The sequence below is a fragment of the Amblyraja radiata genome, chromosome 10 (assembly GCF_010909765.2).
Source record: "Amblyraja radiata isolate CabotCenter1 chromosome 10, sAmbRad1.1.pri, whole genome shotgun sequence".
NCBI lineage: Eukaryota > Metazoa > Chordata > Chondrichthyes > Rajiformes > Rajidae > Amblyraja > Amblyraja radiata.
The window spans coordinates 17869008-17990903 of record NC_045965.1 but is presented as its reverse complement, the minus strand read 5'-3'; the positions used below and the strand labels follow the sequence as shown (position 1 = coordinate 17990903).

General features: G+C 42.1%; 2 protein-coding genes across 11 annotated transcripts; one reads left to right on the top strand and one right to left on the bottom strand.

The window, feature by feature from the left end:
• Positions 1-246: 246 nt before the first annotated feature.
• On the top strand, positions 247-59929 carry odr4 (odr-4 GPCR localization factor homolog). 10 transcript variants are annotated; one of them, XM_033028218.1, is made up of 17 exons: positions 247-437; positions 4034-4139; positions 6405-6561; positions 13344-13475; positions 18029-18127; positions 22817-22923; positions 23426-23462; positions 28203-28337; positions 30343-30438; positions 31962-32003; positions 34027-34155; positions 35828-35909; positions 39179-39367; positions 51832-51858; positions 55201-55269; positions 56377-56444; positions 59696-59818. In XM_033028218.1, the coding sequence occupies exons 3-17, from the start codon at positions 6463-6465 to the stop codon at positions 59705-59707; spliced, it is 1323 nt and encodes a 440-aa protein (XP_032884109.1). In that variant the 5' UTR covers positions 247-437; positions 4034-4139; positions 6405-6462; the 3' UTR covers positions 59708-59818. The 10 variants fall into 10 exon arrangements, with proteins under 10 accessions (XP_032884109.1, XP_032884105.1, XP_032884110.1 ...); XM_033028214.1 differs by having other exon boundaries at positions 269-459; XM_033028211.1 differs by having other exon boundaries at positions 290-459; positions 6402-6561.
• A 9236-nt stretch (positions 59930-69165) lies between these two features.
• Positions 69166-72622, bottom strand: pdc (phosducin). The gene is made up of 2 exons (XM_033029134.1): positions 72317-72622; positions 69166-69972 (listed from the first exon to the last, which is right to left on the bottom strand). The coding sequence occupies exons 1-2, from the start codon at positions 72620-72622 to the stop codon at positions 69445-69447; spliced, it is 834 nt and encodes a 277-aa protein (XP_032885025.1). The 3' UTR covers positions 69166-69444.
• Between the last annotated feature and the right edge of the window lie 49274 nt (positions 72623-121896).

Genomic DNA, 121896 nt, shown 5'->3' with positions numbered 1-121896 from the left:
GGAGGAATGGGTGACGTTTTCGTTCGAGCCCCTTCTTCGTGTTACCCCAGCAGCAAAGATCCTAGAGAAGCTCCTCTACTCTAGTATCTTTGATCCGCTCTGTGATCTATGAGCCGCAGGGGGAGTGGGGACGGGGGGCGGCTGAGTCTGCAGAGCTGTCCGCCGGCCGGGCGGAGGCGCTGCTCTCTCTCGCTCTCTCTCTGCAGGGCGGGGCGGGGCGGGGCGGGGCAGCGCGCGGGTGGGCGGGCGGACGGGCGGGCGAGGAGCAGCCGTTGGTCGCGCGCAGCCGCCGCTCCGCCCACGTGGCCGGCAGTTAGCGGGCGACACGTCATCGGTGCGGGCCATGCGGCGCTGATTGGCCGAGAGCTGCAGCGGGAGGTTACGGGGACATCCGACCGACAACAAATAAATACCACGACATTGTCAGAAAGAGAAAGGTGGGAGGAAAGAGCAAGATCGGTAAGAGGGGAGGCACATCCCCGTTACAGCACCGGTGTAAGTCGCTTCGCCAAACCAGCGGGCCGTTAGGACTCAATCCCGCGTGTTCGTCACGCTCCCTTACAGGGGAAGATTTAGACTCAACTGGAAGGCGCAAGTCGGCTGCAAGCGGTAGAATGGGCGACGTTTCAACCTGTTGGTTTCCCCTTGAGTACTTGCCTGACATGTTTTATTTGGGAGCTTGTGGTGACGCGACCTGAAGTGACGCCTCCGCTCTGAGGTCATAGTGAGCGGCGTGATGTCACCATTCCGCCTGACGTCACGCGGGGGTTGGGGGAGGGGGGTTCCCTATCAGCCCATTCCCTCCACAGACGCTGCGTGACCTGAGTTTCTCCAACACTGGCTGGAGACCTTTCTTCCTCCTCTCCCCCAACCAAATGGCCGAGCCCCCCTTGTTTAAGGTTTGCAAGAGATGGCACTGCATCAGATTATTCTCTTGTAACCACTCCAACTATACTTTGTAAGTGCCCTTTACACAGCAAAGAATTTCACTCTGATTTGTCACATGTGACAGTAAAGTATTCAATTCAATATAGCCAGTAGCCTTTTTATTACAAGCAAGATGGTTGTCCCAATTTACTTGTGATTAGATGCATCCATTCATAAAATTTGTAGCAGATGCAAAGTTTGTTAAGAGTGTGCAGGAGACAAACATCAGCATTTTAACGATTCAATTCCTTGAGTTTTCTGCTCCTTGACATGAGAAAGATCTAATGTCTGGAATTCCAGAATATAGTGTGTTGATTTGCAAAACCTCAATGCTGGTTGCACATTTGGATTTGTAGAGTGGCTGGTCCATACCATTCAGCAGGAACTTAACCTAATTAGAACGAGGGTTTCCATGTGAAATTGGCACAATCTGGTTAACTGGGGCATTTAGGATAAAGTAAAATTGAAAGGTAGGGTGGAAAAAATTAGCATGGGTTGGTATTAGGCTGGAGCACGAGATCCAGCGGCAACAGACTAAAGAGCTGGTGAGAAGGAAGAAAATTAATTTTGAATGAAAACTTGCATTTTTTTTATGAACACTATGCATTCTATGAATATATAAACACGAAGAAGGCAGCTAAGTTAAATATGAGACCAGTGGAAGCTGATAATTAATAACCAGAAACAAAGAAATGCCAGAAATATTAAATTCATTATTTACGTCAATCTTTAGCATGGAGATTATTCTAATTAGAGACTAATTTCAAATCCCAATCCCAAGGAATAAAGTATTAAAGAAACTCACGTCTAAAGGGCGACCAATCACGGAACTCAATGGTCTGCACACCTCAATTTTAAAGGAGGTGGTTGTAGAGATATTGTTTTTTTAATTTATTGCACATTTCTGTGTGTTTATTATTTTATGGTATCTATTAGGTACTGTCATTATAAACCTGTGGTGTTGCTACAAGTAAGAATTTCATTGTTCAGTTTTGGTACCTATGACAATTAAACTCTCTTGACTTGCTTGAGATAGCGGACTCATTGGTTGAAGGCACCAGAGGATTGATAAACAGCCAACATGTCTATTTTGTTCAAAAGCAGTGGGAGACAGAAGGCAGCGGACCATAGGGCAGTTATTCTAATACCCATTGGCGACAAGTCAATAATCAAAGATAAAACAATCATATTGGAAAGCTGAATCTAATTAACATGGTTTACAGAAAGGTAAATTATGTTTGACAAATTGGCTTGAATTCGTTGAGGAAGTGACAGAGTAGTGCAATGTATTTAGATTTCCAAAAGGTACTTAACAATCTGCCACATAAGATGCTGATGCACTAAGAAAGGGACAATGGCTTTCATATGTAAATTAGAGAGTTGGAATAAATGGTTCCCTTTCAGACTGGAGGGATGTAATATAGCGTGTTGAATTGCAAAACCTCAATGCTGGTTGCACATTTGGCTTTGTAGAGTTGGGCATCCTTAGATTGATTACCAGGCAGACCCCAGGGATTTGTTCTTCACTGACATCTATTTACTATTTTCATTATTGACCTGAAGGAGGGAATGAAAATAGATTTAAGAGCACATCGCAAAGAAGACATTGCGATATTGTGATGAGATGTAGATGGATTGAGTAATTGGGTTAAAATATGGCAAATGGTGTTTCAGGTGAGGAAGTGTGCGATCTTGCACTTTGGTAAGAAGAATCAAAAGAGAGATCAATTAATTGGAAATAGATTTAAAATGAGTGTAATTTCAGGGGATTCCAGTATAAGTGTTTGAGTGCATGAGTGACAAAAACATAGCAGACATGTTCAACAAGAAGAAGGCAAACTGCATGTTGGCCTTTATTGTAAAGGGGTTGGAGTTTAACAAAAGGGAGGTTTTGGTAAAGTTGTATGGAATGTGGGTGAGGGCACACCTGAAACACTGCATAGCTTTGATTCCCTATCCTAAAAACGGATATGGTAGCATTGAAGGAATCTGATGGAGATTTTTCAGCATAATTTGTGAGATGAGGGTTTGTCTTATGAAGAGAAGGGTGATAGTTTGGTTCTGTGTTCCTTGGGAGTTCAAAAGAGTGAGGTATGACCTTATTCAAAGGCAAGACCCCAATGGGGTTTCGCAAGATAGATATTTTCAACACTGAGAGAGTCACAAACAAGAGGGCATAGCTGCAAAATAAAGGGCTGGTCATTTAAAACTGAGGCACCTTGTAATATCTTCTCAGAGGGCAGTGAATCTCTGGAATTCTCCGTCATGGAGGGTGATGAAAGCCAGAGCATTAGATATATTTAAGGTGGAGATAGATAAATATTTGAAAGAAATTGAGAGTAATGGGGAACTAGCACCAAAGAGGAGTTAAGGCCGGTATAGATTAACCATGTTCATATTGAATACTGGGGCTAACAGGTGGTCTGCTCCTGTTCCTATTCTCTTGTTTTCTTGTGTGTTCTGGTGCTATTTGCTACAATGCCCCTTCAATGTCTTTCTAATTCTTTAAAGTGTTAATTTGTTATCATCTATCTTGTCTCTTATGATCATGTTCTTAGTTTATTTTAGTTTAAAGATACAGCGCGGAAACAGGCCCTTCGGCCCACCGGGTCCGCGCCAACCAACGATCCCCGCACATTAACACTATCCTACACCCACTAGTGACATTTTTTTTACATTTACCAAGCCAATTAATCTACAAACATATACATCTTTGGAGTGTGGGAGGAAACCGAAGATCTTAGAGAAAACCCACGCAGATCACGGGGAGAACGTACAAATTCCATACAGACAGCACCCGTAGTCAGGATCAAACCCAGGTCTCTGGCGCTGCAGTCGCTGTAAGGTAGCAACTCTACTGCTACGCCACCATGACCTGTAATATTCTCTGAAAATTGATCCAAATATTTGCAGGAAAATTCTAATTTCCTTCAACATGAATTCTTGGAGATAAGTCTTCCTAACAAAAAATGTGCTTATTTTTGGTTAAAGTGTAGTTATAGGGAATTTCTAATGATTCTTGCTTTGCTTATTTTTGTTCTCCAGAATATTGTGTAATCACCATGCCGTGTACTCCTACAATTTAAATCTTTCTGTTTTTTCCTAGTATTCCCATTCCCAGCACAGCGGAATGTGTAGTTTGAGGAGTTTTTGGAGTCACTTGTGCACAGTTTATCGAGCACGATAGACAGTTCCAAAGCCAATCTACTGAGGTAACTTCTGCCATGGCCTTTCTATAGATGTGTCAACAGACTATAGACTTCACAGCTTAGCAAACATTTGCTATTTCTGTATAGATAATTATGAATGATCCTTGGAATAACATATTGGAATTGTGCTTTTCCTCTAATTACAATCATCCAGAAGTTCAAGATCAGGAAATGTCAACTCTAAACGCCTATTTGTTGCATTATTCTAGACATTAGTCATTTCCTCCTGGTATACTTTTTCGGTGGTCTGTATTAATATTATCAGGAAGCTTTTGCTATGGTGTTTAGATTGTAAAAGCAAAATAGTGCTAATAAATATAAACTTAAAGTGCAAGAAATATTCAACAAATGAGACCACATCTGTGCGGAAGGGATTTTAAAATAACTTTTGGATTAATATCCTTCAATAAATACAGACTTTGGATTTTACTATAAAGTGTCTGACTGGAAACTAATATCAGCTAAACAGAATTGGCAATGTTTTGTTGTTTACATGTTGTTGGTATTGCTTGACGACTTTTACCATTATGAAGTTTCAACTTCTTTGGGGAACTTTTTTTCCAATTCATGATGTCACTGGAATCAAACCTTATGCTGTCACAGAAAGGGAGTTCTACATAGAATATCTGTTCCAAAGTAGCTGCAACCATTAGTTCCAAACAGGGTAACAAAGGGTGATTTGAGAAATACTGGTAAGTGTAAAAATAACATCTTCTAGAGTTGTGTAGCATTCAACCAACTATATTTCATGTAACCTACGATGTAAACAACATAAAGTGCAGCGATTTTGAGATAGTATTGAAACATATGGCCAGCAGTCATCAGGACAGGAACAGTGAAAATAAAACTAAAAATTAATATTTAAAAAAATACTAGCAGGTGGTGTATTTAAGATACTAGTTCAAGTTACAACATAAGCCACAGGCAAATAAAACAATATTTTTAGGTGGAGAATTTCAGCAGTGCAATAAAAACATTGCCATTTCTACATGCTAGTTCAAAGCAAACTCTTAACCAACGTTTTCTATCAATATTGTTTATATAATCAATTATACCTAATCTCTTATTTCACTTCTAATTTCTAATCATACATAAATGAAGATGGCTTATTCTAACAGTATTGGCTCATTTTCTTAAGGTAACAACCATCATGGTATATAATAATATGTAGGAAGGAACTGCAGATGCTGATTTAAACCAAAGATAGGCACAAAATGCTGGAGTAACTCCGCGGGACAGGCAGCATCTCTGGAGAGAAGGAATGGGTGATGTTTCGGGTCAAGACCCTTCTTCAGACTAGAGTATATAATACTGTCTTTGTCATAGATTGATGACCTGAGGCATCTTATAGGAGCACTGACAGGAATTGGTTTAAAAAAAATGGGTTTTAAGAGGCAACTTACAGTCATACTGCATGGAAACATACAGCTCAATTTGCCCATGCTGATCAAAGTGTCCCATCTACAGTACACTAATCCCACCTACCTGCGTTTTGCCTATATTGTTCTAAATCTCTCCTGTCCAAATTAAAGGAGAATAAATAGATTGAATGATAAAAGGACAGTGGTGCAGCGGTAGAGTTGCTGCGTTACAACGCCAGAGCCCGGGTTAGATCCTGACTATGGGTGCTGTGTGTGTGCAGTATGTACGTTCTTCCTACAATGGTGAGTGTTTTCTCGGGGTGCCCTGGTTTCTTCCCACATTCCAAAGACGTACAGGTTTGTAGGTTAATTGGCTTTTGTAAATGGATCCTTGTGTAGGATAGGACTAGTGTACCAGTGTTTGCTGGTTGGCACAGATTCAGTAGGCCGAAGGCCTGCTTCCACGCTGTATCTCTAAATGAAATTAAATAAATAAATGGAAAACTCTGGGCTATTCTGGATCTTGCAGCTGTGTCAGCTGAAAATATAGTTTCTATTAACACTAGAATCCACAAAAGGTCAGGATTGGAGGAATACAGAAATATCACAGGGTTGTGACTTTAGTAGAGCAACAAAAATTGGGAGAACAAAGCCATGACGAAATTTGAAAACAAGTCTGAGAATTTTAAAGTTGATGCTAAATAACAAGGCAAGCAAAAGGACAAAAATTAGATACTGGAAAATAGAAATAACAACAGGAAATGTAGGTTATTGCATAGAAGCCTTGGTACGTTATAAAAATGAACAATTTATTAACTGATGCGTGTTCATCTCATCTTGACTTAATTTTCTGTGGTTACGGTACCTGTATAATGTTCTAAATATATTATTTGTTTATCTAAAGTAGGAGTGAAGGCTCCTTTCTTTGTGTGTGAATTGGATCTGTTCACCAGGGACATATCATCATGGGAAAAACTTACCTCCTTGGAGAGTACAGTGAGAAATATCTTAAAAAACTGAAGGGAGAAGAACGATATGGAACAACTGGTGTTTTGCTGGGGCAGGTAAGCAAACTGAACAATATTTCATTCACGTGATAACAATGATTAAATTTTTTAAACCAAAATTATTTCAAAGGTAGAAAAAATGCAACTCTTCCATATGACCTATGAGGAGGCTTATGGATTAAATGCCAGCTCAGAGCAAACCCATCAGTCCCAGTCCTACTCATTTCCTTGTAATCTATTCTCCTTTATAATTATTGCCTAATTAACAAAATTAACATTAAGGCATTTAGTACTGAGTTTTTAGTAGTCATTAATGATTGAAATACTGTGTGTAAAACATGAATATTATGGATACCAGAGAACAAAACCCCCTGACCTGCAGAGATGTGATTTAGTAGCACCATTTTAAGCAAATTAACAGATGCTTTGTCTCTCATATACGTACTTCAAATGTCAGACTTTGAATTAAGGAAAATAACATCGACTTTTTTAATTGACATTTTTGGATTCTTTTTAATTATACTTCATATTGCATCCAAACACTTTACCTAAAAATGGATATAAAGCCTTTACTTCTTTGCTACATAATTGTATGCCATTGTTTTCATGGATAACTGTAATCAAATTCATAAGATCTTAAGACATAGGAGCAGAATTAGGGCATTTGGCCCAACATGTCTACTCCACCATTCGATCATAGCTGATCTGTTTTTCCCTCTCAATCCCATTCTCCTGCCTTCTCCCCATAACCTTTGACACCCTTACCAACCAAGAACCTATCAATCTCTGTTTTAAAATTACCCAATGACTGGCCTGGAAATGAATTCCTCAGATTTACCACCCTCTGGCTAAATAAATCCCTCCCCATCTAAAGGCACATTCTTTTATTCTGATGCTAAATGGCTGTGCCCTCTGGCCCTAGACTTTCCCACCACTGGAAACATTCTCTCCACATTCACTATCTAGGCCTTTCATTATTCGGTAGGTTTCAATGAGATTCCCCCTCATCTTCCTAAACTCCACTGAGTACAGAACCAGTGCCATCAAACACTCCTCATATGTTAATCCAATTATCCCTGGGATCATTCTTGTAAACATTCTCTGGAACCTCTCCAATGCCAACACATCCTTCCTCAGATATGGGCCACAAACTCTAATTCCAAATGTGATCAGACCAGCGCCTTATAAAGCCTTGTTGCATCCTTGCTTTCATATTCAAATCCTCTCAAAATGAATGCTAACTTGCCTTCCTTACTACACACTCAACCTGCAAATTAACCTTTGAGGAATCCTGCACCAGCACTCCCTAGTCCCTTTGCACCATCTCTGAATCCTCTCCCCATTTAGAAATTAATCTATGCCTTTATTCCTTCAACCAAAGTACATGACCGTCCACTTTGCTATGCTGCATTCCATTTCCACTTATTTGTCCAAGCCCTTTTGCAGACTTCCAAGCCCTTCCTGCTTCCGCAATACAACCTGCCCCTCCACATATCTTTGTATCATCTGCAAACTTGGCCACAAAGCCATCAATTCCATCATCCAGATCATTAACATATAACGTGAAAAGTAGTGGACCCAACACTGAGCCCAGAGGAACACCACTAGTCACCAGCAGCCAACCAGAAGAGGCCCCCTTTATTCCCTCTCTGCCATCTGCCAGTCAGCCAATCTTCTATCCATGCTTGTACCATGCCTCTAATACCACAAGCTCCTATCTAGTTTAGCAGCCTCACGTGTGGCAGCTTATCAAAGGCCTTCTGAAATTCCAAGTAAACAACGTTCACTGACTCTCCTTTGTCTGCCCTGCTGGTTGCTTCCTCAAAGAATTCCAACAGATTTTGTCAGGCATGATCTCCCCTTAATTAAACCATGCTGTTTTCCGCCCATTTTATCATGTGCTTCTAAGTAATGCAAAAAAAAAGTTCATTCTTCTTTCCTTCTTTGTTCTCCCGCGGCCGTGGCACTCGACCCTTCCATGGTCGGGGAGATCTTGGCTCCCGCAACCGGCAGTCGAGCCCTCTGCATCAGGGCAATCAAGCTCCCGCATCAGGGGGATCTCAGCTCCCCGCGCCGTCCGCTCACAAACATGGGTCCTGGCCCCATATGCACAAAAGGCTGCAGACTCCTGGACTAAACCAAACCCTTGATCCTGTCCCGCCAGCCTTTTTTTCCAAAATTTAGCAACTCAAAATGGGGGTGTGTCTTCGACGCCCTATCGCATTCAAATCCCAGGTCGACGGGGGGAGAGTCCAGTAGTTCTGCCAGGAAAGTGGTGCCTCAGCCCAGCGGGCAGCCACTGATCCGATCTTCATCGGGTCTTCCAAGGGCAACTTTTTAACTAACGCCTGGACTGCTCATGCAAGAAATGCAAAGTTTCGCTGTAGAATTACCGTATTTCCCGGCAATGAAAACGTACCTGCGTCGAAGACACACCCCCATTTTGAGTTGCTAAATTTTGAAAAAAGGCTGGCGGGACAGGATCAAGGGTTTGGTTTAGTCCAGGAGTCGGCAGCCTATTGTGCATATGGGACCAGGACCCATGTTTGTGAGCGGATGGCGGGCCACATCTATCGCCATAGTTAATAAATGGAGGTAATAATACATACTAAATTAGTACAGGTGCACAACCTTTTATCCGAAGATCCAAATAACGAAAACCTCCGAATAGCGGACATTTTTTCGGTCCTTGAAGAAAGGTCCTTGAAAACGTTCACCGAGGGCGGCCCGCAGAGGTGACAGCGGAACCTCCGGTCGGTCCTCGAAGAAATCCCCATTCATAAAAGAGAAGGTGAGGGTATATTGCGCGGGAGGGTTAATAATTGACAATATGCTGCTGCCTGCCCGCTGAGTTAAAAAGTTCCCACGGTAGACTCACGATACACAGTGTATCGTGAGTCTTGCGTGGGAACTTTTTAACTCAGCGGGCAGGCAGCAGCAGATTGTCGCTCCCTTCAGTTTCACCCCACCTACACCCCTCTGCTTCCCGGCCATGTGTGTGACCCCTTCCCTCCCCTCTCCAGCTCCCCGCTCATTGAACCGGCGCGGGGGCTTTGCACTGTCTTCACGTCGGCGATACCAACAGTTCAGTGCCAGTCACCGGAGACGTCAGGACCAACGGGACACCGACCCCCAGGCCCACTGGAAGCACGGAGATCCCAGAGACCCACAGCCAGCAGCAGCCCAGCCCCGTTCCAACTCCAGAGGAAAACTGCAAACTGGCCGGAGACGTCAGGACCACCAGAAGCCGTTCCCCGAGCTGCGCCCCCTCATCGGGACACCGACCCCCAGGCCCACTGCAAGCACGGAGATCCCAGAGACCCACAGCCAACAGCAGCCCAGCCCCGCTCCAACTACAGAGGAACCTGGGTTGCGGATGACGGGGCGCAGCTCGGGGCGTCGTAGGGGCCCATCGGGGAGCGGGTTCCTGTTGGTCCTGACGTCTCCGGCCACCTGCCATCCTCCGGGAACTGTACCGCCCCTTGCAGGAGAGTGGGGTTGTTTGCAGAGGGAGGGGGCAAGGGCGGTACAGTTCCCAGTCTCAGCTCCAGTCCAGGGGGGTGGCCGGAGACGTCAGGACCAACAGGACACCGACCCCCAGGCCCACTGCAAGCACGGAGATCCCAGAGACCTACAGCCAGCAGCAACTCCAGCCCAGCCCCGCTCCAACTCCAGAGGAACACGTAGGGGCAGAAGCTGATGGTGTGCAAGGTACGCCTTGTTCTTGGGGTGGCGGATGAGGGGGCACAGCTCGGGCTGTGGGCAAACTGCCACTTGTCGCCGTAGCGGCCCATCGGGGAGCGGATTCCTCTGGAGTTGGAGGGGGAGGGGGGTATTGTGCTGTTTGATCTCCCCCTGCTATCCCAGGGACAGGGAGACACAGCGGCTTTTTAGACTGGTGGGCAATCACTTCCAAAGTTCTGCCCACACAGTCAGTACACCTCTCCTACACTGCATTTCATACAAACATTTATTCTGCAAGAAAAAACTACATTGAAGACTCAAACTCGCGACCGAGTAACTGCCAGGATTGAGGCGCAAACTCGCGACCTAGCTCGGGGATTCAAGAATCCCCGAGCTAGGCCGCCTAAGGGCATGTAGCCCCGCTAGGGTGACATGAGTGCGAGAGGTGATTCAATGCTGCGGGCACATTTACAAATTCAGGAATTCATTCAACACACTGCATTTCATACAGACATTTATTCTGCAAGAAAAAACGACATTGAAGACTCAAACTCGCGACCGAGTAACTGCCGGGATCAAGGCGCAAACTCGCGACCTTGCGGATATGAGCCGAGCACTCTACCACTGAGCCAGCCATTAAAATCTACGCTAACAAATTTCCATTCCGAAGGCCGACAAATTCTGAATTACGAAAAGTGTCTGGTCCCAAGGCTTTCGGATAAAAGGTTGTGCACCTGTAATAATACAGACTAATAATATATAAATTAGTAATCCATACTAATAATACATAGTTTTCACATGTTTTTCAATTAGTTTTCTGCAGTTTCCAGATCGCCTGCGTGCCCTGTGACTAGCTGTAATTCCCAGATTGCCTGTGAGCCCCAGGACTGGCTGTAATGCCCAGGTCACCGGCGAGTCCCAGGACTAACTGCAGTTCCCAGGTCGCCTGCCCCGGGACTGGCTGTAGTGCCCAGGTCGCCTGCGAGTCCCAGGACTGGCTGCAGTTCCCAAGTCGCCTGCGAGCCCCGGGACTAGCTGCAGTTCCCAGGTCGCCTGCGAGCCCCGGGACTAGCTGCAGTTCCCAGGTCGTCTGTGAGCCCTGGGTCTAGCTGTCCGGTCCTGGCGGCCTCTCGCAGCCACCCGAGCTACTGAGTGAATTGCTGGCATGATCCCCGACCCTCTCCTCCTCAACGCTCATGCCCTCCCCGCAACTTTACCCCTGTCGGCCCAGCCATGCTGATCCGGACCAGACTCCCTACACGCTGTAGAAGGAACTCTCCCTCCCTCCTCCTCCTCCTCCCCCCCCCCCCCCCCCCCCCCAGCGGTGCTGTCCTTTTACAGCCGCTGTACTGAGGGATAGCCAAGTCTATCTTTCTTGGCTAACAATCTAACCTTCGGTCTCCAAGTCGCAGGTAAATTTTTAGGCCTTATTTTAGGGTAAAAAATTGCGTCTTCTTTGCCGGGAAATACAGTAATTTACATTTAATATTTGTTTTATTTAGGTTTCTAGCAGTCTATGGTTCATTAGAGACACGGGGGGGAGTTATAATTAGTGGTTCAGAGGTGTATTGTTGTATTATTATTACACGGACTCTGTTGGTCCGGCAAAACGAATAATATGGCACGGCTCTTGATTTAAGGGTGCCGGAAAATCAGTGATGGACTTGTATAACCAACGCTATGAAAATTAACCACTAATGCACTACATAGCCACTAAATGTTACACATGCGAATAAAGAGGATTGGTTTGATTGTTTACGAGTTGTAGGTCCCCAGCTTTGGCAGTGTAATTGATCAATCTAATTTTCTGTCAAACTGCACGGTGAGCAATGTTTTGTGGTACAGTTAGAGGTTCCAGGCCTTAACCAAGCAAAGTTTGTATTAATGTTAAGGCATAAGGCATTTGAACCAATTTGACTCAGAACAGGTGGCCTTTATCACATACAGTCTACCCATGTTATTTATGTACCTCTTTATAATTGATTTTGGTTAGTGGACGGAATGGCCCCACAGTAATCAGACTGCCTTCTGAAGCAATTGCTTTGATCATTATGCATTGATATTCTATTAAACAATGTAACAAACAGCCTTTTGTATTTTTAGCTCGCAGTGTCAAAAATATTTTTAGCTTTAAAAAGAACTTTGTATTTGAAAATAACTTGTCGTGACTTCTAGGTGGCTGGAGTGGATCCCTTACTCGGTTATAGCGGACAATCAGCAATAACGGACACCATTCCGCCCCCCCACACACACACGCGCACCCCCATGGTCCATTAAAACAAGGATTATCCGTACTCTACTGTTAAATTAGATCCTTACTGATATGCCATTGGCTAGTGAAAAGTAAACCTGCAAAATCTAAGATCATTGTCTCTCAGTGCCTTAATAATTACAAAGTCTGTTCTGCCACACTTCTTTCAAAGGCTCATTGTCATTATTCTCAGCACGATGCTTCATTTGGTCAAGCTGCCTAATTGGTTGGGAGACAAATTAGTGTTGTACATTACCCCAATTGTAGATGCATGAGGAGTTGATGCACATGTGAGATGGAATGGGTTACAGGGAAATAGCGGGAATGAGATTGCTCCCTTCGTACCCAAATAGACCCGATCAGCCAATGGCTTCCCTTTATGTAATTGAGAAATATTTATATAAATTCAGTACGAAAGAAACATAATGTTCCACAAAATAATTTAATAGGACTGCAGTACTTGAAATAATTGATACCTGTTTATTTGAAATATTTCTTAACAGTTTTTTGACAATTTCTATAACTTTGTATTTGTTTACTCTTTTGGCTTTTCTATAATGTTGTGACATTTTTCAAATCAATTACTTGCATGAGGGACGACCTGTGCATCCACAAAATTCTCAATGTATATTTAAACTGAGACTTACAAGCACATTGGAGCTGTTTAGTTATATTGGAAGGAGCAATCACCTTCAATTTATTGTCAAATGAATAGAATTTTTCAGAATCAGTGCTTTCATTTGTAAACAAATAGATAATTGTAAATGGTGATCAGATTTAGCTAATTTTGTGATAACCCTATGCTCCACTTGAACAGTGAAAAATCTGACGTAAAATGATGTTTCAGAATACTTTAGAAGTTTTTGTGTAATTGTGAGCCGATTTCCCATCATTTTACGTACAGGCTACATCATCGAAAACCTACATAATATTTGCTGCTCGAACTCCACTTAAAGATCAGGCTGAGCTTCCACCAGATAAACCAGATGAAATGAATGCAAGTGACATAGAGTGGATGGCTGAGCATGCTCGACAGGTTAGTGTTACCATGAAATAATTTATTGAAGGGAACTAAAGGGTTTTTGAATTTTTGTTTAAATTAATGATATCCTTCAAGTCAAGAGTTTATTGTCATGTTTCCCAGATAGGACAATGAAATTGTTGCTTGCTGCAGCACAACAGAATATTGTAGGCATACATACAGAACAGATCAGTGTGTCCATATACCATAGAATATATATATATACACACATAAATAAACAGATAAAGTACAATAGGCTGTTATAGTTTAGAGTTTGTGTGAAGTTGTGTTTAATAGTCTGATGGCTGTGGGGAAGAAGCTGTTCCTGAACCTGGATGTTGCAGATTTCAGGCTTCTGTACCTTCTACCTGATGGCAGCGGAGAGATGAGTGTATGGCCAGGGTGATGTGAGTCCTTGATGATGTTGGCAGCTTTTTTGAGGCAACAACTGCGATAGATCCCCTCGATGGTGGGGAGGTCAGAGCCGATGATGGACTGGGCAGTGTTACACAATCCTGTAACATTGCATGCAGTTGGTCAGCAACCAGTGCTGTCCTGAGATCGGGCAAGTGAAGAAGGATTGAAGAAAATTAATTAGAGAAAATTGGAGCATTACAACTAAGGATAGGGATTGACAGAGACCAACAACTGTTATAAGGCAGATTAAGAACAGCGGTTGATTCCAAAGGTTGATAATAGCTAGCATTAGGAATCAAAGCGAGCAGGAAATGTTACATATATAAAAATAATGGCTCAAATCTAAGTCTTTGTTAACTCGAGTTTTGATTATCCCAATTCATCCCTCTATCTTTCGTCTGTAAGCTCGAGCGTATTGAAAACTCTGCGGCATAAGTTATATCTTGCACCATCCTGTTCACCTTTTAGCACTCTGCTCACTGAACTACATTGAACAATTTTAAAATTCTCACTCTCATTTTTAAATCTCTCTATCCATTTCTCTAATTTCATCCAGTCCTATAACCTTAAAAAGTTTGGCCTCTTGGTCATCCCCAGAATTTACTTTCTATCCTTGCATTTCCTGTTATTAAATGGGTTGTGAATGTCTGGTCCTCCCAGATTAGTTGTTATTTCAGCCCTTGGCAAGCAGGATTAAAAAGAATCCTGAGGCATTTTATACATTAATTAAAAGCAAGAAGGTAACTAGGGGGAAGGTAGGAACACTCAACGATAAAGGAAGAATTTATGCTTGGTCAGAGGCTGTAGCAAAGGTGCTAAATTAGTACTTTGCATCAGTATTCACAAAGAGGAAAGACAGGATTGTGAGATGAGTGTAGGTTGGGTTATTTTGATCTCAGGAAAGTGGCAGTGTTAGGTCTCTTGATGAGCATTATGGATGTTCTTGGAGCCTTATGGGATCTGTCACAACTTATTGAGAGAGGGTATTGCTGGGGCCTTGACAAAGGTTTTTACATTCTCTCCAGTCACAGGTGAGGTCTGGAGGACCAGGGAGTAACCAATGTACTTCCTTTGTTAAAGAACGGGAATGGTGATAATCCAAGAAATTATGGGCTGGTGAGCCTTACGCCAATGGTAGGGAGACTTGGGGAAGATTCTTAGAGATAGGATTTACTTGCCTTTGGATGAGAACATGCTAATTCAGAATGGTCAGCATTGCTTTGTGTGGGGTTGGTCAAGTGTAAGAAACTTAATTGAGTTTTTTGAGAAGGTGATTGATGAAGATAGGGCAATGGGTATTGTCTACGTGGACTTTAGTAAGATATTTGACAAGGTTCATCATGGTAGGCTGATCCAGAATGCATGTGATCCTCAGTGATTTTGTAGTTTGGATTCAGAATAAGCTTATCTATATAAGAGAAGTTAAAGGCGGAAGGGGGTCATTCTGTTTGGAGGTCTATGATCAATTGTGTTCCACAGGAATCTGTGCTGGGTCATCCTCTGCTAGAGATTTGTGATAAGTATAAATGATTGGATGCAAACGAGGATGCATTGGTTAATACGTTTACAGATGACAGAAAAATTGGTGGACAATGAAGAAGGATGTCAAAGGATATGGGTATATAGCTAATTTACAAATATTGGCAGAGAAATAGGCAGATGGAACTTAATGTGTGAGGGGAAAGTATACAGTTAGTGGCAGGACAATTTACAGCATTGATGGACAGAGGGGTCCAAGTCCATACTTCCTAAAAGGAGCAACGTAAGTAAATATAGTGGTAAAGAAGGTTTATGGTATGCTTGTCTTCATTGTTTATAGGCATTGAGAATAAAAGTCAAGAAGACGTGTTGCATCTTCATAAATCTTTGGTTACTACGCATTCGGGGTATTGTGTGCAAGTCTGCTCATTCTCTTACAGGAAGGATGTGGAAGTTTTGGAGAAGATACTCATAAATCATAGGACTAGAATTAGGCCATTCGGCCCATCGTCCACACCGCCATACAATCGTGGCTGATTTATCTTTCACTGTCAACCCTTTTTTTCTTCCTTCTTTCCATAACCCTAATACAAATCAAGAATCTGTGAATCTCTGCCTTAATTAACATGGTGAACCTACGCTGTGATCCCTCAATAGCAAGAATGTCATTCCTCAAATTGGGAGACCAAAACTGCACACAATACTCCAGGTGTGGTCTCACTAGGACCCTGTACAATTGCAGAAGGATCTATTAGGCCCGATACGCAACTCCTCTTGTTATGAAGGCCAACATGCCATTTGATTTCTTCATTGCCTGCTGTACTGGCAGTAAAATGGAATTGGGGCTAGGTCAAAGATGGCTATGATAGAATAACACTGCTGTTAGGTAATTAGGCTAGAATGGCTTCAGCTGCCAATACAGCAAATCTTGGCCATTGGTTCAAGCTGCGAAAATGTAGCCTGAAGTATTCCACAGTTTTACAGAGGAGAAATAGGCAGTCACCAATTTTTGATGGGGTGTGTAGGAGTACATTTTATCTCCAGGCTCACGAGCAGTTGCTAGGATGTGATTTATAATAAACTCGGCAATGTCATCAGAACCTTGTGATCACTCACCTTTTCTAATGCATTAAAGAAATAACACCGTTAGAACATAGAACAGTAGAACACAGGAACAAGCCCTTTTGCCTATATTGTTTGTGCCGAACATGGTGCCAAGTTAAACTAATCTCATCTGCCTGTTGTGAATCCACCATTGTGACAGCCTCCACCACCACCACCTCTGACAATGCGTTCCTGGCCCCCACTACTCTCCATGTGAAAAACGTTCCCGCACATCGCCATTGAACTATGCCCCTCTCACCTTAAAGCTATGCCCTCTAGTGTTGGACATTTGCAACTTGGGAAAACGGTTCTGGTTGTCTACTCATAATTTAATATACTTCTATCAAGTCTCTCAACTTCCAAGATTCCGGAGAAAATAATATAAATCTATCCAACCTCTCACTGTAACTGAAACCCTCTAATCCAAGCAGCATTCTGGGAATCCTCCTCACTCTCTCCAAAGCCTCCACATCTTTCCTGAAATGGGTTAACCAGAATTGTGTGCAATACTCCAAATGCTGCCTAACTAAGTCCTATAGAGCTGCATCATGACTTCCTGGCATACTCAATGCTGCTAACAAAGAAAACAAGCTTACCATATGCCTTCTTTTCCAGCCTATCTATTTGTGCTGTAACCTGTGAGCTATGAACTTGGACTCCAAGATCTCTCTGCACATTAATGTTGTTGAGGGTCTTGCCATTGTCTACATACTTTCTACCTTTATTAGCATAAAGATCTATAAAGTTTTACCTCTGAAGTTTTCTAGATAATTAAAAATATATATATTGTGGCAGTAACTACGAGCCTCTTCGATGAGTACAGCTGAATGATTTTTTATTGATGCATCCAGAGAAATTAAGCACTGCATAATTCAAATTTATCTCTGGTGAAAATAAAACATCCAAGGCTTAATTTTTGAGGAGGGCTGTTCCATCAAGTTAAGATTTTAATTAAACTATTAAAAGAGCAATTAGTGGTTAAAGTTGATGATATCATTGTTAATGTATTATTTTCAATGTAATTTTCAATTTCTGGTCTTGGCCATTGAGACCAAGATAATAAAACATAATGAAACATTATTCAGATTTCATTTAAATTATTTATGAAAGCTAGGTGTCTAGATTGCCAACAAATAATAAAATAGCAGCCACTATACACAATGCAAGCTCTGCAGAAAAATGATATCTTTAACATTGAAGCATCACCTAAGAAGTAACAGGCAAGCAATTAACATGAATTTTCAGTCAAATACAAACTCCATGTTTAATATGTAACTTGTTGCAGCCTTGTAATTGGAATAACGTAGTCTGTTCCTCAGCAGTTTTCCACACTTATTGCTAATTCATTAACGCAATTCATGTTTTTCATTTGTGATAACTTGCTTTTTTTCCCCCATTTCTCTTCCTCTGTCTCTTTGTTTTCAAAAAACAGCTGAATCTCAAAGGCTATCATTTAATAATTTTTAACAAGACAGCATGGAGTATTTGGAATTTAACTTTGGTTTGAACAGTGCTTTGTTTAGAATTATTTCATGTTCATATCATTGAACTATCCTCAAACACTTCAGGTTTCCAGGATGTTACCAGGTGGAATATTGGTACTTGGGATATTTCTTATCAGACCAGCAAAAATGTCAAAAGAAGAAGCTCAGGATATCTTCCGGAAAGTAAGTACAAGGCCCGTGACCACTATGTTTTGTAATCTTATGTGCTTTACATATGGAATGAGGAGAACATGTTCGTGAGATAGATTTCAATTATAATATGGCTGCTCTCAGGCCGTGCCTGCCACCCTGGCTGATCCCCGGCCGTGTCGGTAGTGGAAATATCAAGGAATGATGTACTGGATGTAAAGCATATTTCCTTATAAAGTAGGATATTTCCCAGGTCCTAAAGCGGAAAATATCCTCTTATGAAAAGATGCGGCAGGACGGAGAAACCGAGGAGGGATGGCATCCTTGCAAAAGACTGAGTGGTAGGAGGCGTAGTCAAGTTAGCAATGGGAGTTGCTGGATTTATAGTAAATGTCAGTTGATAGTTATCTCCCAAAAATGGAGACAGAGATCCTGAAAATGAAGAGATGTATCAGAAATGGTTCAAGTGAATTTGAGGGCCGGAGTCATAATATCCTGCTTTTTCTCCTTCATTTGTAGCTGCAATATTTGTGTGGCTCATCTAGAAATGTTTCTGGTCAATTTTGACTTCTGGACTTTTGACAATGGAGGAAATGTCAACCATAATATAATTTAATTTTGTGGGAAATGGTTACACTTTGTTATTGCATCTGGTCATTGACTATCATCTGTGTTGTGCAAATACTACTATTGCTGACATTGTTCAGGTCTTGCTCTAGACAGGCATGGATTGCTTCATTATCTGAGCATTAAGTATGACTGGAATTTAACATGGTCTAATCATCATCGAACATGCCCAGTTCTGACCTCAAGATTGAAGAGAGATCACTCGTGAAGCAGCTGAAGATGATTGAGTATAATGAATGAATTAATAAGTTTATGAATTCATAAGTTTATTGGCCAAGTATGTACACATACAAGGAATTTGCCTTGGTGCTCTGCTCACAAGTAACAACACGACATACAGAAACATAGAAACAGAAAATAGGTGCAGGAGGAGGCCATTCGGCCCTTCGAGCCAGCACCACCATTCATTGTGATCATGGCTGATCGTCCCCAATCAATAACCCATGCCTGCCTTCTCCCCATATCCCCATGATTCCACTAGCCCCTAGAGCTCTATCTAACTCTCTCTTAAATCCATCCAGTGATTTGGCCTCCACTGCCCTCTGTGGCAGGGAATTCCACAAATTCACAACTTAACAATTAAGACTGACACATAAAACATTAAACATTAATGTTTTAACATAGTCTGAACTCTTGCAATAATGTTCAGAGGCTGAGATGATTGAATGAGCAATCATCAGCATCTCATTTTATCAGGTATGACCTCAACTAATAGGGAGATTTCCACTAAATTCACATTGACTTAATTTTTACAAAGAGTTCTTGATGTTGCAGTTAGACAAGTCTTGCTCTGATGTCAAGTGCAATCTCTTCACTCCTCACCTCTAGAATTCAGTTATTTTGTCCATATCCCAACAAGACCATAATGTGGTCTGGAGTTATGTTCCCTGTAAGATCCTATTGAGATTCAGTGAACAAGTCATTGTGGAATGTGTCACAGACACCTTTGCTATTTTGATGTAGACAAAATTGCTGGAGAAACTCAGCGGGTGAGGCAGCATCAATGGTGCAAAGGAATAGGTGACGTTTCGGGCCCAGACACTTCTTCAGACTGATGGGGGGGGGGGGGGGGGGACAGAAAGGACGGATTCGGAATGGGAGGGGGAGTTGAAGTGCTGAGCCACTGGGAGATCAGGTTGGTTAATGCAAACGGTGCGGAGGTGTTGGGCAAAGCTTGGTCTCACCGATGTAGAGCAGTTGACACCTAGAGCAGCGGATGCAACAGATGAGGTTGGAAGAGGTGCACGTGAACCTCTGCCTCATCTGGAAAGACTGCTTGGGTCCTTGGATGGAGTCGAGGAGGGAGGTAAGGTGACAAGTGTAGCATTTCCCGCGGTTGCAAGTAATAGTATCGGGAGGGGGTGGTTACGGAGGGAGCGGTCTCTGCGGAAAGCCGAAAGGGGAGGAGATGGAAAGATGGGGCCAGTGGTGGGATCCCGTTGGAGGTGGCCAAAATGTCAGAGGATTATCTGTTGTATGTGACGGCTGGTAGGGTGGAAGGTGAGGACAAGGGGGACTCTGTCCTTGTTACGTGTGGGGGGATGGGGAGTGAGAGTGGAACTACGGGATATAGAGGAGACCCTGGTGAGGGCCTCATCTATAGTTGAAGAGGGGAACCCCTGGTCCCTAAAGAATGAGGACATCTCTGATGCCCTGGTTCATTCTTTAGGGAACGGGGGTTCCCCTCTTCAGCACTATAGAAAAAATGTGGACAGAAACCATGGCATTTACACAAGATCATTATAAATTGGAGCCGAAAAATTCTACTCCTCAAGCAAACTGAAGTATTTAACAAGATTTTCTGCCGGAATCCCATATCCCTTGGTTCTCCGACATCCACAAATCTATTGGTTTGATCTTGAATATATTCAGCTAAGGAATCTTAACCGCACTTCAAATAGAGAATTCCAAAGATTTAGCTCATCTGAAAACATTTATCTTTTTTTACAGTTGTAAATGGCCTACCCCATTTTGAGACTGCTCTTTTTTTCTATATTCAGTATTATCAACTGTCTCTTCAAATTATTGGAAATGAATTGGATAGGAAGATTACTTATGTGATTGTGGAACTGCAGGATAACAGCAAAATGAATCATCTACTTTAAGATAAATGTTAAAAATATGTTTTCCATCATGTGCTGGGCCTTGTCTCCTTTGTGGATAGAGAGTTCTTGAAATCTCCTACTCATGGCTGTTTAATTGCCTACTGTTATTTTTTGACTAATCATGGCAGGAATACAGTGATTTAATTTGATCTCTTGATTGGAGGATTAGTTGATTTTGCAGATTGCTTGATGTAAGATCCTGCGTGGTCTTACAGAATTGAGAAAAAATAGCCAGCTTAATGTGAATAGTGGAGTGAGATCTGCAAAGCTTTGGATAGCAAATTGTAGTGGAATAGCATTGTGTGAACGATTCACAGTGTCCCATGAAAGCTCAATTTTGATTCCCTGGATTTGCTTTTGAATCATTCCCATTTACTGTGATATCACACAGCAGATGGTGACTATTAGCAACAAATCCTATTCCTTCGCACCATAAAACGCAGGCTTGGCGATCGCTTCACCCAACACCTTCGCTCAGTTCACAATAACCAACCTGATCTCCCGGTGGTTCAGCACTTCAACTCCCCCTCCCATTCCGAATCCGACCTTTGTCCTGGGCCTCCTCCATGGCCAGAGTAAGTCCCACTGTAATTTAGAGGAGCAGCACCTCATATTTTGCTTCGGTATTTTACACTCCAGCGGTATGAACATTTACTTCTCCCTCTTTCCCCTCCCCTTCCCAGCTCTCCCACAGCCCACTGTCTCCGCCTCTTCCTTTCTTATTTCCTCCCCCACCACCCCCACATCAGTCTGAAAAAGGGTCTCGACCCGAAACGTCACCTATTCCTTCGCTCCATAGATGCTGCCTCACCCACTGAGTTTCTCCAGCATTTTTATCTATCAGCAACAAAGGGATTGGTGGGGATGAGGTCATGTAGGTTTATTCCTGGTGTTGGTTCTCTCACAACCTTCTGGGGCAACATTTTGACACATCTTGTCGAGCTCCTGCATCTCAATCCATTGATCTGGATTCATTCCTGACCTCGAGTGCTTTTCTGTGTCAAACTTGCATGTTCTTTTGGTGACTCTACGTTTTCCCCAATGTTCTACTTTCCTTCCAAAACAAGTGGTAGGTGGGTCAATTAGCCACTGTAAAATTGTCTTTGGCGTGTAGAGTGAGTGATAGATAGGAAAGTGGGGAGAATAGACTATGGGGGAAATTAGTTGGGTATGGCATCGTTTTATGAGCCTGTATCATCTCTATCATAAAGAAATAGAGAAATGTGAAACTCATTCAGCAGCTATGCCTTTGATTACTTACCTGCTTGGTCTGCAATGGTATCTCAGAGTCACAGTTGGTGATGGCTATTTGATCTCCCCATTCTGACTATTTGTGTCCCAGTGGTACAGTTTTGGTTGCATGTTGTCACATGCTTCAAAGCTCACAACTGGTGTGGAAACAAATTATCCTCAATCCCAAAGACTGCCAAGGAAGAGAAGGGATAATCTTCCATAATACATGTTCCATCTGTTTCTAATTCAGAAAATAACTATGAATGGCTCCTGAGCAAAAACACAGCAAATGGTATGAGATAGCAAATGCAGTGTAATATTCTGATTAAATATTACCATTGGATATGGCTTCTATTGTGCATTGTTTTATATATCAACCCAAAATATTAATTTGTAATGATCTTTTACCTGTGTGCAGAGTGATTGTACACTGTACAATATCATAAATGGGTACAACCCAGTATTGAAAGAACCCACATTTAACTTCCATTGTCACACAGTCAGAATATCCTAAGATTCTTCATAGCGCATGCATGACAATCAAGTGCAGTTCATGGTGTTTTGTGACCACCATGGGAGAAAATTAAGGGCACATTCTAACAATATTGGTTGTTCTCATCACGTATTATTCACATTAGCAAAACCACCAATGTTCCCTGCTTTTTTGTTGGTGCAATCGCATAGCAAACTGTGTAGCTAAAAGCTGAATATTCATTTTAGGTATTAAGTATGATTATCTATAACTTTTGTACCACAGTTGACAAATGCTGTTGAGTCTGCTGTTGCAAAGGAAAGGCTCTGGAATTTTGCAGAAGATGAACCACCTGAACGAATTGTTCTCCAAGTCTATGCTGATTCAAAGAAGTATCCTTTAACTGTTAAAAAAGAGGGATAGCATTTTATGGAATAAAATGTACCCTTATTACAGCATAAATACAATGATGCGGGGCAAACTTATTTTGAAGATGTATTCTAGAATTTTCAAGACAACTCAATATCTATGTCACAGGTTGCTGTGAATTTAAAGAGTCTCTTGATTATAACTGATAGTGGAATACTGGCTGAATCAAGCTTACATACGTTACTGCAAGTACCAGAGCCAAAAAGAAGATTCTCCCACCACCCCTATACAGCAAATAAATTCTCACACTAAAATTTTAACGTTTCACTAGTGAAGCTGCACTTTAAGCAAGATTTTTGTTAGCCTCAACTAAACTTAAAAAAGCTAAATATTTCCAATGAAAGCAAAGTGGAAACTAGGAGTCTTCAACATGAAAAAGAAACACATTTGTCAAATTTAGATGTATTTCTACAGTTTAAAAATATATTTCCAGCCAAATATATTTCCTAAGCTCTTTGCTTCCAGAATGAAGTTACGAACTTTTGATATTCACAATCCACAGGTAAGAATATTTCAATTCAATATTCAACAGGCAACCCCTGCATTACATGGAGGTGGGTGTGCATTCCTAGAAAAAAGTAACATGACGTTTTAACACAAGGCTGCACGTATCAAGAAAGGTGTTGAAACAGATTATGTTTTTGTTTTTTTACTTTACCTTCCCACAAATTCCATGAGAGCAAATTTTATTCCACATCACAAATTTTTGGGAATTGATTTGTAAATTCTGTATGGGTGAATTTTCATTAACTGAATGGCGGTATCGCAGGGGGTTGCCTGTGATCCATTTTAATTTACAATTTTTAAAATGTAGAAATCCAAATTTTCTCCTAGGTCCCAAAATTTCTGTATTATTTTTGTTACTGAAATCAAATATTTTTTTGACCTGATAAAAAACGTTGAATTAACAAAAAAAAAGTCTGTACCTTAATTTTTTTTAAAACTTCTAATTGCTATCTCACACCATTCAAAGCTTTTTAGAAATATGTAAGATAACTAGCAGGCTTTGAAAATTGGTGGATCCAAGCACAGGTTATGTACTGCCACTCAGGCTTTCAAATTGACATCAAGAGCTCTATTATGTAATTTAGAAATATATTAATTAATAAAAAATAATAATTATGGTTTGTAGAATGTGGCCTTAATATTATGATATTAGATGCAGGATAATGACTAGTATGTAATTATGTGCCTAACAAGAGAAGCTGCATTCACACCTTTTTTTTTTATTGCAACATAATCTTCCTAACTTCAAGGAGCAGGAATTGTCACATTTCCTATTCATCTTTAATATCTGATTTAGAATCCAATCAAGTAAACTGGTTAAAATAAAAATTCTAATGGAGAATTAAGAAAGTTAAGACATGAGATGTTCAAGAAAGATAGGGAAGGATAGAAATTTGGGAATATTGTGATAGTGGGTTACAGTATTAATCAAAGAGCAAAGTATGGACTTTAAGGCTTGAAGTGATCAAAAACAATATATTTGCTTAGAATTTGAAACAATTATGGCTATTGGGATATACACATGCCATTAAATGAAGAGAAGCATCAAGAAGATAGAAAGAAAGTTAGTAGTTAAATTACAGAATGATGCAAGAACTACAGAACAATCATTTAATTTATAGGTAAACAGAAATTACTGGAGTAACTCAACGGGTTGGGGAGCATCCCTGGAGGACATGGATAGGAGACGTTCGGGTCAGACACTAAAGACACTGAAAGAGGGTTTGAACCCAAAACATCACCTATCCATGTTCTCAAGGGATGCTACCTGACCCACTGAGTTATTCCAGCATTTGGTGTCTATATTTGGTATCAATCAGTATCTGCAATTCCTTGTTATTACATAATTTAATTTACCCCATTTCAGAGGCGATGGTAAAGATGCAAAGGGAAAAGAAGGAGACCAATTTCTAATATGCATGCAAGAGAACATTCCTGGTTTGTTCGTTTCTACCATAATGTGGAAGGAAGTAGTGCTTGATTAAGTTTGGGAAGTGAAATGGGGCAAGTGGAACAAGTTTCAGTGGAACAAAATTTTAGAAACGAGTATTTGAAAAGGAACTGACGCATAAAACTAGTTAATGTGAGGATTCTGGGAAGACAAATCAAAAATGCATAGGCAAAATTATTATGACATTTATAAAGGAAAAGCCTTCAAAGTTTGGCTTGTGCAGTCATATTCTTATGAAGGAAAAAGCTATGAATTATCTGAAGATAGACACAAAATGCTGGAGTACCTCAGCAGGAAAGGCAGCATCTCTGGATAGAAGGAATGGGTGATGTTTCAGGTCGAGACCCTTCTTCAGAGGGGCATCAGATGGAATTATCTGGTTAGCGCTTTAATTTTTATCTTAATTTAAATTTTCTATCTTATATCATTGTGTTTTTAGAAATATACAAGATACACCAGGAATGTTCTCTTGAATATCAGAAATTGCTCTCCCTCTTTTCCCTTTGCATCTTTATAAGCTCCTCTGAAATAGGATAAATTAAATTATTCTGTAGTTTGTGCATCATTCTGTGATTTGATGGCTAATTTTCTTTTCTATCTGCTTCTCATCATTTAGTTATCCACAGTATTTCCCAATATGCATAATAGAGCATATGACGTTAAGGCACCCTAATAACAAAAGATACAACAATTAAATGAAATCAATAATGAAGTTTTGACAAATATAAACATGAGAAAAAAAATCAGCAACAGTTGTGACATTTATATAGAACAATTAATTTAGCAGGACACTCCAAGGTATGTAACAAGAATATTATAAAACTAAATTTCCACACTGAGCTATACAATTTATTTATAAAATGACGATCCAAAGCTTGATAAAGGAGATAGATTTTAATAACTGATAAATTTAGAGAAGGATTCCAGAGCTTAAAACCATGGTGGTTGAAACAATGACCACTTGTGGTGGAGTTATTAAATGTTAAGAAGATCAATATGAGATTTAGAGAAATCTGGAGGGGCATATTTTAGTCAGAAGAATGAAAGATAGTATGTATAAAATTGTATGATTTTTAAAGGGGTGCATAGACAGAAAGATATATATATATGGAACAGGATGAAAATTTGTTTAAGAAAGTTTGACATTTTCTATAAGGAACATAAAGTACAAATGAAGGAACATCTGCAGACTTTCATAAAACATTGTATTGGCCTCGGCTGCAGTAACTTATTCATTTCAGGGCACTTAACCTTAGGTGATGTCAGAGTCAGACAGAGAGTGCAGAAGTGAGGTACTGAAATAGCATTAGGCAAAGGGAACGTATGGAAAAATGCAGAAACTGGATTGTTCTTGGAGTTGAGACAGTTAAGAGAAAAATGGATTGAAATATCCTAAATCACATATTATTTATGGAGAATCTGTTTTCAGACAAGAAGGTAAAGAAGCAAAGGCAACATGAAAACTTTTTTTTTGCATAGTGAATTGTTATAAGCGGTAACTTTCAAAAGGGATTTTGTGCAGCATTTGAAAGCAAGGTATCAGCAGAGTAATGGAAAAAGCTTGATGAGCTAGATGGACTTCCAGGTTGTATCATCCTCTTGTTTGAATAAACACAACAAATTGTTGGAACTATACTCCTATTATCTGCCGTACAAGTTAAGACATTTTGACAGCCCAAAATGTAATGTGCTCTTAAATTGATTGGAGGTATATTACAGTGAACAATTGAATACTCTACATGTTGTGGGATGTGTGTGAACACACATTATCAGTCTTTTTAGAGTACAGGTCGCTCGGATATAATACACGTTTCCATGACACGAATTGCATATTTGCGAGTGATAAATTAGGACACCCTATCGCAGTACGCAGACCAAATTGGTTGTAATGTTGGAGAACTAGAGAGCCGCTTAAAATTTGCGTTGTAAATTGGCAAGCAGAAAAAAAAAATCTTGGATTAAAATAGTTGACGGGGGGGAAAAAGCGTTTTATTCAATCTCCCCACAGTATTCAGACATGATCCCTCTCTTCCGAACACAGCTACACATTCATGTAGCTTGTGGTCATTGAATTTGACAATCATGTGTAAGAAGGAACTGCAGATGCTGGTTTATACTGAAGATAGAAGACTGAAGATACAAAAAGCTGGAGTAACTCAGCGGGTCAGACAGCATCTCTGGAGAAAAGGAATGGGTGACGTTTTGGATCGAGACCCTCTTCAGTCTGAAGAAATGTCCCGACACGAAACATCACCTATTCCTTTTCTCCAGAGATGCTGTCTTTCCCGCCGAGTTACTCCAGCTTTTTGTGTCTTCAAATTTGACAAGCAACTGTTTCATTGACACCTGTGCCACAATACCCTGTTAAGCAATGTGAGATATAGCCTTCAGTGTTTTTAACTTGTAGTAACAAAAATAAACATTGCTATTAAATGACTTTTAATTTTGAAAATCCTGTAATGAAAAATAACTATTTTTGCAAGCCTGAAACAGTCTGGGTCCTAACTCTCCATTGACACACTTGTTTTTGAATAACATAAGATTTCTACAGAATACAACTATCACATTATAACACAAGTATCTGTAACTTATTTCTCTTTGCAATTGAAATTAATCAGGGATAATTACAATACTCCAAATATTTTTTAAAGCTTCAAGCATATTAGATAGAGTTATAGAATGTGGAAACAGGTCCTTCAGCCCAACTTGCCCATGCCGACCAACATGCTCCATCTACACAGGTCCCACCTGCCTGCGTTTGGCCAATATTTTTCCAAACCTATCCTATCCATGTATCTGTCCAAATGTTTTATTTTTAATGTTGTGATAGTACCTGCTTCAACCTCCTCCTCTGGCAGTTCATTCCCTATACTCACCACCCTTTGTGTAAAAAAAAAAAGTTGCCCCTCAGGTTCCTGTTAAATATTTCCCCCCTCACCTTAAACCTATGTCCTCCGGTTCCCGATTCCCTACTCTGGGTAACAGAATCTGTGCATTTACCCTAACTTTATCTCATTACCTTTATACATGTCTATAAGATCACTCCTCAACCTGTGCTCTGAGGAATAAAGTCCAAACCCTCTCAATCTCGCACTATAACTCAGGCCCTTGAGTGCTGGCAACATCCTCGTAAATCTTCTCTACAAACTTAACAACATCTGTCCTATAACAGGATGACCAAAACTGAACACAATACTCCAAATAGATATACCAAATAGTCGTATAATAATTCTAGGAAGAAAATACAGTATTTCTTAACATATCTTAATTTGTTGTATTTTCAAGACTCCACCTAAATTGCTAGATTATAAATCTAATAGCTTGACATCTGCCTGGCAACTTGTGGAAGCTACTATCAACGTGGATATTCATATCCCTGTAGCAGCAACTGCCGAAAATCAACTTGAGAAGAATTCATTGGTATGTTACTTACTTAAAATTGTTTTTCATTCATGCTGATTAATGTAGGTGTTTAAATTATACAATGAAATAATGAAATAATAGATGAAAAGATAATTCATATAATATATAATCATATTATTGTTTTGGCAAGAGTCACGAGCAGATAAGCAGACATTGAACAGTTGAAAATGAGATAGAATCATAAATGCAGAAATTATTTTGATGTAAAATGGAACATAGGATTGAGATGAAGATTAATTAACATCTGATAAAAATAAGTTGAAGTTAACAACCTTGTTAGTTCTTCCTTAAGAATGGTTTCTCTTTGATTAGATTTTTTTTTTCACGAATCTCAGAAGACTAGCAAGTCTGCATTGTGACATAAAGATTGAGTATGGGGGCAGGAAGAAGATGATCATTAGATGCATAGAGATCAGAAACATCAGAAATAGAAGTTGGGTCCAGGAGTTACTGTTTCTCCTCCATGGATGAAGGTTCTTTTATGAACCCCGTTAGCAATATAGTTGAAATCCATGGTATTAGGTGGCCCCAGCAGTTGGGTCTACACTTACCTGGAGGGAATCTTTAACATCAACTATCTAAACAAAGCTGGTTCATTGTGGTTAAAAAGTTTCTGCACAGCGCTTGGCTTTCTGGTCATGTAATAATAATAATAATAATAATAATAATAATATATTTTATTGTCATTGCACATAAGTGCAATGAGATTTGGTATACAGCTTCCATCCGATGTCATAACTTAAATAAATAATAAAATTTAGATTTAGATACCCGAGAACATGGTTTGTAAAAAGAACATTACAACAGTAAAATAGTCAAAACAGTTCAAACAGACTAAAGTGCAGATGTGCATCCAAGGGAGACAGTCCATGGGGGGTGGGGGGCACTCAGCAGGGCCGGTTCAGAGCCACTAAAGCTCTGGGAATGAAGCTGTTCCTGAGTCTGGAGGCTCGGGCGTAGAAGGCCTTGTACCGTCTGACGGAGGGAAGTAGTTCGAACAGTCCATTACAAGGGTGTGAGTAGTCTTTATGGATGCTGACAGCCTTCCTGAGGCACCGTGTGTGGTGGATGCCCTCCAAGGCTGGTAGCTGAAGAGATCCAGCCCATAGAAATACTTTGACAATCAACTAAGCTATGCCGATACATAGAAGTATAAACAAGGAACTGCAGATGCTAGTTTACAAAAAAAAAGCACAAAGTGCTGGAGAAACTAAATGTGTTAGGCAGTATCTCTAGAGAACATGGATAGGTGACGTTTTGGGTCAGGACCCTTCTAATAAGCTACGCCCACAGACTCGCCTATCAAGCCATTAAACAGTTTGAATATTTGTGAAAGCCTCTGGCACAAACATCTCAAAACTATTCAAAATGTTTTTACATTTAAAGAACAAAAATTCAAATTTTAAATGAAAAAATAACAAATATTATGCAAAGTCAAATGCTGCGTAATTGCAGGAAGTTTGCATTCTGCTCCTGGACTCAATTATGAATCATTGGAGCGCAGCTGGGAATCTGCTGATCCAACAAGTTTTTGAAGCACACACAAAACTTATGGCATTTCTTATGAGAATCCAGTTCATAACACTGATTAAGAAAATAACACTGATCAGAATAACACTTCAATAACACTGATCAGAAAAACAAATTGGATGCGTGCAGACGTTAATAATTATTTGCATATAGGTCTTCACTCGAAAGCAGATGAAATTTGCCTTCAGAAATTTTAATTTCAGTTAGTATTTTCTCACAGAGAAATATTGAAAATGTATTTATGTTCAAAAGTAGTTCAGGCATGTTATTTGAGCACATGTATATTGTTTTGAAGGAAGATGCATAGTTCTTTTTAAAAAAAGGATAAGCAGTTATATGTAAATGATTTAGAAATTTAAGGTGTCATGAGAGATAATTTATATCTTACTTTTTCACTGCGTAAAATTTATATCTTACTATTTTTGCAGTTCGTCTAATTTTTATTTTCTCTTCCATCATTACCCCTCTTCAGAAAGGTCTGAACATTTGGGCAAAACAGATGATGCAGAGCAATTACTTGATAGGTGGATATTACAAAGACGCAGAAAGCATTATTGGTGAAGGATCAGTAAGGAATATTTTGAATTTGATTTTCTTTTAGTTGCATGAATGACCAAATACGATGTTGAAATAGTTTTGTGTAACATTGTAGCATTTGTACACTGCCTCAGAAATTAGGTTCCATTGATATCTCAATTTAAAAAAAATTGTTTTAGTTGTAATTTGTACCACCACTAAAGTAACAAAACTCCTGATACATTTCAAAGGAAAGAACATTATAGTATAATTAAATAGTTACTATGGCACATAGAGTAAACGCTCGCTTACAGGCCCCTTCATGATGGATTTTGGTTTATTGGACGGACTTGTTGATGCACTAGCTTGTCCCGGCTCGAACTGCCTCCCTGGCTGCTTAGAGCACTGGTTTCCGATGCCACCTCTGTCTCACAAGGTGCACCAGTGGGCCCTTCTTCAGGCACGGCACAGCCTGAAGTTGATGTGGCTGTTGCTGCGGCTCACATTATAGCCCCTTGGGGACAGCGCTATCTTCGGGCTTGTAGTGACTGATTTTTATACCATTTCAAGGATTCCTCCTTTAAGTCACTTGAAGGCAGGGGTTTAGGAGATTATCAAAACTCATTCACGAGCTCTCCATGAGACATTCAATGCTGTCGAAAGATAAATCTTCAAAACAGTCTCTTAATTAATAGTTCATTTATTGCAGTAGTAAAAACAATAAGATATTCGGGACGACAGATGGCACAATGGGCTAAGTGTTCGGCTGGCAACCGGAAGGTAGCCGGTTCGAATCCCGCTTGGAGTGCATACTGTCGTTGTGTCCTTGGGCAAGACACTTCACCCACCTTTGCCTGTGTGTGAATGTGTGTGAGTGATTGGTGGTGGTCGGAGGGGCCGTAGGCGCAGATTGGCAGCCACGCTTCCGTCAGTCTGCCCCAGGGCAGCTGTGGCTACAGAAGTAGCTTACCACCACCGAGTGTGACTGAGGAGTGAATGAATAATGCGATGTAAAGCGCCTTGAGTATTAGAAAGGCGCTATATAAATCCCATCCATTATTATTATTATTATTCATCCAAACTTCTTCTTGTTTAAGTACATTTTGATCCAACTCGTGCATGGTGGAACTTGTGCATGGTGGAAAGCTGTGACCTCTCCCCCATGCTTCTTCAAAACTAAAACTAAAAACTACTAGGGCGTCTGCGCGGGAATCCCAGCAGCAAACACGCCTCCGACTACATAATAAATCCCGCCCACATTAATACAGGCAGATCAAATTTAAAGGTAACTGGTTATAGTTATAACTTAAGCTAAATGGCTACTACAGGGCTGATACCACCGACAGGACTTACATGGTGACTGTGGGGCTCCCTTCCCTCCCACCTACAGCTGCTTCTTTATGCTGGCCATTGCGTTGTCCACTCCATGCTCGACCGCTGCTGCTTCCTCCTTCTCCTGTTGTTCAGTCCACCAAGCCTCTTTCCCCCGAGGGTTTACTGTATGCTAAAATGCACGATCATCCATGATTCTAACCTTTAAATCTAAACTGAAACATTTTTCTTTTACTTTCACAGAAAAAGAAGACACCAGTGGAAATCCAATTTCTGACATCTCCTGTTAGTTCCCTGAGTATTAATATTTAAAAGTTCCATTCTTTTATTCCCTTATGTCTAGTTTTAGATATTTATACATTGATGCTAATGTTTATTGAAATATTTCAAGAAAATTGTATTAATAATGACATTTTCAATATTATATTAATAATACATTTACTGCATTACAATTCAGTGCTGTTTAAAATAATTTCATAGATTTAACGCTTTCTCACTTTCCACTATAGACAAATGCTAGCTGGATAATATATAAAATGAAAGTTATATGTTAGAAAAACTGCAGATATAGTTTAGTTTAGAGATACAGCTCTGAAGCAAGCAATCTGAAGCAAGTTGGGCCAAAGGGCCTGTTTCCCCACTTTATGACCCTGAGACATAGAAACATAGAAAATAGGTGCAGGAGTAGGCCATTCGGCCCTTCGAGCCTGCACCGTCATTCGATATGATCATGGCTGATCATCCAACTCAGTATCCCATCCCTGCCTTCTCTCCATACCTCCTGATCCCTTTAGCCACAAGGGCCACATCTAACTCCCTCTTAAATATAGCCAATGAACTGGCCTCAACTACCTTCTGTGGCAGAGAATTCCACAGACTCACCACTCTCTGTGTATAAATTACCTTCTCATCTCGGTCCTAAAAGACTTCCCCCTTATCCTTAAACTGTGACCCCTTGTTCTGGACTCCCCCAACATCGGGAATAATCTTCCTGCATCTAGCCTGTCCAACCCCTTAAGAATTTTGTGAGTTTCTATAAGATCCCCCCTCAATCTTCTGAATTCTAGCGTGTACAAGCCGAGTCTATCCAGTCTTTCTTCATATGAAAGTCCTGCCATCCCAGGAATCAGTCTGGTGAACCGTCTCTGTACTCCCTCTATGGCAAGAATGTCTTTCCTCAGATTAGGAGACCAAAACTGTACGCAATACTCTCATCAAGACCCTGTACAACTGCAGTAGAACCTCCCTGCTCTTATACTCAAATCCTTTTGCTATGAATGCTAACATACCATTTGCTTTCTTCACTGCCTGCTGCACCTGCATTCCTACTTTCAATGACTGGTGTACCATGACACCCAGGTCATAGAAACATAGAAATTAGGTGCAGGAGTAGGCCATTCGGCCCTTCGAGCCTGCACCGCCATTCAATATGATCATGGCTGATCATCCAACTCAGTATCCCGTACCTGCCTTCTCTCCATACCCTCTGATCCCCTTAGCCACAAGGGTCACATCTAACTCCCTCTTAAATATAGCCAATGAACTGGCCTCAGCTACCCTCTGTGGCAGAGAGTTCCAGAGTTTCACCACTCTCTGTGTTGCATCTCCCCTTTTCCTAATCGGCCACCATTCAGATAATAGTTTACTTTCCTGTTTTTGCCACCAAAGTGGATAACCTCATATTTATCCACATTATACTGCATCTGCCATGCATTTGCCCACTCACCCAACCTATCCAAGTCACCTTGCAGCCTCCTAGCATCCTCCTCACAGCTAACACTGCCCCCCAGCTTCGTGTCATCCGCAAACATGGAGATGTTGCATTCAATTCCCTCATCCAGATCATTAATATATATTGTAAATAGCTGGGGTCCCAGCACTGAGCCTTGCGGTACCCCACTAGTCACTGCCTGCCATTCTGAAAAGGTCCCGTTTACTCCTACTCTTTGCTTCCTGTTTGCCAGCCAGTTCTCTATCCACATCAATACTGAACCCCCAATACCGTGTGCTTTAAGGTTGTATACTAATCTCTTATGTGGGACCTTGTCGAAAGCCTTCTGAAAGACACTAATGAAAGCCAGCTTGTGCAATGAAATGCAGCAACAATGAGTGGACAGCCAGGCTTATTCAAATGAATAGTCCTCCAAATGTTATATAGTGTTCTCTTTCAGGATGTTTGATGAAAAAATGTCCCGTATCTTTACTTTTTATTCATGTTGACTGGCATCTTGAGTGTTTAATGTTCTTTGTATTGTTATGTCATCGCATATAAATTATTTTTAAAATACTAAAATCATTTGCTTTTAAGCCTGAAATCAATCCAGACGACACTGTAGCTGTTATAGAGAGCTGTGGCAGTGGTATTTATGTGAAGGGCACAGTGCGATGTAGAGCCTATCTTCATGGCAGTAAAGCAAAGGTGAAAGATGCCATCCAGGTATGTCTTTTTTAAGCAAGATGATTACAAGTTTTGCATCCTCGATTGAAATACTCTCAGCAATATGAAATATAAATCCCAAAACAAAGATAAGGAACAAACAAGTTATTTCTGAGAAGCTGTCAGTGACTAGCGTAGTTCCAAAAAAATCTATGCTAGTTATTCACGGTATACATTAATGATTAATATAATGGAATATTTCCAAGTTTGTTGATGACAGAGCTGAGTGGGAGTGTGAAATAAGAGGAGGATGCAGAGGCTCCAGTGTGATTCGAACAGGTTGTGTGAGTGAGAAAATCCATGGCAGATGCAGCATGATCTGGATAGATGTGAGAAATCCAATATGATAAAAAAGAACACAAAAAATCTGATTTTCATCTGGAAGTTGATATATTTGGATGAGGAGCAATAACATGCATGTAGGCGCAGTAGGCAAATGTTATGTTGTCTTTCATAGCGAGATCTTTTGAATATGGAACATGGATGGCAGTGCAATTGTACAGTACTTTATTGAGAGCACTACTTGAGTATTGTATGCAATTTCAGTCTCCTTATCTGAGGAATGAAACTTTGGTAATGGAATGAGTGCAGTAAAGATTCACCAGACTGAAGCCTGGGAGGGCAGAACTGACATATGAAGAGTGATTGGACTTAGAGATAACATTATTGAAAGTTATAAACATCTTGATGGAACTGGAGAGACTGGATGCAGGAAGGTGGAATACAGATGGTGGGAGATCCAGGGACCACAGTTTAAGGATACAAGATAAATTATTCAGGACTGGGATGAGGATTAATGTATTTACTTGAAGAGTACTGAAGATGTGAAAGTGTCTACCACAGAAAGATGCTGAGTCCAAATCACAAAATGTATTCAAGAATAATCAAAGCTAAAGAGGTCAAGGTTTGAGAGTAGAAAGCAGAAATATGGATGATCACCCATGATTATGCTGAATAGCAAAGCAGGCTAAAAGGATCAAATTACCTACTCTTGATCTTATTTTCTATGTTTGTACGAAGCTCCTCTGTGCTTTTGATCTTGTTTGGTGTAACAATTTTATACCAAAAATTATGTTACTCTGTAGAGTGGGATGTCCTGACGCAGAGTAGACGTGCTAATTTTAGTTATTCTGTAAATGGAAATGCACAGAAAGTTAACGTTGGATGTATTCAAGGGACAATTATACTGCCATTGAATTTTTTAAACTAATTTCTCATTTTGTAACATTCAATCAACATTGTATCAAAAGAGAATATAAAATTATTTGTGTGCCATTAAGACTCTTCATTTACATTTGCCACATGCATGCCATTGTGAACATTTTGACTATACACAAAAAGTCTTGCTTTCCAACAACAGATTCTGATGTCTGACTTAGTAAATTAGGGCCTGCAGCCTATTTTATTGCTTAGAAAGAGACAGGGCTGAGGAGAACACCCCACTAGGTATGAACAGTTTTTTAAATGCATGTATATTGATATTTAAAATCCTTGACTAGGAACTACTTTAAACAAAAGAGATGACTTTTTTTGATATTTCAAAATGATGCTTGCCACTTGATCATTTTGTTAAGGACAGGATAAAATATAATTACTGTGATGTAAAATAGTGTACTTTTAATACCAATTAAAATGTCATAGCTAATCAAAGCAATTACAATTTTTCCCTCAGTCACTAAAAAGAGATGTGCTGAACACTGTGTATGTTCGCTGTGAAATGGTGTGTGAGGATCGAATTGTAAACAAAGGTGGTGGTAAGTAACGGCCATTGGCATCACTAATTTATGCTGTAATAGTGTTTGTATTGAATTTTATCCATTTAGTTTAATGTTTGGTATTAATGTGTGACAAATGTAGTACTCGTGTATGCCTTGAGCAGTTAAGTTTACACCGTTGTATTATATCTGCTTAATAGTAATGCCATTCACAGCAATGTAACAACACCTCAAGAAAAGCATAATTAATAGAACCACAAACTATATTTCATGATGAGTTTTGGTACCCTTGATCTTCTATGTTCAGCTATAGATATTGTTGACCACTATTTATCGATTAACCTGAAAGTGTGGGCCTAGAAGTGCTAAACATTCATTATGGTACCGATAAAGGTTTATTCTCTGACACCAGAATTCAGTTCTACTGACTTCAGTCATGGAATCTGGAAAGTAACATGTTTAATGAATAGAATAGCAAGATTAAGGAAACCGTCAGTGATAAATACTATAACCTTTTGCTTGTGCCAGCAGATGCAGAATATTCTCCAAGTTATTGTTGTTAAACAATCGGCTGTACTGAATCTTTAATGAGTCTTGGAAAGTAGGTCTGTCTATTGTGGGTGGCATCTTTTGCAGTTTCTGATAACCCTGCAAAACACTGGCACAATAGTTAAAGTTGTCATGGCTTGACAAACTATGGGACTACTACAGTGCCATGCAGTAAATTTCACTCCTCCAGTTGAAAATCTCCACCAATACACGTGCACAAATGTGAGTCCAAAGACGTAGCTTTCTCCAAGCTTTGCTCCAATGCTGTCTAAATTAAGATGAGGGTTACGTATCCTTATACACAATCCTCACCCCTGCATCTTATCAGGCAAAACAAACTCTAAAATGGAAGTGCATTTTTATAGTCATAATATAGTCATTTTACAGCATGATAATAACCTTTCAGTGATGGGGCCATTGTTGAAAGAACTATTAAACAATTCATCATGCATAGTGGGGGGAATGCAGATAAAAATGTCCCATCTGAGAAATTGTGGGGAGGGAGAGAAGGGAATGAGAAGCATAATGACTTAGAGGGTGTTGTGATGTGTTTGGCCACCTGAAGATGAGTCCAGGGACTGTGGAGTAGGCTGTGAGAAGGAACTAAATTATGGGAATGAAGGGGAGGAGATGGGTTGTAGCAAAGGGTCGGGGTGTGGGCTGTGAGGTTGAATCCAGTTGTCCACTGTGAATCAGGACAGTAGTGGGGTTGGGTTGAGGTGTTGACTAATGGATGAAGAGCTTGGAGAGAGGGGAAGAGATTAAACATTCCCGGACCCTCCAATCACCTGATGGCCTCAAACCTTTGTCCCCGAGGAGATCCAAGTCTGACTGTTCAGATGAACCAATCCTCTCATTACCACCTTCCCAAATTACTGGAGGAGCCTCTTATCCACCCCAGAGAAATTGACAAACCTGTGCCAACTGACCCAATCTCTACAATGTCCCAGTTGCATGTACTTATCCCTGCCCCAAGCTCATTTACCTTGCTCTTCAGACCTCTTGCATTAAAATAAGTGCAATTTAAACCAACATTTGGCCTGCCTATTCTGTCCTCTAATCTTTCGTCACCCTCCATACCAACTTCTAACCTCTCAGTCCTGTATAGATCACACTCCCCTGCCAATCTAGTTAAAACCCACCCATGTAGCAGTAGTAAATCTGCCTGCCAGGATATTGATGCCCCTCCAGTTAATGTGTAACCCTTCCCTCATACAGATCACCTATAATAATAATAATAATAATAATACATTTTATTTATGGGCGCCTTTCAAGAGTCTCAAGGACAGCTTACAAAAATTTAGCAGGTAGAGGAAAAACATGTAAGGGGAATGAAATAAATAGTAGAGACATGACTAGTACACAAAGTAAAGACAGAATTCAATACAAAACACAATATGAGGCAATTAATGCACAGATGAAAAGGGAGGGGGACGTGGGGCTAAGGATAGGCAGAGGTGAAGAGATGGCCCCAGAAGAGATCCCAAATGTCTAGAAATCTGAATCCCCACCTCCTACATCCTCTCCTCAGGTACATATTCATCCCCAATATCTTCCTGTTTCTACCCTCACGAGCACATGGTCTGGAAGCAATTCCGATATCACAACCCTGGGAGATCTGCTTTTCAGCCTTTTACCTAACCTCCCTATACTTGTATTGTAGAATCTCCTTCCTTTTCTTAGCGAAATCATCCGTGCCAACATGCCCAGCAACTTCTAGCTGTTTCCCCTTCCCCTCGAGGATGCAATGTAGTTGCTTAGAGACATCCTGGATCCTGGCACCAGGGAGGTAGCACACCACCATCGAGTCTTACACAGAATCGCCTGTCTTGCACCCTTAACTATAGTCACTTATCATACTGCTCTTCTTGACATCACTCTTCCCTGCTGACCCTCAGTGCCAGGGTTGGTGTCACAGCCCTGCCTGCCACTGCTGATGTGCCATCGTCCCCAACAGCACCCATAAGGCGTACCTGTTTAGAAGAGGTACAGCCTCTGGGGGCACCTACTTTGCATATCTAATTCCCTTCTTTGTGGTCATGCACCTTCCATTTGACAAAATCACTATGTGTTCTGTCCAAGAAGCTCTCGTTCTCCCAGATGGTCCTGAAGGCATCCAGATGTTGCTCCAGTTCCTTCAGTCTTTGAGCTGCAACTGGGTCCAATTCCCACAGGTGTAATCAGCAGGGGCGTCAGCAGTTTCCCTGACTTGCTACATCCTGCAGTAGGAGCATTGAACCAAATGACATTACCAGTGCAACTAAACAAATAATTAAATAATGAGACTCGTACTATAGTGTAGATTGAAATTATCCTCCTGCCTGCTTTTGATAACCTCCTCACTGAAGACAAAGACACACATTTGCTCTCCCCCCACAGCCTGTCTCCCAACACGGCTGCTCCACTACACTCTGCCTTGCTTTTATTTGCCACTCAATGAACCGATTTGGATGCTGCAATCAGTCCAGTGGTTACTTTAAATTGTCCCGCCTCTCAGCTGAACTGCCTTTGGTTGACTTTACTAATTGCTTCGCCTTTCAAACCCTTCTTTTTTTAGTGGCACGAAAAAGAAAAGATTGTAACTGCTCTCTTTATATGCATTTCTGCACTGTTACCGCCTCTCATCTTAACTCTTTTTAAAATGCAAAGCAACACCAACTAAATTATGTATTTTGCTTCACTGGTTTTAATTTTTTTTCTGGGCTGTAAGTGCTGCACATTTGCCACATGTTAATATTAGGCTCATGTTTTTTTAACAGATGCTGGTGATTCCGCAACCCATAGAGCTCCACATAGAGTTTTTGCCTCAACCCTGCCTTCCGGTGTTGCTTTTTGTGATTACGGATTTTCAGACGAGGGAAGTAAGGACCTGGAAGAACGTTATAAGGAACTGTTGGATTATGATCTACATCCAGCACAGTTGGAAAGAGTTGAAGAAACGATGTTGGGTAAGTTGTGCAAATATACTATGGATGGTTTTCCTGCAAATCTATAAAAATATTGGCCAACTGGTTATTAACTATAGTTGTTTGCAATTATATTTTTGTACAGAAGCACAATAAATGTTTGGTTAATATTCTGAAATAAACTTCCATTCAAGCTTAGATTTTGAGCTTGATGCAAATAATAATAACTACATTGTAGCAGGAGAATTTGTACTAATTTTTTAAATGTAATTGCTTAGACTGAAACTCAATTAAGGATAATGTGTGTGGATTGAAACTGAAATTATTAAAAGTTGCTTTGGCTCTCTATGGGTAGATTAAATGATTCTTATTCAAGTTGCAACAAATTGGTAAATTTTTGTTAGTTTAGGTTGATCTTTTGATAGAAGCAATATTTTGGGGCAAACTGGTATTTATTTATTCTTTTAGACCTAAACTATGTATATTGTTTTACTTGAACAGATTTGATCATTTTCTGACCATTGTTTTTGATTTTATATAATTTGCTCTTCATGATGTAAACTATTTGTTTAAATGATTTGACGTAAAATAAGCATTTCAGTATATTGTGACCAGAATTTGTGTGAGAGACCCTCTAATTTCTCACATTTAAAGAAGAAACGCTTTCCCATATCCCATTGATTGTTCTTGGTTGTGTTGTCTTGGAGTTCAAGAAGTATCAAGCAGATCAATAGGTATCTGAATATGAAGGCTCATTCAGCATCACCATATCTGTTCAATCTAATGCTGGGTCACTATTCTTCATCTTCTTGCGTATGGCGTGCACAGCCTAAAGTTGGAGGTCAACTTGTTCTATTTGATCTATTTGTGCACGTCAGGTTGATTGCATTAGTCGAAACGGGGTGGACCTCGTGAAAGTTGCAATCTCCCACCCCAGGTCATTATTACAGCAAGCAGTTACAATAGCATATATCTTGGATCTTGGGGGGGAAAAAGTGTTAGAATTGACTTCTGTTTCACGTCAATAGTATCCTTCCGAAGGTTAAATTCATCAGTTTGATGTTACATAGACATAATTGTTTTAATTAAATCTGGCAAAAATCCAAGTGAGTGGAAAGTTAGCGTTCAATTTCCTTCCTAAGTGTTTGTTCTCAGGCATCCAAATAACTAAACTCCCATCTATATCACTAGTTGTACATACCTAGCTGAGCCCAAGCAATTGGATTTCTGGTCAGTTACTTATCCTAGCAACTATCATTCAAATGGATTTCAGACAGACTTTGGAAGGTTATTGTTAGCTTTCTTAATCTAGCAGCTGCCTACAACACTATCTCCATACTAGCCTTCCAAAAGAACTATCGAGAAACCGTGGCATATTGAATCAACTTGGTTAAATTACACGTTACCAATTCAAAATTATACATGGTCAGTGAAAGTTAAGGAAATATGAAGACAGTTGCTTTTTTTGGTTATCAGTTCCAATGTCACTACTTGATACTGATCTTTTGGTGAATTACCTGTCTGACCAGATCACATCATTTCTATGTGCAAATGCGGTGTTTTCGTATTTAGTTTGGACATATTTCTGTTTTGAAAACCACATTTACCACTAACATGAATTTTGCACCTTGCTATGTATTTTGCACAGAGGATGTGTAAAGGCTATAACACAAATTAATATCATTAATCTTTTATCTGATGCACAGTTCCCTTGTGTACTCCACCTTCCTGGAAAACGCTATACATATATTAATTGTTTGCACATCAATTGAGATATCTAGCTTTATAAAACTGTAGGTAATGAGGGATAATATTTCTGTATTGTAACCTGTGTTAAGCTGCCTGAGCTAGCTACATATATAGGTAGGTCTAGGTTCTTCAAGACTTTCCAGCTAGCTTTCATGAATTCATTCATATCCACTATATTGTCAGGCCAGATATTGGGGAGAGTATTGGGATCTGTTAACATTAAAAAAAAAAGTCAGTTTTCTCCATTTTAATTCATTGTCAGACACAACTTAGAATATCAAAATATCCATGTAAGTGAAGAACTGTAGTATTGTTTGATCTTGTTTTATTGCTATCTCTTTCTCATGGGGGAAAAGTATATATATTTATAATCTAATACAGTCCTCCATAATGTTTGGGACAAGGACCCATCATTTATTTGCTTCTGTACTCCACAATTTGAGATTTGTAACAGAAAAAAAATCACATGTGGTTAAAATGCTCATTGTCAGATTTTAATATAGGCCATTTTTATACATTTTGGTTTCACCATATAGAAATTACAGCAGTGTTTATACATTGTTCCCCCCATTTCAGGGCACCATAATGTTTGAGACACAGCAATGTCATGTAAATGAAAGTAGTCATGTTTAGTATTTTGTTGCATATCCTTTGCATGCAATGACTGCTTGAAGACTGCGATTCATGGACATCACCAGTTGCTGGGTGTTTTCTCTGGTGATGCTCTGCCAGGCCTGTATTCCAGCCATCTGTAGCTTATGCTTGTTTTGGAAGCTCGCCCCCTTCAGTTTTCTCTTCAGTATATAAAAGGCATGCTCAATTGGGTTCTGATCGGGTGAATAACTTGGCCACTCAAGAATTGACAATTTTTTAGCTTTTAAAAGCTCCTTTGTTGCTTTAGCATTATGTTTGGGATCATTGTCTTGCTGCAGAATGAACTGCCGGCCAATGAGTTTTGAGGCATTTGTTTGAACTGAAGCAGATAGGATGTGTTGAAACACTTCAGAATTCATTATGCTACTACCATCAGCAGAAGTATCATCAATGAAGGTAAGTGAGCCAGTACCTTTAGCAGCCTTACATGCCCAGGCCATAACACCCCCACCACCGTGGTTCACAGATGAGGTGGTATGCTTTGGATCTTAGGCAGTTCCTTCTCTCCTCCATACTTTGCTCATGCTATCACTCTCATTTCAGTTAATCTTTGTCTCATCTGTCCATAAGACCTTTTTCCAGAACTTTTTGTTCTTTTAAGTACTTCTTGGCCAACTGTAACCTGACCATCCTAATTTTGCAGCTAACCAGTAGTTTGCATCTTGCAGCGTAGGTTCTGTATTTAGAAACATAGAAAATAAGTGCAGGAGGAGGCCATTCGGCCATTCGAGCCAGCACCGCCATTCATTGTGATCATGGCTGATCGTCCCCAATCAATAACCCGTGCCTGCCTTCTCCCCATACCCCTTGATTCCACTAGCCCCTAGAGCTCTAACTCTCTCTTAAATCCATCCAGTGATTTGGCCTCCACTGCACTCTGTGGCAGGGAATTCCACAAGTTCACAACTCTTTGGGTGAAAAGGTTTTTTCTCACCTCAGACTTAAATGGCCTCCCCTTTATTCTAAGACTGGCACCTGGTTCTGGACTCGCCCAACATTGGGAACATTTTTCCTGCATCTAGCTTGTCCAGTCCTTTTATAATTTTATATGTTTCTATAAGATTCCCCCTCATCCTTCTAAACTCCAGTGAATACAAGCCTAGTCTTTTCAATCTTTCCTCATATGACAGTCCCGCCATCCCAGGGATCAAATTTGTGAAAATACGCTGCACTGCCGCAATCACAAGGATGTCCTTCCTCAAATTAGGAGACCAAAACTGTACGCAATACTCCAGATGTGGTCTTACCAGAGCCCTATACAACTGCAGAAGAATCTCTCTACTTCAGATACGTGCCGTGAGTAATTAGTCAGGTTAGGCAGTGGCTTTTAAAAATCTTGAAAACTGCACATGCGCAGATTGTTCTCTCCCCGGTGAGTGACGGCGGTTTGGCACTTCCTGACTTTAGGCGATACTACTGGGCTGCTAACTTGCAAAAAATACTGTACTGGATGAATGATGATTGCGACCACCTACCGACCTGGGTACACATGGAAAAGGCGAGTTCACATCTCCCGTTGCGGTCTGTCCTATGCTCTCGACTCCCCCTTTCTATAACATCTGCGGGTGCAGGCCCAATTGCGTCCCTCTCGCTCAAGATATGGAGTCAATTTAGGAAAAAGTTCGGTTTACAAGGCCCTTCCATCTTGACCCCACTGCTTAAAAATCACATCTTTAAACCTTCAAGTACAGACTCCGCATTCAAAACCTGGCATAGTAATGGCATCAGTAGTATCAAAAACCTATACAAGGATGGCATTTTTTCGTCTTTTGCGGAGCTTTCGTACAACTATAGCCTCCCAAAATCCCACCTTTTTTCGTTTTTTCCAGATTAGGAATTTTGTGAAGAAGATATTCCCCCATTTCCCAAATCGTCCCCCTGAAACCCTGACCGATTCCATCCTAGCTCTAGATCCCAACCGGAAGAAATGCATCTCTTTTTTGTACAACTTGTTAGGGTCGGTTATATTGAAACCTTATGCCTCATTAAAAGCTGCGTGGGAGGGCGAGCTGAATACGAAACTAACAGACCAGCAATGGGACTCTGCCTTGGATTTGATCCATTCTTTCTCCATATGTGCCCGTCATGGCCTAATCCAATGCAAAGTCCTTCACAAAGTCCACTACACAAACGCAAGATTATCTAGAATATACCCCGCTGTTAAAGACACCTGCAACAGATGCAATCAATCCCCTGCCAACCATAGTCATATGTTTTGGTCTTGCCCTAAGCTAGCAACCTTTTGGAGGAGTGCTTTCGACGTGCTAAGCAGAGCCTATGGCCAGACTATTCCTCCAAAACAACTGTCAGCTATTTTTGGTATTCCCCCCAACACCAACCTCTCTGTTGCGTTGAAGCGGGTCCTGGCTTTTACAACCCTGTTAGCCCGGAGACTGATTTTGCTTAACTGGAGACTTACCTGTCCCCCGACACACGCCCGCTGGATCAAGGAGATGCTCTACAACTTAAAGCTTGAAAAACTTAGGTTCTCTCTCAAAGGCTCTACCAAGACATTCCTAGATACATGGAACCCTTTCCTGGAACTTGTTAACTCTCTTAACTTGTTTCCGGACTCGGAAGAGGACTGAGTGCCCTCTATCACAGCTCTGTCTTATTGCAGCTGCTATCCCCTCAACCCCTCCCCCTCCCTCCCCACAATTTTTTTAATTTTTTTAAATTATTTTTTAATTTTTAATTTTTATTTTTTATTAATTTTTATTTTTTTTTATTATTATTTTTTTTTAATCGTATTTGTGTGGATGTGTACGTATGTGAGTGTTGTTTGTCCCCGGGTGGCGAGGAAGGGTAAGGGTAAGGGTTTTGAGGGTCGTTTACATACTGTTGTACAATTATGTCCTGATTATCACTGTCTGTTATCATTGTATGTATGCATATTGCTGATAAATTCAAAATTCAAATAAAAAGATTTAAACTAAAAAAAATCGTGGAAACCGCGCATGCGCAGATTGTTCTCTCGACTTTTATCAAGTAATTTGTCTTCAATAGGTCCTATCTCTTAATAAAGTATTTGAAAACATATAGCTCAAAGAAATTTACTTACCACATTATTTGTACACAAAATCCATTCTTCTCTCTTTGTTTCCTGTCGTGCCAAGCTGTTTTAAATGTTCTAATTATTTTTGTTCCTTTGCACTGTTGAAGTTCTTTAAGTTCCGGCGTTGATCTGCCATTTTTAATTATTTGGGTTTTTTCCTCGTAAGTTTGCTTCGAGAAACTCATCAGGTAATCACTATCCATCTTTTAAAAACCCGCCAAGAAACATGCGCATGTTCATGCGCAGTAGGCTGGTGCGCATGCGCAGCGCAGCACATGCACACAGTCCACGGTGTAAAGACAGAATTTCAGCTGCCTTTACGGACCGTTCCCACTGATGGCTTGAAGCATTGTCGACGGCACGTGAGTAGCACATACTTCCGCATTTTAAATGTACTGCGGATGAAAGGCACGGGAGAATTATGCCTCCCTAAGAGATCGATCTCTATTCACTCCCGTTCACTCCTATACTTTGCTTCCTGTCTGTCAACCAATTTTCTATCCACGCCAACACCCTACCCCAATACCATGTCACCAGTCTCCCGTGCGGGACCTTATCAAAGGCTTTCCGAAGGTCTAGATACACTACATCCACTGGCTCCCTTTCATCCATTTTACTTGTCACATCCTCAAAAAATTGCAGAAGATTAGTCGAGGATGATTTTCCTTTCACAAATCCATGCTGACTTGGACTAATCCTTTTACTATCCAAATGCCCCATTATTACCTCTTTAATAATTGACTCCAGCATCTTTCCCACCACCGAAGTCAGGCTAACTGGTCTGTAATTCCCCGTTTTCTCTCTAGCTCCTTTCTTGAAAAGTGGGATAATATTAGCTATCCTCCAATCCACAGGAACTGATCCTGAATCTATTGAACATTGGAAAATGATCACCAATGCGTCCACTACTTCTTGAACCACCTCCCTGAAGACCTTGGAATGCAGTCCATCAGGCCCAGGGGATTTATCATCCTTCAGTCCCATTAGCCTACCCAATACTATTTTACTTCGGAGTCACGTGAGTGACTACGTGAAGAAGCCCGCCATGACGCATGAGTGTCATATCGCTTTCACGCTTGCGAAACGACAGGCGGGGTGGAGCGTTCCCCCGCAGCGGTAAGTTAGAAACCACGACCTGCAGGTAAGTGAGTTACTCTGCAGTAGTTTTTGTCCCCGCGCTGTTTTTACACGGGGGGGGGGAAGCTGGACAAAATAGTGTCCACAAGTGCTGCGAGTGAAGCTGGCTGGGGAGGACCGCGAAGTTGCGGGAGCCAGCAGCAGCTGAAGGCACAAGCCCCGTAAGGGATCAGCTGTGCCGAATTTTGGTCCCGCGCCGGCCAAAACACCACGGCCGGGCGGGAGACTATTCAAATGGGGCCATCAACATTTGACAAGTCGAAAACGGCAGGAGGCGGGGTGGAACGACGTTCCCCCGTAGCGACAATTTAAACCAGGACCTGCAGGTAAGAGCTGCGGTCTTTTTGTGTTTTCCCATGCTGATTACAGGTGGAGAAACCAACGGGCTGCGACAAAGCTGGTGGGCTAGCAGCGGCCAGTGGCACTTGAATCACCTATAATGGGATCAGCTGTGCCCGATGTCGCCTCCGCACCGGCCAGATCCACTCCGCGGCCGGGCAGTAAGGACAAAGCTGGTGAGGGAGGACCGCGGAACAGCGGGCAGCCAGCAGCAGCCAGCAGCAGCCAGCGGCACTCGGATCACCGATAGTGGGATCAGCTGTGCCCGATGTCACCTCCGCACCGGCCAGATCCACGCGGCCGGGCGGAAAGGCTAGACACGAAAACAAACAAGGTCGTGGACTCTTCTGAGTCCGACTTTGAACAACCGCGGGCGGCCAGTGACCGAGAGCGCTGGAGCCGGATGGAGCGGTGTGTGGAGCATTTGCTCCAACGTGACAGACTCCGGGAGATGGAGTCGGGTCACTGTGGGCCCTATGATAAACCCACAGCAGTACCTCTTGAAGGGCTGCACAGTGCTTCTACCTCATCAGAGGGGAGCACTGCGGGTCAGTTCTGGGCTGACCTGGAAGAGGGGTCCGCAGAAGGAAAGACTGTGCAAGGGGTGCAGAAACGAGAGAACCTACTGGACTAATAAAAGGGACTCCAACAAAAACCCACTACAGCCAAAGACAGCACCCCTACGCACCCACCAGCAGAACTGGTGAAAGCTCGAAGGCCCGGTACTCAAAACATGAGTCTTTTTTAGGCCATGGCCCAGGCCGGCCTTCTTGGAAGATGCGAGGACCTCCAACGCCAACCAAACCGAAAATCCAGACACCAGCGCAACAACAGCAGTGAAGAACCTACAAAAAGAAGTGAACCTGCCACTGGTAACTATGGAGGTAGGTGGGTCTGGTTCCCTACAAAATACAGGGAGCATGGAGGTTGGGGGGAGATTACACTCTTTTCTGACTGCATGGAGCATGTTAACAACCGATACTTACATCTTAAGCAGTGTCCAGGGATATACAATAGAGTTTATACACAAGTACAGCCCTCCAGTTCAACATATACCGAACCGAATGTTCGTGCTTTCTGATAAAGAAAAATCAAAAGCGCACGCTGAACTGGAGCGGCTTTACGTAAAAGGTGTAATTGAGAAAACTCAACACGAACCATTAGAATTCGTGTCCAATATATTTACCAAAAACAAAAAAGATGGTGGTTGTCGCATCATCATAGATCTGACAAAATTGAATACATTTGTACAATATATTCACTTCAAAATGGAAACCTTTGTTACTGCTAAACAATTAATTTCCAAAGGTTACTTCATGGCCAGCATCGATTTAAAAGATGCTTACTATTCAGTGCCTATACGAGGTGACCACAGATGTTACTTAAAATTCAACTGGATGGGACAACGCTGGCAGTATAAAGCACTGCCAAATGGGTTATCATCAGCCCCAGGCTGTTCACAAAAATTTTGAAACCAGCCCTAGTGTTTCTACGGAAACGTAAACACATGGTCATGGCATATTTAGATGACATACTCATGTGGGCAAAACTTTGGAATTGGCCAAACAAACTGTAACAGCCACAAAACAGTTATTTGAAAAACTGGGATTTATTATCCATCCAGTTAAATCTAAACTAACGCCTTCCACTACTATGGACTATTTGGGGTTCACCATTGACTCAGTTCACATGTCGGTGACTCTGCCTAAGGGAAAGGCTAGAGATTTAATAGAGGCTTGCAATAACCTCATTGACATCAGCAAACCATCCATCAGATTGGTAGCAAAAGTAATTGGCAAAATGGTGGCTGCCTTTCCAGCCACACAATTTGGACCTCTATATTACCTAAACTTACAGAGAGCAAAAATACAAGCACTCTAAATTAATGCAGGTCACTTTGACAGACCTATGAAACTACCAATCAAAGCTAAAATGGAATTAAAATGGTGGATAGATAACATCTGGCTTTGTTCCAATCCAATCATTGTCAGTAACCCTTCCATGGTACTACAAACTGATGCCAGTGCACTTGGGTGGGGAGCCACCAATACCATCACCAGCTGTGGAGGTAGATGGACTGCTCAGGAGGCATCATTATTACTCACACTGGGCATAAACTACATGGAAATGTTAGGTGCATTCCATGGCCTAAAGTCATATTGTACTGGGTCATATCACCAGCATGTTAGACTACAGATAGACAATACCACTGTGGTAGCATGGGTGGAAACAAATCGACATCATGTGACAATCTGGCTAATACAATTTGGCAATGGTGTATCCAGAGAGATATTTGGATATCAGCCACTTACCTACCAGGAGGACTAAATTTAGTGGCAGACACCAGGTCACGCAAATTTAATGAAAACACCGAATGGATGTTGAATAAAAAAGTATTTGCTGATATTACAGCAAAATATGGAACACCAGATATCGATCTATTTGCATCCAGACTTAACCACCAGTTATCAAATTATGTTTCATGGGAACCTGACCCTGGGGCAGCGGCGACAGATGCATTTTCGCTGCATTGGGGGAAATTGTTTATTTACGCATTCCCTCCTTTCTGCCTCATCAGTCGGGTATTAAGGAAAATACAACAAGACTCTGCGTCTGGTATTTTGGTAGTACCCGATTGGCCTACTCAACCATGGTTCCCAGTGGTATTAAACATGGTATTAGAACCATGTATCACCATCCCACATAGACCAGATTTATTGCTACATCCCGTAACAAGGGATAGCCACCTATGCCATAAACATTTGAACTTATTAATTTGTAGAGTTTAAAAACACCTCTACTACAACTGGGACTGACGGACCGAACAGTGAACATGATCTCGGCGGCCCAAAGACAGTCAACCAAAAAACAGTATCTGGTCTATATCAGGAAGTGGGAGATGTACTGCCATAAAAACAACATCACCTACAGAGACATGAACATCCCGTCTGTTCTGGAATATCTGGCAGGCCTCCACTATGATGAGGGGCTCAGTTACAGTGCCATCAACTGCGCCAGAAGTGCCCTATCGACTTACCTATGGCAGGGGACAGAGCGTTACTCTGTTGGGACTCACCCACTGGTAACAAAACGTATGAGGGGAATTTTAATACTAATCCCCCAAGAACCAGGTACTCCCAAATATGGGATGTAAGTATTGTCCTGAAGATGCTCAGGAATTGGTCTCCAGCAACAGCTCTGTCCCTACACAGACTGACATTAAAAACAGTCATGCTAATGGCATTGGTCACGGCACAGAGGGTACAGTCACTGCATAAACTAAGACTGGACAACATGACTTCCTCAACAGAAAATATTACGTTTCATATCTATGAGTTAGTAAAGCAGAACAGACAGGGATCAGCAGGCCTCAATATACAATTTAGGTCATACCCAACAGATGACCGTCTGTGTATAGTAAGACATCTGACGTTATACATGGAGAAAACGAAAATCCTAAGAGGCAATGAGAAGGCACTTTTTGGTCAGCCACAAGCAACCACACAAAAGAGTGACGGTCCAGACCATCTCAAGATGGCTGAAACAGGTGCTAACACAGGCTGGGGTGGATACTAATATTTTTAAATCTCATTCCACCAGGGCTGCAGCTACATCAGCAGCGATACAGTTGGATGTACCAATGGACCAAATCCTCAAGGCAGCAGGATGGTCTGGGGAGAAAACATTCCAATTATTTTGCAACAAACCAGTAAAGAAACCTGGAACGTTTGCAGAAACAATTTTAAGTTCTGTAAATTAATTTAAACCCATAAAAAGGGGTTATAATTTTGTGTTAATAAATTTTATGATTTCAATGTCGAATTCATGTCCAAATTATGTTAACACAATTCCTCCTACAGTCATCAAGGCAGACGTGATGCATGGACTCGTTTCCACGGCATGAAATCACAGAGCTTTAAAATCTTCACGAAGTCACTCACGTGACTCCGAAGTAAAATAGTAAGATTAAACGAGAATTTACCAGTTTGAAGTTTGATCTGTATTTTATGAGGAGTTACGATGAGGGATTACGTGCCCTCCGCTCCCATCCTTGATCATATACTTAACTGGTATCTCTTCTCTAATCTTACTATGTTTAGTCATTACAGTTTTCTGTGATTTCACGCCGCTGCTTTGAAGAATGACACGCATGCTTCGTGGCGGGCTTCTTCACGTAATCCCTCATCGTAACAACTCCTCATAAAATACAGATCAAACTTCAAACTGCTAAGTTCTCGTTTAATCTTACTATTTCTCGCCCCTAAATAAAATTTATTTCAGTTCTTCGACATCCTTAGATCCTCTGTCCTCCAGTACTTCTGGGAGATTGTTTGTGTCTTCCTTAGTGAAGATAGATCCGAAGTACCTGTCTAAATCTTCTGCTATTTCCTTGTTCCCCATAATAATTTCACCCGTGTCTGCCTTCAAGGGACCCACATTTGATTTTGCTATTCTTTTTCCCTTAACATATCTAAAGAAGCTTTTACTGTCCTTTACATTCCTGCCCAGCTTCCCCTCGCACTTCATCTTTTCAGCTCGTACTGCTTGTTTTGTTTCCTTCTGTTGTCTGTTCATAAAGTCTTCTGTTCATAAAGTCTTCTGCGGACAGTGGTCATTGATAAATCCACACCTGAAGAGTTTGAGACCTGAAGAGTTTCTGATCTGTCGGACATGTGTTTGGGGGATTTTCTTTATTATAGAGAGAATTCTTCTGTCATCAGCTGTGGAGGTCTTCCTTGACCTGCCAGTCCCCTTGCGATTAGTAAGCTCACCAGTGCTCTCTTTCTTCTTAATGATGTTCCAAACAGTTGATTTTGGTAAGGCTTAGATTTGGCTCGTGTCTCTAACAGTTTTATTCTTGTTTCTCAGTCTCATAATGGCTTCATTGATTTTCATTGACACAACTTTGGTCCTTGTGTTGATAAACAGCAATAAAAGTTTCGAAAGGTGATGGAAAGACTGGAGGAAAGTCTAGGTGCTGAGCACTCTGTTATACCTGCATTAAGGAGGCAATTAAACACACCTAAGCAATTACAAATGTCTGTGAAGCCATGTGCCCCAAACATTATGGTGCCCTGAAATTGGGGGACAATGTATAAACACAGCTGTAATTTCTACATGGTGAAACCAAAATGTATAAAAATAACCATTAATAAAATCACAACAAAATACTGGTGTCTCGCTTGGTGAACATCAGAAAATAATATCGGGAAATAGCCTGAACTGTAAATAACTTAATTTTCTACATTTCCATTGTACTTTGCACAATTAGATTTATATTGTTTTCTTTAATAATTATTGTACAACTGAAGTTTTTGTATATTTAAATGCATAAATTGAAATATTCACCAGAACTTTCAACTTCCTGAAATAAAATGACTGATGGGGAATTGGGAAAGAAAAATCAAGCAGAGTATATGAAACAGGCAGTGACGCTGATCGTCCTGTTTTGCACCATAACTGGTCAAAGTTCTGGTTATTATTTACATTTCATTTTTAATTCATTATTGTCCTATTCCACGTGTTTAATTTTTGTTTCATTTTTATTTTATCCTGAATGCAAAAATTGCAGAAGAGATGGGGGTCTCTCCTACCAAAGGTAAAAATAGAGGAAATGTAATTGAACAAATGAAAATATGCTTACATATTAAAGTGTAAGAATTTGAAGTGTGTTTATAGTTCCTTCGCAGTCCTAGATTTTTGATGGAGAATTTTTTTTTTTTAATTTTGCAATTAAGGTTGCATATTGAAGATATAAAATGTAGTGTTTTCCTGTTGTTTGGTTATTTTTATGTAAATTGAAGTATAGTTTAAATTGTAACCTAAAAAACTATCCCCCGTGGTATAATTGTTTCAATAGGTAATGTTAGACAGCATCATGAAACAATATTTCCAAAGTGCTTCACAAATGGGACAATTGTAGTGGCACCTGCTGGTGCCTGTGGGTAGTCGAACCCTGCGGTTGGCTACCTCGGTCATGTGACCGTGGGGAGGGGCTTGTTTTTGCGTGTTTTTCTGGGCAAGCCCATTCATTCTGTTAACCACCGTTGTAGTAGCACTATATTTAGCTGTCTCAAGATTACTATTGTTTTCACCACTTTCGCAATAAAGTTCTTTTGGAAATCAACCTACCGTCTCGACTCGCTAAACTGGTGACCCTGACGCGCCCAATTGATATTGGACGTGATATGCAGGACGCCGCTGTTCCCGACGCCCATCAGAGTACCGTCAGCCTCAACCTGCCGGTGTTCTGACCTGAACAGCCTCAAGTGTGGTTCGCGCACGTGGAGGCGCAGTTCCACCTGCGCCACATCGTCATTGACGAAACCAAGTATTTCCACGTCGTAGGGGCCCTTGCGCAGGAGTCAGCATCCCATTTGCTGCCTTTCTTGCAGAACCCACCCACGACCTCCAAGTACGAAGGCCTCAAGGCCCTCCTCCTGCACACTTTCGGGCTCAGCCGCCGGGACCGCACCGCCCGCCTTCTGCACATGGACGGCTTGGGAGATCGCAAGCCGTCGGTTGTCATGGCCGAGATGCTCGCCCTAATGGACGTCCACCACCCGTGCCTGCTGGTCGAGCAGGCATTCTTAGAACAGATGCTGGACGACGTCCGCCTCGTGCTCGAAGGTGCGAATTTCACCGATCCTCTGCAGCTGGCCGAACGGGCCGACGAACTTTGGCTGACGAAGCACCAAGATGGAGCCGTCATTAACTGTGTGTCTGTACCAGCGCGCCCATCGCCTCAGCATGACCGCGACGAGGCCCCGCCCACGAGTTCCAACGCGGAGCACAGCAGCGATCCAGGGACCCGTGGTAGGCACCGCTGGTGTTTCTATCATCTCCGATGGGGCGCGGAGGCCCGACGCTGCCGCCAGCCCTGTGCGTTTCAGGGAAATGCATCGGCCGATTGTCTGTAGAGGCGTTCACGATCGGACCGAACAACCGCCTCTAAGTCCGCGATCGCCACTCCAGCAAGAGATGCACATCACCCACCTCCGGACATTGTTCCAGCGCCTCCGTGAGCACAGCCTCGTCATTAACCCCGCGAAGTGCCAGTTCGGCCTCCGCTCCATCTCCTTCCTGAGGCACAGCGTTACTCCCCAGGGCAACACCCCGCTCCCCGCGAAGGTTGAGGCCATCCGGCAGTTCCCCCGGCCGCTTACCGTGAAGGGGCTACAGGTGTTTGTCGGCATGGTGAACTTCTATCACCGCTTTGTGCCGGCAGCTGCTAACATGCGCCCCCTATCCCGGTGTCTGGCGGGCAAGCCGCGGTACCTTGTGGGTCCGCGGAGGCGGACGCATCTTTCGAAGGTGCCAAGGCAGCCCTGGCCAACACTACCATGTTGGTGCACCCGCGTGCTTCCGCCCCTACTGCACTCACCATGGACGCCTCGGATGCTGCTGTGGGTGGCGTTCTGGAGCAGCTCGTCGACGGCTGCTGGCAACCGTTAGCCTTTTTCAGTCGTCAGCTGCGTGCTCCAGAATGCAACTACAGTGCTTTCTACCGCGTGCTTCTAGCGTTGTATCTCGCTGTCAGACATTTCAGATATTTCCTCGAGGGCCGGGCATTCAATGCTTTCACGGGCCACAAGCCCCTCACTTTCACCCTGGGTAAGATCGCTGATCCGTGGTCTGCCTGTCAGCAGCGGCTCCTTGCCTATATCTCGGAATTCACTAATGGCATCCGCCATGTCGCAGGTAAACTCAACGTCGTTGCCGACGTCTTGTCCCGCCCTGCCATTCCTTCCATAATCAACCCATTATAGAAATTGGGAAGTTGACACTTCTAAGGAGAAAGGAGGGAAATAACATGATTGGGGCTTGAGGTCTTTATGAATCTTTATGAATAGAACAACTCCTATCTTAAAATGGTTCAATTTTTTATTTTTTGGGACATTCAGAGGAGGGAAGGGAGCGGTGCTAAATCTTCTGGCTAGGTGACCCAGAAATGGCACTAGAATGTAACAAAGCCTGCAAATCAGCAGGAAGAAGATTACACAAAGCCTTCTTTAGGAACATCAGATTCAATTTTTTGTTGGATGTTAGTGCATTAAATTGAATAAATATTTTAGATTACAGTTAATCCCACCATCAATGCTAGGATATTGACATTTGCTACGTCTACCTACTCGATTAGAAAAAGAGAAGCTGTTCCCATTCAGTCTTGGATTAATGAAATGCTTATAATTAATACTGTTTCTTTTAAGGAAATTATTTGATGCTTCACTGTAAGATTACTTAAATTTATTATGCCCTCCCTAATAAATTGGGTTAATTGAGAAGATTAAACATTACCTACCTGTTAGTCATACAGGCCCTTTGGCCCAACTCATCCAATCCGACCAAGATGGCCAGAATAAGATAGTCCCATTTGCCCCATATCCATCTACACCATTCCTATCAATGCAATTGTCCTAATTCTTTCAAATGCAGTTATAATCTTTCTTCTGTAACCACAATGATAAACAGAATAAGTGGCAGATTGGTCTGGGAGCCCACATAGCCTTGATATGTTGAATGGCCTTGTATCAGAAGGAAATAGCAGGAAAAAACAAACTTTATAAAGCAAGTTATATTTAAGGTAATATGTACAAATATCACAGAATCTATGAAGTTACATCCAATGCATAAAATGCTATATAAAAGATTGCCATAGATCAGAATTTAGTTTAGAATTTATCCATCACTTCAATACATCTCAGTCCCAAGAAATTATCACTGGAGATATTCAACTAAAGCAGTGAATGTTCAAAATTGACCTGTTTCTCTTGAATTATGGAAGATTGAATATTTTCTTTTGCTGCTAGTAATGTTTCACTGAATTAATAACCACCTAGAACGCAGGTTATCCATAGAGAAGTAAAGAGGTTTGAACTATGTTTATATAAGGAATAAAATTACTTCCAGCCAATTCATCCAATTAATGTTTTGTTTAAAGAACCAGAACTAAAACTGTTCGAAGAAGACGAGGTGGAAGTAATTGCAGAGACTGGCTTTAAATACACAGGTAAATTTTGGCGATCGAAATGCAATTAAATGTGCAGCCTGGCCAAGAACCCGAAGCAGTATGGTTATTGCGGAAGCTGGAGTCAGGGATTCGATTTGGTACCAGGGCTGGCAATGATGTGTGGGCCTGATGTGTGGCTGGGCTCAGGAGCTGGCAAATACAGTTTGGCTGCTGTGTGGGCATGAGCAGGAGTGTGAAGCCAGAAGGTTGGCTGTGGGGAAGGGATCCCTTGTTTGAACTTTGTGTGTGCATGCAAGCCACTGAGCTAAGCTCGTCGCTGAATGGTAATTGCAGCATGAAATCAGCACAGTATTTCAACAGATTATCTCTGCACCTTACCGGCTGATGTTATTCTCACAAACAAAACCTATATTGACATTTTTCCCATCAGAAATATGCACATGAATATCATCTTGGATATTGGGGGAGGAATTAATAGTACATCTAAAATGATGCCCTGTGGTTCAATCTAACTCCTGGTATGTTTTAAAAATGGATAAAAGATTCCTAAACCTGATTGGTGTGAACGATTGAGCATAAACTATATTGTTACACAGTATTTTGGGTATCTAATGTGCGAACCCAGTCTTGTTCTTCAGTGATAATAAGGTTGTAGATTGTGTTAATACAGTCTTAGTCCAGTCTTAATTGATGATTGTAAAATGTTAAAAACAATTATGAACATTTTTGTTTTGAACTTCCCTTCTTGGCACTCATTACATTTTTGTTGCTTGAAGAATATATTCATGTAAAATGTATATATTTGCAGTAATTAATTTATTGGTATTGATGTAATATAAAAGGTGAATTATCCTTTTCACATGAAACTGAATACTGGGAATGCATGGGAAGATCATGCCCAGCTGCAATCTTCCATTTGTGTTAGAGGATTGTAGAGAAAATGTTTCTCCCAGTAAGTAATAAGAATACAATTCAATAATTAAATTGATTGTTCAAGGATTCAGTTTTTTAATATAAATTCCTCCATTTAAATCCCACCCTGCACTTGTAATTATCATATTACTGTTGAGGGTCAAGCTACGGACCAACATAGGCCACCTTTCTCGTATATCATTCTTCATCAACTGTTTGTTCATTATGTTTAAGGCATGGCAGCAGCAGCAGGTGTAGGAGTCATCGCAATCGCAGTCTCTGTCATTGTTTACTTCATTGCAGTAAGTCTCATTTAAAGATATTATAAAGTGAACTATATTTTAAGTCTCATAATGTGTAGATTATTCATTTTGGCAATCGTAAAACAGAAAATTTTAGAAAGACGCTGCTTGATTGCTGAGTAGCATGTGCAGTTTTGTTTTGATTTTCAGTTGCATTTACCAAGTTTGCTTTTTTGAAAGCCTGAGCATGAGAAATAGGTTCACCAGTGTGCTATAAAATCTTTTAAATCTGCTCCATCATTATGCTCCCCAAGTCCACATTCCTGCCTGATCACTGCAATGACTTGGCATCCATGGGTCTCTCGGACAGTTCCAGACAATTCTAAAACTTTTACAGCAACTTCATATAAAGCTGTTCTCTTCTTCCAACACCTTGTCTTCAGATTATGCTTCTCTCTTTCTCTCCACCCCACCACACAAGTTCTGGACCCTTCAACATGAGAAAGCAGCCTGTTAGCATCTATTCTGTCTATTCAGTATTGTATTCGTATTTGAATTTAATTGTATTGTATTGAATTTAGTATTTCAGGGAGATTACCTGTCATTGCACTGTGTTGAGGTGCAGTGCAGTGCATGTCTCAGCAAAGTCTAGTAGACTTGAGTAAGACTTTCCCAATATTGTGTTCCAGTCCCTTACAGTGTACCAATGGCTTTACTAATCGCTTGACTTACCTGTGTGGTTACATTTTGTCATCGTCATCGACGAGACTGCTCCACGATGACATGCTTGCCACAGTCATGGCCAGCAACAGCAACTGAGACGCTTCAGGTCAGATCAGGAGTGAAACAGGGATGCGTGATTGCCCCAACACTGTTCACCATCTTCATTGCGACAGCCATCCATATCCAGGAAGACCTACCTCCAGGAAACAAAATAGTCTACAGAACAGATGGCAGACATTTCAATCTTGCCCGTCTCGAGTCCAAAACGAAGACATCTGTGAGCTCCCTCATCGAGTTCCAATACGCAGCCGACAACTGTGTTGCTGCTCTCAGAAAATCATCTGCAACAGATCCTGACTGCCTTCAACAGTGCAACAGTGCTTGGACTTGCCATCAACTCCAAGAAGACTCGGGTTATCTACCAATCGTCACCAACTGAGACAAATTGGAAAGAACGATCAATTCAACTTGGTAAAACAACCCTGGAAATGTGGATCGTTTTCCGTACCTTGGAAGTCACCTCTCCTCCAATGTCGACCTTGATGATGAGATCCAACATTGTCTTAAGTGTGCTGGAACAGCTTTTGGATGTCTTTGAACAAGAGTCTTTCAAAATCGTGACATCCGAACAGGCACCAAAATGTTAGTGTACAAGGCAGTGGTGATTCCAACACTCCTGTATGCATCAGAAACCTGGAACACATACCATCTGAAAACACTTGAAAAGTTCCATCAACAATGTCTTTGAAGCAGCTTAATATCAGCTGGGAAGACAGAAGAACCAACGTCAGCGTGCTGAATGAAGCAAAAACATCTAGCATCGAAGCCTTTGTCATCAAGAACCAACTAAGATGGGTTGGTCATGTTGTTCAGATGGAAGACGAGCATCTACCAAAGCAAACCTACTCCCAGCTTAAAGAAGGCAAACGTAAAAGAGGCGGACAAAAGAAGAGATTCAAAGATGCCTTAAAAGCCAGCATGAAGAAATGTGCAATTGACATCGACAATTGGGAAACCAATGCCAAGGACAGGAAACTCTGGCGTACCATCATCCAAGAACAGCGACCTTCGAAGCCGAGATGCGCAGAATTAGATGAAAACGGAAAGAAAGGCAGTCAACAATCAAAGCCTGATCTGCCATCTGGAATTACCTGTCCTGAATGCAGAAGAACATTCAAAGCCAGGATTGGACTTATAGATTCATGGACCCACCTGAGAGTCCATAAAAACAACAGAATGTAGACCATCATCCTCGACCTCGAGGGATAGCCACAACGACATTTTGCATCTTCTGAGCCATTGCTTTCAAATCTCTCGGTGCATAGACGTTTATTCAGTGCTTACCATTTAAAAACTATTTTGGCCATCAATTCAAACCAAAGCACATGTCACATTTTCAAAATTGGGGTTGGTTACGTAGGTGGCAAATGGAGTCCAATGTGTAATCTCTTGTGTCCGCTTGATAGTACACTGTCACATCCAACTCTGAAATGTCAAGAAATTTGATTATTTCATCTTGGTTTTCCTAATAGCCGCTGAAAATGAGCAATACATTACCTTTCTCTTGGACCCATATTTAGCTGTCAAACTAAAGATTAGTTAGTTCCTAACTTATTTCAATTTAGCCATATTATGTAATGGTGCACCATTGAGACACTGCATGTATGTATGTTAATTTCAAAAGAACATGAAAAAGAATTTGCTTATTTTAGAACATTTCAGTGAGTTGTTTTGAAGAGCATGGGACAGATTGTCATTTGCATTAATTTAGTTATGAATACTAACCTCCCGTAAAAGTATTTGGTAGCAGTCATTTTTTTTGCGCTCCAAAAATGGATTTTTGAAATGGTATGTGATTTTCTGAAGGAAAAATTCAAAACATTCAGGCTTTCATTATTCAGTGGGAACTACATTCTGTAAACAAAAAATCATTTTATTGTAAAATCTAGATTGGTAAATGTAACTCCTGGTACATGCAATCTCTTCCACATCTGAGCCTCAAGTTCATAATTTATAATGTTTTTGACCTATTTTGATTCTTTTTTTTCTATCTGGAGTCCTACTTTTCATTATTTTGCATTTCATAGCAGCACTGGTCAAGCATTGCTTGTAAAACCATTTTGACACTGTGTATTGATTGATGGAGAAAAATGCCCACAAGAAAATGCTGACTCAAAACCAAATACTTCCTTGGACTGCTTTGCTATGCCCACAAGAAAATGCTGACTCAAAACCAAATACTTCCTTGGACTGCTTTGCTACCATATACTATATGCCATTTCTATTGTTTATGAAACCGCCTGAAATAATGAGGGGTCATTTACGATGAAAATTTGAATAATATTTCAATATTTTAAATTGTCACCATTTGGTTGCTTTCCCCATAAAAGGTTAAAATATTCCTCTGCAGAAAGCTAGCTGAAATATTAAGGCTGGTCCTCTCATTGCATGGGTAGATCTGATGAGCAATAGTCAGTCCTAAATTGGGCATGCACTGGTAAAGTAATTTGGTTTTACTAATCATGGATGTTTAATAAAACTATGTCAAATGTAGAATTTATAACTCGCCTATTTTTCTTTTCTTGCAGGGATCAGTTTGAGCCATGAATAACAGCAATCCATCTCCCTTTTCAAGGAACATATAAAATCCAGTTCCCATGCTTTTTTGACGGAAACTGTATTCTCATCTCCATTTGAATAAAAGCATAACAGAGCGAGAAATTTTGCTGCCGTCTATAATCTGGGAGTATCACTGAAAGTGTTGTTCATTAACATGGACTATAATAGTTGATAAGATATATTTATAAAAATTATGACAATTTTTTTAAATTATTCTTGGAGCTGCTCAAATTGTTGGAGAATTATAATTTCATTATAAATTAAGCATTGGTTTTTCTTTACCTGACCACAATCTCACCGTTTTTGTGGTTGCAAGATCCTAGACGACATACGTAACAATATCTATTTTGATTTGATCATGCGTGTTATTATTCTTTTAAAGCGCTTTCTCACGGGGCGACTTGACGCAAGAGTTAACCAGAGTTGAACATCGTGGGAACCCCGTGCGATAACCGTACGGCATTCGTGGACCACCGTGGCGCTAACGGCAGGTACTCGTGTAACTTGGTGACTCGGGAGAAAATTCAAGCAAGTTTGAATTTCTCCAAGAGTGACTTGTACACTTGTGGTTGAAGATTGCAACATTATATGCACGTAGTGGCCAGTGCGATATCCGTATTAACTCTTGCGTGTACCGTGGGAACTCCTGCGAACGGTGAACCCGGAAGCTGGACAGAGGGGACAGAAGGTGAGTAATCTGGAATGAACATGCTGTTAGGCTGGGATCATTCTCTGCGAGATGATCTTAGTGCGGGAGACAAGTGTAGGAGAGGTGTACTGACTGTGTGGGCAGAACTTTGGAAGTGATTGCCCACCATTCTCAAAAGCCGCTGTGTCTCCCTGTCCCTCCAACTCCAGAGGAATCCGCTCCCCGACGGGCTGCTACGGCGACAAATGGCAAGCGACAAGGGATCTCCGTGCTTGCAGTCGGTGTCCCGTTGGTCCTAACGTCTCCGGCCACCCCCCTGGACTGGAGCTGAGACTATGAACTGTACCGCCCTTGCCCCCTCCCTCTGCAACTGCAAACAACCCCACAGTTCCTAGTCTCAGCTCCTGTACAGGGGGGTGGCCGGAGACGTCACAGCCCGAGCTGCGCCCCCTCATCCGCAACCCCAAGAACAAGACGTACCTTGCACACCATCAGCTTCTGTCCCTACGGGGAGCATGTTCCTCTGGAGTTGGAACGGGGCTGCGCTGCTGCTGGCTGTGGGTCTCTGGGATCTCAGTGCTTGCAGTGGGCCTGGGGGTCGGTGTCCCGTTGGTCCTGACGTCTCCGGTGACTGGCACTGACCTGCTGGCATCGCCGACGTGAAGACAGTGCAAAGCCCCCGCGCCGGTGCAATGGGCGGGGAGCTGAAGAGGGGAGGGAAGGGGTCACACACATGGCCGGGAAGCAGAGGGGTGTAGGTGGGGTGAAACTGAAGGGAGCGACAATCTGCTGCTTCCTGCCCACTGAGTTAAAAAGTTCCCACGCAAAGCTCACGATACACTGTATATCGTGAGTCTACCGTGGGAACTTTTTAACTCAGCGGGCAGGCAGCAGCAGATTGTCAATTATTAACCCTCCCGCGCAATTACCTTCTCTTTTATGAATGGGGATTCACAATGTTCATTCAAGATTTAACGGGAAAGCTCGGGAGACGGACAAGTCACTCCCACAAATAACAGAAATGCCGAGTACCCGTGGGAACTCTTTATCTACCCCCCGTTATATCGTGTGATATCGTGCTAGACCACGACCACTTCACTCTGGTTACATCTTGCGTCAAGTCGCCCCGTGAGAAAGCGCTATTAGATGTCATACCTTACTCTTGGGTAAAAAGGACATTTGATTTGTTACTTATACAATCAAACTAACAAATATATTTTTGTTCTGGTGCATGAGAACTCCTTCAACTCTGATCACCAGGGCAGCCTGCAACTCTGCTTCATATCTGTAGCCATCTTTTGTAAGTTCCATAATTTAGAAATTCTTCTGTGAAGTCCAACATTTTTATGTACTATATGTAGGGAATGTATCTAAAACTATCACCGATCACAATTGTGCCTCTTGTGCATCAGTCTTATAGGTTGCTAAATTTCATGCAGATTTCCTTTGCATGTTATGCAAGTGTTGATATTAAACATATGACAGAAATGTGTTAAGCAGACAGGGAACATATATTACAGATGGAATGGGCTACTCGTTTACAGTTTTCACAGATTAGGACAGGGTTATGACATTCATGTCAATTGTAGTTATGCAATGAGATTTCTTGATACTCAGTGACCTGGTAGAATGCATCATCTGACAGGTGTGGAATTAACATGGATGATGTTGTTGAAAGTTAAGTATAACCTCCCAGTAAAACTGTCAGCGTGTCCGAACTGACTCTACCCCAATCTTTTGCCCCTTCATAAGCTGGTCTTCTCAAGAGTAACTTGTTTCCACTATAGTTCTGTGGGCTGAATGAGGCCATTGTGAGATCTGCAGACTCTGCTGCAAGTGGAGCAGAAGCGGCTTGAGGGACAATTAGACAGGCAGTATGAGAAGGGCCACCATATGTACTGCTGATGAAAGGACTTGAAGATTTCTCTGCTATCACAGATGCTTTTTCACTATTTTGGCGTGAAAGTCAATATTTCAATTTTTCCAGGAACATTCTTAAAATATTTTCTCCTTGCAATCTCTCATCGTGACATAGCTCAGAATAAGGCAACTATTTCTTGAATTTAGACACAAAAAGCTGGAGTAACTCAGCGGGACAGACAGCATCTTTGGATGACGTTTTGGGTTGAGACCCTTCTTTTTCTGAATTTGGTGTCGGGCATATGGGTGATTTATCCTATTCATTGAAGTTGGCACCTCTATTTGTGCTGGTTGGTGGGAGAGAACACTGATAATGATTTTTTTTATCCAGCCAATGTTAATAGTTTCTTAATTGGTACTTTATTATCACACGTACCTAGATACAGTGAAATGCTTTGTTTTGCAAACAATCTAGTAATTATGATACTAAACAAAAGCACAATAATACAAAGTAAACAGAAAATAGGTGCAGGATTCGGCCCTTCATGCCAGTCCGACATTCAATATGATCATGGCTGATCATCCAAAATCAGTACCCTGTTCCTGCTTTCTCCCCATATCCCTTGATTCCGTTACCCCTAAGAGCTATATCCAACTCTCTCTTAAATATATGCAATGAATTGGCCTCCACTGCCCTCTGTGGCAGAGAATTCCACCGATTCACAACTCTGGGTGAAGAAGTTTTTCCTCATCTCAGTACTAAATGGCCACCTCTTATTCTTAAACTGTGATCACCTGGTTCTGGACTCCCTGAACATCGGGAACATTTTTCTTGCATCTAGCCTGTCTAATCCCTTAAGAATGCAATGATTGTAGTGTGTAAAATGAAAAGAAAATTTCTACTGAGGCAGTACACAAAGGGTCGCCTGATCTACGTGAACGTCCGATTTCTGTGGGTCCTCCAACAACCTTTGATTTAAGTGATCCATCGGCTGCTGTAGACTCTCCAACAGCCTACTGCACTACTGACACTTCGACCTGCCGCCTTCTCTCGCCTCCCACAGCAACCACTATGCTTCCATGTGCAAAGGTTGCCATCACTTGCTTCCCATAGCTGATCTCAAAACTTTATGAGCACTTTTGAAGGTGCTGGAAGTGTGCTCCTAGCCCGTTCATAGGCATCGATCTGCCCTTTCTCCGATGCCATCTTGGTGTGGGTAAACTGTGTGTCTGAAACCTACAGGAACATGGGAATCAATGATGTTGGTGGATGCCTCCTAGGAGGCCGCAGACAAGCTGGGCGCCAAAGCCTGTCTGGGTCGGTGGAGTCTCGGGGCCGACGGATCCTCGCAGCGGTGGAGTCTCGCGGCAGTGTAGTCTCGTGGCCGACGGTGCCTTTTGGCGGCAGTGGAGTCTCGTGGACGACGGCACCTCATGGGTCAGTCGAGCCTCGCGGGTCGACGGAGCCTCGCGGCAGCGATGGAACCTTCCAGCTGACGGAGCCTCACGGGTCAGTGAAACCTTGCGGCAGCGGTGGAGCCTTGCGGGTTGGCGAGGGCATGGGGGAACCACCATGGGCGGGGGGGGTGGGGGGGAAGGGGAAGAACAAAGTAGGACCTGGCATGGGGGTACTTTGTAACTGTCAGTGCCATTTATGTGCCGACTATTTGCATACCTTGGGTATGCAAGCAAACAATTTCACTGTGCCTGTCACATGTGACAATAAAGTATTTCATTTCTACGGCCTGAGTTTGAAGTCTTGATCTTTAGATATTTTTCCTCAGATGATCAAATGAATCTGATGATATATCGGAAGTGGTGATGAATCTCATCTCTGGAACAGATCTTCAGGTCACTACATCGGTGCCGACCATAATGCCAACTTAAACTGAACATCAGCTGCATGTGGTGTATACCCTAATTTCCCGCTTATTTGTGCACCTGATCTAAATGTTTGTATTGCATCTGCTTCCATCACTGCCCCTGGCAGTGCATTCTAGGTACCTACCATTCATTGTTTTAAAAAAATCTCCTTTTAAACTTTGCTGCTCTCACCTTAAAGCTATGCCCTCTAGTATTTGATCATAATTTGATATACTTGGAAAAATTGCTTCGCAGTCTAATGCTCCAGTGAAAAACAATCCTTTTTTCAAAGTCATATGGCACAGAACAGGCCCTTCGGCCCAATTTATCCATGTCCCATCTAAGCTAGTCCCACTTATCTGCATTTGGCCCATATCCTTCTAAGCCTCTCCTACCTATGTACCATCTCTTTGAAATGCTGTTATAGTACCTGCTTCAACTACCTCCTCTGGCATTTGAATTTGATTTTTTGAGGAAGTAAACAAGAAAATTGACAAGGACAGACCATGGGTCTAGTCTATATGAACTTCAGCATGCCTTCTATGCGTTCCGCATGGTAGGCTGCTCTGCAGAGTTAGATTGCATGGGATCCAAGGAGAGCTAGCTGACGGCACAGAATTAACTTAATAACTAGACTAAAGCCCCTGTCCCACTTGGGCGACCTAAACAGCCACCTCTGGCAACCTTGCCCGCAACCCATGGTCACTGCAAGGTCGCAGGAGGTTTCGGTCACTCTCCCTAATGGTCGAAAGTGGTATCCGCATGGTCGAGGCTACATTGAGTTCGCTGATTTTTTTCCATCATGTTTAAAACCGGCCTCGACCAAAAATAGGTTGCCGTTTAGTCAAAGCCAGTGGGGCCGGGCCGCTAATTACTTACAGGCAGTCGAAGGCAATCTCCTTCGCTGACCAGCCATTTTGATTGGCTCATTGAAGTTTCACGACCTAGAAGACCCACCGGTAGGTAAAATACCCGCTAAACTTTATTAAACTTCTTAAAAACTGTCTCCACTCCTTCTCCTTCCCCCCCCCCCCCCCCCCCCCCCCCCCCACGCTCTCTAAAGGACTTACCGTGCTCTGGCAGCCGTTTACCTTCCTCTTCATCGCGCAAACAGCGCTCCCCCCTGCCCTCCATGGCCCCCACCTTTGCGATGTGTTTGTGTGTGTGTGTGCGGTCTGTAGATGCAGCTCACTCTTCGGTCAATCCAGCTCGCGGTTTCAACGCGGCCAGTCGATCCAGCTCGAGGATTTCCAGGCGAGTGCCCAAAACCTCCTGTGACCTCGTGGCGACCTTGCAGCGGGCAAGGTCGCCAGAGGTTGCTGTTTAGGTCGCCCAAGTGGGACAGGGGCTTAAGTGGAACCTATTGTGTGACATCCCCCCCCGATGCAGGAGCTGATCGCCTCGACGCGGAGGGCCCAAAAGACGCCGGCTCCGGAAGTCAAGATCGTCCTGTCAACTATGGGAGAACAAAGGGAAGGGACTTTAACTTTATTTTGCCTTCCATCACAGTGAGGAATGTGTAGGAGTCACTGTGGTGGGTGTTCATGTTAAAATGTGTTTTGCGTGATTGGTGCTTTTTATTTGTATGACTGACTTGGCAAATGAAATGCCTCGTATGTTGCAAAACATACTTGGCAAATAAAGTACTATTCTGATTCTGATTCCCTTCCTCTTCATGTGTGGGAGGGGAGAAGAGGTGTTTGTGGGTACGGGGGTGGAAGTGGGGGGAGAGCATGATGTGGGGGGAGGGGGGAATGGGGTATGTGGGGAAGGGGGGGTGTGGATGAGGGGGAAGGTGTGGAGGGGGGTGTGGGGAGGGGTTTGGGAGAAGGGGGGGTTTGGTCACAGCAGACACAGCTCTCAATCTGCTCACCCCGCAACTACAGCTTTCGGCCTCATGCAGCAACTCCCGGTCCCACTCCGACTTCACTCAGAGGCTTCCGGTTCAACTTAGTTACTCCCGGCTCGTCGTGCTGGTTGCCGCAGAAGCAGCCCACACGCTGCTTACGGACTCGGCCCCGCCTCCGGGGCTTTATTCTCCGCAGGTGCCAGAAGGGGCGTTAACTTCATGGTGACTGACAGGCGAGAAGACCAATCTGCTGATCTCACGATTTTTTTAACTTTTCTAATATTTCATCGATCGGAACAAAACTTGGTGCACTTGGAGCAGAGGAGAACGTTGAGTAAGGTGGCGAAAAAATCCTAGCGATATATGGTACTGTTTATGCGTAAATTAAAAAAAAAACGCAAACCGGAAGAGGACACGATGAGAGTTTTAGTAATATTAAAAAGATAGATAAGAAACAGGATGGTGGCAGAAGGTTGTATATGGGCCTGGAGACCTGTGACGTGGTGTGCCTCAGGGGTTAGTGCTGAGCCCATTGATGTTTGTCCTCTATCTGAACGATTTGGATGACAATGTACAAACCATCATTAGTAATTTTGCAGATTACTAAAATAAATGGTATAAATAGTACATATGGTTATCAAGAATTACAGAAGTATCTTGATTAGTTGGGCAAGTGGGCCGAGAAATATGAAATTGAGTTTCATTCAGATAATCAGACGTATTGGGTTTTGGAAATACAAATCGGTGCTAGAAATTCCCAGGGCCCCACTGTTCACTGTGAAGTCTGATAGAGCAGAGGGATCTAGGAGTACTAACACAGAGTTCCCTTAAAGCGCGTCGCAGGAAAATAGGGTAATGAGGAAGACATGCTGGCCTTCATCCATCAGCAAATTTAATACAGAAGATGGAACATTATGTTGCTGTGGATCACAGCGTTGATGAGGTCACATTTGTGAGGAGGGGGTGGGAAGATTTAATAGGAGCCCGAGGGTAATCTTTTCACACAGGATGGTGGATATATGGATCAAGCTTCTCGATTAAGCAGTTAAGGCAAGTACAATAACACAATTTAAAAGACATTTGGATGGCTATATGGTAGGAAAGTTTTAAAGTGAAATGGGCCATTCACAGGCAGATGAGTCTAGCTCGGATGAAGCATCTTGGTCATCATGGACATATTGGACCAAAAGGGCCATTTCCACACTGTGAGTCTATAATTCCATCTCTGACCAGCATTCTATTTGCGTGCTGAGAACTCATGAGTTTTTACTCCATTGCTGATCTAATTAAGGTTGGATTCCACTACAGGACAAAACTAGGACAGCAACATAAAAATGAGAAATGTTATTTGGTGCATCTGGAGTAACTAAAGTCAAAGTTAATTTAGTTTGATTCTGAAACATAAGTACACTGTCTTCATTGGATTACAGGTATGAACTTGAGTAATTCCTCACCTCATAGTGTCTTTAGTATCAACCCATGTTATATTTCTTCATCATGAGCTTCTTGGAAGAAAATAATTCAGGCATCTACTTATGAAGGTTTCATCTTTATTATATTACTATTGTAAATTGATAACTTTTAATGTGCAAAAAAATAAACTTCACAAATATTTCCTATAATGGTAATACTTTTATGCAATTACACTTGTGCAACATAAAAATGAGAAATGTTTGGAAATATTTAGGGTGGGAGAGCATTTATAACAAAGGATATTGTTTCTTTGGTAGATATCTACAAAGGGTGTGGATTTTAGTATTTGGTCAAAGATATCTGCCCACTTTATCAGATTATATAAGAAATGTTTCCCACATATACTATTTCAATTTATTTCAAATTTCTTACTCACTGATATACACTGAATTCTGTCTTTGTATAACAATACCCCAAGAAGCAGTAAAATATACAGTAATGATTATAATCTTTTTAAGTCTATTCATACAGGTTTCTATAACATAATTTAAACTAGGGCACTGGTAATAAAACTAGCCAATGTCTTAGTTGACAGCTGTGATATGACCATAGAGGCAGGCAATAATGGTGGGGACAGAGCAGAACAAAGTTTATACTCGGGTAATATTGACCAATATATTACTGTGAGAGTAACGAATTCAGTAGAATCCACTCCACATCAGCACCTGTATTTCCATTTTTTTTTTCCAAATTACAAGACATTGCCATTGATCAAATTTAAATTTTCACTGATGAGACCAAGGGCAAGGAGTGTCTTGGACAGTGGTGCAGATTGAAGGCTAAGGGATTGACAACTCAGGATTGCAATTTCTGATGATTTATTTCCATTCAAGTCAGTGGAATTAAATATCAGCTTCTTGTGCAGCTGAAACAATAATAACAACTTTATGCAATTGACAAAGACAGATTTCTACCCCCAAGAGTTTAAACTTGAGGTTTTCTGTCTCGTTCACAGATTCCTGAAGCTTTTTTGACAGATTTGAGAAATCTAAATCCTTTGGGAATTTTCCACAGCAGCGTATATGCCATCAAAACAGTACAAACAAGTAGTGTTACAATGTGCCCAAGCATTGTTACACAGAACATAAAATACCTTTGGTCTTATCTACTTGCACAGGGTGTTTAACTAGTTTAAAGATATAATTCTCAGAAGACTCATAATGGCCAAGCCAGAGAGAGAGCATTTGCACTCAATTTTACATCTTAAAGATTTACTTTGGATAACCAAAGTTTTATAGTTTAAGCTTCCCCATTAAAGGATATGGGAAGAGAGTGGGAAAGGTTTATTGGAATAGATGGCCTGCCATGATTGTACTGAGTGGCAGAACAGGCTCAGAGGACTAAACAAGTCCTATTTTCAATGTTTCTACTTTCTAGAATCTACACAGAAAGCGGGGGAAGGCTCACACAAGTTCAATTAGATGGTCTGTTTTGTAGTGTAACCATTGCCTTTTGGCTGGAACAAATCTTTGCTGTCTTTGCATACCTGAACATAAGCAAAATCTAGAATATTTTCATCAATGTTGTGAATGTTGTGTGGAATAACAATACATAACACTAGGCGATAGAAACTAATTTAATTTTCTCATTTAACTATTGATGAATAATGAAGTAGAAAGGAAAAGGGAAGCGCGCACATGGGCACAATCTCAAAATAAGCCATTGACAAAATTGAGATTACGTCATTTTCTCCCAGAGTTCTGAATTTTCTACTCCAGAAAACATAGCGTATTGAGTCATGCATATTTAAAGCTGGGGAAATTAGATCTTTGGATTACAGGGTGAATAGTGAGAAGAGGTAGGGATAAACTCTGGTAATATTATTGTACATTCGATCAAGCTCGAGTAACTCTGATCTGTGGCTTCTTCTAACTAGTTAGTATACAAACTTGCTAATCCATGTATGGAAATGAATGAGTCATCGAGGCAAAGGAATATCGTGTGTAGCCAAGTGTGCATTAGGATCTTTTTTAACTTCTATGTGCCTGAAACTGATCTGAGTTGGGGCCCTCTTGTACTAGTATTTATTCGATATCTACATCACTACCATCACTGGCATTTTCACAAGCGCTAAACTCTTTTCCTGGCAAAAGACCATATTCATTTAGAAAGGTTTCAACATCCACCGCAAAGAATTCTTCACCTAGCTGTTCAGTGATGTGAAGAAAGTTGCCAATTAGCTCTGCTGCCTTATATACCAGTAATGCTGGTAGAATATGGTCAGAGAAGCGGTCACGAGCTCCAGTGTTGGAGGCCTTTATTTTACAGAATTTAACCGTGGGATATTCCAAAGCAAGGCATGTTAAGCAATTGATCAAGGACTCGCATCCCTTGACTCCATCTTCATAAACGTTTACCATCACCATAGTGTTTTTCAGTTCTTTTTCAATCACTTCCAAAAATTGCTCCCCATTCTCAAGCTCGTAGAAAATCCCAAACTGAGGGCCAACGTTGACCTGATCGTACATCTCCAGCATGCTTTGCTTGCGGTACTTACGAAGGCAAGTCTTATCATCCACATCCTGAATCATTTCATATTCCTGGACACTCATCTGTTTTGCGGGGATAAAGAAAAAGCTTTGCCACAGAATGTTTATCATGAAGTCATCATTTATTCTAAATTGCCTAAACCATCCGTGCCATTTAATCTAAATGCTTTAGTGTTGGCTTGCTCACTGTTGAGTTTGAAATTATTTATTGCATAAAATGTCTGCCTCACCTTTGATGTCAAAATACTTGTCTTTTTCAATTCACGATTCTGTTAATTCCCTAAATTATAATTTCTTATATTGCCTTAAATGACAAATAATTTGCTTGTTTTTGGTACTTCTCTTGAATGCCCTTTTCAAGATACCCTGCACTTTGTTTTTAAAAAATGCCAATTTGATGATTTTTTTTTTTTTTTGAAATTAGATTAGATTGATGTTCAGAGGGACCTAGTTATCCCCAAGTATGAATCATAGAAAATTAAGAATAAGGTTAAGTGAGCCACGTGGCGGAGGCCGCGGCAGCAGTGCCCGCCCTGAAAGTCCATCGGTCAGCGGGACCTCTCCTGAAGGCTTGATGTTCAGCATACCCAGGGGCCCGCCTGAAGGGTCGGGGGGACCGGTAACCCGCCTGAAGGCTCGTCGGTCAGCTAGATCTGGAAGCCCTCTGGAGCCGGTCCAAAAACTCATCGGTCGACGGGACTGTAAACCTGCCCGATTGGCTCATCGGGTGGCGTAACCGAGAGTGAGCTGGAGACTCGGTTGCTTGGAGTGGGCTGGTAGGAGGGCGAGCTGGGGTAAGGCTTTATGAATGGGGATAGCACCTTCAAAGAAGACTGCAGGAGATGCGCCTGGGATACGAAGATGGCCAAACAAATGAGTGGAGAGGGACGTTGGTTCACGGGAACTGCTCCAGTACATCGAGCGCTTGGGTCGAACCTACTTTGGACTTTGAATTATGGCTCCAAACATGGCTATGCCTGGATGGATAATAAATGCAAAATCAATTTCACTGTTCAGTTGCATATGTGACAAAATGCTATTGAACTATTGGTAGAATATGTATGTGGGCCTTTACTATAAGAACATTTTAGCATGAGTAAATGTCTTACATCAATTATGTTGGTCATTGATTGGAATATTGTACATTAGCTTGATTTCTCGAAGAATATACTTTTAAAAAGAGAGCATTATTCTCCAGAACAAATCCATGTTCTGAAGGCGAGGTTGCGCAGAGTGGACCTACGCTCCTTTTAGTTTATGAGAATGAGACATGATCTCATTAAATAATGCAAAGTTCCTGCGGAGAGGAGAGGGTAGATGTGAGGTTGATGTTTCCTCCAGCAAAATTGTATGGAACAAGAGCCAATTTGGGGCAGAGTTGAGAAGAAATTTCTTCTCCTAGAAAAGAGTGAATCTTCGGAATTCACTACTCTCAAAAGTGCCGCGGCTCAGTCGCTGAACCTATTTAGAGCAGAGGTCAATAGATTATTGGTTATTAAAGGAATCGGAGTTATTACAGGAAGGTGCTGTTGCGCTCTGACATGATCTTGTTGCAGTGTTTCCACTTTGAAGGAAATTACCTGAAATTCAGCTACATTAGTTCTTTACATCTCTTACTATTTCTTCTAATGATTTCAACTTCATCCTAATCTTCAACCTTACTATGCTGTATGGTTTTAATTCTGTCTATTTTAATATACTGCCTGTTATAGTATTCAGAAATGATTCTTTTGTTGGACCGTTCTTGCTGAGTAAGAGACCAAAAAAGTTAGTGTTTCTCCTTATGTTATTTCTATGGGGAAACTTAATCTCATGATAACCCTATACCTGCTGCTCTGTATTTCCATATTTGCTTAAGATTTAATTAAGAAACTGTTTCAGCCCATCGAGTCCACATTGGCTCCCAGGCCAATTCTACTCCCTTGGCCAATGTACATTCCCACCAACTCTTCCATATTCTACCACTCATCTACGCATTACATGTCATTTACAATGGCCAATTAACCTGCATGTCCTTGAGATGAGGAAGTAAATTAGAGCACCGGAGGAATACTCAGCATCAAAGCAAGGACATGCATGGCCCTTGGGGTTGGGATAGAACTCTGGTCAGAGATGGGGTTGCCACCATATTTATTCTTCCAATACCCGCCCACTTGCATTATACCTCTTAAGATGATGGTTCCTTCATGTAGAATCAATGTAGATTCCTTTTTTTTCTCATTGCCATTTTGTTGCAATTGATATTGGTTTTCTCTCTCTCCCCATCCCTGCCTCCCTCCACTTTCTCTTCTCAATGTGTTGCATTCTGCAGTTTTTTTGCTAAACGTGTTTTCTATTTGTACAAATCATTACCTCTAGCTTATCTTTTTTTCTCTGAACAGTCAATTACTTTCTTATTTTGGCTCACCTTTCGACTGAATTTCTTTCGAGTGTCTTTGTCCTCGCTAGAAGAATGATATGCTGATGCCATTTGGCTCAGGAGTTCTGAAGAGGTTTCATTATCTTTGCTCTCCAGTTTAAACTTTCTCCAGTCATTAATCACTCCTTTTGGACCTAGAAATGTAAACGTTTTAACGCTGCTCCTTCCAGCCACAATAACATTGCTCCACCATAGAATTACATCCAATTTTATTGCACAGAAACAAGACATTTGACCCAGCACCGATGATGTGACAATGGTGCAACAGCGAATGAAGCTGCCACTCATCTCCATGGACCCTGGGTAATATCTATGCTTCATTGGCTATTGTAAATCACCTCTCAAAAATATGTGTGGCAGGAGAATTAGGATGGGGGAAGGAGTTGATGGGTGTGTAAGAGAAGTTTACAAAGGAATGGGACTGATAAGAATGCTTACATCAACATACTCACCAACTTGAATCTCCAATATGCACAGACTTTTATTGTAGATGCTAGAGATCTGATTTAAAAGGGATTTGGATATTAAATATCTCTGTTCATTCAGGAATTTAAGCGTTGAGAACAGATAGGGAGAATAAAACAAGGATAGAGAGCCAGGGAATTGTTGATTAAATTGAATAGTATAGAAACTACATCGATTAGTATCTTCTTATGAGCATTTTGAGCATAAATGGAAGTTTAGCAGAGTTAGTTTGGGTGAGTGAACATTTTCAGGTGTAAATGCTCCAATAAGAAATTGGTTCAAGCTCTTCTGTTGATGATTCATTTCAGCACAACTGTTGTTTTGCCATTACGCCCGAAAACTGACAAAGTAATGGAAACTATAATCAGTAGTGCTTTCTTCATTGTTCACAGTATTTTGGTTTGAATTACATTAGGTCATAAGTGTTAAGAGCAGAATTAGGCTATTCAATCATGGGTGATCTATCTCTTGCTTCTAACCCCATTCTCCTACCTTCGCCCCATAAGTTTAAGTTTTATTTGTATAGGGACAGTGCATATTAATAAACATTTACATGTAATACGCAAGATTGTAGCCAGTAGCTAATTTCCATCTTTAGTCCCTCTGGTAAACAAGGTAAACACATCACAACACAATCAATCAATAAGAAAAGAGACAAAACAAAAGACAAAAACAAAACAAAACAAACAATATGGTTTAGCCTGCAGTCATAACATAGAATAAATAACAAACACTCAACACAGTTTAAAGTCACTGTCCCTTCCCTCCTTGCTCTCCCCCTGCGCCGAGGCAATCCAAGCCTCCGACGCCGCGACCCCGCCGGGTGATGGCAGGTAAGTCCCGCGGCTGAATCCGAGCTCCGCAAACGGGCCGGTTTAAACTCTGCGGCCCGGGCCGGTCGAAGCTGCCGAAGCTGCCGTCCTCCAGTCCAGCGGACGCAGCTGTAGTTGCGGGAGCTCCGGAAAACAGAACTCGAGCTCCTGATGATGTCGTCCACTGGCCCGCGACCGAGCCTCCGAGGCTCCAAAGTCGGGTCGGAAGCTGTGTCGCACCGCAACCACAGCCCCGAAGTCGGCCAGGCTCGCGCCAGTAAGTCCTGGCTCTGCCTCCACGGCCTCGAGGTCGGTCGCAGTTGGAGGCCGCCAGCTCCGCGATAGGCCTCAGCGCAGACGGAGACGGGGATACGGCAGGAAAGGTCGCATCCCGCCGAAGGAAGAGTCAAAAAACATGTTACACCCACCCCCCCACACATACACAGCTAAATAAACCGAAATAAACTAAAAACAGGACAAAAGAAAACAAAAAACAGAAAAGACAAACGGACTGCAGGCGAGCCGCAGCTGCAAGGCAGCGCCGCCACTTCCACACGTGTTTCCATAACTCCTTACACCCGTATTAATCAAGAATCTATCTCTGCCTTAAAAATATCCATTGACTTAGCCTCCACAGCCTTCCGTGGCAAAGAATTCCACAGATTCACCACCCTTAGATTCACATCTGACTGATATCGGTTCTCCTGATCATCTTGTAGCTCACGATTATGTGGGGCCAATTGTGGCACAGGACTTGATCAGGGATGATGCTCAAACACACAAAGCACTGTGTCCCTCCCCCACTGTCACACCATGGCAACCTTCAGCAGATGATCTGTGGGTGTAGTAGGAAAGGTTCTGTTAATCGTCCAAATGAACAGCGCAGCAAAAAGGGTGCCAGCTACAAGCAGCCTCAGATAGGAACACCATAGCTCTATGTCTCATACATGTGCGATACTCCAAAAGAAAGTGAACTCCAATTTACGTACAAGAATATCCGGGTGCAATTAACTAGAAATGATCTGATTATTGGGACATTAATTATTCAAATATATACTGCGATTATTTTACAGGCATCTTCCATGTTCCATGAAGACACAGACTGGCTGGTGCAAAAGACAAATCAAAAGACAACTCTCAAAATTGTGAAGTGTTCAATTTCATTTGCAACGATAAGGAAAGGCATTGTAATGTAATTTAGAGATCTAAATTCTAAATGGGATGCAGGAAAAGATAGATCACATTATGGAATCTATCTATACATCTATCTATCTATCTATCTATGCATAACTAAAACTCTGATCTTGTACTCCGGTTTGCGGGATTTGTCTATTTGCGCAAACACGGTACGCGATAGCGCTATGATTTTTTGCCAGGTTACTCACCGTTCTCATGTGCTGCGAGTGCAACAAGCTTTGTTCCAGTCGGTGGTATATTGTAAAAGTTATCGAGGTTTTAAAAAAATCTCTAAAACGGTGCGTGCGCAGATTCCTTCAGTCAGCGCCATGCAGATTGGTCTCCACCTGTCAGTCAATGCCACGGCCAGGATGGCGATGCCCCTTCCTGCCCCACTGGCGGCGGCCTGTCCCGCCTCACTCACAAACTCCTCTCTCCCCTCCTCACAGTAACTTGTCTATCGTTTCCCCCGCCACCAGCAGCGGCTGCGGTGGTGGGGGGGGGGGGGGGGGGGGGAGTTCAGTGGAGGCCCTGGTCCCATCTCTCCCTCATCACTTACCCCTCTTCCCCGCCCACTGTCTGCGGCAATGGCGCTCCCATCTACCCGTCTTCCCGGGTTCATCTCTGCCGCCGCCGTTGCAGTAACTCACCTTCATGGCATTCTCGGAGGAGATCTCCCCCAGCTCATCGAAACTCGTGGTGCCCACTGTGACGAACACAACTCCATCTACCCTCCCCCACCCTCCCCGCGAGGCCCGGCAGCGGGTGGTCGGACGGGCCGAGGGAGAGTCGGGTTGCTGAGCAGTTTGCACGTAGTTTGAGTAACGCACACACGCACGATGCAAACTGGTCCAATCGTCAAATCAACTGGATCTATAGCTAACAATGAATGACCTGTGGAGGAAGGAACTGCAGATGCTGCTTATTATGGATAGAGGGAGGGAGGGAGTGGTGAGGGACAGATTTGGGGGGGGGGGGGGGATTGAGGGAGAGTAAGGGGTGGAGAGGGGGAAAGTGGAGGAGGCGGAGGGAGGAGTGGGGAATAGAGGGCGGAGGGCAGTGGCGGGGGGGGGGGGGGCTAGGGGGAGGTGAGAAGTGGGGGATAAAGGATAGGAGGGGGGAAGGGAGGGGAGAGGAGTTATGGAGGGAGGGAGTGAATGAGGGAAGGGGAAAGGAGAGTGAGGGATGGATTGGTGGAGGGGAGGAGCAGTGGGGAAAGAAGAGGGGTGGGAGTGCTGGGGAATGAGGGGACATGAGCCGTGCCTGCGCAGTTGGGGGCTATGCGTGAATATTACATTGGGGGAACGGATGAGTGGTGGAGTATTGCGTTGGGGACCAGGCCTCCCGTGTGACTAGTAAAGTAGTCTAGTCAATTATTAAATATTGCAAGGCAGTTTGATAGAGCTTTTGTCAAAAGAGTATATTGGACTTAAACCCAAGAGTACAAGAATACATAAGCTCTGGGCACCATACATTAGGCCTTGGAGTTATTCCAGGGATGAGGGATTTTGGTTATTTGGTTAAAGGAATGCTCACAATGGTTTAACTTTGGATTTGAACTTCCCGCCCATGTACATGACCCCGGTGATACAATTTATGTAAATAACTCTGGGTAGCTCGACATAATTCATAATGACTGTGAAGCACTGAGTGGTACATCCCTCATGCATACTGTGTCTTTATTAGATTACCAGTGTTGGATGTTGCTAATTCAACGTTCCCTTCTTTCTCATCTTCATCCCAGTTTTGTTCACGGTTCATTCTAGGACAGGTATGCAATGGAACGGTGTCTGAAAATCTGTCAATTGCAACACAAAAGCAAGGTTTATTTTTTTTTAAACAATAATATGTATCTATTAAATTATTGTTGTGCCATGTTTCATCAAAAATGCTGTAACTTAAGACTTGTTTGAAACTTTCAAAATAAGATTTTATAAGAAAGTATTTCAGAGATGGATGGGACCTGCTAATGGTTTGGTGTAGGAGTTGCAGTTCACGGCTTTCAGGTCTTCCCTGCTTGAACTACTTTCTCAACACGTTCTATTTTTGGCCAGGTCTGAGAGGGAGTAGTGTCAGTAAGCTGGAAGAGATGGGAAAAATGACAGGATAAGCTTTCTACTGCAGCCTGGTACGATCAAGGTCAGAAGGCTGGAGGCTAGTTTAGACTAAATTACTAGGATATTTTATGCTGTATCACGTACCAGCACCTGGTTCTCCCCTCATCCCCTTTGACCAACCACCTTTCTTCTCCACTCCTAGTCCTTGACCTGAAGCAACTTCCCTTCCCTCCATAGATGTTGCCTGACCCACTGAGTCCCTCCAGCACCTTATGTTGTGCTCTTGACCTGAAGCATTGACAATTACTTTCCATCTGCAGATATTGCTTGACCTGCTGAGTTCCTCCAGCAGTTTGATTTTCACTCCACAATCACATCTGCCATCTCTTAGTGCCTCCAATGAGGAAAATGGAATGTGGCTGCCCTCTTGTGGTTACTGATACGTATAACAAGTATTTAATATTAAGACACAAAGTGCCGGAGTAACTCAACGGGTCAGGCCGTATCGCGGAAAACATGAGTAAGTGACATTTCGGGTTGGGACCCTTTAGAATGATTGTGAGCGGGGTTGAAAGCTGGAAGAGAGGAGGGGAAAGACAAAGCCTGGAGAGTGATAGGTATGTAGAATGGTCCTAACCCGAAACATTACCTATCCATGTTCTCCTGAGATGCTGCCTGACCCACTGAGCTACTCCTGCTCTTGTGTCTTCTTCAATGATACGTGCATTAAGGCGAGGGAGGTTTTTGATGAGCAGATGGGTGGATAAAGTGCAGAGATGAAAAGGTGGAGGAAATAAAATGTTTTTGAATTGAATTACCTGAAATTGGAGAATTCAATGTTCATATCTTTAGGGTTGTAAGCTACCCAAGTGGACTATGAGTTGTTTTTCCTACAGTTTACATGTAGCCTCACTCTGGCAGTGGAGGAGGCCCAGGACAGAAAGGTCATTGTGGGAATGATAAGGAGAGTTAATATGGTTTGCAACTTGGAGATCCAGCAAGCATTTAATATATGCTGTATTCACAATGTGTACAATTACAGACTTCCCACAGGGAAACGGCATTCAGGCCAAATGGACTGTTGCAGCAATAAAGCTTCATGTCTGCTTTCTCCAACTGTAATCAAACAGCATCAACTTGCTCTCTCCTCAAGTCTCTCCTCAAATACATGCATGCTATTCATCTCTGAATAGGAGCTGGTTCCATATTCTCTCTACAGGTTAAGAAGTAGCTTCTGAATTACCCACTTGATTTATTAAAGGTGATGTTTTATTTAGGATTCACATATTTAAATTGTGCTCCATGTGGAAACATGCTCTCTGCCCCTATCCTATCAAACCTCTTCACAATTTTAAAGACCTTCCAGGAATTCCAGCCATTGAAGCTGATATACATATATCGGAGATTAACCATTCAGGAGTATCCATTGAGCATTTTCTTTATTGGCAAAGATTCCTTCTTACTGAGAAGATGATCACAGCCTTTTTGGGTACCACCATTAGTAAGTGGACTATAATTCCAGGATTGCTAAGGAGTTTAAGATTGAGCTTTGCTCTTCCTGCAGCTACTTTTAATGCAATGTATATGCTGGGGTTTATTCCTTCACCCTCTATTTAAAAGTGATTTATTTATTTTGCATTTAATGTTGGGATAATTATCTTGACAGTGTCAGCATGGAAGATGCATCATAACTGAGATGGCACTGGTACAAAATCATTACTAATTTGAAAGTCAATCTAAGTAACATCCCAAGGTAGTTTAGAACTTATTATTGGGTTAAAGGGACCATATAAATGTGAGTTATTTTGCACTGAATACCCATTACATCAGTAGGTGCCTGCTGAATCTCGCACAATTAGGACAGATTATTTAACACTATTAAATCAACAGGAGATAAGCTGGAAAACCATCTATGACGTCAGGAGCTTCATTCAGGTCAGTGCATCCAGTTATCCCGGTATTATGTTAAATGCGCTTATTCTTGTCATCAATGCTGGCAAGAAGTAGGCCAGTCCAAATTATTTTTAGATTCTAAATCTTGTTAGGTTTCTGCGCCTTCTGGCGTGAGCTCTAAACCTTCCACTGAATGTCTTGAATACCAACAGCATCTGACCATCATGCCATCTGAAGTATTGGTTACCTTACACAGTGACCTTACATTTATGCTGTCGGGTAGCGTGGTGAGCTGACCAAATATATTTAGTGCACATAATTCACAGATCATCCAAGTAATCATTTGCAATGCCAGCACATAGCAAGATCATCATCTCTACCAGTTTGAATTAAAAGCCGTGCCACTACTTTTAATTTGCCTCATAGGTTTTGGCACTAATTAATGTAGCACATCACTTCCAGTCTCATCACGGGGCAGACAGACATATAGCGCAGTTTGGTTGAAAGTACAACATGCCCTGTAACTAGCCTGGCATGTTTATGAAAACGTGTGGAGATTATTAGAGGTTGCTCGTACATGGATTGCTGTATTTCTAATGACTGAGACTGACTATCACTTTTTGACAATTAAGTCTATTAAAGAAGGGAGCTCAATTTGAATGACCAGCAATGGTATGCGTTTTGCCTTGCTATTATTTATATGCCAAGTATCAGGGGTTACAGGGAGAAGGCAGGAGAATGGAGTTGAGAGGGAAAGATAGATCAGCCATGATTGAATGGCGGAGTAGACGATGGGCCGAATAGCATGATACTGCTTCTAGAACTGATCTTATGAAGTAGCATTGTCACAAGACACAAACTGCATATGCTGGAAACTTGAGCAAAACTCAATGTGCGGGAGGAACGCAGCAGGTCAGGCAGCATTTGTGGAGGGATGGAAAGACGTTGCTTTGGGTCGAGACTCTTCAGATTGATGGGAGGTGTGGCGGGGAAAAGCTGGAAGAGGTCTGGGTGCTGCAAAGCCTAGCAAGTGATACATGAATGGAGTGAAAGGGTGGTTTGATTGGCAGATGGGCAATTTTTAAGTTACTTGAAACCAGAAAGAAACGGGAAAATGTGATGGTTCCAGGAGTGGATGGCAGTAGGCAGGTGATTCATTATCAAAGGGAAGAGTGAATGTAACCAACCCGGCAGTGCAGGATGTGTGAGAAGCCCATCCAGGGGCCAAAGAAGACAACAAGGTCATTGTGGCCAGATATTGTGGAAGCTTGAAAGAGGTAAAAATATTCAGGGAGATGAGGAGACAAAGCTGAAGATTTTGTTCTAGCAATATTAAATATTAAAGGTAGACACAACATGCTGGAGTAGCTCAGCTGGACAGGCAGCATCTATGGAGAGAAGGAATGGGTGACATTTCGGGTTGAGACCCTTCTTCAGACTGATGATCATCAATTTTAAATATCAAAAGCATTTCTTATCCACCATTTGAGAGCAGGGAGAGAGTAGGCAATAAGATAAGACCCAGGGGATATGCAAGGGTGGAGTGGGTATCTTTAGAGGGTATAATATTTATAATGGCTGGTGATGACTTTTTGCATTCCTGGGTCACATTGGAGGTAAATGCACTACATAGGAGCTACTGAAATCTCTGGAAAAATATATTACATTATTGTTTATTTTGGATAACATGTTGAATTTCTATTTCAAACTTTTAATTGAAACTAGTGAGATCTGTAGGATATATAAAAATGGTCCACTACCACAAAACATTAACCCAAGTCTGGCGTTGTACATCACTGACAAATCGATGGCAAGATACTACTTTATGCGTAGACACAAAATGCCGGAGGACAACTCAGCGGCTCAGGCAGCATCTCTGGTGAAAAGGAATAGATGACGTTTTGGGTCAAGACCCTTCTTGAAAGTCTGAGTGAAGGGCAATGCAGGCAAGATTAGAGAGCTTTGGTTGGCAAGGGATAATGAGAGTCTGCTCAGATAAAAGGATGAGTATATGTCAGGTATAGTCAGCTGGAATCAAGTAAGTTCCTTGTGGTGTACAAGGAATGTAGGAGTACAAATAAGGAAATTAGGAAAACGAAAAGGGATCAGGAGTTATCCGTGGCAGATCCCTCTCCCCTCCGCCCTTCTCCCTCCTTCCTTCCCTCTCTAAAGAAGGAGGGAGAGGGAGGGAGGTAGGGAGAGGGAGATCTAAAGGGTAACTGGTTTTGGTCTCCAATCATCTCACAAAGGGCAGCCAACAGTGGTGAGGCAGAAGGGAGAACTCTCTCTCCCCCTTTCTCTCTCTCTCCCTCTCTCCCCCCCCCCCCTCTCTCTCCCCCTTCTCTCTCCCCCTTCCTCTCTCTCTCCTCTCCAATTTCCCCTCTCTCTCTCCCTTTCTCTCCCCCTTCCTCTCACTGCTCTCTCAAATTATCTCTCTCTCTCTCCCTCCCTCCCCCCCCCCCCCCACTCCTCCCAGCCACGTTTATATCTACAGTTAACTCCACGACTGTGTGTGTGAGAGCCGAGCAGTGTTTCTCATTCTGACTGCTCCGTCAGCTGCTCGTATTTACAGTAATCGTGTCAAATTCTTAACTGAAAACTTTTACCTGGACCTCACTTCTTACAAAGTTTTTTTGCAGAGGTGACCAAAAAATTGACAAGGGCAGGATGGTAGATTGGTATTAGTATTGGTTTATTATTGTCATGTTTACCAAGGTACAGCAAATACATGTGTGTGCTATCTAGTCCAATCTTCCTGTACACAAGTACAATCAAACCACAGGCAAGTACTACAGGTAATGCAAAGGGGAGAATACCAGAATACAGAATATGGTGTTACAGTGATGCAGTGTTTCAGTTACAGAGAAAGCAGAGATGTAAAAATAATGTGCAAGGTTTGTAGGTTGGCTTCTCCACATCATCTCCAGCCTCGGTTACTATCTCCACCCTTTTCTTCCGCAACGACCAATTAGCCCCTTCTCAGTCCTCCTATCACTTGCCAGCTCTTGCCCCACCCTTTCCCCTCTCATCTCAGTTTTCTCACCTCTACTCCAATCCTGAAGAAGGGTTCATATGCAAAATGTTTGTCCATTTCCCTCTACAGATGCTGCCTGACCTACTGAGTTCCTCCTGCAGTTTGTCTTTTGCTCCAGATTCCAGCACCTGCAGCTTCTTGGGTCTCCAGAATTAGCATATGTTCGGGTACAATGACTTATTTAAGACTTCGGACTAGGAAGGAAACTGGCTGATACATTTGTGGATGGGTTAAAAGGCACAAATTTACATGTGGTCTTTCACAGGAAATTATTTAATGCTTCATGATAAAAGTTGTTTGGGAATAGAGAGCCAGATGTCATATAGATAAACAGGGCAAAGTGCCCATTAATATATCTTTGTTGGTGTTGATTGAGGAAATCCTTGGATGAGGTAATTGCAGGAAAAAGTGGACTAGGACAGCCAAGTGTGAGTATTGCTCACTTGACTCTGGGTTCCTACCTCTTCCATCGGCCGATGATAAGTAAAGTTTTGAACTGGTTTACCAAACGTATTGTGAGTTGTCTGTTTATTAAGAAGCGAACCTGTTTGATTGTTATAAAAGTAACTTTTTCAATTTAATTATTTGAATTCAAGATTCCAAGCTGCCACAGTGGGTTGCTGTATCTAGCTCTAGCTACTCATTCAGTAATTTAACCTAAGGTAGACAAAAATGCTGAAGAAACTCGGCGGATGAGGCAGCATCTATGGAGCGAAGGAAATAGGCGACGTTTCGGGTCGAGACCCTACTTCAGACTGATGTGGGGGTGGGGAGGGGGGCGGGAAGTAGAAAGGAAGAGTCGGAGACAGTGGGCTGTGGGTGAACTGGGAAGGGGAGGGGACCTGTACTGTTACTGTACTTCATCTGTAACGGACACCACATCTACTGAAACATGTGGATGAAGATTGAATTCTACATTTATAGGAAAGTGGAGACTTTGAAAAGCTCAAGCTACCTTGGGAGTCAGGGACAAGTATATTATTAGAAACAGGAACGAGGAAATGAACTGATCTAGCAAGGAAACGGTGGAGATGAAGTACCAGGGGTTGAAGTTTGGTGGTCACTTTAGTGTGAGGAGGTGAGAATGATTCTGAAGGGAGAAAGAATGAAGAGTAGACAGACTGGGAAAATCCTTAAATTCCTCATAATTCCTACCCGAGATGAAAAGGAAGTGGCAGTGTTTCAGTTTTTTTATTATCCTTTGTAGGGAGAACGAGATAACAACTCTCACTGATTAGTTTCAAATTTAAGATTATTCCCCTTTGTCCTTATTCAAACTCACCCACCAGGAGAAATAATCATAACAAATTTAATAGTCAGCATTCCTCATTAATTCTCATCACCTTAATTCGAATGCCCTTATACGTTGCCCTGGTGTACACTGATGGCGATGAAGTGGAGATGATTGAAAGCTTCAAGTTCTTAGGAGTAAATATCAACTTGTAAATAACAAATAGCAACTTGTCCTAGACTGGCCATAGTGAAGCAGTGACCAAGAAAGCACACCAATGCCTCTACTTTCTTAGCAGGCTTAGGAAGTTTGGCATATCCCCAAAATCTCTCACCAACTTCTAAAGATGCGCCGTAGAAAGCATTTTATCGAGATGCATCACATCATCGTTTGGGAACAGCTCCAGCCAAGACCACAAGAATTTGGAGAGAATTGTGGGCGCAGCCCAGACCATCACACAAACCAACCTCCCTGCCATCTACTCCATTTATACCTCATGCTGCCTTGGCAAGGCCAGCAGTATAATCAAAGATGAGTCACACCCTGGCCACTCCCTCTTCCCCCCACTCCCATTGGGCAAAACGTATAGAAGTGTGAAAACACACACCTCCAGATTCAAGGACAGTTTCTTCGAGGCTTTTATCAAGGATCTGAAACATCCTGCCACAACTAGAGAGGGGTCATAAACTACTATCTACCTCATTGGTGACCCTTGGACTTTATTTTGATCGGACTTTACTGGCTTTATCTTGCCCTAAACATTATTCCCTTTATCCTGTACCTGTACATTGTGGACAGCTTGATTGTAATCATGTATTGTCTTACTTTTGAATGGATAACACGCAACAAAAAGCTTTTCACTGTACCTCAGTGGACGTGACAATAAACTAAACTAAACGTGCACAAGTCTGGGGATTCTAACTAAATCCACAAAGTCATTCATTTATAATTAATTAATCTGATTGGAGAAGATTGAATTCTGCAAATGAAACTACACCAGTTGACCATATACCTGTCGGATGGAGTGAAGTGTATTTAGGTTGATGGGGTATTAATGGATTTGCAAAATATCCACTTTATCCCTTACTTTGCAAGTGTAAACAAGCTAATACTGTATTCCACTGGCCCCGAGTGTAATGAACCAGATTTGATAAGGAAATTCAAGGTAAAGAAACCATTAGGAGGTAATGACCATAATATGATAAGTTTTAGTCTGCAATTTGAGAGGGAGAAGGTAAAATCAGAAGTATCAGTATTGCAGTTGAACAAAGGGGACTATGGAGGCATGAGGGAGGAGCTGGCCAAAGTTAACTGGAAAGGGACCCTAGAAGGGATGACAGTGGAAGAGCAGTGGCAGGTATTTCTGGGAATAATCCAGAAGATACAGGATCATTTCATTCCAAAGAGGAAGAACGATTCTAATGGGTGTAAGAGGTGACCGTGGCTGACAAGGGAAGTCAAGGACAGTATAAAACTAAAAGAGAAGATGTATAACATAGCAAAGATGAGCGGGAAGCCAGAGGATTGGCAAACTTTTAAAGGACAACAGAAGGAAACTAAAAAGGCAATACGGGGTGAAAAGATGAAGTACGAAGGTAAGCTAGCCAAGAATATAAAGGAGGATACTAAAAGAATCCTTAGGTATGTGAAGAGAAAAAGATTAGTTAAGACAAATGTGGGCCCCTTGTAGACAGAAACAATCACAATCATACTCTATTAACCAAGTACGTTTTGCAACATACGAGGAATTTCATTTGCCAAGTCAGTCATACAAATAAAAAGCAACCAAACACACAAAATACATTTTAACATAAACAGTGATCACAGTGGCTCCTCCACATTCCTCACTGTGATGGAAGGCGAACAAAAAGTTCAGATATCTTCCCTTTTCTCTCCTGCATTCGGGGGCCTCGAGCCCTCTGTGGACAGGATGATATTGACTCCCATAGTCTGCAGCATTTGTGCCCTCCGTATCGAGGCAATCATCTCCTGCATTGAGGGGATATCAGCTCCCCCGTTCCGACGATCGAACCCGGCTTCGGGGCTGGTCGAACCTCTGCGTCGTTGGAGCTCCCGACCAGCCTCTCCCGAGACTGCAAGCTCGCAATGGTAAAGTCCGCAGGACGCAGTTGGAGTGATCCCAGGCAAGGGATCGACTCCGATGTTAAGTCCCCACCCCGCGGTGGGGCTCAAAGTCAGTCCGAAGAGGCCTCCAGCTCCATCGGTGGTAGACCGCAGAGCGACCGGAGATGTGATCCAGGAATAAATCGCATCTCCAACAAGGTAAGAAACTGAAGAAAAGTTTCCCCCGACCCCCTTCCCCTTCCCCCCACTTAAAGCAAACCAGAAAACATTTACACAAACTTTTAAAACACACTAAGAATTGAAAAAAAGATGAAAAAACACAAACATTTGGCGGGGCCGACAATTGTGCAGCGCCCCTGGTGGAATTTATTATGGGGAACAAGAAAATAGCACACGTGTTGAACAGATACTTTGGTTCTGTCTTCTTTAAGGAAGACACAAACAATCCCCCAGAAGTACTAGGGGACCGAGGATCTAGGGCGACGGAGGAACTGAAGGAAATTCACATTAGTCAGGAAATGGTGTTGGGTAGACTGATGAGACTGAAGGCTGATGAATCCCCAGGGCATGATGGTCTGCATCCCAGGGTACTCAAGGAGGTGGCTCTAGAAATCGTGGACGCATTGGGGGATGACAGCTCCCCCGTGCCGTTGATCGTTTTCCAATGGTCTATAGCTTCTGGATCAGTTCCTGTGGATTGGAGGATAGCTAATGTTATCCCACTTTTAAAGAAGGGAGGGAAAGAGAAAACAGGGAAGTATAGACCAGAATGCCATCGGTGGTGGGGAAGATGCTGGAGTCCATTATTAAAGATGTAATAATGGCGCATTTGGATAGCAGTAACAGGATAGGTCCAAGTCAGCATGGATTTATGAAGGGGAAACCTTGCTTGACTAACCTAGAATTTTTTGAGGATGCCACAAGTAAAATGGATAAGGGAGAGCTAGTGGATGTAGTGTATCTGGACTTTTAGAAAGCCTTTGATAAGGTCCCACACAGGAGATTAGTGAGCAAAATTAGAGCACATGGTATTGGGTGTAAATTATTGACATGAATAGGAAATTGGTTGGCAGACAGGAAACAAAGAGTTGGAATTAAAAGGTCCCTTTCAGAATGGCAGGCAATGATGAGGTGCTGGGACCGTAGCTATTTACAATATATATTGATGATTTAGATGAAGGAATTAAAAGTAACATTAGCACATTTTCAGATGACACAAAGCTGGATGGCAGTGTGAACTGTGAAGAGATGCTATGAGGATGCAGGGTGACTTGGATAGGTTGGGTGAGTGGGCAGATGCATGGCAGATGGATAAATATGAGATTATCCACTTTGGTGGCAAGAACAAGAAGGCAGATTATTATCTGAATGGTGTCAGATTAGGAAAAGGGGAAGTGCAACGAGACCTGGGTGTCCTTGATCATCAGTCACTGAAAGTAAGCATGCAGGTGCAGCAGGCAGTGAAGAAAGCGAATGCCATGTTGGCCTTCATAACAAGAGGATTTGAGTATAGGAGCAAAGAGGTCCTTCTGCAGTTGTACAGGGTCCTAGTGAGACCACACCTGGAGTATTGTGTGCAGTTTTGGTCCCCTAATTTGAGGAAGGACATTCTTGCTATTGAAGGAGTGTAGCGTAGGTTTACAAGGTTAATTCCCGGGATGGCGGGACTGTCATATGCTGAGAGAATGGAGCTGCTGTGCTTGTAAACTCTGGAATTTAGAAGGATGAGAGGGTATCTTATTGAAACATAAAAATTATTAAGGGATTGGACAAGCTAGATGCAGGAAACATGTTCCAGGTGTTGGGGGAGTCCTGAACCAGGGCCACAATTTAAGAATAAGGAGTAGGACATTTGGAACTGAGATGAGGAAAAACGTTTTCACCCAGAGAGTTGTGAATTTGTGGAATTCTCTGCCAGTGGAGGCTGATTCACTGGATGCATTCAAAAGAGAGTTGGATAGAGCTCTTAATAGGGCTAGCGGAATCAAAGGATATGGGGAAAAGGCATATATGTGCAAACTCTCATAATATATCAACTTGAAAAGTATTGCATACGTATATATGTTTGTTCCCACGAACAACCAGTTTGGTCTCTCTTCACTTTTAGTAATTGTGCTTTCTTATCAGTCTCATCTGCTTTTGTTGTCATTCATTGCAATAGTGTGGTGATTTGTTTGCCATGTCAAGTGAATTATGTGCAATTTCCAAGTTATGGACAAAGTCAATTAATGGACGCCTGTGAAAACATAAACCATTCATTGCCTTTACCCACCAGACGATTGGAGTGATTTTCTATAAAAGTATATATTGGTTTTGGATTTTCAATCCCCTAGGTTGGCTCACTGACGCTTCACAGTTCAAAGTCACCAGCCTCACCAAGTAACACAGCCCAAATTAGAGGCAGTATTCTTGATATTCTTAATTGATTCTTGATTCTCAAGTGCCACAAATGATTAACTTCACAGGCTTAAACCAAATGGCATCCTGAAGCTAACACTTACTTTTCCATAGAGTCACGTTAAAGTGCAGATGCTGAAATCGTGAGCAAAACACAAGGTGCTGGAGGAATTGAGCAGCATTTGTGGAAGGAACGGACAAACAAAGCTTCGTGCTGGGACCACTCTTCAAACTGATGGAAAAGGGTGGAGAAAGCTGAAAAAGAGAGGAGGGGGCTGGACAAAGCCTTGCAAATGATAGGTGGACACAGGTGAGAGGTGCTTGACTGATGGTTGGATTAAGTGACAAAGACGAGAGATGATAGGGGGATAAAAGAGTGTCAGATAAGAAAAGAGAAGGTGTGAAACGTAAGGCCGGAGAGAGGAAAATAGGGGAGGAGGGAGGGGAGAGTGGGGATAAAAGGAAATATGGAACTCGGGGACAGTGGGGGGTTGGAGGGGGAGAACAAGGAGCAGGGTAACGGGTGCTGGGAGATGGTGAGAGAAATGGGTGTGCACTGTGGTGGGAGAGCAGGGGAAAGAGAGAAGCTGTAGGAAGGTATTACTTGAAATTGGAGTGTTCCTACTGTTGGGCTGTAAGATACGCAAGCGGAATATGAGGTGCTGTTCCACAAGTGTGTGTGTGGCCTCACTCTAGCCCATGTCTATGGGAGGGGTGGGAGGAGAAGAGGCATGCAAGAGCTTTGTTCTTTCTGAATATGCACCTTCTAAGTCTCATGAAATTGTGGCGTGAAGGGCAGCTTGAATGTAAGGCAGCTGATTATGTAGGAGGACACATTCAACTTTATCATTTTGGCCCTGCTGCTGACCAAGGCCCCACCAAAGGTGCTCCATTTATAGTGATCTACACCTCCTTCATGGAGATGGGCACACAAACTAATCTATCCCCAGCCAGTTACCACTGCTGCTCCCTTTACATCTTCCTTGAAAGTGGGAGTAGGTCAATCAGTGAGCGAGTCTTGTGTTGGTAATAGTTGAATTGTTGGCCATCTGTGCAGGGCAGGAGGGACGAGTGTGAGAAGTTGAATGTTAGATTTAATAGAGATTGCTGAGTCTGTGGGTGTAGTGCATTGAGCCATTGTTGTGGCTTTGAGCAAACTCAACTTCAAAACTCTACATAGAGATTCATTCGCTGCTATGAGTTTGTATGAGGGGCCATTTAACTTTGACCCCATGCAAACTAGTTTCACTATTTGGAGTATTGCGAGCATTTCTGGTCACTCCAATACAGGAAAGATGTGAAGACTTTGGATGGGTGCTGAGATGGTTTACCAGAATGATGCCAGGATTAGAGAGTATTACATACAAGGAGAGGTTGGACAGACTTAGATAGTTTTCTCAAGATTGTTGGAGGATGAGGAAGTTTATAAAAATGATAAGTGCATAGATAGGGTAGACAGTCAGAACCGTTTTCCCAGGATAGAAATATCTAATACTAGTTTTAAGATGAGAGGGGTAAAGTTTAAAGGAGATATTGCAGGATGTTTGTTTTTACAACACTGAGGGTGGTGTGTGCTTGGAACATGGCGCCAGGGTTGCTGAAGGAGACAGATATGATAGTGGCATTTGTGGATTTTGGAAAGGCACATGGATGAGCAGGGAATGGAGAGGTATGGAACATGTGCATGCAGATCCGAGCTTGTCTTGGGCGGCACAGACATTGTGAGCTGCAGGGTTTGTTCTTGTGTAGGGGGGAACTGCAGATGCTGGTTTAAACCGAAGATAGACACAAATAGCTGGAGTAACTCCGCGGGGCAGGCAACATCTCTGGAGAGAAGGAATGGGTGATGTTTCGGGTCGAGACCCTTCTTGTGTTCTTGTGCTGTACTGTTCTATGTTCTAAGTTGGTGTTCGGCCTGATCCAATGGAAGCAAGTTGATCCAACTTAGATGAATATGGATGAGCTTAAACATTGCATGAGGTACAACACATCCAGACGGGATGGATCCATTGCAAAAATCCACCTTCCACTGCAGTGTCTGTTAGCATTTGGCCAACTAACTAACGTTGCTCCCATCATGAACACAATTTATTGCTTCATTGTAGTTTAAACATGGAAGCAGGCTGTAAAGGTTAAAGCTTGTTGATCACCACGCATAATGTTCTTTAATAACAATGAGCCCATAATTTAAACCAGAGAGAGATAAACAGTATAATGAGATCATCACCGCCTGCAATGACACAGATGCAAGAATACTATTCTGTCCCAGGCATGCAAGATTTATCTTTGCCTAAATCTAGTTTGATCCGTATGAAAGAATTACATTGTAATCAAGTGCTGTGAAAGATTTTCTAGCTTTTCAGAAAATAGCCATAAAGCTTTAAGTGGTTATTTAAATATTCACAACATGTCCTCAGCCGATGTTGTTAAATTGGAAACGGTGCAAAGAAAATTGACCAGGATGCTGCCAGGACTTGAGTGCCTGAGCTACAGAGAGAGAGAGGTTGAACAGGCTAGGACTCTATTCCTTGGAGCACCAGAGGATGAGGGGGTGATCTTATAGAGGTGTATAAGATCATGGGAGGAATTGATAGGGTAAATGTCTTCTGCCCAGAGTAGGGGAATCAAGAACCAGAGGACATAGGTTTAAGATGAAGGTAGAATGATTTAATAGGAACTCGAGGGGCAACTTTTTTAACACAAATAGTGGTAGGTATATGGAACAAACTGCCAGAGGAGGTAGTTGAGACAGGTACTATTACTATGTTTAACAAAAATTCAGAGAGGTGCATGGATAGGATAGGTTTAGAAAATAGGTTGGTGAATGTGGGCAAGTTGGGCTGAAGGGCCCGTTTCCAAGCTGTATGACTCTACGAGACTTACATGTGGGGAGCTCCAGGTCACACGTATTTTGATGCCTCTAAAGGGGAATTTCAGGCAATACAAAAGAAGAGGAGTTGGCTATCTTCAAGTGCATAAGGTGGACTAATCCCTGGGGCCCGACCAAGCGTATCCGAGGACATTGTGGACAGCAAGGTAATTAATTGAGGCAGTGATTTCTGAGTCTTCAATAATGTACTGGAAGACTGGAGGGTGGCTAATGGTATGCTTTTATTAAAGAAGGACAAGACCAGGAACTTTGGGTCTGTGAACCTACCATCAGTGGTGGGAAAGTTGCTGGAGGTGATTCTGTAAGACAGAATCTATCTGCATTTGAAAAGGCAAGGAATGTATAGGGATGTCAAAACTGCAAATGCTGGTTTACAATAAAAGGAGCCGCTAGAATATGCTAGAGTATAGAGAGAGTCAGATTGGCTGTGTGTGTATATGCTAGAGTATAGAGAGAGTCAGATTGGCTGTGTGTGTGCGGAGGAAACGCTGTCTCACAAATTCAGTTGAGATAATTGGAGATGAACAAGAGGATTGACGAGGACAAAGCTTTTGACAATGTCCAACATGATATGTTGGTTTGGAGGTGAGATCATACGGGATCTAAGGTAAGCTAGCCAATTGACACAGAACAGGCTTGATGGAAGTAGTCAGGGGGTAGTCGCGATGGGTTGTTTTTCAGTTTGGAGGCCTGTGAGCAGTGGTGTGCTGTAGGGATCAGTGCAGGCTTCACTAATATTACTCGTAAACATAATTTGAATGAGAAGCCAATTGGCATGATTTGGAGTTTATGCCAAATGGTGGTGTGGTGATGGTGCATAAGCATTTCTAAGGTTAACTGAACTGTATTCAACAATTATTTCACTGTACCTCCGTACATGTTGTACTCCCTGGGCTTAGCTCTACTTGGTTTGAGGACAGCAGTACAGTTTGAAGTATTCAATGGTATTGGCTGGGCTATCCGCTCATTCACAAGAAGCCTGTACAGCCACACTCTGTACAGACACCCCTCGACTTGCGATGCTTCGACTTTACGATGGTGCAAAAGCGATACACATTCAGTAGAAACCATACTTCGAATTTTGATCTTTTCCCGGGCTAGCGATATGCGGTACGATACTCTCTCGTGATGCTGGGCAACGGCAGCGAGCCGCAGCTCCCAGTTAGCCACACGATCATGGCATCTGCAACAGCGACAATAAGAGCCGAGTACTGGCCAGCATCAGCTCAGACAGCCGGGGCAGGGTTGTGGATGGGGCAAGAAACGGGTCCTGGACGAGGAATCGTACATCGAGGTAGGGGACAAAAGTCACAGGCCCAATATAGGGAAATATATAATGAAAAGAAGAAACAGACTGTACAGTCAAAACTTGATTTCTTCCTGAACACTCAGGAAGTGCCTGCTAAACAATCAACAAGTGTCGATGCCCCTGTGCCTTCTCCCACTATTCTCGAGCCTTACAAGAAGAGAGAATGTTTGGTAGCTTAGGTGTATTAAATGCATTTTCGACTTACGATATTTTATATTTACGAAGGGTTTATCGGAAGGTAACCCCATCATAAGTTGAGGAGCACCTGTGCTTCCATCAATAACACATCGCACCAGTTACAAAGTCACCAAGGTGCACTTTTGCGGCTCCCCTGTAAATTGCTGCAGAGTTCATTCACTAAGGATTTCTGATATCTTTCATTTTCCATTGCATGAATTTTATATACATTCACTAACACTAAACAATAAAAAAACAAATTCCTCTTACTCATAGGATAGATAGCCAATGAAAAAATGTTGATTTCAATATTCCTATTCGTCGCCATCAGTTTAAACAACCTCCGCTATTACCAAACAGAAACCATACCCATCAATGTCAAACCCTTTCATTAGATTTCCATTGTTATATATTTATTTATGAACTAAATTGCCATAAAAATAAAGCATAATGTGATGCAGACTTTTACCAGATGCAAACTAATTCTTCCCAAATAGTTTGTGTGAATTCAGTTTGGAATACTATTGAGAAATTAGAGACCACAATATCTTTTTTTAAAAGAGAATAATAAATTGGATTATTCTGAAGGATACAGAGAATTGAGGGGTTTTTTCTGCTAATTTGAAATGTAGTGATTTTTTAAAGCATTTCTAGCTGTAATTGTTATTGCATTACATTTGTGAAATCCGATTAAGGCATGACAGAAATCAGCCTCTTATGGACTTTATTTTGTTGGAATTAACAAAAAGCGTTGGCACTAATGAAAATTCTAACTAATAATTACCAAGATATTACCATTATCTTTGGTAATAGATTTTGGAATGCTCAGCAACAAACGACAGTAGCAAATGACACGACTAAAAGGTTTGCCAATGTTTGTGCCCAGTGACTTGTGCCCCAAACTTGAGAGTGCACCAAGTCCACAACCAGTAACTGTGTTGGTGGATAGTCACAAAATGCTGGAGTAACTCAGCGGGACAGGCAGCATCTCTGGGGAGAAGGAATGGGTGACATTTCGGGTTGAGACCGTCAAACAATCCCTGTATTGGGCGTACACTGGCCCTATCCCCAAACTCTATCTCTGCTTTGATTCCTCCCCACACAACTGTGTTGGTGATTTGTGTGGCATCAAGCAGTGGACATTCAAGTTGAAATTTAAATTTAAATTTGAAATTAGCACTACAGTGAATAACAAAGCCCTTTTATTTTTTATTTGCTGGATAACTAGCCATATCTGTTACTTTAATTTATATGGTTCATTTATCACATGGAAACTCAACATCCTTTGTATTCTTTGTTGCTACTAAATGATCAGATCAGTCATTTTTATGGCGTTCAATTCACACCTCAGTGTCCAGGTAACATGATTCTTGGTCCTTTATGATTTATAACTATGTAGTGAAACCATGTTTTTACAAACAATGTCATAGAGGTCTATTTGTTCTGATTTTGGTAACAAAATATTCGGTGTGGCAGATGGAAGGGGTAGAAAACAGAGGTTTCTTATTTTGTGCTTAAAATCATTTTTGGCCTCGGAATAGGAATGACATTCTTGCTTTTGAGGGAGTGCAGCATAGGTTTACAAGATTAATTCCCGGGATGGCGGGACTGTCATATGCTGAGAGAATGGAACGGCTGGGCTTGTACACTCTGGAGTTTAGAAGGATGAAAGGATATCTCATTGAAACATATAAGATTGTTGAGGGCTTGGACACGCTAGAGGCAGGAAACATGTTCCCGATGTTGGGGGAGTCCAGAACCAGGGGCCACAGTTTAAGAATAAGGAGTAAGCCATTTAGAATGGAGACGAGGAAACACTTTTTCTCACAGAGAGTGGTGAGTCTGTGGAATTCTCTGCCTCAGAGGGCAGTGGAGGCAGGTTCTCTGGATGCTTTCAAGAGAGAGCTAGATAAGGCTCTTAAAAATAGGGGATATGGGGAGAAGGCAGGAACATTGGGGATGATCAGCCATGATCACATTGAATGGCGGTGTTGGCTCGAAGGGCCAAATGGCCTGCTCCTGCACCTATTGTCTATTGTCTATTGTCTAATACGAGTATGTGGGTGATTCTTCAATAAATGTCTACTTTTAAGTTTCTGGAAACCCGAAAATAAAACTTAAATTTTTGTAACTTTGAATATTGTTTCACATAGATGAACATCTCTACTATGGGAAAAATATGTTTGCCGCAATCTTTTAGAGAATTTAGTTTATTTTCTCATCTCCTTTTTCCAGGTTGACCATTGCATTCAGTCATATCCGTCATATTTTTATGATGAACAACACTGCAAAATATAACTGATTTAATAATATAAAATCAAATTTTTGTCGCAGTCTTTCAAATTATAGAGTATCTTCCTCAAATAAACCACGAAAAAAATACGTTTTCAGTCTAACGCGTTGATTTTAAACCTTCATAACAGTTTACTGCCGAAAAAAGTGGTGATTTTCAGCAAGACTGGTAACCTTCACATAACTTTTCACCAACTTCCTACAATATTAACTTTAGATGAATAGGCAGAACCATACTGTTTAAGAAGGAACTGCAGATGCTGGAAAATCGAAGGTAGACAAAAATGCTGGAGAAACACAGCGGGTGAGGCAGCATCTATGGAACGAAGGAAATAGGTGACGTTTCGGGTCGAGACCCTTCTTCAGACTGATGTTAGAAGCATACTGTTCATTTATCAATTACAGTTTCAAGAGTTGATAATTATGGTTATTGTTGTATTATTTTACATGTTATGAGCATAAAATACTCATGTGATGGATATGACTCGGCATGGTAGAGATGATCAAGTTTGGGAGCGCCGCGTGATGGAGATGACCTAGATTATCTTTAGGACTAAGGTTCGGGCTAGGGCTGGGGTTGGAGCTGGGGCTAGGGTTGGGGCTAGGGCTGGGGCTGGGGCTAGAGTTGGTGTTGAGGCTGGGGCTAGGGTTAGGGCTAGAATTAAGGCTAGGATTAGGTTTGGGGCTGGGGTTAGGGTTGAGGGCTGAGGCTGGGGTTATTTACCCCGAATCTCCAGCTCCAGCAGCTCCAGCTCCATCTCCAGCCAGACACAAAGTCGTCGCAGCCGTAGCATCTTCCCGTGGCCCGATGTCCCACTCCACGCACGGCCCTCTTCAGCTCGGGAGGGGGGGGGGGGGGACATGGGCTGAAGAGGGCCGGCTGGACCTGGATGGAGATCGGGTGTTAAGTTGCGGATGTGGCCGTGAAGGGTATTGTGGCTCAAGCCTTTAGCCCAGGATGGCATCGCCGTAAGGCCAGGCCTGGCCATATCATTTGGACAAATGGTTAATGGCACGATTTGTTCTCCAGAACAAATCAAAAAAGAACAATTTAAAAAAAATGTTCTAAGAGTTCAGCACCGTTCGGGAATGGCGTTGAATAAAGGTGCGTACCTGTTATGCAGCAGAAAAGGGAGTTTTCACACGCTTCTCATCCCCGCGAATCAGGAGAAATTCACACGGTAGGGGACTCTTGAATTCCGCGGTCTTTTGTGGTCGGACGTTCGCGTCTATTCTATTTATAGCCATGTGGGACAACTCAACAAAAGTGCGTGACGGTAAATGACTCCAATCATCGGGACAAGGAATTTTGGGGGGAAAACGGTAAGAGTTATAATTTAATCAAGAATAGAGGAATTTTTTTTATGTGAAAATTATTTAAATTATTAATACCTACCGTCGATAAGTATTTTCATTTCAGATAGACCCCCATTTAAATAAAATGCCGACTTGAAATTTCACTAATAACCATCAGGATATGCTGTTTTTGGGGGGGGGGGGGGTTTGAGGGGAGGCATCGAACATTGGGAAAAACATTTAATAATAACACTTTATTCATTTAGGGTTTAATCTTTATTTATGAGGGTTATGTTTATTAACAATATAGAAAAAGAAGAAATTGGATAGAATTATAGATTTTCTTAATATACAGTATCAAAGTAGTGGGACACCAAAGTAGACACTTACTGAAGAATCACCCATGTCTTTCTTGAGAGATAATACTGTCAATCGTGTAGTTATACTGAGGCAACCTTAAAATATAAATTTTGTAGAAATTCTTCTGTAGGTAACTTGATACACGCCAAAATTAACGAAAAAGGAGGTGATATAGGGGAAATAAATATTTATCTCAATAAACTGAAAATGATTCACCTCCGTTTAAATGAGCAGCACGAGCTTTAATCCCATTATCCGTTTTCATACAGAAGGCTTCAGATGATTTGAGAAATAAACATTTCTGCTCCCTGTGGAGCATGTGAAACAAGCTTTCAATAAATAAAATGCAGCGCATGGTGGATGGAAAGAGGCCTACCTGCTGTAAGTGCTCCAAATGAATGGCTAAGTGAAGGTGTCCCGGCTGGCAGCTCTCAGTGAGTCAGTCGCAAGACAGTCCTTATGCCAGGTCCACCAACCTTTGAAATGACTGATCAGAACGACTGGTCAGAAGAAGCAGAAGTATAAGAGGATTGAACTAAAAGAATTATAAATCTTTTCTCATTAATCTGATCCAATCAGATTGGAATGGCCGCACAAAGAATGCCACATTGCTGCAGAATATTAGGTAATGGTGAGGCAATTGGTGACACTAATGGATTCAATTGGCAATAAAATTCGGAGGAAGGTGAATATTAACCTCGCAGCTTCAGTCAATGAGCAAGTCCATGGCTGTTGTTTCAACCACTCCTCCTCGAAACCCTTCCAGCTGTTATTCTCTGCGTAAAGAAATATTCCGTGGAGTAGATTCCATCTAAACCTCTCACTGAAGCCCATGTTATTGTTGAATGCTTGAACATATTGATCATGCAAGGGTTTGGTCTTGAGCCCAACTTTTTACTGATCAATATTATTATTATTATTATTATTATTATTATTTTTTTTTTTTAATTAGAAGTAAAGTACAATAATATCATACATGAATAACATTACATTTCATGTACAACTTCTTATTTTAAATTTAATAGTAAAAAAGAAAGTGAGAAAAGCCAGAAATAGAGAAAGAGAGAATATCATATAAAGTAGTGATATTGTTAATTCGTGAAATAGTAGAAAAATAAAGAACCCATAGAGCTGTATAGCCCGAAAGAGGAAATAAACAAGAAAGCAAGAAGGTGAGATGAAGTAAGCAAAGAAAAGAATAAAGAAGAAAAAAGAAAAGGAAAAAAAAAGAGATTGAAAGGGATATACCTGCTTCGTATCTTTACCCACCCCTCACCCGGTTCTGAAACAGTTAATTTCTAAGGTTATGTTGCACGAAATGCTTGTAATAAGTCGATAAAGGGAGACCAAATCCTCAAGAATTGGTCTGATTTGCTGATAGGACGAATCTCATATCTTCAAGATGTAACATTTCCGACATATTTGAAATCCACATTTTGAGCGTTGGTGTGGGTGCATTTTTCCAGAATTTAAGTATGTTGTTTTGCCGTTATTAAGTGTAATTAAGGAGACATTTTTAAAACAAAGTTAGCTTACATCCATCTTCCATTGATCCGAAAATAATCAGTTCTGTACTGATCAATGTTATTGACCGCATCTATGGAACATTTTGTCAGAGTAAGTACAGTTGTGAGAAGATGTGTTTACAAACAGGTAATATAAAATCGGTATGTGTTGGAAGGAACTGTAGATGCTGCTGTAAACCGAAGATAGACAAAAAGCTGGAGTAACTCAGCGGATCAGACAGCATCCCTGGAGAAAGGGAATAGGTGAAGTTTCGGGTCGAGACCTCTGAAGAAGGTGTTTTGACCCAAAACGTCACCTATTCCTTTTCCCTATAAAATCGATGAATTTGTTCTATTTTTTCACTGGTTTGAAGTCGTGTACACAATCCTGACATTCCTGCAGGAGTTGCTGGAGTCAAGGATCCACACGCTGGAGTAATAATGGGACCAACAATTTGAATCTTGATTTTGTGCTCAGTCAATTATCCTCAAGTGAGTACATGTTTGGGACAGCAGTTAGAGTAATTGGGCTCAACATTCTTGAATTGGAGATGGAGAAACCAATCTGTTTTGTGTGAATATTGGATGTGTTTTCTAGCACACTTTTTTTTCCCCCCCAAATAAACTTTATTCAAAATAAAAACTATAGACAAAACAAGAACAGTGCAAAAAACTCTTCCTACATTTTCATTGTCAATGCATTAATTAGTGCCATATTTGGCAATGTTTGCAAACTATATTTAAACCAAGCACCACAAATCACCTGGACTTTACCAGCAGAGAGATTGTATGAAAGGTGAGGGTGCCCTGGTATATAAGCAACTGCATCCTGGCAACGGCCTCATGTTGCAAATGTGATGTCTGGGCTCATCAGGTTTTTCCTCACCAAGCTCTGGGCAATTGGATACACTTCTGAATTTTTAAATATAATTCACATTATTAGAGGAATTACCGAATACTGAAAGGCGTGGATAGAGTGGATGTGGAGAGGATGTTTCCACCAGTGGGAGAGTCGAGGGCCAGAGGTCATAGCCTTAGAATAAAAGGATGTTCCTTTGGGAAGGAGATGAGGAATTTCTTTAGTCAGAGTGCGGTGTATCTGTGGAATTCATTGCCACAGGCTGTGTAGTCTGTCAATAGATATTTTTAAGGCTAAGATAGATAGATTATTGATTAGTACGGGTGTCAGGGGTTATGGGGCGAAGGCAGGAAAATGGTGTTGAGGGGGAGAGATAGATCAGCCATGATTGAATGGCGGAGTAGACTTGATGGGCTGAATGGCCTAGTTCTGCTCGTATCAATTATGAACTTATGAATTAGGAATGTATTTAAAGTGAATGGAAAACAACAGTGCACGATGATTTGTTCTTGAAAAGCGGATCTACATAGTTAAGTAGAATAAAGCCGATCACAATCCTTTCAATGGTTGGGGGTAACCCCTTTATTGGATTCTTTATAAAATTCAACCAGCTAAAGCGGCTTAAATTAGCCTCAAATTGATTTGTATTCACGGAGCGTGTGTGAGTCGTGAACTCTTTGCTTACAACAGCGAGCACAGATAACTCATCGAGGGAAACAACTTTCAGACTTAGCCAACGGGTTCAAATGACCTAAAGTTGAGACACTTTATGGTGACGTGGGTATTAATTTCTAAGATAAATCCCTCGCAATGTCAAAATCAAAATATCCTCCAATCCAGTGTTCACTGTCCTCCTGCCAGCAACTCCAAGTGTTGCACGCTCAAGGTCAGAACTCAGACAAAATAAACAGACAAAAGAAAAATGATCGAAAAAGCATTTGGGCTTCTTGTTGTTTCTCCCCAACACATTTTACTGTCTTTAGACCGGATCCGGGTGATGGGGTTGTTTTACTTGCCCATGTGGAGGTGGGTGGTCCTCGCCGGTGTGGAGCTATCCTGTCGACTGTTTCAGCTCCTAGTCAGCCACTGGAGAACATGCAGCACCCAGTGAATGCTGGAGCCTTCAGAGCAGGAAGCCCCAGCTAGAAGCTGTAGTTGTCTGATTTTGGCTGGTGTGCTGGTGAGCTCATCGTTTGGTGTCAGTGACCTTTCAGTATACACTGGTGTATGTGGACAGGGCCATCCCTGGTTCTGGGGGAGGACATGGTTCGGCTGATGCTGGTCAAGAAACACAACTTGCTATTGTTTGTGTGGGAAGGAACTGCAGATGCTGGTTTAAACTGAAGATAGACACAAAAAGCAGGAGTAACGCAGCGGGACATGCAGCATCTCTGGGGAGAAGGAATGGGTGACGTTTTCACCCAACAAACAGCTAACAATGGCCTGTTTCCTTTATCATCATTACCTTTTTGCATATCTTTCATTCATTGTTCTTTATCTCTCTGCATTATCATCTATATCTCTCATTTTCCTTATCCCTAACCAGTCTGAAGAAGGGTCTCGACCCGAAATGTCACCCATTCCTTCTCTCCAGAGATGCTGCCTGCCCCGTTGAGTTACTCCAACGTTTTGTATCTATCTTCACTGGCTACTGTTTACTGTTGAGCCACAGGTATGGAAAGTAGCCAGCAGAACATGTCTTTCAGTCCTGTTGTGGGGTGTCAGTGCAGTTGATGTGTGCAAAGCTCCAGAAAAGAAAGTGAACACACAACTCGCTTTCTCAAAGATATACACGTTACCACCGAGTCATACAAAAACTGTGACCCGACAGTGAATAATGAAATAGTGATAGAACAGAGCAGCTGAAATGTTGGGGTTGCAGTCGCAAGGGCAAGGTGTCCGTGGACTCTTGGACCTGCTTCATGGTCATCACAGCAAAGTCAGGCAGTGATGAGAAACAGGAAATAATCCCAAGGGAATTAAACTGATTGAAAGATTTATTGTAAGTGTGATAAAATAAGTACGTGGAGCTGCACTGTTGTCTCAGCAGAAGCTAAATTTGCCACGGACAATACATAGTTTTAAAATTGGTCATGTAAAGGATATTTCAGTAAGGAACCCTGAAATCTCCAGTCCAAGCAGTACACTGCATGTCAGATCCAGTGATTCTCATTTGACCAGAAGTAGAGTCATAGTCGTAGAGTCATAGGGCTTGGAAACAGGTCCACTGGCCCAACTTGCCCACACCGACCAACATGTCCCATCTACACCTGTCCCACTTGCCTGCATTTGGCTCATATCCCTCTAAATCTATTCTATCCATGTAGCAATGTTACAAAATGTTGAGATTTAAAAAATCAAGTCTGTAATTTATCCCATCAGATAAAGCATAAAAAGAAGTTTAATTTGACACCTAATTCACTTTAATATCTCAAATATTTAAAAAGTTATGGCCATTTTCATACTCGGAAATTAGCATCTTGTTCCCTATTGATTTTCTATGGACATAACAAAAAAGCTGTGATCGTGAACAGTCAAAAGCCCATAACTTTCTTAAAAATTAAGAGAACTGAATGAAATTTTCAGTTATCGTAGATTGAACCATTCTGAAACAAATATAAAATAATCTTACTTGGATGACCTGAAATTAAAGCATATAATTAGTTAGTTACCCAAGTGTAGCTAATTTCAGACTTCAATTACTAGATCTAAACATCTATCCATTTCTTAATAAATGATTAACATTTTTAAATAGCCTAAGTGTCCAAATAATATTCATAAATAATTCACAATAAAACATGATTTTTAAATCTCATTTACATTAATTTATAGGCCAAATGGAAGGAATTTAGTGTTCAATTGCTGTAAATTAAAGTCCATTTTAAATCAGCTTTCTAATGGGTCCCTGTGAACGCGCTGGTTTAGAACGTTCACATTGCGGTAGATTTGTGCCTCAAATGCCCAGAAAAATACTGCGGGATATAATGGGGCCAAAATGAGCTACTCGCAATATTAAACTTTGTATAAAGGGATCTTAAGAAGCCCTTTTTAATGTAAAAATATACAGCCTACCTTCAATTGTTTGCTCTATGAGACCCTGACAGCTGCCGTTGTTCGCGGGTTTAGAGATTGATTTTTAAACTACTATAACTATTATACGAGGCCTTTAAAACTAATAATAGCTTTTGCGACGGGGTCTTCCAGCGATTTTTCGTTAATAATTAACTAGGCTGAACATCTTCGATTTGAACAGCCTAGAGAAAATCGCGTTTTAAACCCGCCCCCCTCTAAACGGCGCCAAAATCGCGCACACCCGCAGCGACAGATTTTCAGCGACGCTTCAGGTAGGTTTTGTAACATACCTAATCCATGTACCTGTCTAAATGTTTCTTAAAAGTTGCGATCGTCACTACTTCAACTACCTCCTTTGGCTGTTTGTTCCATACACCCACCATCCTTTGTGTAAAAAAGTGACCCCTCCGGTTACCATTAAATCTTTCCCCCCTCACCTTAAACATATATCGTCTGGTTCTCAATTTCCATACTCTGGGCAAGAGTCTCTGTGTGTTTACCTGATCTATTCCTCTCATGATTATGTAAACTTCTATAAGATCACCCCTCATCCTCCGGCACTCCAAGGAATAGGGTCCTGAGCTATTTTCTGGTCCGCCGTGCGCTGGCTTTGATGGCTGATTAATGGGCCTGCGCCACTTACACGACTTTTTAGGCGACTTCAGGAGACTATGAGGTCACCACAAGGTCGCCACATGTTCGCTGGAGGTTGCCGAGGTGTCACCTGCATGGTGGTGAGTGGTCCCCGCATTCTCATCACTAGTCGCAGATTCATTCTGGTCACCGTTAATTTTTCAACGTTGAAAAATTAGCGGCGACCAGAATTTTGACAGCATGGAGATAGCGAGAATTCTCGTGACGTAGGTGCAATGGTAGTGGGTTGCCAGGAGGTCTAAGGTTGTCATTGGTTCTCGTAGGTTGTCGCCGGTGCTGAATTTCATTGGCTCATTGGGAAAAAAAACGTAAACCGTAATTTTCAGAACCAAGGAAAACCGACCGGTAATGTTAATGTCCGCCGAGCTTCAGAGCCGTGTACCTCCAGGTTCCTAAAAGTTGTCTCCACATCTTCTCCCCCCCCACCCCATCTCCCCCTTTCTCCCCATCTCTTCCCCCTCTCCCCCCCTCTTTTAAAGGACTTAAGTGACCCTTCCCGTACAATGTGCTTTCACAGTCTTAATTACAGCGCCAACCTTCCTATTCATCGTGGTGTGTGTCTGTACCACATTGGCTTTGCACCGCGTGAATTTCACTCAGGCAGCGCTGCCCCCTGCTTGCCCTGTCCCCTGCCTTCATAACTGGCTTGTGAAGGAAGCGATGTGTGTATGTGTGTGTGTTCCATTCCGACAGCCGCCGTTCCAGTCACCGGTTTTGCAGCGACCTGCTACGACTTGACAGTCGCCAGCAGTCGCCTGAAAAGTGGGATAGGCCCATTCTGTCCGAGCGGTGGACTCGTGTCCAGCATCAGTGGATGCCAGAAGATAATGCTGTCAATTCAGCAAGAGAGGGTTTAGTTCAACAATAGTTCCCTGAAAATGAATACCGAAATCAGATGATTTCAAAATATCAGAAGTTGCATGTCTGAATTCCATAGTTTACAATAGACCGCATTACTGTGTCGCATTCTATCTCTTCCTCCTTTTATCGCATCTTATTTTCATTGCACACTTTGGAATAATTTTCCCACGTAGACAATGTTGTTAGTTGGTCAGATAAAGGGGAAAAGCAACTATGTTATTTTGCCACAGGTAATCTACAGCTGCAGTTGTGGCTACACTTGACGTTGTGATATTTGGCCACAATTAAATATGCCAAAGGATCGTTACTATTAAACGGGGACACTTCTTTAGAAAAATGCTTCTCTTTATTCACAGTTGGAGGAACTGAGTGTGGTGACTACAAGATCAATCCTGCCGACCATTGTAAGAGATTCCAAACAGTGTTTTCCCACGCAAGTAAGCACCAGACTTACATGACTGGCCACAGGCCTGAAATTTACTGTGACAGCTGCCTGTGCAGCAGTTATTCTATCCCATTACTCTGGTCTCCATGTGGAGTTCACTGGTGCCAACCTGATCATGCTGAAACTGTGCAGCCTAACACTGGGAATCCTTCTCTCTGACCCTCCGCTATTGAATAAGAGACCCTTTCAATGGATTGTCAGCCTTTTTAAAAATGATCTCAGTCTACTGTTTTTTTTGCCTGCAATTTAAAAAATAATTTTAATTAGCTTAATTTTGATTTATTTTTCAATGTTTATATAGATGAACATTTTCTATAGTTTTTAAATGTTTTTGAATATAGTTTAAGAAAAATCAGGCTGAAGGATTTGATGGCAGATGAAGTACCACACCAACTCATGTGGAGGAGGAGCCATCTTGGTGAACGGCTGCTAGCCAGCAGCCGTCCGTTTTAAATCCGTTTTTTTTATAGTTTTTAGTGAGTCCTGTTTTTTGTTTGTAGGGGATATGGTCTTTTTAATGTGGGGGGTAGGTATTAACTTAATTTCTAGGTCCCTACCTGGTCGGTGTGGCAGCCTTTTCTCCGGGCTGCCCGTTGACCCGTCCTCGTGGCCTACCTGCGGGCTTGGAGCGCCGTTTCCTGGCGGGAACCGCCCAGCACCTCGGCCTCGGCGGCGGCACAGCATTGGAGCACTGGAGCGGAGCGGGCGATGCCTTGCCTGGGTCGCCGCGCTGGAGCGACGCGCTGGAGCTCTGGCGAGCTGGACCGCCGAGAGCAACAACTCCGGGCTGCGGGTCTGCGGAGCGTAGAGGCGGCAGTGCGGAGAGCGGGCGCCGACTTCATCATCGGGAGCCTGGGCGCTCCAAACCGGCGCGGCCTTGTCGGCTTCGGCAGCCGCGGTCTCCAACCAGGAAGCGGCCGTTCCAGGTGGCCCAGCCGCCAAAAGGACTCTCCCGACGCCGGGGCAAGACCACCCGGTGAGAACGGCCAGGAACATCGGGCCTCCGTAGAGGCAATTGCGGTGGCCTCAATAGGCCTGACTTTGGGGTGAACATGGGGTGGGGACTGGACATTGTGCCTTCCTCCACAGTGCTATCCACTGTGGGGGGATGATTTTTTTGTCTAATTGTAGTCCTGTAGGTCTGTGTCCAAGATGGCTGCCGTGAAGAGAGAGTGGACGCTGGCACGATTTGGTTTCCGCTGCTCCCTCTTCACACTGTGTTTTTGATTTTCTGTTTTTGGATTGAATCCTGTTTTTAATTTGTGTCTCTGTGATGTCTTTATTACTTGTTATATTCCGATTATATGTTATTCCGATATACTATGTAAGGTGACCTTGAGATGTTTGAAAGGCGCCCATTAAATAAAATTTATTATTATTATTATTAACTTTGCTTCCTGTGACAGGCTGACAGGATGATTTGGGGACAGACCCTGTGGTTTATGCTCCAGGAGACCCGGTCCATATACAGCGAGTGTGAACTACAGGGGAAATAATTACAAGCATCCCCAGATCCCTGCAATATGATCCAAAATTAAACTTTTTGCAATCACTAAGGTTACCTTTTCCCACCTCCATAACACTTCCTGGCTCTGCCCCTGACTCAGTAGATCAACTTTTGAAATGTTCAGAATCTCAAGACTTTACTCCTGGCCGACTGATACCCCCTGCCTTACCTTCTGAAAAATGATAGTCTTCTGAACCTCGACTGCATACGTCTCCGATCATTCCCCATCACTCCTGTGCTCACCTTTCACTTAAGTAACCGTTGTCTCAAAGTAATATTCCAATCCTTCTTCTCCAGTCCCCTCTGTGTGTTGCTCCTCCCTATCCAGGCCCTACCAACATTACATTTTAATGCTTCCTATGTTAATAATACTATGCAAATGGTTCATAAATGTTGTTACAGCAAACCATGTTTTCATGGAGTCTGTAACGTGATATAAAGTGGAAGGTGGTATAAGGTGGTAACACAGTATTTGTTTAGTTTAGTTTAATGTCACCTGTACCGAGGTAGTGAAAAGCTTTTTTGTTGTGTCCAATCCAGTCGGTGGAAAGACTATATAGCAAGATAATTGATATACATATTCAAGGAACTATGAATGGAAATTCACTCTATCTAGGGTATGGGAGGCAGATTCAACAGCAAAGGGGAATTGGATAAACATTTGAAGCATGAAAATTGGCAGGACTACATGGTGAAACTAATTAGGTACCTTTGAACAAACAACCAAAGGCATAGGCACAATAGGCAGACCCCCCTCCCTCCATCCCTCCATCCCCTCTCCTTTCCCATTTAAGGGTTAGTCTGCTCCAATCTTCCAAGAAAATTAATTTTGGAACCAAAGATTCTCATATTGTAAATCATTCTCAGCTTGATGAAAGCAGAGATATACTACTTTGCCATTTTAATTCATTTGGATTCTTTAATGAGAATAATGAACACACTGCTTGGATCATTGATTCTCATTGATTGGACTTTTCCATACTTTGTAAAGGCAAACACTTAAAAGACATTGCATGGAACTTAGAAGACGTGGTGCTTAAAAGAGTTAATACATGCGATTTTTCTTTGAATTTCATATAAATGAGTTCAGAGCTAAAAAGAACAGTTATTGTTGCCGTAAAGAACAAAAAATGGAACTTCCATGACTTATTGAAAACAAATGGGAACCCCAAGAAAAGTTGTAAACTATTGTAGCATGTGTGTTGATATAACAATCACTCCCTTCCAATCTTGGTCTGCAATAGGGATCATTTAATTAACAGTGGGCAAATATTCTGAAGAATATTTCTGAAGGGTCTTGGCCTGGAACGTCATCCATTCCTTCTATCCAGCGATGCTGCCTGTCCCGCTGAGTTACTCCAGCATTTTTATTCGGTATAAACCACCATCTGCAGTTCCTTCCAACACAATTATTCCGTCATTCTCCTGATCTGAACTTTGCAGGATTACTGTTGGTATTCTGATTTTCATTTGACTTATTCACGCAAACCTGTTTATAAAAGTACAGTTATAGATTTAACAATGGGCTGAGTTAGTATTTAGAATCATGTTCTGGTTAACAGCCTCTAAATCGAATCTTGCCTGAAGCTCCTTAAAAATTGAATCAATATGAAAGTTAGCTGTGGTAATTCTAAGATAAACTTCCGAATTAAAAATGTCCTCAAATGCTTTCAGGAATTTTTTTTCTGAACGATATTTTTTTTGTCATAGAGGAAAAATCAGAAGAATCTAAGTAAATATACAATAACCCAGTGTCGGCCTAAGCATAAAAAATGTGGAGATTAGAGATATTTACAGTGGACAAAACATCCAGACATTCATCCACTTCTCCATTCTGGCCACCAGAGGGGGTGCAGAGCACACGGAAGAGCTGATGGTGAAGATAGACACAAAGTACTGGAGTAACTCAGCGGGACAGGCAGCATCTCCGGAGAGAAGGAATGGGTGACGTTTTGGGTCGAGACCCTTCTCCAGCAGGTTGTGGAGTAACAGGAAGCCAGGAACAGAGGAGGGTGTAGTCTGGGATAGGAACTTTGCTTGACTTGCCAAATACTCTATTTTCAAAATTCTCATTTTGAATATACCTGTAGTAAAATATTTTTGCACAACCGTGAAGAATTACACTGAAGACTGAAAGATTCCAAAATCCATTGCTCTTTAACCTAATGTTAAACCTGATGTCCCAGATGTTAAACCTGAAAATGTCTGAAATACTCAGTAGGTCAGGCAGCCTACATGGAGAAAGGAGCACAGTTAAGAGGTCGGCAGTGAGGGGTGGAGTGGAGTGGAGGCAATGCAGAGGCACGCATAACATCAGGAGAGAGTGGAGTGGAGGGGAAAGGGAGTTAGTGTTAACAGTTTAAGTTTAGTTTATTGTCACGTGTGCCAAGGTAAAGTGAAAAGCTTTTGTTGCGTGTTAACCAGTCTGCAGAAAGACAGTGCATGATTACAATCGATCCATTTACAGTGTATAGAAACATGATATGGGAATAACATTTAGTGCATGGAATGGGGTAATGGGAAGGAGGGGATGGGGTCGGGAGGAGTGGAGGCGATGAGCGCAAGAGAGGGGCAAGGTGAGTGCAACAGGACAGAGAGCTGGCAGTGGAATGGAGGGTGGTCAGGTTGATTGGAGCTGGGCAGCTCATGCCCTTTTGACTGACACTTCACCCCATGCATTCCTGTGCTCTCCAGAGCAGAGGAACAGCCAAAGTCTTTGTTAAACTTGGGAGAAAGTACAAAGTGTTGCTCCGTGCCTGGGCTTTCTCTGAGGATGATTGGAAGTCACTGGGAGTGGCCACAGTGATGTCTCCCATATATCTTCCTTGTCGGTGCTGGAAGCCCAGGTGTCACAATGCGGTCCTGTTTCTGTAGATACAGCAGTACAGCACGCATATCCCGCCCAGCCGAGGCCATGTTTTCTGTTAAATAATTACTGCCCCTCGCTGCTTTTCCTTCTAATATTACATAAACATTCCCTGATGCTTTGGTTTAGTTTTAGAGACACAGGATGGAACCACACCAAGTCCACCGGTTCAAATTAGTTCTATGTTATTCCAATCTCTCATCTGCTCCCTGCACGCTAGGGCCAATTAACCTGCAAACCCACACGTCTTTGGGATGTGAGAGGAAGGTAGAGCACCCAGAGGAAACCCACGTGGTCACAGGGAGAACACATACAGCACCTGAGGTCAGGGTCGACCCGGGACTCTTGCGCTGTGAGGCAGCACCTCTACCCAGCTACACCATCAGTAACTAGATGTCAACTCTGAAAAGTCAGGGTAATTGCCATAATCTGGATATGGGGCAAAGGCTCTCATAGGGTGGCTTGGTGGCGCAGCGGTAGAGTTGCTGCCTTACAGCACCTGAAACGCTGGAGACCCAGGTTCAATCCCGACTATGGGTGCTGTCTGTACGGAGTTTGTATGTTCTCCCCGTGACTGCGTGGATTTTCTCTGAGATCTTCGGTTACCACCCACACTCCAAATTGGCTTTGTATAAATGTAAATTGTCCATAGTGTGTTAATGCCTGTACTGTAGTGGTGGTATACTAGGGTAGTGTTAATGTGCGGGGATCGCTGGTCAGTGCGGACTCGGTGGGCCGAAGGGCCTGTTTCTGTGCTGTATCTGAGGCCAGTATCTGTGCCTGGTTCTGTGCTGTATTTGAGGCCAGTTCATTGGCTATATTTAAGAGGGAGTTAGATGTGGCCCTTGTGGCTAAAGGGATCAGGGGGTATGGAGAGAAGGCAGGTACAGGATACTGAGTTGGATGATCAGCCATGATCATATTGAATGGTGGTACAGGCTCGAAGGGCCGAGTGGCCTACTCCTGCACCTATTTTCTATGTTTCTATGTTTCTATCTGTATAATTATAACTGGGATGATCAAGACACTTTCAGTCATCCTGGCTATTGTGTGTTAAAAGCTATAGACTGGAAATAATTCTCCTCGCATTTATTATTTCATTGTAAACCTGAGATGCCCTTATCAACAAACACTATACTGGCTATGTTTCATTTACAATTATGCTGAAAGTTAGTTTACAACATTGTAAAAACTGTTTACTTCCTGCAAAAGTGAAACCCCTTGCCAAAATAGATTAGTTGATAACATGAACTGCTACTGCTGGTTAGGGTCCATTGTTCTACAGGGATACAGAGCCAAGATTCATGTCACTCATGACCTGCTGAACTGAACCGCATAATAAATATCATTCTTTTACCCTAGACAATCACTTTTATTCATCAAATGCAAATTTCTGCCAAATGATTCCTGGAACTACACGGAAACCAACCGTTACTAAAACAAGAAAACTAATCCTTTGCACTTCCTCACATTAATACCATTGTTGTTCCTGAACATTGATTATAATTCTGAACAGCTATATCCTAATGAACTTCCTTTTGACTAAATTATAGGTTTCTTTGCAATTTGACAGGAAATTAAACCATATCTATAGGTTCCAGCTGATGTCAGTAGACTTGCACAATTGTTGTATTACATGTGATCCAATAAGACACAAAACATTTGCTAACTTTCTTCTATCCATTTGGTTATCTTTCTTCCCCAAATACTGCAAATGCTGGAATTCCAAAATAAGAACAAAAAATGCTGGAAATATTCAGCTTGTACAGCAGGAAATTACATCAATATTTCAGCGACTGGCATTTATGAGAATGCAAATGCATTCAATCCTGGTTCCTTGGTGATTTAAAGCTGTGTTTTTGTGCTGAAAAATAACTTGCATTTTTTTTAATTCCTCAATTGATTTTCAGGCATTTTCAACAGCTAGTTAAGTTAAGTTCAGTTTAGTTTGTTGTCATGTGTACCAAGGTACAGTGAAAAGCTTTTGTTATGTGCTATCCTGTCAGCAGAAAGACAAAACATGATTACAATCGAACCATTTAAGAGTGTGGAGCTGTGAAGATATGTGATTGTAGACCTGCTTCTGTGGCCAGCATGCAAACAGTCGCCTTGGTTGGGTGCCATCTTGGAAGCTTACTTGTAAATGGACCTGCACCTGGAACTCAGGACATCAGGACACAGTTACAGGAAGTGTAGGAAGAAACTGCAGATGCTGCCTGACCTGCTGAGTTACTCCTTCATTTTGTGTCTATCCTCGGTATAAATCAGTTACAGGAATATTGTACTTGTATTTAAAACACAGATATTGGCTTTAACTAACTAGTCTAGGTCAGCTGGCTGGTCATAAGGTGGAGATGTGCTTGCCAGATGGTGATCTATGCTCACCCGGAAATAATCTGTCTTCAGGTTATATTGTATTAGATACTGACAGAATTTTCATATTTCCTTTCAACATAGGTGGCCATTGGCCTACTGAGTCTAATGGCCCAGTATAACCCAGTGGTGGCACAGTTGTGGAGTTGCTGCCTTACAGTGCCAGACACCCAGGTTCGATCTTGACTATGTCAAGGTGCTGTCTGTACAGAGTTTGTATGTTCTTTCAGTGACCACGTGGGTTTTCCCTCAGTGCTCTGGTTTCTTCCCACACTCCAAAAACGTACAGGTTTTGAGGTTAATTTGGCTTTGGTAAAAATTATAAATCATCCCTAGTATGCAGGATAGTATTTGTGTAAAGGGATCGCTGGTCTGTCCAGGGTCTGATCTCCCCAGAGGAGCATGGGTGAAGCTCAACATACTTGGTACTGGAGTTGGGCGTTTCAATGCCAGCATGTGGAGATGGGGGCTCCTCCAGAGCCCAGCCTGTGAATGCGGAGCAGAACAACAGACAGCCAACCATGTCATCTCTGGGTGCCCGCTCTACCACCCACCAAATGGAGCTCGGGGCCTGGCAGACATTGACAGAGACAATAACCTGGCTGCTCAACACCCGGCTTGAGATCTAACTTTTCCTTTAGTTTATGTTTCATTCACAAGAAGAAGAAGCTGGTCTGCGAGTGCTCAGCGGGCCGAAGGGCCTGTTTCTGCGCTGTACCTCTAAACTCGACCCGAAACGTCACCCATTCCTTCTCTCCAGAGATGCTGCCTGTCCCGCTGAGTTACTCCAGCATTTTGTGTCTATCTTCAGTTTAAACCAGCATCTGCAGTTCTTTCCTACATAAATTAAACCTCATCCCTCATATACCAATCAATTGCCTCTTGATTCTGCTACCACTCGCCCACACTGAGGTCAATGTACAGTAACCAACTACCAGCACACCTTGGCACATGGGAGGAACTGGATCACCTAGGCAACACCTACTCGACCTCTGGGAGAGCAGGCAAACTGGACACATACAGCACCTGCGGTAAGGATTGATGCCAGGATGCTGGAACTGTGCAGTGGGAGCATTAACTGCTGTTCCTCATTGCTGCCTCCCCACCCCCCCCCCCCCCCCCCCCCCCCCGATCAGAGCAAACTCATCCTAGAAACGAGGTGACATCAGGCTACCACCATGGCACCCAGACCTGAGTTTGATGCTTTTCCCTTCCAGGAGCAGAGTTGAGGATCCACAAAACAGAAACAGCTCTGTGTAACCTGTGATCCAATGCATTGAAATGATGGAGAGGGTTGAGGCAATGTTGATCACGATGCTGCATTGAGACATCTGCAATGACATCAGACTATGTGTTCTCTGTTCCTGATGACTCTCTGTTGGAAGGCTTAGTGATGTCCAGACAAAATAATCATTCTCTTCTGTACCACAAAACTCCAAAAGAGTTTCTTCCTAAATTGCTTCATCGCAAATAATCAATTTAATTTTTACACCACTGAAAGTTCAAACATTTTCACTGCATTTGTTTCTGGGATGAGTATTCAATGTGCCATAATGCATAAATGTTGTGTAGAGACCTGAGGGTGAGATTAGCCTAAACGTGTCTTTATGGGCTAACATGTACATGATGGGCCAAATGCCCTCTTTCTGTGCAGTAAACTTCTACAACCCCAAAGTGACCCCTATTTGTGAAGATAATCCTTGATATTAGGGACCATGGGGAGGAGGGAGGGTGGAATGGTGTCCGTTATTGCCAATTGTCCACTATAACCAAGTAAGGGACTCCTATTCTTTTATTCCAGAGATGTTGTCTGACCTGCTGAGTTACTCCAGCTTTTTGTATCTATCTTCTGTGAAACAACAAGCTGTTATCAAATACAAAGTTTTTTTTTAACTGCTAAAAATGTATATTTGTTACTGCAAGCAAAAAACACTAAAGGCAGTTTGTTACATTGATACAATAAAATATCACCACACAAGTGTCGATCGAAGCAAGCACTTGTCAATTTCAATGGCTTCCCGCAGTGTAACGAGCAGCCTGTGTTCTTAAAGAGACAGTGGTGGCTGATTATAGTGGGAAAGCTCTGTCCATTATAGAGAGGTCCGGAATAATGGGGGTAAACTGTATTTAACTGTTAATTCAGCATTTTCCGCAATGTTTTTAATGTGTTTGGTGTAGTATCATTGTTTGTTGGGTTTTTTATTTCAGTGGTTGTTGTGTCAGGTTTGATACAGTAGATGTCAGTATTCATCAGTTAAAAACAAACCTAGACTTCCTCCAAGTTCCCTGTTCACAAATTCCTGCAATGGCAGCAGCAAGCTGGCATTAACACTACAAGTCCGACACACTTTACAGAATGTTATTTAAATACGCAACAACATCCACCTGAAGGAGATATTAAAGTTTTCAGGTAAATGGAGAACACTGGGGGGCAAAAGAGATCAGAAGATTATAAGTGATAGGAGGAGAATTAGGCCATTTGGTTCATTAAGTCTACTCTGCCATTCAATTATGGCTGATCTATCTTTCCCTCCTAACCCCATTCTCTTGCCTTCTCCCTATAACCTCGGACACCGGTACTAATCAAGAAACTATCTCCACCTTAAAAGAGGTTTCAGGAACCTGTGGTTCACAACAGATGAAGCCATCTTTATTCTCGAAAGGAGATAGACATTACAAGTTGCAGGAGGAGGCTTGGAGAGTGAGGGGAGATCAACTTGTAAATGAAGGAGAGATTGTGGTGGTCCCTGGGGGTTGGGCCACTCCTTGGGTCACCCCCCTCGGCTCTTGAGGGACAGGGACTATTGTCTGCCCACGGGGTTTCCCGGGTCCTGCTCGCGGGCGTTCTGTGTGTTTGCCATGATTCATTAAAACAACTTCTGAACCTGCTTGGCGTCAGGCCTTTTCCTGACCTCATCCAGGCCACTACAAGATCATGATTATATTATGAAGTTGGGTCAGCTCATTGTTTGGGGAGTCACAATCGGTTGCTGGCGTGGCCGAGGTTTGATGTCATTAATTGGGGATTTGGGTCAATGACTGCCTGGCCAATTCTGAGCTGGGAACTTGTGAGGACTGTAGGGCTGAAAAGAGAGCTGCAACGGGGGCATTTTCTAAAGTAAATAACTCCAACTTGCGTAAACTGATCTTGGATCTGCGCTTTTTAAGCCTCCTTGCATTAATGATGAAGGTCCCTGCTGTACACATGCCCTGCGCATCAGCAGACATACATCTGGAATGAATATCATGGATTGTGTGGGGCCCAGATGAGTATTGCATATCATTAGATGCAGTGCGTGCCCAGGAGTCAAGTAGCATAAACGATTCCAAAACTTAAGGAGCAGGAAATCAATTCTTAAACTTGGAGATGACATAGTTTGATTCCATTTAGTGACTGTGTTTTATGTTGAGATTCCATTATGCACACACAGTGCGCATAAACATTGCGTTACATGATGTAACTTTGAGGCCAGGGATTCCTGTTACTATCTATCTGAGCGTTGAGCAGGATGCTATGAACATACTGCACTGTAAAATTTATAGAACAGAGATATGTTCCATTGTGATTTCAGCAGTTTGAATGAATTTTCATTCACTTTCACAAAAGCACACATTCCACATAGGCCATTGAAGCTTACACCCTACAGTGTGTGAACAAACCTACTCATCAGTTATGGACAGTGCTTGTGTTACATTTGATCTAACATGATCAATCAGACGTGTGTTGGTCGGATCCAGTGCACCCATATCTCTGCAATCATCTCATTGAAAGGTTGAAAGAAAAGCAAAAAGAACCCACACATTTTCCCATTGACTTGGCTTTGTGACAGAAAGTAATTTCTTGCTGCAGATAATGACAAGAAATGTGGATGGGGAACAGCTGGGAAAAAGACCAGGGCTGTGCAAGGAGTTTCACAGTGATGACTCACTTCTGTGTACATGAGGTGCCAGCGCATCCACTCATTCATGAAACTAATCTGAAGTCACTCTGCTGTCCTGTTGCACGAATAAATTATGGCTCAGCAAATCAGGAGCTGATGAATTTGGCCACATCACCTAAAAGTTCAGGAAGGTCATGATAAATGGAAATTTAAACTTGGCTTTGGTATTGAAGAGGTTGGAAAAGAAAGCCGGGCTTTGTAAATCAGATTCACCATCATCCATTTTCCGCCACCATCCAAGGTGAATTTATACCATCCTGTTGATAATGTGCCCATTATAAACCCGCTTTCCAATTTATTTATGTAGTCATGAGTTACTCACAAAGGTGAGAAGTATTTTAAAATCTCTGTATAGAACCAATTTTCTTTGTTTTTGAGAATAGCTCACTGATTTTGTCATTAGGTGTGTCTACATCTTTGTTTTTGTTACGACATTTAAACAGATCATTGCAAGTGCTCTGAGGTGGATTCTCTGCCCTAGAGCCTCAAAGCAGAGTGACAAAATATTGAGTCACACCACTTTCACAGGGAGCCGACTGAACACTAATTTCCATTGTCTGCAGATTGCCCTTGTGCATTGAGGTAACCAATCAAAGAACTGTAATGTTAAATGAACATGGCTTTAATTTTAAACCAGCACATGCAGTTCCTTCCTATGCACCGTTCTAGAACCTACACTTTACTTTCTAAGACTAGTTTGACGCTTGATGTATAAATAACCCTTGTTTTTCAGTACTAAGAAGCACATTTAGTTTTAAAAAGATAGTTAACTTTTGCTTGTAGATTAAGGTAGAACTCTGGGCTTATTGATTATATAAATGCATGCTTCAAGCCAGCTCACCTTCACCTTCACCTTCAGGGAGAGAGAGGAGATTAGTGTTCAGTCGGCTCCCTGTGAAAGTGGTGTGACTCAATATTTTGTCACTCTGCTTTGAGGCTCTAGGGCTTTAGCTTGGATCCTAATCTGGAATGGTGCCAGGACCCTAGCATTGCAGTTTAAAACTAAGGTGTGTGGAAATTTCTTCTCCTAGAGGGGAGTGAATCTTTGGAATTCTCCAACCCAGATGATGGTGAAAGCAAAATCTTTGGAAGTATTTAAAGTGTAGGTTGAGAATCCTTTTAAAGATTGGGGAATGAGGGCTATGGGGAAACGGTTACAGCAGAACCGTCGAGGCCTGGGGTGGATCAGTCAAGATTATATTGAATGTAGGTCTGGCTTGAGGGCCGGCTGTCCTCTGTTCTCATGGCAGCAAGTGTCGGCCCGGTGGCGCAGCGGTAGAGTTGCCGCCTTACAGCACTTGAAGCGCCAGAGACCTGGGTTTGATCCCAACTACGGGTGCTGTCTGTACGGAGTTTGTATGTTCTCCCAATGACCACATAGGTTTTCTCCGAGATCTTCAGTTTCCTCCCACACTCTAAAGATGTACAGGTGTGTAGGTTAAATAGGTTGGTAAATGTAAAAATTGTCCATAGTGTGAGTAGGATAGTGTTAATGTGTGCGGACCGCTGGGCGGTGCAGACCCGGTGGGCCGAAGGGCCTGATTGCACCTTGTATCTCTAAACCAAACTAAGTGAATGAACTAGGATTAGGGAAAGAAAGTGAAGGGAGGCAGAAGAAGAATGAGAGAGACTGAGAAGTTACATGAAGACAAAGCGATGTAAGAAAAATACTTTTCCAGCTTTTCATGTGCAGTACAATGCGTGATCAGCTTATGGTTTAAAGGTAAGTAGAGACTTCACATGCCAAGGCAGGCGGGCAGTGTAGGTAGTGTCATCATCATATTAAGGATAATTGGATTAGTCCATGCAGATTTAGCTATCTTCATTTTATTTTCAGTTTGCCTTATGTGAAATATCAAAGCTATACACATATTCTCAAACAAATTCAAACAAGGTTTAATGACTGCTGCCTCATTTTGTTTGATCTCTTTAACTTTGTATTCTTGTGGGATTATAGGAGGATAACTCTGCCTCTGATTCTTGCCGTACTTTGTGTGTGTGCATTGCTGTGTGTACTTTGTGGCTTTGCCTGAGCATTCCAAAGATGTGATCGACTGGTGGCTTCAAGGTTTCAAATATTCCAGTGGCGCCGACACAAAACGATTGAAACTGGAATTAGCCACCTACTCCAAAAGCACCTCCCCACCCCTAAAGTCATGTCTCATCTCAGGAGATGAATTGATTGCCAGGGTGTGGTTGACAGAGTCAACATTTTTCCCAGGATCAAAAGGCACGCCACCCACACATAAGTGTAGATTGTGTCAGTGCCTTGAGTTTCAGAGAAAACTCAAATGATGGATAATGTAACTCACGGGTACGTTCATCTCTTTTGAATGAAGCAGCCAGCAGCTTGTAACACAACTTACCAGCAAACGCATGGACACTCATCTTAAATATCACTTGTGCGCTGGGTGGATGGTGGGACTTACTAGGTTGGGCATTGTCCGACCTAGTTTGGGGAGGATTCACCCTATTGTGTTTGAAGACTTATACGATGATATCTTTAGAATTAGCTCACCAACCCTTAATTCCCAGGGGAATAACAAGTTCCGTCAAAATACACTTGGCGGCACATTTGATTGTTCCTAATATCTTTATAATCCAAATCGAGGAAATATAGTGCATTCAGAAAGTATTCAGACCTCTTCACTTTTTCCACATTTTGTCACGTTACAGCCTTATTCTAAAATGGATTAAATTCATTTTTTGATCATCAATCTACACACAATACCTCATGATATAAAAGCGAAAACAAGTGTTTAGAAATGTTTGCAAAGAAAAGTTTTTTTTTTTAAAGAAATAACTGAGATATCACATTTATATAAGTATTCAGATCTTTGCTATGACACTTGAGCTTTGGTGCATCCTGTTTCCATTGATTATCCTTGAGATGTTTCGACAACTTGATTGAAGTCCACAAGCGGTAAATTCAATTGATTGGACATGATTTGGAAAACTGTCTATATAAGGTCTTGCAATTGACAGTGCATGTCAGAGCAAAACCAAGCCATGAAGACAAAGGTAGACCTCCGAGACAGGATTGTGTCGAGACACAGATCTAGGGAAGGGTATGAAACAATTTCTGCAGCATTGCAGGTCCTGAAGAACACAGTGGCCCTCGTCATTCTTAAAAGGAAGAACTTTGAAACCACCAGGACTCTTCATACAGCTGGCCGCCCGGCCAAACTGAGCAATCGGGGAAGAAGGGCCTTGGTCAGGGAAGTGACCAAGATTAAAGTCCTTGGCCTGAATGCCAAATGTCACATCTGGAGAAAACCAGGCACCGCTCATCACCTGGCCAATACCATACCTACAATGAAGCATGGTGGTGACAGCATCATGCTGTAGGGATGTTTTTCAGTGGCAGGAACTGGGAGACTAGTCAGGATCGAGCGAAAGATGAATGGAGCAAAGTACTGAGACATCCTTGATGTAAACCTGCTCCAGAGCGTTTAGGACCTCAGACTGGGGCAGAGGTTCACCTTCCAACAGGACAACGACCATAAGCACACAGCCAAGACAACGCAGGAGTGGCTTCATGACAAGTCTGTGAATGTCCTTGAGTGTCCCCGCCAGAGCCGGGACTTGAACCCGACCGAATATCTCTGGAGGGACCTGAAAATGGCTATGCACCGACGCTCCCCATCCAACCTGACAGAGCTTGAGAGGATCTGCAGAGAAGAAAGGAAGAAATTACCAAAATACAGGTGTGACAAGCTTGTAGCATAATACCCAAGTAGACGAGGCTGTAATCGCTGCCAAAGGTGCCTCAACAAAGTACTGAGTAAAGGGTCTGAATACTTATGTAAATGTGGTATTTCAGTTATTTATTTTCAATTACTTTGCAAAAATTTCTAAACACCTGTTTTTGCTTTTTTTATTATGGGGTATTGTGTATCGATTGATGATTTAAAAAAAATGAATTTAATTCATTTTAGAATAAGGCTGTAACGTAACAAAATGCGGAAAAAAATCTGGATGCTTTTATTATCTTGTTTATCCACTAACAAAGGAAGTCCAGAATCTCACAGTTCAAACTATTGTACTACACATGCCATCTGGCAATATTTCTTTCTTCCTAATTATCTATATGGCACGACTCCCTTTAAAAAATATTTTTATAATAAAGCTGGCAATTATTGAGCACCATACAATGTCCTCAGGAAAAGTGTTTTGAGCCCAACGATTTCACTGCTAAAATGCAGTTCCTGTTAATTTGATAAATTGCGAGCCAACTGGCAAAGTTTCACAAATAACAATATCATAAATAATTGGTCCAGGAAATGTAATAAAATATATTGTTGGGAGCAAAATGATAATAAGAGCATGAGAAGTACTCCTGACCTCCCTTCAAATTGGGTGAACTTTGAGTTTCCAACCAATAGCTACTATGGTCTTGAGCAGCATCAACATACTTCACTTATGCAATTCAATATTCCCACAGTGGTTACAGTAGTATGAATCACAACATGCATAAAATGTTCATAAGCTTTGGGAATATTGGTAGATCATTTAACTCCTTGAATCAAAGGCAAAAATATGATCAGTTAAGCAATATTGACACTTACTATTTGATATTCAGTGTTCAGTTCAGTTTAGTTTATTGTCACGTGTACTGAGGTCCAGTGAAAAGCTTTAGTTGTGTGCTGACCAGTCAGCAGAAAGACAATACATGATTACCATTTGAGCCATATTTAAGAGGGAGTATCCCGCTATATTTAAGAGGGAGTTAGATGTGGCCCTTGTGGCTAAAGGGATCAGGGGGTATGGAGAGAAGGCAGGTACAGGATACTGAGTTGGATGATCAGCCATGATCATATTGAATGGCGGTGCAGGCTCGAAGGGCCGAATGGCCTACTCCTGCACCTATTTTCTATGTTTCTATGTTTCTATGAGCCATTTTCAGTGTATAGATATATGATAAAGGAATAACATTTAATGCAAGGTGCAACCAGCTAAGATAGTCTGCGGGTCACCAATAGTTCACCAGTAGTTCAGGACTCTAGTTGTGGTAGGATGATTCAGTTGATTCACTTCAGATAACAGCTGGGAAGAACTTTCCCTCAATCTGGTGATGTGCATTTTCACATTTCTATTCCTTTTGCCCGATGTGAGAGGGGAGAAGAGGGAGTGGCCAGGGTGTGATGTCTTTGATTGTGCTTGCCGAGGCAGCACGAGGTATAAATAAGACATAATCACGGATAACATACATTTTTGGAAATGCATGCAAGAAAATCATTCTTAGATAGACACAAAAAGCTGACCCATGTATTCACCCTTAGATTCTTCCGATCTGAAGAAGGGTAAAGTTTGAAGAAAGATAAATAGGAAACATCACCTATTCCTTTACTCCAGAGATGATGTCTGACCACCAGGTGATACGGTTTCCTCCCACATTCCAAAGAATTGCAGGTTTGTAGGTTAATTGACTTCTGTAAATTGCTCCTTGTGTGCAGGTTGGGAAACTGGGATAACGTACTGTAGAACTAGTATAAAGGTGATCATTGGTCGGCGTGGATTCAGTGGGCCGAAGGGCCTGTTTCCACGCTGTATCTCTAAACTAAACGAAAGAAATTCAGCCTTTTAACATTCCTTTGAAGCATCCAAAAACATTTTGTTCCATTAAATTGCTGACAATTTAACTTGAATCTATTTTATAACCACAGCAGGTGTTTGATAAGGAGCAAGAATATGGAAGAGCTCTGTGGACCAATGTGTGAGTGGGTTGTCTCTTTGCCACTTTCATCATCTACCTTGCTGATTGCTGGTACAACACACCATTCATAAACCCCATCCAGTGGCAACACCATCCATTACCATTCAGTGCCAACACTTCTCCTTCGCCCTCCTGCATTAATTTGTTAGTATTACTCCCCATAGTTGGTGCATTACAATCCAAGCCAAGAGTTTTAAAGTTTGTGTTTTTATTGTGCCTTTTTAAAATGACTGGAACCCTGCTCGTCTGTGTTTTGCCAGAATGTATTATTTTGTCTGACATCAGGCAGTTAAAACTCTCCTGGACCACACAGTAAGGACGTCATTATTTCACTTTGCTGATCAAATGCTTAAAATTTTTGGCTAAACTTTCTGTGATGTTTGGTGGACTGTGTGGGGTGGGAGGACCCGTTGCTCCTCCCATGCAGCAGGTGGCGCTGCACAGGACAAAGGGAGATGTTTTTGTATATACTTTATCCTTTCTGTAGTGTGTGTGTGCAGCCATTTTGAGTTGTCTTGCTGCCAGCATTGAGTAAAGCATTAAGGACTTCTGTTGTAAATTGAAGACTCTCAAGTTTTGTGCAGACCTAGAAAACGAACACGAAAGTGGTGTCAGGAGTGGGATACTTCGGTTGTTTCAAAAGACCCAGATAAGAGCCTATTTTTCGATTACTAACATCTCAGCAATTTGATTGTTTCGATCCCGAGCGAGAAAGGTGGTTGTCGTATTTAATGTGCGCTGAATTTTATTTTGAAAGTATGGCAATTGCGACTGACCAGAGGAAGAAGGCTCTCTTGTGTTCGTCGATGTCTCCAGAAACGTTTGCACTGCTTCAAAATATACTTACAGAAGAAGTAACTGAAGTTTCATATGCTGAAATTACAACGGCTTTGCAGCTGCATTTCGAATAAAGTCGAAATTTCTTCGCAACTCGTCTTGATTTCTACCGGACAGTACAACAGGAAGGGCATCGATTACCGAATTTCTTGCCGAACTTCGCACCAAGGCAAAGGCATGTGATTTTAAAACTCAATGCTGCGAAAAGTGCCAAGAAAATGCGTTGCGGGATAGATTGGTCATGAGCTGCAGGCACGCATTCATCCAGCAGGTGATTCTCAAGGAATCAGATGTATCATTGAAGAATGTGTTGCAGTGTGCTAAGATGGCCGAGCTGCTGAGTAAACAAAATGGCTGGCGAAACAGTGTTGAAGTTCCCTCAGGAGGTGCATACAGTTCATCAGACTCGTCCGCAACGCCAAAAACCACTTGATCGACCCAGAGCAAATCCGGAGAAGGTGGGACAGTTTCAAAAGAGCCGTCGCCCTGTGGGTGGAGGATTGAAACCCTGCTACCGGTGCGGCTTGACTGTTCATCATCACCGTGAGTGCCCGTATATCGAGTCCGTTTGTTATACCTGTTACCGAAAAGGCAGTGTGTCAATCCGTAGGAAAGCTGAGAAAGGGCAAGAAAGTGCAAAACACAGTTGACTAAATCGCGGAGACCATTTCTATTGAAGGGCTCGGGGTGTCTACGATCATCGACGAGCCAAGGATTTCGCTGCGGGTCTCGAACGTCGATCTACAGTTCCAGGTGGGACATTGTGCGGCTGTGTCGCTAGTGGGTCAGGACATCTGGGAGAGGATCGGATCGCCGAAACTGAAAACGGCCAACATCCGCCTTTTTGGATACGGACGACAGCCCATTCCCACGAGAGGCAAATGCACTGTCGCCATTTCCTGTAATGGTCTGACACAGATGTTGCCGCTAATCGTCGTTGGTAAAGAAGGTACATCCCTGTGCGCCATCGACTGGATCCATGCTTTCAAGCTTGACATGCACACCTTGATCTACGATGGATCAACTATGGCATTGTCATCTACCACGGATTGCAACATGGTCAGCAAGTGCATGAACAACCTGCAAAAACAGGACATTGAATGGCACTGGTCCAAAGAATGTGACCACGCATTCACCAGTTTTTTTTGTTTTTTTTTGTTTTTGTTTTTGTTTTTTTTATTAGAAGTTAATACAGTACAAAACAGTACAGTGGAACCTAATTTTAGGTGCCAACTATGTCATACCGTAATCCATTCTATGTACAACCTCTACTTTTATGTTTTGAGAAGGAAGTAAGCAAGACAAGAAAAAGAAAACAATAGAAAGGGGAAAAAGAGGAAAAATAGATGGCAGAGAATAGAAAACCGTGAAGTGTGTATATAAAAAAAAAAAGAAAAAGTAGAAAGTAGAAATAGGAAAGAAGGCCCCTTAAAAGAGAAATTTTCAAATCTTTATTCG

Excerpts from the sequence above, each read along its gene's own strand:
- odr4 (XM_033028209.1), top strand. The coding sequence starts at position 6,463 with ATGGGAAAAACTTACCTCCTTGGAGAGTACAGTGAGAAATATCTTAAA. Across the intron at positions 23,463-28,202 it reads TTGATATTCACAATCCACAG|ACTCCACCTAAATTGCTAGA; the intron begins GTAAGAATATTT and ends TGTATTTTCAAG. Across the intron at positions 35,910-39,178 it reads AATTGTAAACAAAGGTGGTG|ATGCTGGTGATTCCGCAACC; the intron begins GTAAGTAACGGC and ends TTTTTTTAACAG.
- pdc (XM_033029134.1), bottom strand. The coding sequence starts at position 72,622 with ATGGAGATGAGTGGCAGCTTCATTCGCTGTTGCACCATTGTCACATCA. Across the intron at positions 69,973-72,316 it reads GAAAGAAATTCAGTCGAAAG|ATGAGTGTCCAGGAATATGA; the intron begins GTGAGCCAAAAT and ends CCCGCAAAACAG.